This window comes from Phyllostomus discolor, chromosome 9 (genome assembly GCF_004126475.2).
Source record: "Phyllostomus discolor isolate MPI-MPIP mPhyDis1 chromosome 9, mPhyDis1.pri.v3, whole genome shotgun sequence".
NCBI lineage: Eukaryota > Metazoa > Chordata > Mammalia > Chiroptera > Phyllostomidae > Phyllostomus > Phyllostomus discolor.
The window spans coordinates 54,543,642-54,682,762 of NC_040911.2; the positions used below are offsets into that span (position 1 = coordinate 54,543,642).

Below are 139,121 nucleotides of genomic sequence, written 5' to 3' on the forward strand. Positions count from 1 at the left end.
TAAACTGATAGAATTGTACACCTCATCCAATAAGTTGGAGACCTCGTCCATATTGGTGATTTGGGACAGATGAAAGTTGTAAGTCTTGAAGACTGATAATATAAGAATGAAATTCCAAAGTTTGATTTTCATTGGCTGCTGGAAGCTTTGGGGCAAGTTTTGTTCATGTCCTCATGCTCAAACCTTCTCTCTTCATAAAGTTAAAAATGCCATTTAGGTGTCTCTGAGAAATCATCAATGATTTTTTCTCATGCAATCAATCCTTTTACCTTCTTGTAGCATCTTGGTTGGAACAGAGATCCCAGTTTGATGCTGCTCCAGAAACCACCTCCTGCTCCACCTCTGGTCTCTTTGGAGATTTCCCTTGCATTGTCTTCTTCTGTCCTGGCATCTGAAGAAGCTTTTCTTCCTGTTGCCCCACAATCTGATGACACTCCCTGTAGAAGGAGGTCTGAAGTTTCTCTAAGGAGTTCTGTTGCCATGCTTTTTAGCATATTTAATAGCTTTTAGCTTAAAGCTTGCAGTATACAAAAACCATTTTTGACACTTTCCAAGGGATTTTCCAATAATTTCTCCCACCTAAAGTGTACAAAGAGAAATGCTGTGCTGTTCACCCTATGATAATAAAGTCAGCATCACCTATGTTATCAAGTGCATAACAATCAGCATCATCTGTCTTACTCTGCAGATAACAATATGTCACTCTTTGTTTCATTTTGCTGAATCATTGTCTGAAACTGCTTTCATTGCAAGTTTGTCATAAGTTCAACAAAACTGATTACTGTATTCCAGGGTATTATTTTGCATATGGATATAGTTATTGCTTTCTAGAGTTATACTTTCAATGTGTAAGCATAAATAAAAGAATTAAAAACATTTATATAGATATGAAATTAGTGCTACCCATTTATAGTGTGTTTCCTCATTTTTCCCTCAAAAATTTGGGCAAAAAGTGCATATTATACACAGCAAAATATGGGTAATTTTTGAGGCTTTGATGATTTTGATGTAAAGCTGGATTGGTTTCTTGACATTCCCCATATCTCCTTAGAACTTTTTCGATCTGTTGGGTAATTTCTGCTCTTCTTTCCAAAATGTTACTGATGTTTGTTTCCTCCACTTCCTCTGAAAGAAATTAAATAATACCTAAATAAATGGCAGAGGGAATAATCATGTTTAAGGATTGGAAGATTTAATATAGTTGAAATGGCAATACTACCTAAAATGTTCTATAGATTCAATACAATCCCTATAGAAATCCCATTGGTTTTGTGCAGAAATGGAAAAGCTGATTCTGAAACTCACATAGAATTTCCAGGGACCCCGGATAGTTAAAGTAATCTTGAAATAGCAAAACATAGTTGAAGGATTCATACTTCTTGATTTTAAAACTTGTTACATATTGCAATAACAAAAAATGTGACAGAATAAGGACAGAGATCAATGGAATAGAATTGAGAGTCTAGAAATAAATCCATGATTTATAGATAACTAATTTTTGACAGGGTGCCAAGACCATTTGATAGGAATAGAATAGTTTCTTGAGCAAATAGTGCTGGAACAAGTGGATGGCTATATGTGAAAGAATGAAATTGGACAATTACTTCACATGATACACAATAATTAACATGGATCTCAAGCCTATATATAAGACTCTTATAAAAAGGCTTCTAAACTATGAAATTTTTTCATGGAAACATAAGTTTAAATCTTCATGACCTTAGATTACTCAAAGTTTTTAAAAATGTGACATAAATAGCTCAAGCAACCAAAGAATAAATAGATAAATTGGGCCTCATCAAAATTAAAACCTTTTGTAATTCAAAGAAACTATCAAGAGAGTCAAAATATAACCCACAGATTGAGAGAAAATATTTCAGAACATATATCTGATAAGGGCTTAATATCAACAAAGAACTTTTATAAGTCAACAATAAAAAAAAACATCATTTAAAAATGGGCAAGAACTAGAATAGATGTTTCACCAAAGCAGATATACAATGGTCAATAAACAAATAAAAAATACTCAGACTAGACATTTTGGAAATGAAAATCAAAACCACGATGATCCCTGGCTTGTGTAGAGTGTCATCCCATAACTGAAAGGTTGTGGGTTTAAGTCCTGATCAGGGTACATATCTAGGTTACTGGTTCAATCCTTAGTCCGGGTGCATATGGGAGGCAACCAAGCAATGTTTCTCTCTTATATTGATGCTTCTCTTTCTCCCTTCCTCTCTCCCCTCTTTTCCTCTCAAAGCAATGAAAAAATGTCCTCATATGAGGATAAAAACAAAACCCACAATGAGGTACCACTTCACACCCATTAGGATGGCTATTGTCAATAAAAGAAAAATAACTGCTGGTGAGGATATGGAAAAATCAGAACCCTTGTACTGCTGATGGAAATGTAATATGGTGCAGCTGCTCTGGAAAACAGTTTGGTGGTTCCTCAAAAAGTTAAACATAAAATAACCATATGATCCAATAATTCTAAGTATATACCCCCCAAAATTGAAAACTGAAATTGGGAACTCAAAAAGAAACTTATACATCAATATTCATTGAAGCATTATTTACAATGGCTGAAAGATGGAAACAACTCAAATGTCCATCCATAGAGAAACACAGATGAATGGATAAACACAGTGTGGTATATCCATACTATGGGATATTATTGTCAATAAAAATAAATAAAGTTCTGATGTATGCTGCGACATGGATAAACTTTATTAACTTTAGAGTAAGTAAAATAAGCCAGATGCAAAAGGACAAATATTGTGTGATTCCACTTATATGAAATATCTAAAATTGACAAATTTACAGAGATAAAAATAGACATTACCAGGCACTGTTGAGGGGAGGTGGGAAGTTGGGAGTTATTATATAATGAATCCAGGGTTTGTCTTTGGGGTGATGAATGTTTTGGAACTGGGTGGAGTGGTGGTTGCACAACCTTGTGAATGTACTAAATGACACTAGCCTGTATGTTTTTAAATAGTTACTTTTTGTTATATGAATTTACTGACACACACACACAGGTGTGTGAAACTAGAAAATCTTGGTTGCCAGAAAACAAGGAAGTGATCAAAGAATTATGAAAACATATCAAAATGCCATAAAAATAGCTTGAAGTGGTCAAATTGGGGACAATTTGTGTTTTGTTAGTCCTATGAAATATTACTCAGCCATAGAAAGGAACAAACTACTGGTACCCACAATAAGAAGTCTCAAATGCATCATGCTAAATGAACAAATGAGCCACTAAAGACTAGGTAGATCATGATTGCATTTGCAAAATTATGTTGATGGAAACAGAGCAGTTATTGCCACCGGTCACTATTTAGTGGGAACTAATTGGCTCCAAATGGGCATGAAGTAATATTTTTAGAATTATGGAATTGTTCTGCATCAGTATAATGATCGGTCTGGTGACTACCTCAATAAAACTGGTGAAAATAACAATATATTGCCTGTAGTTGAAAGAGATTTACATAGAAACATGAATTCCTCGTTTGGGAGGTCTTGTCCCCTAGGGGCTCACATTGCCAGGTGGCAATAGAGGGAAGGTGAGTGGAGCCTGCCTCCTTGCCTGGGCCCCCTTTGCATGGGCCTCTGCTTTCCTGACAATGTTAGCGATTGGCCCCAAAGGCATCCAAGTTTGAGACCCTTGATTTATAAAGAATTTTGCCTGACTCCTAAACTGATTACAGAGAAGAAAAAAAGTTAAGCAGTGCTAGAATAAGAGCTGTGGGCCACAGCCCGCCAGCTGCCTGTTCTAAGTCTGCAGAAGACCACAGCCCTTACCTAAAACCCCTGTGGCAGCGCAAGCCTTGCCTAGCCCTTCCCCGAAGTGGTGGAGCTGGCTGTCTAGTGCCATCATGTGATGACTACAAGGAAGAGCAGCAGTGGGCTTACAGCAAGCCTCCTTTTGGAATTTAGCTCTTTGAGATTTCCAACCTCCAGAGATGGGCATCTCTGAGGCTTAGGAAGCCCATGCATTCTGGTAAAGGTGTGTTTGGGTTGGAGTGATGATGAACTAGGTACACTGGAGCTTAAACCAGTTGTGCCCTCAGAGTTTCTGAAGCTTCATATCCAGCACAGGTACAAAGAGGTTTCAGGTGTTCACATCAAGTGGGGACAAAACCCTGTCTTAACATTTTTTCCTTTCAAATTTTTTTTTTCCTGAAATTATGGTTGTGAGCCAAGATTTTGCCCGGATAATGAGGTTTGTTTTAAGAAGAGTGAGAGATAATTCAATCCTCCCTTCTGCCCCCACCTAAAAGGCTGCCAGAAAGGCAGTGACACCTAGATCTTGGGAGCTTGAATCCTGCCCAAAATTCTAATCTTAGGCCTGAGAGTCCATTAAAGAAAAAAATGTAAACTGCATGTCGTTAAACATAGTAACCCAAGTTCAACTTTGGAGGTAGAACTCTTGTGTGTGCAGTGGCAGTGCTGGCTGAGGCCAGTGAGAGAACCCCTCTCAAACGGGAGTCTGGCTTGTGACTGCAGGGACATTTGATATTGTTGACACTTTCCTTGTGTAAAGTCCTCTTTTTGTCTCCAAACTTGTGTCTGCATTCACAGTGCTTGGTGAGGCCCTGGGCCACAGACTGTACCCTCTGGGGACTATGGTATCCAGAGAACCTGCCTCCTCACAAAAGAGGTGATGACACCAAGTCACCAGTTGCAGATAGCCAGCTGTGTGAGAAGATAGGACTTCCACTTCTTATCCCAATACACCAGAGCTGGATGGCACTTGAAAGGTTTGGAATATGCTGAACTTGTTTTTGGAGTCTAGCAGGAACAGGTGGGTAATCTTCGTATTTGGCTGCTCTGTCCTTGCACGGTGGTGGTCCAAGAAGCTAGACCAGCAGGTGTGGGGAGGAGCCATAAATGACTGAACAACCATAGTAGCCAAGGCCAGAGTAGTGAAAGCAGTCTGGGGTGATGGAGGTAGAGCTGCGACCACCAGTTCTGACATGGTTCACAAAAGCAGGGGGACTCAACCACTAAGTATTGACATATTCCCAACATACTTCTACCCCATAGGCAGCTCCTGGCCCTCTCTGAGGGGTCCTCATATTTTCAGCTGTCAATTGGTGACACTAGCAGTACCTGCTTGCTAGGGTTATCTGAGGATTAGGTGAGGTTAGGGAGTGAAGGGCACTGCTGAATGTCTGGCAGCAGTCATCCTCCTCTATCCCATCCACGCTCGCAAATCTCTGAGACTCACGATTTGCATTTTAGTGTTTGCTATTACGTTATTTTATGCAAGTAACACACGTGTGGTCTAAAGAGCAAACACAGTGTGGTTCAAACACAAAGACTTTGCCATTGTCTGGGGACATGCTCAGGGACCCCTGCTCTGGGCCAGACAGTGGCAGAAGCACTGGAAGGCTGGCTGACATGTCTTCCTCCATCTCCTCCTAAACTGCACCACTGCTAAAGGGAGTAAGGAATCACTCTCCATTATGTTGTGAATATTGCTGAACAACTTGACATATGTGAAAGAGCAGAGGCTACAGCTCACAGTAGGGAGCTTCCTGACAGGGAGTACCATGCGGCCGAGGGCACTCACCTCCTATCAGTCAGGCTCTTGCAGGAATCACCAGGAACTGCTCCAGGGGCAGGAGAATTTCAGGAGGGAACAACTCACAAAGGTGAGGCAGGGTGAAGGGACAGAGTGTACAATGGGCCTTTCTTAGCACCTGCTGTCAGAGGGCAGGACGTAACTGCAACTGTGGAAGAGGGGCTGCCTGAGGGGCATGCACTCTGCTGGGCCTAGGGTACCCTGCAGGATGCCCACTCCCCCTGACATCCAGCTGGCACCTCCCACCAGTTGGACCCAGCAGGAAGCCATGCCTAGAGTCCTAGTGATGGGACCTAGGGCAGGTAAAGGTGTGGGGGTGTCTGTGGAGTGAACAGAGACACATTGTTATTTTGCTCTAGGACTTAATTTGCTGGACTCGACCTCAGCAGACAGGTAGGTATGTTTCATACGTGGGTCCATGAGACACGTGAGGCTGGTTCTCCCTGATGTTCAACTTCAAACTAAAGTCCAGGCTTCTCATAGTAGGTCTTCATTGACCACCTCAGTTAATGTCCTGTCAAATGTCCCTTGTCCACTAGTTAATGGAGGTGATTTCATCCTTCTTACTGAGAAAACTATTTTCAACTAACCATGTTTGTGAATCTTAGACATAGTACTTGTATTTCACTGTTGGCATTTGGTGCATTGTTTTGCACTAGTAATATAAGTGTCCAGCTTAAAGAGATTTATACAAAATACCACAGTTCTCTGCAGAGCTTTGCCCTTTCTCCCAAGGACCCTTCCCAGAGCAGCAACCCTGCTTTAGCTGTTTCTTTCAGCATTTCTGTATCAGCATGTTACTAAGCCATTTGGGAATAGTGCTATCCATCAATTCTATTTCATTTACCATTTATTGGTGTCTATTTTGAGAAAGGACTCAGTTTTCCCATCATAAGTTGAAAATATTGTAATTCAAAAATGCATTAAATACACCTAACCTACCAAACATCATAGCTTAGTCTACTCTACCTTAAACATGTTTGGACCACTTACATTAGCTTACATTTGGGCACATTTAAGGTATGCTAGACTAAGCTACTTCAGACAAAATGATGGCTCAGGTGTTGAAAGAGCCTAGAACTATGGTAAATATGTTAAATGGTGTAAAGTAAAAAAGTGGATGTTATATGTGAACATATAAAAAAACATAAACTAAGAATCCATTTAATGGGTTTAACAGTAGGTTGGACACAGCAGAGTAAAGAATCAGTGAAGCTAAAGACAAGTCTATCCAAACTGAATTACTACGATTCAAACAGAATAGAGGGAAAAATACTATACATCCGAGATCTGTAGGACAACAAAAAGCCTAATGCACATGTAATTGGAATTCTAGAAGGAGAGTAAAGAGAATAGATAGAAGAAATATTTGAGAAGGCAATGGCTGAGAATTTTTCCAAAATTGGTGTAAGATATCAACCCACAAATATAAGAAGTTTAGCAAAGCTGAAGCAGGGTAAGTACAAAGAGAAACGTACAGGCAAATAAAAGCCAAACTGCTAAAAATTCAAGAGAAAGTAAAAATCTTGAAAGCAATCAGAGAAAAAAAAAAGAGTACATCTGTACAGGAGGAACAAATGAGAATGGCAGTTGAGGTCTCATCAGTAACAATGGAAAACAAGAAGTTGGTGGAAATTCCTTAAAGTGCTAAAAGGAAAAAACGGTATCAAGCTAGATTTCTCCATCTGGCAAAAATACCCCTCAAAAATGAAATTGAAATAAAGGCATTTATAGGTAGACAAAACTGAGGAAATTAGTCTCTAGTAGACCTGAGAAAATTCTACAGACATTCTTAAGACAAGTAAAACTGAGTTGGATATTTTTTTGTTAGCAACACAAATGGAAATGGTTTAACTTCTTAGAAATCAATATGTAAACATGGGTCCCAGAGCCTAGTTAGAAGGCACGTAAGTTTCCCCTAGCAGGAGGTTAGAAAGTTGGTCCATAGCGCCAGGCAGAAAGCAGCAGAGGAGCAATCTGAGGCCCAGATGCTCCCAAGCGAGGTAGATGGAGTCCATCAGCTACCTGCAGTATGAACTGTCTCAAAGTAGATGAGGCAAAGCCTTATGTTCCCAAATAAACCATATTAGGATTAGCTGGGGGACAGTCTGATCCCCGGATCTTTATATTGATGGCCACACCAGGGACTGCAGCTGAGAGCTTTGCCTGAACTGCTTGAAAAACTTGAGCATGTTCTCTGATCACCTATCGCAAGGAAATTCTAAGTGAAGGTGGGTCCCTGCCTTTAAATGTGTACATCTTTCAAACTTAAGGTTTATTTTTAAGGCAATTTTAATGAATGGAAGAAATCAGACAAATTATGCTACCTTTTCCCTAAAAGGTAAAACATCCTGATCATACTAAATATAAAGAGCCCTAATCTACAAACTTATTAACATTCTTTTCTGCTGCTTCAATGAAGTGGAAAAAAGCAACATTTGGAGTCAACACATTTCAGGGTGGAACCTGGCTCCCTGTGGATGCAGTTTCCTCACTTGTGCTTTTTAGTATTATTGAGATTATTAGATTAGATAGATGTATGAATCAAGCACAACTCTGGTCTATTACAGGATCCAATATTCATTTCCTTCCCTATAGATAACAAAAATAATTTAATAGTTGACTGGTATTTCCACTCGATTGTAAACTCTCTGATGGCACAGACTCCCATGCACCATGGGGTTTGAAGCCACAGTGTGTCCCATTGAAGTCTGAATAAACAACGGTGATTTAACAATATTGTAGCAGTTAACACTGATCACTTAGCTTTTCAAGTCCACAGGACTAGCTAGTCACTGTCAATGATGGTGAATAAATTGGTGTTTAGTTTAAACTGAGAGAATCATACACTCCCTTACAAAATCATCACAGGGTCCATCCCTTTAGAAGGGGATGAAGGCAAATTAGAGCAGAAAACGTTCCCAACCAGTATAATCAGACAGCCTCCAGGGAAGTCTGTGGTCATTAATAACACACGAAGGAAAAGACTGAGGAAATGGTTGTTTAAGAAGGCAATTTGGAATAATAGAGCCACAGAATATTTGCCATGAGTGGTATACTGAGTGTGTTTCCTTATACAGCCCACTTGAACTGCACAGCATCACCAACACCCAGAAGTGGTTCCACCAGATCTATGTCACTGAGCAAATAAGTACAAAAATGCCATTCTGCATTTACCACTGAGGTAGAAATTTCTTCCTGGGAAAGCCACAATAACTTTATAATTTTTCCCACTTACTTGGCAGGTGGCCTGACAAAAGAAAAGTGTTGAAACCAAGTTCATCACTCCTTAAATAGTGACAATCATATATTACCTTTGAATCTGGGGAGAAGTGGGAAACTGGGAGAAAGAAGAAATCTGGGTTACCAAGTTCAATTCATAGGAGCTCACAGCAGGTGGTACAGATAGCAGAAATGAAGCTGCCACTAGAGCTGAGTGCTAATCCCATATGTCTCTTCCTGGATGCTGTTCACATGGGGGTATACCACACTGTGACTGAAGAATTAAACCCCAGGACCACCTGTCAGTATTAATGGCATACCTTATTGATTAATTGGGTGTTAGTAAAATTACCAGTCTATTAATGGGCAATTTCTGAGATCTGTATCACAGGTGTCAATCCAGTATTACACACACACACACATACACACACACACACACACCCTCTTCAGACCTGCCTCTCTACCTGAATCTTTGCCTTCCTTGCCTCATCCTCTTCTCTGTCACTTTAGCAAGAAACATTCGAGATATCCTCAATTCCTCTTGCTACATACATTCTTCTCACCAGTGCCTACCATTTAGTAAATGTTCATTAAATATTTGGGCATTGAGTAAAAATCAATTTTGAAGTATAATTTCAATACAATAAAATGCACTCATTTAAGTGTTTAATTTGACTTCTGATTAATTGATGAACTGACAAATTTATGCAATCATGCAGGTGTCACCATAATCAAGATCTGGAATTTTTCCATTACTCCAGGTCCCTTTTTGTCCCTTCACAGTAAATAACCTTCATCCCTACACAGCCACTGATCTCTTTGCCACTATAGATTAGATTGATCTTTTCTAGAATTTCATACACATGTATGAAAATACACAATGCATATTTGTTTTTGGCCTGGCTTCTTTTGCTCAGAGTGATGATCTTGAAATGCATCCATTTTGTGGCCATTTGTCAGTTCATTTATTTCTATTGTTGAATAGTACTTTATTGCATGAATTTACTGCAATTTGTTCACCCATTCATCTTTTGAAGGACATTCTTGTTCTTTACAGTCTTACACTATTACGATTAAAGCAACTGTGAATATTAACATACACATTTTTGTGTGATACCTAGGAGTTGAATTGTTGGGACATGTAGTTAAATGTGTGACTAACAATTAGGAACTGCCAAACTGTTTTACAAAGTAGTTGAACAATTTCACATTCTTACCAAAAATGTATGCGAGTTCTTGTTGCTCCATACCCCCACCAGCATTTGGTATTGTCAGTATAAGTTTTAGCTGGTCTAGTGTGTGTGTAGGCATATTTCATTGTGTTTTTAATATGCATTTCCCCATACCCAATGATCTTTTCATGTTGATTTTTTGGGGGGGTGAAGTACACACTTTGTTGGCTAAGTGTGAAGAAGTATCTACTCAAATCTTTAGCCCATTTTTTCACATGGTTGTTTTTTTATTATTATTGACTTGTAAGGTAACTTCATATATTCTCAATACAAGTACTTTGTTAGTTATGTGCATTGTATTTCTTCCTGATCTGTGGCTCACTTTAAAATTCTGTCTTTCAAAGAGTTTTTTTAATTTTGATAAAATAAAAGTATTATTTCCTCTTTGGTTTATACTTTTTATTAATACATGTTAATAAATCTTTGTCTAGCTCAAGATCACGAATATTTGCTCCTTTGATTTCTTCTAGAAGTTTTACAGTTTTAGCTTTACTACAATCCATTTTCATTCACTTTTGTTTGTAATTTGAGAAGAGGATCAAAGTTTACTTTTTCCCCATGGAAAAAGTCTATTAATGGGCAATTTCTGAGATCTGTATCACAGATGTCAATCCAGTATTACACACACACACACACACACACACACACACACACACCCAATCATTCCAGGACACAGTTCCTTGTGTTGAAAAGATGACTTTCCTGTCAATTCACCTTAGTACCTTTGTCAAAATTCAATTAACGAATATATGTGGGTCTATTTCTGGATTCTACTTTGCTCCAATGATTTATTTATCTATCTTTGTGCCAATAACTACACTGTCTTAATTACTGTAGCTTTATTATAGGTAAATAAATTAAGTCATATAAGTCCTGACTGTTATTTTCCAAGATAGTTTTAGTTTTCTAGAGATATACTGCATCTTCAGATAAATCTTGAATTCAGTTTTTCACATTTTTTTTTAAAGACTGCTGTGAGGTTTCAGTTATGGGCAAAAAAGAAAAAAAGCTAGCACACTCTACCCTGTCTCTCCCACTGGATGCAGCTATAAAACCTGAATGCAGAGTAGCAATTTTAGGCCTCTGGAAAGTAAATGGAAGAAGGAGAATGGGGTGGGGGGGGGGGAATGAAATTGACATTGAAACCACAACATAGAATTCAGGTTCAAATGTTCAGACTGAACCCAGTTAGGTCAATTGCCTGATAAAACAAGACCAAGAGACACATAATACTCAAAATGTCTGGGATATAATACAAAATAGCTGGTATATGAAATACCCAGAAAATCTCTATTTGTATGAAAAAGACAATCAATAGATGACAATGCTGAGATAACAGATTAGCTAATGATGTTAAAACAACTGTTATAGAAATGTTCTAATAAATAAGAGAAAAAACTCTTGAAATTAACAGATTAAAATACACAGAAAAGTAATAGAAAACTAAGAATAACTGTAAATTTTGTAACTGAAAAATGCAATGATCAATATAAAAATTATTAGACTCAATAGCAAAATGGAGATGATAGAGAAATTAGTCTGTGAACTTGAGAAATCAATAGAAATTGTCCTATCTAAACAACTGAAAGAAAAAAAGTTTTTAAAATTAACAGAGACCCAGAAACTGTGGGACAATAAGAAAGACCTAATGTTTGTGTCATCAGAATACCTGAGGAGAGGAGACTGAATGCAGAAATTTGAAGAAATTGTGGCTGAAAACTTCAAAAATTTTACAAGACATAAATATATGGATTCAAGAAATTTGTGAACCCCAAACAGGTTAAATCCAAAGAAATCTACATCTACATGCATTTTAATCAAAATTCTAAAAACTAAAGGCAAAGTCTTAAAAGCAGACAGAGAAAATCAACACATTCCTTATAAAGGAGCACTAGTTCAAATTATGGCAGATTTGTCATTAGAAATCATGGAGGCCAAAAGGAATAGACACAGCACTTTTCAAATGATGGGAAAAAAACAAAACAAAACTATTAACCCAGAACTTTATATCCAGCAAATATCCATTAGGAATGGAAATGAAATAAAGACATTGTCTGATGAAAGGAAATTAAAAGGACTTCTTTTATTCCAGCAGATCTGCTGAAATTTTGATTAAGGTTACATGGAATCTAAAAATTAATTTGAGGAGAAAGGAATGATTTAACATACTGACTCTTCTAGTCTATGAAAGGAGTATCTTTTATGTAGATTTTTAGTTTCTCTAAGCAATGTTTTATAGCTTCAGTATATAGGTCTTTTATACATATTTCGTTAAATATATCCCCAATTATTTCATATTTATATGCTGTTATGATCTCATTTGCAATTCACAGTGATTTGTTGCTAATAGTCAGAAATACTACTGTCTTCATGTTCTTTGACTTCTTAAATGGAACTTGAAGTTTTAGTAGGTTTTTTTGGAAATTTTTTTTAGGATTTTCTATGTATACAATCATATTCTACAAATAAAGACAGCTTATGTCTTCTTTTCAAATTTGTTTGCTTTTTACTTATGTTTCTTGCCTTGTTGCATGGCCTAGGACCTCTACCACAATGTTAACTATAAATAGTGAAAACTGGCACTTTGCCTTGTTCTCAATCATCTTATACCACTCAGTATGATGTTAGCTATAGTTTCTCTTTGTAGAGGTCCTTTATTAGACTGAGGATGTTTTCCTCTATTCTATTTTGCTGAGAGTTTATATCATAAATAGGTATTAAATTTTGTCTTCTCCATCAACTGATATAACTATTGTTTTCTCTTTTATTTGTTGAATCAATCTTGCATTTATGAAATAAACTTGGTTATGATACATTGTACATTTTATTAAAAATTTGTGTGGAATGTTTTTTTCTTCCTTAAGTGTTTAATAGAATTTGACAGCAAAGCCATTTGGTCCTGGATTACTCGCTGTAAGAAAGTTTAAAATTGTAAACTCTATTTCCTTAATAGATGCAATGGTATTCAGACTTTCTAATTCTTCTTAATCAGTTTTAGTAATTTGTTTCTTGCCAGATACCTGCCCATTTTCTCAAAGTTGAGTTTATTGGGATAAAGTTGTTCAAAATATTCTATTATCCTTTTAACATCTGTAGGATCTTTTACATTTTATTAAACATAGACTTTCTACTTTAGAAAAGTTTAGATTTACCAAAATAAAAAGTAGAAGATAATAAAGAATTCCCATACACCCCTGTCAGTTTTCTTATTAGTATGACACACATTACAATTCAGGAACCAATGCTGATGCATTATAATAAAGTCTATACTTTATTCAGACCTGTTTACTTTCTACCTAATGTCTTTTCTCTGTTTGAAGATCCCATCCAGGATACCTGTATTGCATGGTCATGTCTCCTCATGGCTGTGGTAGTTTTTCAGACTTTCCTTGTTATTCATGACTTTGACAGTTTTGAGGAGTACTGGTCTGGTATTTTATACAATATACTTCAACTGCAATTTGCCTGATGTTTTTCTTATTAGACTTTTTGGTCATTTAGGTAATGCAAATAAAACCACAATGAGACAACAATTCACACCCATTAGGATGGATATTATTAAAATCAGGAAAATAATACATGCTGGAGAGAATAAGCAGAAATTGGAACCTTTGTGAATAGCTTTTGGGACCATAAAATTATGTAGCTGTTGAAGAAAAGAGTCTGGCAGTTTCTCAAAACATTAACCATAGAGTTACCATATGATCCAGCAATTCCACAACTAGGTAAATATCCAAAAGAACTGAATGTAAAGACTCAGACAGATACAATGTTTATAGCAACATTACTCACACTAGTTAAAATGTGGAAACAGTTCATGTGTTCATCAACAGATTAACAGATAAGCAAAATGTGGTATATCCACATAATGGAATATTATTTGGGCATAAAAGGAATGAAATTCTGAAATACATGTTACAACACAGGTGAAACTTGAACACCTTATGCTGAGTAGAATAAGCCAGGTACAAATGGACAAATGTGATTCCCTTATGTGAGGTACCAAAATAGGCAAATTCAGACAGAAAATACAATAAAAGTTACCAGCCAAGATGGAGGTATAGGTAGAAACACTTTGCTTCCTCTTCCAACCAAAAGAGGACAACAACAAATTTAAAAATGAAAAATAACCAGAACTGCCAGAGAATCAAACTGTATGGAAGTCTGACAACCAAGGAGTTAAAGAAGAAACATTCATTCAGGCTGGTAGGAGGGGTGGAGATGGGCAGCCAAGGGAGGAGAGGACACAAGACAAGGCAGCAGCTGGAGGACCCACATTTGTGTGTAGTTAAACTGGGATAAAACAACTAGGGATCCAGACAGACTGCACAACCCAGGGTTTCAGCATGGGAAAAAGAAAGCCTCAAAACCTCTCGCTGTAAAGCCTGTGAGGGTTGCAGCAGCCAGAGAAACTCCCAGACTCATGGAGAGTTCATTGGAGAGACCCACAGGGTCCTAGAACATACACAAGCCCACCCACCTGGGAATCAGCACCAGAAAGGCCCAATTTGCTTGTGGGTAGTGGGGGAAGTGACTGAATGCTGTCCCAGAGCCAAGAAAGTGGCATTGTTCCTTCTCTGAATGCTCCCCAACATATAGCACCATAATACAGTGATATGGGTTGCCCTACCCTGGCAAATACCTAAGACTCCACCCCTTACAATGTAACAGGTGTGTCAAGACAAAAAATATGGCCCAAATGAAAGAACAGATCAAAGCTCTAGAAAAACAACTAAGTGATGAAGAGATAGCCAACCTATCAAATATAGAGTTCAAAGCACTGGTAATCAGGCTGCTCAAAGAAATGGTTGAGTGTGGTTGCAAAATAGAGGAAAACGTGTAGGCTATGTAAAGTGAAATAAAGAAAAACATACAGGGAAGCAACAGTGAAGGGAAGGAAACTGGACTCAAATCAACAGTATGGAGCAGAAGAAAGAAATAAACAGTCAACCAGAACAGAATGAAGAAACAAGATATCAAAAAAATGAGGAGAAGCTTAGGAACACTGGGACAACTTTAAATGTTCCAACATCAGAATCACAGGTGGGGGGAGGTGGACAGAAGGAAAAGAGGAAGAGCAAGAAACTGAAAACTTACTTGAAAAAAATAATGAAGGAGAATTTTCCCAATCTAGCAAAGGAAATAGACTTCCAGGAAGTCCAGGAAACTCAAGAGAGTCTCAAAGAATTGGGACTCAAGGAAGCACACACCAAGGCACATCATAATTACATTACCCAAGATTAAAGATAAGGAGAGAACCCTAAAGCAGCAAGAAAAAAGGAGACAGTTACCTGCAAAGGAGTTCCCATAGACTATCAGCTGATTTCTCAAAAGAAATCTTAAAGGCAAGAAGGGGCTGGAAAGAAGTATTCCAAATCATAAAAGGCAAGGACCTGCATCTAAGATTACTCCATCCAGCAAAACTATCATTTAGAATGGGAGAGTACATAAAGCGCTTCCCAGATAAGGTCAAGTTAAAGGAGTTCATCACCAAACTGTTATTACATGAAATGTTAAAGGGACTTATCTAAGAAAAAGATAAAAACTATGAAGAGCAAAATGACAACAAACACAACCATCAACAATTGAACCAAAAAAACAAAATAAAAAACAAACTAAGCAAACAACTAGAACAGGAACAGAATCACAGAAATGGAGATCACATGGACGGTTATCAGCAGGGAAGAGGAGAGGGGTGAGTGGGGGAAAAGGTACAGAGAATGAGAAGCATAAACGGTAGGTACAAAATAGACAGGGAAAGGTTAAGAATAGTATAGGAAATGGAGAAGCCCAAGAACTTATATGTACAACCCATAGACATGAACAAGGGGTGGGGATGCTGGTGGGAGGGGTGGTACAGGGCGTAGGGAAATAAAGAGAAAAAAAATGGGACAACTGTAATGGAATAATCAATAAAATGTACTTTTAAATGAAAGGTTACCAGGGGTTTGAGAAGAGAAATTGGAGACATTACTAAGTTGGTTAAGAGTTTCTATACTCTTAGTGTTGCACAGCATTGTGAATGTATTCATTGCCACTGAATTGTGCACTTAAAAATGATTAAAACACCAAAAGAAAAGACAACTAGTGAGTGCCCTTTAGTTTTTGTGTAATTTGTTTTTCTTGTGTAAATTTTTAGTAAACTTCAGGTTTCCAATTGGTTCAAATTTAGTACCTCTAGTTCAGTTTTGTTCTTCCCTTATTTTCAGCTTCCTTTCCCCCCTCCTTTCTTCCTCTTTCCCTCCCTTCCTTTCCTTTCTTTACTCTTTAGTGGTAACTTCAGTGATGGGATCTTCCCTATACTGTTTATATTTATACATTACTTCCTCTAAGAATCTCACATCAGTATTACTAGAGTTAGGGAACTCTTATATGACAATGGTAGAATTAATCTGTTGGCTGTGCCACAGTTGTGCCATGGGTGTTATGTTTTGTTTTTTTCTTTAATAGCCTCAGGGATCAGGATCCTTATTTGTAGAAGTTTAGGAGCAGTAGCAGCAGCAAAGGCATTTTGTTATGTGTGCATAGAACCTCAGATGACACACAGTAACTGCTCTTTCTCCACATGAACAACCATATTGATAGGCCCACATATTGTAAAATCTTTCCACTGAGAAATCTACAAAGTAAGCATCAATGCCTGCTCAAAACACTCCATCAGTGGTCACAGATTAAGAGTCATTGTCCTGAGTCTAGCTTTAGTTATGATTCATACTTGACATGTATTGAGGGTCCCCAACCCCTGGGCTGTGGACTGATACCAGTCCCTGGCCTGTTAGGAACAGGGCAGCACAGCAGGAGGTAAGGGCAGGTGAGACATTGAAGTTCACTCACATTAATTACCACCTGAGCTCCACCTCCTGTCTGCCTACTCCATTCCCTTCCCTTATGAGGAAAAAGTTGTCTTCCATGAAGCTGGTCCTTGGTGCCAAAATGATTGGGGACCTCTGAATTCCCAGGGACTGAACATGTGAGGTTGGGGATCAGAGCACAGTGGTGGGGAAGAGTGTTGCAAGGGTCCCAGAATATGGCCCTAGTACCTTCTCACTGCTTTCCCTGCAAACTCACTGTAACAATGCCCTTAAACACTCTCAACTCTGTCATGTTCCAATAGAGACAGTTTGGGTTAGGGAAAAGCAGATGGGAGTTTTTCACCCCACTCCTAGTGGCAATGGGCCACAGGCCATATTCTTCATTTTTACTGCTGTGTGGTTTTAAGCAAGTCACCTGCTTTTTAATCCTTCTAAAATGTTTATCAATTTATTTATTTTGAAGAGAAGAAAGATACACAAAGAGAAAGAAACATCAATTTTTTGTTTCAGTTATTTAGGCATTCAGTAGTCGATTCTGATATTATGCCTGTGCCCTGACAAGCTCGACTTTGGCATATAAAAACAATGCTCTAACCCAGGAGTCCCCAACCCACTCTTGGGCTTACCCCCCATACTGGTCAGTGGCCTGTTAGGAACATGGCTGTACAGGGACCAAAGCTTCATCCCGCTCCCCATCACTCACATTACCTCCTGAGCTCAACCCCTTCCCCAACCCATCCACTGAAAAATTGTCTTCCACGAAACTAGTCCCTGGTGCCAAAAAGGTTGGGGACTGCTGCACATGATTCAATCTGAGATACACAGATCCAAATCAATACACTTGACCCAAGGCCACTTAAGGAGAGTCCCGTTCCTAAATGCCAATAATCAAAACTTCTGACTTAAGTCAGTGAAATCTTTAACAGAAGCTAAGAAAACTAAGCAAATACAGCACAAATCAGCATAGCTCAAAGTGCCAACTTACTTACCAGCAAGCAGAATCTCAGAGTACATGCTCACCCATAGGTAACTTAGTTGGCAAGCCAAAGCAAAGAATTCCCAGTGGTGGTACCCATTGTCCAGACATGCTGCGTGCCACACCAATTATTGTAGATACCTCAGAGACAGAATGAACCCCAACCCAAAATAGTTTGGTTGCCAAGATTGATGACCTTGCACAGCATCCAAGAGGGTGTAAAAAGCTTTATGACTCACATACTGAGGCTTTTTGGGAGAACAGACCAGACTTCCAAAACTAATCTAAAAATGGTACGAGAAAGTAAAGAAAGATGGGAATAGGGCTTTTATCATGGTAAGGTTGTGGACTGGGGTGAGGATTCCCATTCATGGGCTAGGGCTTGCACAGTTTGAACTCCCCCCTGGCAACAAAGAAAACACCTGGGCTTTCTTATCAGCTTTTCCAGGTGGGGACAAAAGGGAAAGACAAAAGTTGGTGAGGCTTAGAAGCCATCAGCAAACATCAGAAAAATGAAGTAATTTCATTACAATTAGTGTATTTAGACCCTTCACATTTTTAGTGATTATTGATATAGTTGGATTAATATCATGTTTGGAACTTTTTTTGTTGCATTTATTATGTTTGTTTTGCCCCCATTTTTTATTCCCCCCCCCCCCTGGTTTTGACATTCTGATTCCATTGTAGCTCTTTTCACATACTTCTTTTTGAAATGGAATGATTGCCCTAGACTTTCCAATATAGATTTTTAACTTTCAAATAACACTATATCGATTCACATTTTCTTTTTTAGAAATCTTTATTTCTCCAGATTAGAAAGACAATTTTGATATGAAATTTTAGGTTTGTAGGCTTTTCTTAAAATATTTCACTCTTCTTGCTTTTATGGTTTCTGATAAAGACAGTTACAGTTCTTATCCTTGTTCCTCTACAGGTAAGTTTTCCCTCCCCTCTGGTTTCTTTCCTACAGTTTGCCTAGGTGTAGTTTTGGGGGGTACTTACCCTCCTTGCTGTTCTCTGAGTTTGGTGTGGTGTAATTTTGGAAAGTTTACAGACATTACTTGGAATGTTTCTGCTTAATTCTCTTTTCTTTCTGGTATTAAAATGTATATGGTATAGATTTTGAAATTGTCTCACAATTCTAGGGTGGGTTTTTAAAAAATTCCTTTTTGTTCTCTTTTTATTTCAGTTTGGAACATTTCTATCAACCCATCCTCAGTCTCACTGATTCTCTCCTTGGCCATATGCACTATACTGATGACTCCATTGAAGGTATTCCTTATTCTATTTTTTTTCTTTTTTTAGTGGTTTTACTTACTTACTTTTAGAGAGGGGAGGGGAGAAGGGGAAACATTGTGTGGCTAACTCTCACACACATTGTACTGGGGACCTGGATGGCAACCCAGGCATGTGCCATAGACAGGGAATCAACCTGGTGACCTTTTGGTTCACAGGCTGGCATTCAATCCCCTGAGCCATGCCAGCCAGGGCCCTTATTCCAGTTATTTCTAACATTTCCTTCTGTTTCTTAGAGTTTTCATCTCTCTTATTGTACCCATCTTTTCTTGCATGTTGCCCACATTTTCCATTACAGCCCTTAGCATATTAATCATAGTTTAAATTCCTGGTGCAGTAATTTCAATCTCTCCCATATGAATCTGATTCTGATGCTTGCTGTCTCTTAAACTTTGTTGTCTTTTAATATGCTTTATATTTTTTTTTCTATTGGAAACCAGGCATGATGTCCTTGGGTAAGGTTTTGATATGTGAGCTTATAGTTTTCATCAAATTTATAAAATTCTCTGTAAATATTGTTCTGCTCCTTGCCTCCTTTCCCTTTCTGGGACTTTAATTACAAATGTAAACTATTTGGCAATGTTACAGAATTCATGTAACCTAAATTCTTTTATTATTTTTCAATCTCTTTTCTGTCCTTACTTTATAGTTTCTACCATGTCTTTAATTCATTACTTTTTTCTCCTATAGTGTCTAATCTGTTACTGATCATATCCAATGAAATATTCTTTTTTTTTAATACAGTGAAGGAACAATTGATGAAGTAGGTCTATTTTGCTCACTTTTATGTATCTCTGTAGCCTGGGCAGTGATCCCTGGCTAATCCATAAGAATTGATGAAATACTCCAGTTACAGGTTATTTATTATTACATATGCCTAAAGTAGTAGGTCAAGATTCACCAGGATATGTGTTTAAAAACATGAACATTTATAATGTACAGTTGGTATCTGATTTCTGGTCCCAAGCACAGCTTTGTGACTAGTCCCTTTCAAGAACTCAGAACTCCAAGACATGTGTGAACTTTCCTGGGTGTAGACATGTGTCTTTGCAGTTCACAGTTGAAAGTACATCTGTATGACTCTTGTAGAGAATATGACTTGGAAACCTGCACATGACCTAACATTTGCTTATGCTTTTTTCCCTGTCCTTGCACTTTACCGTTTATTGTAATAAAACTTGGGCATGAGTATGACTTTGAGTCATGTGAGTCCCTCCAGCAAGTCACCAAACTAGCTAATGATCATGGGACTTCCTGTAATGGATACTGTACTTTTATTAAAAAAAAATCCTTAACCTAAAACATTTTTTTTCATTGCTCTTAGAGAAAGGGGGAGTGAAAGCAAGAGAATGAGAGTGAGAATCTATTACCTACCTTCTCATACCCCAACTAGGGATTGAACCCACAATCTGGATATGTGACCTGACCTGGAATTAAACTGGGACTCTTTGGTCTACAGAATGATGCTACAACCAACTGAACCACTTCTACAAGGACTGTATTTTTCACCTCTACAAATTATTTTTGGTTCTTTTAAGTATTTTCCATTTTATTCATTATATTCATGTTTCCCTGTAATAACCTTATGTTATTTCAATCACATAGTCATTCTGGGCCTATTTCTTATTCACTGGTTTTTCTTAGGGGCCTCACTTTCCTGCTTTTTTTAAAAATATATTTTATTGATTATGCTATTACAGTTGTCCCATTTCCCCCTTCACTCCCCTCCACCCTGTACCCCCTCTCCCACCCACGTTCCCCCCCTTTAGTCCATGTCCATGTGTCATACTTATGAGTTCTTTAGCTTCTACATTTCCCGTACTATTCTTGCCCTCCCCCTATCTATTTTCAACCTACATTCTATGCTACTTATTCTCTATACCTTTTCCCCCTCTCTCCTCCTCCCACCCCTACTGCTAGCCCCCCATGTGCCCTCCATTTCTGTGGTTCTGTTCCTATTCTAGTTGTTTGCTTAGTTTCTTTTGGTTTTGCTTTAGGTGTGGTTGTTAATAATTTTGAGTTTGCTGTCCTTTTACTATACATGTCTTTTCTTTATCTTCTTTTCTTAGATAAGTCCCTTTAGCATTTCATAAAGTAAGGGCTTGGTGATGATGAACTCCTTTAATTTGACCTTATCTGAAAAGCACTTTATCTTCTTTTCCATTCTAAATGAGAGCTTTGCTGGATAGAGAAATCTGGGATGTAGGTCCTTGTCTTTCATGACTTGGAATATTTCTTTCCAGCCCCTTCTTGCCTGTAAGGTCTCTTTTGAAAAATCAGCTGACAGGCTGATGGGAACTCCTTTGTAGGTGACTGTCCCCTTATCTCTTGCTGCTTCTAGGATTCTCTCCTTTGTTTTTACCTTGGCTAAAGTAATTGTGATGTGCCTTGGTGTGTTTCTTTTTGGGTCCAACTTCTTTGGGGCTCTCTGCGCTCCTTGGATTTCTTGGAAGACTGTTCCCTTTGCCAGTTTGGGGAAGTTCTCCTTTATTATTTGTTCAAATAACTTTTCCACTTGTTGGTCCTCCCCTTCTGGTACCCCTATAATTCGGATGTTGGAACGTTTAAAGGTGTCCTTGATGGTCTTAAGCTTTTCTTTGATTTTTTGAATTCTTATTTCATCATGCTTTCCTGCTTGGTTGATTCTATCTTCCTTCTGGTCCACTGTGTTGTTTTGAGACTCAGATTCCTTCCTTTCACTATTGGCTCTCCTCCGTGTATCTTCCTGCATCCCTTTTATGGTAATCTGCATTTTTTCATGTAATTTGCATCCAAAATCAACCAGTTCCATGAGCTTCCTGATCACCAGTGTTTTGAACTGTGCATCTGATAGATTGGCTATTTCTTGGTCACTCAAAAGGATGAGTCCTGGGGGACTGATTTGTTCTGCTGGAAACATATCTTCTGTCTTTCCCTGTCTCTCCTATTATTTTATTTATTTATTTATTTCTTCTTTGGTCTGGTCGCTCTTGTTATGGTAGGGGGCGGAGCCTTAGGTGTTCAACGGGGCTGGGCGCCCCAGTCGCTAGATTGTGACGTTATACGTGGGGGCAGGGGCGGGAGCGGGGACAGGAGGGATCAATGGCGACAGTTCCATTCTCCTGGAGCCAGACACTTCCCTGGGCTTCTGGGCCATGAGCTCTGCCCTGGTCCACAATCGCTGCCCCACTGATTCCCCCAGCCGCTGCTTGCGTACTCAGGGATCACTGCTGCACCGCTGCACTCCTGTGCCCCGGATTGCTGTCGCGCCGATTTTGCGCCAAATTTCCCCCGACCTACACGCGTGTGCGACCCGCGCCAGCCCCGCGCCCGCTCGGCTCGTCGTCCCCTACCAGTCTGGATGTATGGGTCTACTTCAACTTCTTGGCTGTCGGACTTCAATTTAGATAAATCCTCTGACAGTTCTGATATTATGACTGCAAATCATTGTTGTAAATTATTGTTGTTCTGTTCTTGGTTGTGCGAGGAGGTGCGTCCACCTATTCCTCCATCTTGCCGGAAGTCCACTTTCCTGCTTTTTAGCATGCCTAGTAATTTTTGATTGGATATTAGACATTAAGGTCTTTACACTTTTAAGTGTTTTTGTTGTCTTCTTTTAATGGGTATTGTGCTTACTTTTGTAGGCAGTGACTTCTGGATTATCTTAGTACCATTAAATCCTGTTTTTAAACTTTGTTAGGGTGAGTCTATAGTAGACTTGCCTCCTGGGATAGTTCAACTCTACTGCTAAAGAATGGCTCCTTCTGGGGTCTCTACTTAATATTTCAAGGGGATTATTAAGGACACTCCTCTGGTCAGTTAGAATGTTTCCTCACTTTCTAAGATCTGTGGCAATTGTTCAGTTTTTACTCCATTTTTTCCCTGACCTTCTAGACTTTTACTCTGGGGATGTTTGGCTTAGAATTCAACAGATTCAGGGGATCTTGCTTAGATTTCTGGACCTCTTCTCTGCACAGCTCCCACATGTCTTTCCGCCATAATGAACTCCAATTTCTACCCCAATTTAGCAAGACCAGTAGGCTCTGTTTGGATCTTCCCTCGTGTTTGTATAATGAAAATTACTCCCATGCAGAAAGTTGGGAGAAGTTGTAGGGAATCACTTCACTTGTTTTCCTTCTCTCAGAAATTACAATTCTGCACTGTCCATTTTACCATGCCTGAACACAGTTCCACATTTCCTCCAGGTTATAGAGAAATGTTAAGTCTAGTACATGTTATTCCAGCATGGGTGGAAGCATAAGTCTCAATAAATATTTGATGATGTCTTACAATAAATTCCCACTAGGTCTCTTTGTCACTCCCTTCCTAGACACATGGGATGGTTCTATATTAGGAAATAAAACCACAATTTGAAAAATTGCACTATTACTCAAAAACCTTTAAAGTGTACTAAAGCATATTACACAACAAATTACCAAAACTTGAGCTGTTTTAACACAAACACATTCAGACTTGTATGAGGTCAGGAACTCAAGATGGTCTCTCATATCCCAAATTCTAAAGACCACTGACACCATTCCAACAACTAGTTTATAAAGTCTGACCAATTTCTGCTTAGGGCCACTTACCTTCCTCTGCCATATAACCACCCCTTGACTAACCCTAGCCCCACCCTCAATACTCTAAGGACACTTATCTAATTCCTATCTGAGAAGAGACTGTCAAGGTATTGTTCTCCCTTGCTAAGTTAAATGGTTTCCTAAGCAATCTTTCATGAGCGTTAACAATCATAGATGCCCCAAGAAAGCTCAGCAGGGACCCACCACAGCCAAGGTCCGAGACCACAGACATAGAAGGTTCTCCACTAAGGACCCTTAAGCTTCCCTGCTTAGGGTTTCCTTGTCTGCAATTGAGGGGAAGTTCAGTGTTTAATCTGAACTCCAATCCCTTTTTGTTGAAATCCAAAATCTGTAAATGGCTTATTTTATCTGCCCTCGGAAAAAAAGTCCAAGACATTTTAAGTTATATGATGAAATTTGTACTAATTTTAATTTTCCATGAATATATTATCTATTATTGTGTAACTAACAAATTATTCCTAAACGTAGCTTAAAAAATAAGTATTTATTTTCTCAGGTCCTGATGATCAGAAATCTGAGAGTGGTCTGAGTAGTTCTGGCCCAATCTCTCAAGAGATTGCAGGCAAGCTGCTGGCTAGGGGAAGGCTTGCCTGGGGAAATATCACTTCTGAGCTCATTCACATGGATGCTGACAGACCTGTTTCTTGGTGTTGGCTACAGACTTCAGCTCCTCACCATCTGGGACTCTTCATGGGTTTCCTGAGAGTATTCATGATATGGCAGCTGCCTTCTTACAGAGCAAGTGGTCCAAGAGAGTGCATGAGAGTGACCAAAACTTAAGCTGCAGCCCTTTTATGACCTAATTTTAGAAGTGACAAACCATCACTGCTGCCATATTTTACTGGTCATACAGACCAACCTACATTATAAGAGGAGACTACATGATGATGTGACTACCCATAGCTGGAGAATCCAACTTGAGGCCCTACTAAGAGGTTGCCTATTATAGTGAAGTCTGCCAAAGCATCAGTTTTTTTAAAAAGCCCTCACCTGAGAATATGTTTATTGATTTAGAGACAGACAGACAGACAGACATCAGTATAAAACAGAAACATTGATTGGTTGCTTCCCATATGTGACCTGACTGGAGATCGAACTAGCAACCTAGGTATATACCCTGATCAGGGATCAAACCTGCAACTGAATGGGATTGTGCTCCAACGAACTGAGCAACCTGATCAGGGCTGCCAAAGCACTGATTTGTCAATAGGTCTCCTGTCTTCTATTGACTATACTTCTGTGTCTACAAAAGCTTTCTTTAAGTAGGGTCCCTACTCATCATCATGGATGCCAGGATACTCTATGCTGATATGCTATACACTGGAAACTTAATAAATGTATTCAATTGTTGTAAATCTGTGAAATGGGCAATACCGTCAGCATAAATGAAGAATTAGAAAAGTTAAACAATGAATTTTTTCATATATTTAGTAAATAATGGGACCAGGCATTCACAAGTTTATTATTCTTCAAGGTCTAGAATCTTTCCACAATTCCCTTCTTCTTGTGAATGATCCCTGACTCTAACCCAGTTCTTTTAGCTTGATCTCACATTAACCCCTCACTCACCTCACAATACTCTACTTTCCACCATACTGCATGGATTTTAAGACCTGTGGGTTCTTAGTGTTAGTTTCACAGCTAAAATCCTTTTGTCTCATCTCTATGATACCAGTCTTTTGAAATTTGTTGAGCTAGCACATGGCAAACTTCATAAACATTCGATGTGTGCTTGAAATGAGTATTTATGTTAAAGTCTTCTTCATAAGTTCATTAAACTGAGCTTAATTGTGCTATCCAAATCTGTACCTTTACTGATATTTTTTCTTTTATCTAATAAATTGGTGAGGTATATTAAAATCTCTACTATAATGTAGGATGTTAATATTTCCCTACTGATCTGTATGCATCTGTTATGTTATTAGATGCATATAAAGTTTATCTTCCAGATAAAACAAATTCTCAACATTATATAAAGCTCACCTTTACTCCAGAAGAGGAGAAAAAAGAAAAGTGGAGAAAAAGATAAAGTTGGGGCAGGGGTGCAGGGAGTAGGGAAGAAGGGTATGAGGGAGCCAGTTACAGACAGATTTATATCCAAGCCTTTTCTCCCCTTGCTAAGGAAAGATAAGTACACTTTCCAATGGTCTATGACTTGCTGAGTGGTTACAAATTCTTTGGGTGTTCTTAGATAGGCCTCCCATTGCAAGGGCCTTTTAGATGCTGACAGGTATATAAATTCAAATAGAATATCTTAATATCACCTGTTCTATTACTGAACTTGGCTATAATTAGATTGTAGACTGAATCATTTTAGAGTTTTAAATACAGCTCAAATAATAAAATATTGAAAACCTTTTATATTATCTTAAGATCAACATGAAAAAAAATACAAGCATTTCTCTCTGACATAACATACTCTGTTCAGTCTAGAGACACTAAGAGAAGAATGACTGACTCCAAGATAGTTACCATCAGGAAACCAGGAGAGGGTGAAGCATGAGACAGTGGGTAAAAATATAACCAAAGGAGAAAACAGCTAACTAATAAAACTATATTTAGTGTGTGAAAGTTTCTACTAATGTACCCCAGTCCTCTGCAGCCAGCTACTTCAGGGCATTTCCACAGACACTACTCACCAGAGACCATGTGTGCCTTCCACACTCACACATTGGAAGATTGCTATTTTATAGTTTTATAACAGAAAATATTTTCATAGGAACAAAGCAAGGGGATTAAAAACCCTAGGAAACAGAAAAATTAGTTATGCGATTAAAAGGTCTTTCAGAGGAAAGCTCAGTTCTGACTTGGAAGAGCATTGGTCTTAGCTCACTTCATAAGGGGTTCTGAGTAAGACGTCAAGGAAGCAGTGTAACTGCCTCTCCCAGGTCAGCTGAGACCGTTGAGTACATATGCACTGCTGCCTGCCTCCTTGTCTACATTCTCATCTGTGCACTGTGATGAAAGCCCTGCAGTGGGCCCTGTGTATGAGAGCAGGTACCCTGATCACAGACTCATGTGAAGAAATGTGAATTGACAAGGGAGACTAGATAGCAGCAGGTCTAGCTTCAGCAGCCTTTCTGGGAGATGTCTAGTCCTGATGACTTTGTGATTTCCAAAGTGGTAAATACCTGCAATAAAGGAAGAAAACAAATTTGTGTTTTGGCAACAATTATTTCAGTATTGCTTTAAGAAAACACTTTCTGAATATTATATCTGTTCTCTTTTAAAACATGCAAAGTAATTACCAATACAAAAACTTTTTGACAATGTGCTTCATAATAGTTTTTCAAACTACACCAATTGAAGTCGACCTAAAAAAACCTCTCATTTCTGTATGTACCTCACCACACGTGGGGTGAATTCCAATAGTGTCATCAAGTAGCTGCTTCGTCAGCCCACATTTCATTGCAGCTGCAAATCCTTGGGTAACTTCACCGGCATTTGGTCCAAGAAGATGAAATCCTATCACCCGATTCTTTAATAGAGAATCAAAACAAAGGGAAGCCCAGTAGATTAATGGTCTGGATAGGAATCTATTCATTGCAAGTTCACAATTCAAATTAACAATATCTACTACAGAAAAAGAACCAATGTTAAACTCAGCAGAGAACATTACCGTGAAACTGAGCCACTGTTAAGAATCTGTTAAATGAGTCAATAAATGCACATCCAAAATAATATGCACTTAAATTTACTGGAAATAAGCAAATTTTACCCACTGCATAAAGGAGCTCATTAGTATGTATGGTAGAAATTTCTGAGTTATGTTGAGATTGTGCTAAATAACAACATACAAATCTGAATTAAAATCCAACACTGGAATAACTCAAATGCAGCAGGTTTCACTGGCATTGCAGTGATTCCCAACCCAGGAAGCAAGTTGCCTGACTCCTAACAACTAAGGGAAGATCAAGGAGTAGAAGGTGAGGTGCAAGGCCCATGTGATGAGTAGACCACTGAGACTGAAAGAGAGACTCATGGTAAATTTCCAAAGTACAGTGCATTTAGGTTGTCCTTTTGTCAGTGTTTTTTTTCCCATCAGACTCTAGTCTTTGTTTCAATCTTCAATAGTATGTATACAACAGATAGAGAGAAAGAGCAGCAGAGGTCTTGTGGCTGGCAGAAAGCTTTGCCTCCTCCCATTCTAGAGGAAGAACAATGGTTCAAAGCAGCCAGCTCACACACATCTACTCACAAGTGCTCAAAATGGAGAGCTCCGGAAGCAGTGTTTCTCGAAGGGTAGTCACAGGCCACAAGGTCTCTGGATGAGAAATGCAGTTCCCAGGGCCCCAAACAAGTAGACTGAATTGAAATCTCTAAGGTGGCATAGCATACATACAGCAAACTGGGAAAGGCAGGCAGACCAGACAGTAAAAACATCGGATAAAAATCCCCATTTAAAAATGAAAATGAAGGCAGGTTCTGTGAGAGGGGAAACCTCATTCACAATTTTTACCACATACCTACAGTAAAACACATAGTAGTAGGATGGTCCTCTAGAAACAGAAATTTGGACAGGAGTAAAAGAAAGTAATAAGCTCTATTAAGGACAGTGAGCAATTGTGCAGAGGCAAACAGGGATCGACTTCTAAACTGCTGAGTTTGGTAGGTTTGGGAAGAGACAACTTTCAGTGATTACTTTGAAAGGTATTGGTAAGCCTCAGTTACAATCTATATCACTTGTTCAACCTCCACAAACATATTAACTGAGTAATAATTTGAAGGATTTATGCCTTCCCTGAAAACTATCTTTAAAGAAATTATAAAAATCCAAATACTAGAATAAAAGCTACATTCTAAAATTACAGCATTTCAGCTTCCAATCATATTACATACATTGTCAAATTTATTGCAAATTATCTTTGCATAACAAGTACTGTTGTCTCTGCCAGCTACTGTCCATTCAAGAGGCCAGAACAAAGTATGATACACCTGGAAGACAAGAAGAGAAAGAAAGAGACCAAGATTGACATATAAGAAAATTACTCCTTGATATGATCTTTAGTTATATAAACACAATAATCTCTATATCAGCTTTCAGAAGTTTAAAGTTCCATGATTCCAACTTTATGTGTCTGATTGGAGTGTCTAGGCCAGAGCTCCTATAATGCAAGTTGCACAGGCATGTTGACCTTTGTTTTGTTCTACTGTTAGTACAAAAAAAAAAACTCCTGTTAACTAAATTCAATTTTCAAATATGTATAGAGTAATACTATTCAAGACAATGCACTAGGCTGTGTGGGCTGAAAAGGTAAATAAAGACTTAGATCCTGCCTTTGACAAGTTTACAACCTGCCCACAAGGTCATTTTCAAACCAAATCTAAGAAAAGCAGAAGAGAGAAAACACTTCAACTCCATTAAATGGTATCAAGAACATTATCTATGCTACTTGAAAGCCATCACCCCAGCACTCCCAAGTATACAGCTAAGGCTCCTCAATCTGGCTCACTCAAAAGACCCAGAACAAAACACAACATGACCCCCATCCTGCTCACGGCAGCTACATTTTCCCAATGCTGTTCCTCCTAATCTCTCCAAAAATAAGGCAATGGATTAATGTTTGGTGTGAGCATAAAAAAATGTGTTCTAAACTACATATGGTCTCCAACTTACAATAGTTCAATTTACGATTTTCTGACTTTACGATGGTATGAAAGTGATATGCTTTCAGTAGAAATGGCACTTCAAATTTCCCGAGCTAGCAGTATGTGATAGGACACTCTTTTGTGACACTGGGAAGTGGCAGCAAGATGGTTTTGCTCGACTGTACAGGCATACCTCATTTTATTGTGCTTCGCAGATTTGAGTTTTTTCACTTGAAGGTTTGTGGCAAGCCTATGTGAGCAACTCTATGGGTGCCATTTTCCCAATAGCATTTGCTCACTTTGTCATATTTTGAAAATTCTTGCAATATTTCAAACTTTTTCATTACTATATTTGTTATGGTGACATGTGAATGGTAATCTTTTAAAAATATTTTATTTTTAATACATTTTATTGATTATGCTATTACAGTTGTCCCAATTTTTCCCACTTTGCCCCCCTCCACCCAGCACCTTCCACTCCCTCTGGCAATAGCCCCCACTTAGTTCATGACCATGGGTCATGCATAAAAGTTCTTCGACTTCTCCATTTCCTATACTGTTCTTAATGTCCCCCTGACTATTCTGTTCCTATTTGTACTTAATCCCTGGGCTTTTCCCCCAAACTCCCTCTTCTCCTTCCCAACTGGTAACCAGCCACATGATCTCCATAATTATGATTCTGTTCTGCTTAGTTTGTTTTGTAGATTCAGTGGTTGATAGTTGTGAATTTACTGCCATGTTAACATTCATAGTTTTGATCTTCTTTTTCTTAAATAAGTCTCTTTAACATTTCATATAATAAATGATGAACTTTAGCTTTACCTTGCCTGGGAAGCACTTTATCTGTTCTTCAATTATAAATGATGGTAGTCTACAGCCATACCACCCTGAATGTGCCTGATCTCATCCAATTATAAATGATAGCTTTGCTGGATAGAGTAATCCAGGTTGTAGGTCTTGGCTTTTCATTATTTTGAATACTTCTTGCCAGTCCCTTCTAGTCTGCAAAGTTTCTTTTGAGAAATAAGCTGACAGTCTCAGGGGAATTCCTTTGTAGATAACTATCTGCTTTTCTCTTGCTGCTTTTAAAATTATCTCTTTATTTTTAACCTTGGAATTTTTAAAAAAATTTTTTAAAAATTTATGTTTAGAGAGAGGAAGGGAGGGAGAAAGGGAGAGAAACATCAATGTATGGTTGCCTCTCATACGCCCACAACTGGGGAACTGGCTGACAACCCAGGCATGTGTCCTGACTGGGAATCAAACTGGCAACCCTCTGGTTTGCAGACTGGCACTCAATCCACTGAGCCACACCAGCCAGGGCTAGCCTTTGGCATTTTAATTATGGTAAGTCTTAGTGTAGTCCTCTTTTGGTCAAACTTATTTGGAACTCTCTGTGCTTCCTGGATTTGTATGTCTATCTCCTTCACCAAATTAAGAAATTTTTCTTTCATTATTTTTTCAAGTAAGTTTTCAATTTCTTGTTCTTTGTCTTCTACTTCCGACACCCCTATGGTTCAAATGTTGGTATGTTTGAAGATGTCCCAGAGGCTCCTTACCCTATCCTCATTTTTTTGTATTTTTTTGTTTTCTTGCTGTTCTGACTGAATGTTTTTTTTCTTCCTTATGTTCCAAATCATTGTTTGATTCTCTCCTTCATCCACTCAACTGTCATTCCCCATTAATTTTTATTTCACTTAGTGTAACCATCTTTTCTGATTGGATCATTTTTATGCTGCTGAAGTACCCAATGAGTTCCTTGAGTATCCTAATAACCAGTGTTTTGAACTCTGCATCTGATAGTTTGCTTATTTCCATTTTGTTTAGTTTTTGTTCTGGAGTTTTGTTCTGTTCTTTTATTTGGGTCATATTTCTTTGTCTCCTCATTTTGGCAGCCTCCCTGTGTTTGTTTCTATTATTAGAGCTGCTTTGACTCCATCTTACTAGTGTGGCCTAATGTAGAAAAGGGCACCTGTAAGTTGGTTGGGGCAGAGCCTTAGGTCAGGAGTGTCAAACTTATTTTCACCGGGGGCCACATCAGCCTCATTGTTGTCTTCAATGGGCCGAATGTAATTTTAGGATTGTATAAATGTTACTACTCCTTAACTAGGGGCAAGGAGATCAGCACTGCTGCCCAGAAGAAACAAGGTGCCTGGCCAGATAAAACAAGGTAGAGGGCCAGATTTGGCCCATGAGCCTTGTGTTTGCCACCTGTGCCTTAGGTAATCACCAGGGTAGAGCATCCTGTGTGAACTAGGTTGATGGAGTTTCAGATATGGTGTCGCTACTCTGTGGTCATGTCGGGGAGGGCTCAGAAAAGGGACAGTGGCCACTGCCTGGCCTCTAGTGTTTGTCCAGGAAGAAGCTATCCCTTGGCACTTGCCCTGATGCCAGACACTTCAGTTCCTCCCCCTATGCCACTGGTGCTCTTCACACTGCTGCCCTGGTGTGGGAGCCCAGAGTGAGTGAGTCTAAGTTTTAAGACTGGTGTGAGCTCTTTAATAGGACATGCCTGAGACTCCTGCAGTTTCTTCCACTGCCCAATCCCCATTGGCTTTTACAGACAGAAGTTATGGGGACTTATATTCCTGGAACTTGAACCCTGGCTGGGTGGTCTTGTGTGGGTTGAGATCCCTTGCTCCTGAGATATCCCTCCTAATTTTTATCTACCACACAGGGGTGTGAGACTGTATGTGACTTCTTTGAATGAATGTGACTTCTTTAATTCCTTCATTGTTGAACTTCCATAGAGTTCAATTTTTCTGACAGTACTGAGTAGTAGTTGTTTTATAATTTAGTTGTGATTTTTGCTGTGGTTGTGCAAGGAGGTGAGTTGTGTTTACTTATGCCTGTATCTTGACCAGAAGTCCTGAACAGTGATTTTCAGTGTTACACTTATTGTTTTGGAGCACCATAAACCACACCCATGTAAGATGGCAAATATAATTGATAAATGTGTGTGTTCTCAATTCTCCACTAAGCAAGAGTTCCCCCATTCTCTCCCTCTTCTTAGGCCTCCCTATTCCCTAAGATACAAATGCTATTGAACATTCAATAGACTACAGTATAATGTAACAATAACTTTTATATGCAGTGAGAAACCAAAACATTTGTGTGACTCACTTTGCTGCGATACTCTCTTTATTGGGGTGGTCTGGAAAAGAACTTTCAGTATCTCTGAGGTGTACCTGTACTATAAAATTTTGTATTGGGTCAGGCCACCAGAGATCATAGCCCTATGTTGTCCCCTTTAGGAATTACTTTTTTTTCTCTTGTTGATGTCCTTTTATTATTTTTTAAACCAGTGTCCACACCACATCAATATAAATTAACTTTTCAATATACTGTGCTTTGGCATTATGCTGTGGGACTGCAGTTTTGAATCTAATAAGAAACACTTGTGTAAATCCATTATTGTATTTACTAATGAGATATTTAAGGATATCATTCATCATATCTCAATGCCCCTCTTATAAGAACATGAAGAAATACCTCCCAATTCTCCTTCTTCTAGTCGTGAAGTAGAGAGCTTAGAGTTAAATTCATTTTTCAGCTTAAGACTTGGTCAAGTCTACAAGACTTTATAGTACTAATTTTGTGAACCAACAAATTAACCTTTCCTCTAACCATCTTTTTTTTTCTACCCTCATTCTCTTTTTACCCTGATTTCCTTGCTTAAAAAATAATATATAGGTATTTTTGAGTCTTCCTCCAATTTCTTTATAATAGGAATTTTAAAAATACGAATACATTAAATTTTCAGTCTTGTCAAATGCAATAAAGAAAAAAAGAAATAAAGAAAGTAAGTAGGTAAGTTGATGTGCAGTGAACCTTAGAATGAATACCTTAAAGAAATCCCACAAACTTGGGAAACTATTTTCCTATAAAAATATTCCTTTAAATAGGATATGGTCTTCTACAGTCTTCTTGCCTCTGTATTTGAATTCTAATTAATTTCAAAAAGTTTTACAACTAAGTGTTAAATCTGTAATCATTACCATCAACTTTCCAGCACTCAAGTGAAAAGTCACCATTGCAGAAAGGATGGCTCATGGCCACAAGGAGTTAATTATAAACACTGATCAAACAATGTCCTCTAAAATGTAAATGTCTCGTTGAAAGCTACCAGCTAAAATAACATTATAAAGTTTTAAAAATACATTTTCCCAATACCAGAAATATAAGTAAGAGTTTCAGTAATTCATTGGGCTATTTACTTAGGGAATATCAGTGCTATAGTTTAAAGAAATTTCCAGTAATAAATTAAAATGTCATTTAAGGGAGAGAACTGAAATTTCAATTATCTTTTGCCTAAAACCTCAAGTAGAAATAATCCTCTGGCTCTTTTCAGTTCTCCCTATCCCTCCTATGTTGGGAGGATGTGCAGAAAAAATTATAGTCAAACCACCAACCAAAATGTAAGAAAATATTTATAAGGTTGTTGTGATTAAATGGAGCAGTGGTGAAAGGCAAGCTGAAATAAATGTGTGAAGGACATCTCTGTCAGAGTCTGAATGGCCCATAGCCCATGACAACCCTGGGAACTGCTCATCTTCCCCACCTAAAGTTCCATGATAGTGTAGGTTCCCAAAGCCATGTTGATACTCCATGAGTCTGGCTACCGTCATGCCAAATGGAAGTGGTTGGATAGCAGACCCAACAGACCAGTCAAAGGTCCTCTCCCATAATTTAGATTTGAGACTAAGAAACAGTAAGTCAATCAATTTCTCTTAAGACCAGAGCTAATGATAAACTTGGGAGCAAAACAAAGGCCATATTTTGGCTGCTATGTGCATTCCAGGGACAAAAAAGTCTATCTGTAGGAACATAAGAATGAATTGCATGCACACACACAAATAAATACATAAGCCCCAAGCAAGTAAAAAGGAAGAGGTGAGAAGATCTTCCAGTTCCTGGTTCTTATCCCATCCTAAGGCCTTGTTACATTTCTGTACCCCTAAAAGAACTTATAATAACATATGCTTCCCTATGTAAGCTTACTCAAGTAGGTATTTCCTATTTGTAATTCAAAAGTTCTAATGCATACATTATACAACTGTCTTTCCCCACATGTGTTATTATTAGTTTACAAGAGAGATGGGGTTTAAATTACAGTCATACCTTGGTACTTATTGGCTTCAGAACTTGTCAAATTCTGTACTCACTGCATTTTGACAATGTCTCAGCACTCAGTGCTTGCTCAGGACTCATTGCACTTGCTAGAACTTGTATGAGTCACAACGCTGCCCCACAAGAAAGAATGCTTCATCATCTGGTTGATTTTGGCACTTGTCATGAGTTCTGGAATGAATTAACAACGAGTACGAAGATACCACTGTATTTAATTTCTAATTTTCCTAAAATAGGATGATTTCCTACAATATAACCATTATAATAACTTGCAAAATGACAAAATAAAAAGACAAGAAGATAAGGGCCCTGATTAAGAAGACAGTTGATTAAAAGAGAGATCCTTAAAAAGTAAACCAAATACAGTCTTACTTCTAGATTCTCTTTTTTATATACTTCAGTAGCTTTCTCTTCAGATAATCCACAGCAGCCATATTCCAAAGGAGTAAACACTGTAGTTGGAACATTAATATAATCACACTGAAAGATAAAGAAATTACATGCTCTTATTTTGTGACACTCTTTTTTTTTTACAACAAAACTTCTATCACATACATTTACAAAAGGAAAATAAGTAAGTCCAGTTCAATGATTCTGACATATCACCATTTCAGGGAATTGTAAATTACACTAAAGGAGATGGGATGAGCCCAACTCCAGGGCAGAGACCATGCACTGGCCAGTGACGAATGAACAGGATTGGCTCTCTCAGAGCCCCAACCTCAGACTTCTGATCTGAAAACCACTCAATAGAGGAGAAGGTGGGTGTACTTTGTTGCCCTTAAGATACTTTCTAAAAAAATTTTTCCATTCCCACAATTTCTGGGCCCTGCTTTCCTAGAGCACCTCCACTAGGTGATGGAGAATTACATGATTTCACCTGAGGCCTAGACCACTCTTGGCCATTTTATTTAACAGTGTCACTGAGATGATAAGCAAAAAAACCAGATTAATAGTGTGGGTCTGAGTGACTTCTCTGGACCACCAAGGGAAGATGGCATACACATGTGTACTTGGAGACTGGAATTGTATGAATCCCATGGTTATGATGGAACACTTTCAGAGCCTTGATCTGACTGAGACACAGCATAAGTGGACAGCACAAACAAATTGCAGACTCTGAAACCTACACATGATCTTCCAGCAGCTCCACTGCCTCATCTGCTTGTGGGAAAGCAAGTGTGAACTCCAAGTTCAAGTGGCATCACTGCCTGGAGGAGAAAGTGTTTGTGACTGTGTGAAGCAGAGTTAGAACACGTTGGAGGAGGCATCATTAAAACTGTGTGTGTGGACAGAAAGTGGTGTGCAGGGAGAGAGAAAGAATGGAGGCTATAGCCAGGGGTGAAGGTCGCTATGCCTGTGCATCCACAGACCCTCAAGTTCCAATGCCTAGAGCACTACATGTCCCCCAAAACTTTGCCAACAAGTTATAGGTTATTAGGTCAGGGATGATGTCCCCAAAGAAAGGTAATCCATAAGCTGACCAGAAACCTATGCAGAGAAAGGTGAGCTGCGCCAAATTGTTTCTTTTGCAGGAAAATAAACTAGGAGTAAAGGAACGATCCCCCATGTGGTAGTGTGACAAGAAAAAACAGAGTTGTGGCCAAATTAAGCTAATGGAAGGACACCCTGTGAAGCCTACTTCCGTGTGCTAGGGCCCCAGAGCAGCCGTGACACCCAGACCCAGCCCTACTTTAACTGCAGTGAGACTCAGTACTAGCACAGCCCTTGTTCTAAGTCACTGTGTGACTTGATTACTCATCCATGGGGTCCTTATAAGAAACTTCCCCAGTTTGCCTAGTTTGAGTGATTTTCTATTTTATACAACAGAAAAACACCTCAAAATACTAGGTATATTGCGCTAATGAGGTGATTTGTATACAATATGCATCAGCCTAGAGTCTTTAAGTAAAATATGTTCAATCGCATTTCATATTTGCTAACTGCTAATCATGAAGCATTTGTGTTTATTCCAATATGACTAGAGAAAAATCACATAATCAGGTGCCTAGTTTTCTGACTTCTCTTAAGCCATCAAATGCTCATCACTCCATTTAGTCACCAGTAGCTGATCCCGTATCTCATGGCTCAACAGAGGCCTCTATCTCCTGTCTCATATCAACAGAGAAATCAACAGGCAATTCCTCAACTTTCTCCCTTTCATCTAAAACACTCTCTCCACATCTTACACTATTTTTTCCACTTGAACTGGACTTTATCTTGCTCTCCCTATAGCCTTCCTTTCAGTTCTAGACTTTTAATCACTCTCTTTTTACATACACACTGGTCCACTTCTAATCTCTTTACCCCATGGCCACCATGACTAATTTCTTACAGCATTAGGAACTATTCTGCTTCCACATACCTCGAAATGCTATTGCACTTGGGACAGGATAAATTCTTCTTTGTACATTCATCATTCCTGGCCGCACCCATTAATGCCAGCAGTAACACATCCCTGGCTGCCTCTTATCCACCAACACCTCCACATGTGTACTAGATCTTTGTTCACAACTTTACAAAGTAACTGGACTGATAAAATAAGCAGCATACAGCATCCCTTGTAAAGAATATGTACCCTAAACTTTTCACCTAAACCTAATCATACAAAAACAATCAGAGAAATTCAGAATGTGAGATAGTCTACAAAAAAAAAATAGACTGGATTCATCAAAAATCAAAGTGATGAAAAGAGAGAGAGCAAAAATGGCAAAATGTTAGTAACTGGGAAATCTGAGTGAAAAGGGTAATATGGGTGATTGTTACTATTCATTCTGCAGTTTGCCATCTTTCTAACTGAAAAGTTAAAAATGAAGATCTTCACCCACTTCCAATGTCTAGACAGGGCCCTACTTATTTTTTACTGTGGCATCATAGATTTCTGATGATCTGGTGCCAAATCCTCAAAATGCTGTTGAGTATTGTGGATGAGACAATTCTTCCTTTGTGTGCAACAGAACAGTTAGCATTCCTTATACCCACCCAGTAAAACCACTTAACCAGTCAATCTTTCATCTGCTAATACCTCCACAGGTCCACAGTGCTCCTGATGGAGCAGAGCATGAATTCCCCCCAGAGCTCTGGGCTTTTGAATGATCTACTTATCAAAAGAGACCTTTGCTCCCTCAGTTTTAAATTACTCATCCTACAAAGCCCATCCCAAATCTTTGATCAAAGACTACAAAAGGTGAAGGAGACTGTAGAACTCACCTGATTCACACCATCAGCTTTGCAGATGGTGAAACTGAAGTGAAGAGAAGTGAAATGACTTGACCAACTTCACACACTAACAGGCATTTAAGCCAGGGCCAGCATCCTGATCCCCTCCTCTCTCTGATAGTGCAACCGACTACCTGGGAGGCCCCCTTCTTATCCCTTCAATCAGAATTAATTGCTCCTCTTCTTACTCATGATCCCCACATACCTAGCAAGCCCCTTGGTGCTGGAACCATGCCAGTACTTTGTACATTATCCAGCAAAACATCTTGTACATGGCATATATTAAAAAAATTTTTTTGAAAACCATTAGTAAATAAGTCAAGTGCAAATGCCTTATTTGTGAAAAACCCTTTACTTGGAAAACAAACACACAAGTTTTATCTGTACTGGTTTTTTAAAGTCATAATTTTACTTAGATATTATCTCAAAAACAACAGTAAGAAACTTACCTTTTCTAAACGACCCCCAAAAAGTCTTCGAGCCAACAGCTTGCCTGCCTGTATGGCAACAGGAGTGAGTTCAAGTTTATCTTCCAGAATATCCCCAATAGCATAAACATACGGCACACTGGTCTGTTCCACATCGTTCACTGGAATCTTGCCACTCCTATTAGATTTTGAACGGGAAAAAATATATTATGATTAACTCTATATTGCTAGATGACTAACACTCTTCCAAGAGAACTAAATACAAAGAGATATGACCTTGCTCTAAGAATTCATGCACCTCAGGCCATTGACTATCTATAAGACCAATGGCTTACAGGAGCAAAAGTTTCTGTAGCTGCAAAAGAAAACACCTTGCTGGTTGATAAAATGAAGCTCATATTTTGGATGTTGAGGATATTCCCAGATTTCCCCCACAGCTGTACTTATGAGCTTTGAAATCTTTCTCCTTGCTTGACCAAGGCCATAAAATTCACTCTAAGTCAGATGTAGGTGAATACATTTCCTCAATTATTTTTTAAAATCATGCATGAGCTCTTTAAAGCACACAATAAAGAGTTACTTGTTAGCTCTGGCTGGAGTAGCTCAGTGGATTGAGCATTGGCTGCGAACCAAAGTGTCACAGGTTCGATTCCCAGTCAGGGTATATGCCTGGGTTGCAGGCCATGACCCCCAGCAACTGCACATTGATGTTTCTCTCTCTCTCTCTTTCTCCCTCCCTTCCCTCTCTAAAAATAAATAAATAAAAATTAAAAAAAAAAAGAGTTACTTGTTAATGAAAAAATTGATAACACAGAGCTGGGACAGTACTTACTATAAAATAAATTCAAAGCAATAAAATTTTGCATCTTAGTAATTAAATGAGAATTTTAAGAGGTGATCTGTAGAAACATTGTGCTTTGTGCATCAACATGATCCCACATGTACATACTTCTCATTGATTTTGACACCAATCGTCTCCAAGCCTATTTTCCTTGTAGAGGAATCACGACCAATTGCTAACAAAACCTATAGAGGGAGATCAAAAACACAAATTTATCAATATTAGGAATGAAAGCAGGAACATCACTATAGATCCTTCAGACAATAAAAGACTAATAACTATTTTAAATGCCCCATGCCAATGAATCTGACAGCTTAGATGAAATAGATTCCTTTTTTTTTTTTTTGGTCAAAATGCATTTTAATTGAGGTGTAACTGATACACAACATATTAGTTTCACGTATACAACATGATTCATTATTTGTATATATTGAAAATGATCACCACAAGTCTAGTTAGCATTTGTCACCACACATAGTTACAAATTTTTTTCTTATGATGAGAACTTTTAAGATGTACTCTCTTAGCAACTTTCAAACATACAATACAGTATTATTAACTCTAGTCACCATGCTGTATATTACATCCCTGAAATAGACTCCTTGAAAGACACAATTTTCCAAACTTATATATAAATCTGAATAATCCTATGATATGTGCTGAAATTATGTACCCCCTACCAAATTCATATGTTGAAGTCCTAAACATCAGTACCTCAGAAAGTATTAGGAGACAGGACCTTTAAAGAGATAAGGTAAAATGAGGCCATTGGGTAGGCCTTAATCAAATATGACTAACATCCATAGTAGAACACACACAGCACAGACTGATAATTGTGTGAGGACATAGAGAGAAGGCAACCAACCATCTGCAAGCCAAGGAGAAAAGCCTCAGAAGACACTAAATCTGCTGACACCTTTGTTTCAGACTTCCAGCCTCCAGAACTGTGAGAAGCTAAATTTCCTTTGTTAAGCAACCTAGCCTGTAGTATTTTGTTAGGGCAGCCCTCACTGACTAATACGCCCTATACAGTTTCATTAAGGAAACTGAATTTACAATTTATAAACTTCCCATTAATAACTCCAAACCCAGATGACTTTACTAGTAAAGTCTATTCAACACGTAAGTAAGAAATAACACTAATGGTATGCAAACTCTTCCAGACAAAAGAGAAGGGAGCCTTCCCAATCCCTTTTTATGAGACCAGCATAAACACTGACACCAAACTCAAACAATGGTATTTAAGTGCAATTATAAGCCCTATGTCTTCATGAACATATATGTAAAATCCTTAACAAAATCTTAGCAAATCAAATACAACAATATATAAAAAGGATAATTGATCATGACCAAGTGAGGTTTATCCCAAAAATACAAATTTGGTTTAATGTGCAAACACCAATCAATGTAATTCATCATAATAAGAATAAAGGAGAAAACAATATAATCATCCCAATAGATATGGAAAAAGTATTTGACAGAACTTAACATCCTTGAGGATTTTAATTAAATCCTCAGCACACTAAGAATTAAAGAAAACTTCCCCAACCTGATACAAGGCATCTGTAAAAAACAGTACAGCTTACACCTTAGCAGTCATAAAATACTGAATGCCTGGGATCAACCCTAAGATTGGCGTAAAGTAAAGATACGCACTCATAATTTCTATTCAGCACTGTACTAAAGGTCTTAACTAGTTCAACAAGCAAGAAAAAGGAATAAAAAGATGTAGATTGAAAAAAAGAAACCAAACTGGTTTCATATGCAGACGTAGGTCCTAAGAATCTACAAGGTCAATATACAAAAATCCTTTGTATTTATATAAACTACTAAACTAACTCAAAGTTAAAAAATCTTAAATGCCATTTACAATAGCTTAAAAACACAAAATACCAAAGCTAAATTTAGCAAAATACATGAAAGACCTCTGGAGCAAAATTATAATATATTGCTGAGAGAAACTAAAGAATACATAAATAAAGATATAGGATGCTCATGTATTGGAAATATTAATATCATTAAGATGTCAGTTCTTCCAAACTGATCTATGTAATCAATACAATCCCAATCAAAATCCTGAAAGACTTTTTTTTTTTAAATAGCAAGCTGGTTTTAAAATTTATATGGAAATGTAAAGGACCTAAGCAAAGGTCCTTTGGAGGACTTACTGTACCTGGTCTGAAATTTATTGTCAAGCTTCAATAATCAAAACAAGGTGGTGAGACAAATGATCAATGGAAGAAAGAGTGCAGAAATGGACTGATGGCTAATCAGTCAAATCATTTCAACAAAGGCACCAAAACAATTTAATGGAGAAAGGGAAATCTTTTCAACAAATGGGACTAGGCCCACATAGAAGAAAAAGTACCTCAATTCCTACCCCACACCATAAACAAAAACTAATAAAGATGGATTACAAACTTACACATAAAAGATAAAATTATAAAGCTTCACAAAAACTACAGAATATCTTTATAACCTTTTGGTAAGCAAATATTTCTTAGAGCACAGAGAAAGCCTTAACTATAAAACAAAAAATAAAAATTTTTAAAACTATAGCTGATCAAAAGATACCATAAAAATAAATAGGCAAGTCACAAATGGGAAGAAAATATTCATAATACATATATCTGAAGAAAGAAATATATCAAAATATATACAGAACTTCTGAAATTCAAGAATAAAACTTCAAATAACCCAACAGGCAACAAGCCAAAGACTCAAACAGACACTTAATAAGGGAAAATGTATAAATGACCATTAAAACAGAAAAATATGTTCCACATTGTTAGTCATCAGGAAGATGCAACTTAAAACCACAGTAAAATACCACTACATCAGGGGTGTCACACTCACTTTCACCAGGGGCCACATCAGCTTCACAGTTACCTTCAAAGGGCTGAATGTAATTTTAGGACTGTATAAATGTAACTATTCTTTAACAGTTAAGTGAGAGCTTGGCGCTGCCACCAGGTACAAACAACGTGCCGGGCCGGATAAAACAAAGTGGAGGGCCACTGGCCTTGGGTTTGCCACCTGTGCATTACACATATTAGAATGGCTAAAATGAAAAGCCAACAAACCCTAAATATTGGTGAGGACACAGAACAACCAAAACTTTCATGCATGGCTGGTGGAAATATAAAATGACATAATCATTTAGAAGGTATTTGGCATTTTCTCAAAAAATTAAACATAGAAACTATCCTAGGACCAAGCAGTTTCACCCTTAGGTATTTATTTACCCATGAGAAATGAAAATATAGATCCATAAAAGGCCTTACACCTGAAATTTTCATAGGAGTTTAAGTCATAATTAGCCCATGCTGGTAACAGCCTAAGTGTCCATCCACAGGAAAATGAATAAACTATGGTATACATACAACTGTATATTCATACAATTCATACAATTAAAAGAACTACTCATATACAGAACAACATAGATGAATCCTAAAAACACTATTCTGAATAAAAGAAGCCAGATATCAAGGAGTACCTACCATATGGTTCCATTTCTGTGATGCTTAAATAGGCAAAACTAGTCTATGGTGACAGAATCAGAATAGGATTGCTTGGGGTCAGGAAGTGAGAAGAGACACAAGAGCTTACTACAATCACAGATGTGTTTTGTTACCTTCAAAGGAGAGTGGATTACATGAACATGTGCATTTGTCAAACTGACTGAACTATACATCTAAGACTTGTGCATTTCACTACATGTACATTATACCTTGTTACAAAGTTAAATAATTTACTAATTTAGATATTGTGAACAACTTTATACCAATATATTTGGTAACTTAGATGAAATGGACTAATTCCTAGAAAAATATATTAATCTAAAATAACTCAAGAAAAAAATAGAAAGCCTTAAATGCCCTTTGACTGTTAAAAAAAATGGATCAGTGGTGAAATACCATAGAAAATTCTAGACTCAGATGGTTGTAGCAGTAAATTCTATCAAATATACAAAGAATGTTCCAATACTACATAAATGCTCCCAGAGGAAAGAAAAAGAGGAAATATACTCCAAACTCTATTCATGAGTTAATGTAACCTAGCAAACTGGGGCTTGACCACATGTCACCTTGATGCATGATCCAACAATTAGTGTTGAAGGAAACAGGGTTTTATTTACAGGATTCCAACCTTGGGAGGGCTGAAAGCACTCTTGCTCAGAGCCCTGTTCTCCCACAAGACCCAGAACTTTCCTTACTCCCTACCAGGGTGTAAGCCAAAATCATTCCAGGAGTCCCCACATCTTTATCTGTTCTTAAACCATCTGTGCAAACAGGTCTCCATCCCCTCTGGAAGGAGCTCTTGTAAGTTTCAGAGTGGCCATTCTCTTGCAGAAGCTCTCTCTCCTTCAGGATCTGGGGTATATTGTTCTCAGCCTCCATGTAGTGGTTCAGGGAAACATGTGCCATGTTACACTGGATCATGGTGGAGTCCAGGGAGGCACATGTCCCAAAAGAGTGGCTTCTCCATATGTCCTTCAGAGAAGCAGAAGTCTGTAGCTCAGCACTCCTGGTCACAGTTCAGTTCAGCTCCAAGCATCTCCCATAAATCTGTGCTTGGTTAGGGAGGTCCTCACATACCTCCATCAGCTCTCTCTTTACACCCTTTCCTCCGGCACAGCTTCTTCCTCCTCTCTTTCAGCCCTCTTTTAAATGCTTGACCTGGAACTCTTATATGACCTCATATCCGGCCCCTCCTATGATGTGCTACTTTTGCTAGTTCCCCTTTTTCTTTTACCTTCTTTCAGCTACCATCTTTAGTCATGTCAAGAGTTCCCTGTGACAGAGGGGCATCAGGGGTGGGCATCCACCTCCCCTGGCTATATCACCAGTCAGGATAGGCCCTTAAAGTCATGTATACCCTTTGCCCTGGGTGGCAGCACAACTATTAAGTTGTCATTGTTATTCAAAGTACCTTAACTGCCTTTTGTCCACTTCCCCCTTCCCCTAATCCAAGTTTATCAGGAATATGCTCTGCTATTTTCAGGGACCCCTACACTGCATGCAACCCATTACATTAGAATAAACTTGATACCAAACTCTGACAAGTTCAATATGTGAAAGGAAATTATAAGCCAGTATGATTCATGAATATAATGTAAATATTCTAAATAAACAAATCCAACAATATATAAATAGGACCTTTACCAAATTAGGTTTATATCAGGAGTAAAAATTTGATTGAAGATTAGAAAAGCAATGTAATTCAACGTATTTACAAATTAAAGAAAAAAATTTGATTATCATCACCTACAAAAGGAACTGTTAACTGAACTCGTATACTCATGATTTTTAAAACACAAAAAACCCCACATAACCAAAAACCCTTAGCAAACAGAAAATAGAAAAGAATTTCTTTAACTTGATTAAGAATATCTATAAAAAACCTACAGAAAAATTATTCTTAAATAATGAAACACTGAAAACTTTCCTTCAATACTGAGAACAAGACAAGAATGGCTGCCACCACCATTTCTGGTTAACACTCTACTGGAGGTCCCAGCTGGTACATTTATGCAAGAAAAAGAAGTAATGAGGAAAACAGTAGAAAAGAGGAAACAAAACTGTTGTTATTCACAAATAATATGAATATGTACAAAGAAAATTCAAATTAATCTAAGGATAAATTGTCAAATAAATTTTATATTTTAATATATTTTTGACTAGACTCTCTATATCATTTCCTTTTTTAACTAAAAAAATCCACATGTTTTAGAGTATATAAAACATAAATATATAATTTATGTTAAAACTATAAACTATAGCTTACAAAAGAAATGTTGGCATCCAAATATCAGCAATTTAAATTAGAATTGTTGCCATCCAAAAATAGCCCATGCACTATCTGGATATTTTAAATATTATTTTTTAAAATAAAAATATATTTCAAAAAGATACTTTTGAAAATATGAAAGGTATTTTAAAATAAAAATACACAATATATAAATATAAAATGATTCAGTGTTTATTGCAAAAATATTTAAATGCAGAAATGTATAAGATAGCTAATGCCCATGAAATAAGTATTAATAATAGTCAGGAATATCTGCTTCTAGATTTTGTTCTATGTGTAGTTACACATATACTTGCATTTTACCATGGTAGCCTTCATGTACCATTATAAAAGTCAACAGACCAACTACCTTCCACATTCACTACACTCTTACAAAGAATCCAAAAAACAGTTAAGCCTGATATAATTTTCCCATAAGTGTCTTCTGTGCTAAATTATGAGTGTGTTCAACCACTTCTTGCTTCTAAAATAAAAACTTACTGTGTTATATACTCCTTCAATAGTTTCTGGTCCTTCAGTGGATTTAGCCACTACTTTCAGCTTTCCAGGTGAACCTTTCTCCAACTGTTGAACCTAGTAAGGATAAACAATGTAACGATTTTATCTAAAGGGAACAGAAAACTAATGGGTCCTAGGATGTGCATGTGAGTGTGAATATGTGTGTGCGTATGCATTTAGGTTTTTGGACTAAACAGAGAGAGACAGAGAACAGAGGACTGTCACAAGATACATTTTGGAGGTAGATTAGTTGGAGGTAGCATAAAAGGAAGAATGAAGGGATGCTTACTAAGATGTTGATTTAGTAAATTGTGTGGACTATAATATCATTTAGTGAGTACACACAACAGAAAGATTAGCAGGGGAATATACATAGGCAGAAAATCAAGAGTTTCATATTTGTCTTGTTAAATTTGAAATGTTTATGAGGAATTCAAGTGGAAATATCTAGTAGACAGCTGTCCAAATGAGTGTGGAGTTCAGGAGAGATGGCTGAGCAGGATATATATATATCTGAGAGCCATTAGCATTAAGATAACAAAATGTGGGCCTAAAGCAGACTGCCTAGGTATAAAGGGCAGAAAACTGAAAAGGGAGGAGGGACCAGGTGTTCTGATATTTACAAGTTGAGTATACCTGGAGCCACAGGCTGTGGGGTCAGAGAAGTGGAGAAAGGAGTGGGTTTCAAACGGAAAGAATGTCAATTTTACCAACTGATGCCAGAGGCCCAGTAAGGTAGGATAGAGATGTAAACATGGCTTTGACAACACCACCTGACAAGTTTCAAATGAATGGTAGGGAAGGAAGAAGCGGCTGAGAGTCTGAGGCAGCAGGAAATGAGGTAAGAAATGAGAAGCAACATGTATAGTTTTCTCCTAAAGGGAAAAAGAAAAATGGGGACCCAGCCAGAAAAGTAGAGAGGGGAGGAAGGGCTTATTTGTTTAAAGATAAATGACACTGAAGGGCATGATAGAGGAGAAAGGGAGACCCTGAAGATTGGAAGTCCTTGAAAAGGTGGGAGAAGGCAAGGAACAGTGAGAGAAGAGGGAATCTGGCCTAAGAGGAACAAGGACCCCTCCCTGTCAGAGGAAGAGAAGACAGGGACAAATCGGGGCCAGTATTATAGACTTGGGGTGGGAACACTATCCTTAAGGTTTCCTATTGAGTACAGACCAATCCACTCAATGACATGAAGGAGGGGTAAAATAAAAGGCTAAAGAGAGAGTAAAAAGAACATTAAAAGAATTCCAAATGTCATTCAGACTCACCATTACAGGTATAAATTTCCGTAAGAACTTAACACCATGTTGTTCCATGTAGGAACCCACTTTCTCTGCCATTTCTTGATCAAAGCCACGAAGAAGGATTGAACGCACCATAATTGTGACATCTAAGCCAACACCAGCAAGAAATCCTGCACATTCCAGAGCCACATAAGATGCACCAATCACTAATGTTTTTCCAGGGCAATAAGGCAGAGAAAAAAGGTCATCACTGAAAAATAAAAATAAGAAACAGAATACCTAGGCAATAAAAATGAAATGAGTTACTGCTTTCAATGGTCTTTTGTTGGCTGAATTACAATTTGGGGCTTGAGTGAAGAAACACTAAAAGAAATAGCCTTTTGGAGTTTGTAATAGTTTCTCCTATGGAGGAAGAAGTATACCTCAGTTTTTTAAAAATCAAATTAGTGGATTGCAAGCAAAGTTTTGTGTGTATGGTTTTTATCCTCACCCAAGGACGTTTTTTCATTGCTTTTAGAGAGAAAGGAAGAGAGGAGGCAAGGGAGAAGAGAGGGAGAGAAGAAACATTCATGTGAGAGAGAAACATAGAGTGGTTGCCTCCTGTACATGCCCCATCTTGGAACTGAACCTGAAACCTACATATGTGCCCTGACCAGGAATCAAACCCATACACTTTTGTTGCATGGGACAATGCTCTAACCGACCAAGCCACACTGGCCAGGGCACAAGGAAAGTTTTTTTTAAAAAAACAGAATAGAAAATATTAGGCTAACTTATATGTGATAAGAAGAAATATTATTTTGTTTTGGATGTGTGTGTGTGTGTGTTCACCTGACTAAACAGCACAATGAAAAATATGTTTCTTAATGTGTATCTGGTCAAAAAAAGCTTGCAAGTCATTGTACTACATTATATGTTATTCTCTTTAGGAACGGCCAGCCATGATTCTCCTGATCAGCTGGTTCATTGTTATTATATTAGACACTAAAACCTAAAGCTAATTGTATTTGCCTCTTCTCTTCAGCCTTCGGGAAAGTTAGAGCCAAATTCCCAGAGCAATTATCTAGAAACATAAAGCACATTTTTGTGCATAAATGTGACCTTATTATTTACCTAACTTTATTTTCTCTTTACTCCATTATGTTAACTGCATAGCTTCTTGCATTGTATATACTTTTATTTATCAGTTCAAAACTTTGTGAAACAAGACAGGAAACACACAAACATAATACAATTTACAGTGAAAATGGCCTATTTAATCTTACCTAGTAATACAGTATTCTTTATCTCCTTGAATTCCCAAATACCGTGGTCTTTCACCTGTTGCTATGACAAATTTTGCAGCAGTATAATAAGTTTCCTGTCCTTTTCTATTGGTTGCCTTGAAAAAAGAAAAGTAAATTTCACTTTTCAACCAACACTACAAAGTACCAGTCACCACAATCAAACTAGTTACTCCCCTCTGTGGAGCTTCCGATCAAAAGAAACAAACATGCAAAATAATAATGCAGTGTGATAAGCATCATCACAGAAATAGAAGTCTTCACAAAACATTAGCCAAAAAACCATAGTGGGGGTGGTTTAAAGGTGGTGGCATTTCAAGTGGAGATGAGAAAAGTGCAAAGACTTTAGAGAAATGGAAACCTAAAGAGAAAATAGTACATAAAAATGTACACTGAAAGGCCTGAAAGCAGCTGACATCCAGGGAACAGCAAGTGGCCAGAAGTGACAGGACAGGAGGCTATGTGTCAGAGGTGAAGTCACACAGATTAATGCCAAAAGTAAAGATCCTTCCATGCCATCCTAAAAATCCAGGCTATGGAGCATCAGGAAAGGTTGTTCATTGTTTGTTTATTTCCAATTATATAAGTAAATAATAAATACATTCACATTTTAAAAATTCAAAAAGCAAAGTATTTAAGCAAAGGGATGATTTTAGTGGGATGGAGGGAGGGCAACCTGGAGACAGGGATCTGTGACAGACAAACAAGTTCAAGCTGTGGGGATGAAATGAGAAGAACCTGAAGTTTCTTGCTGGAGTAACTGGAGAGATTCTAGTATCACTAAATGAGGAGGCATAGGAGAGGCAGGGATGGCTAGGAATGATCACTTATTCAGCCAGCTATACTAGGTATATGACAGTTTGAGAACTAAAACTGACTGACTTGGATTTCTAGTATGTTTCATGTGAATATGTAGGTCAAATTAGCCCATGTATGGCTGTAAAAGGGTAGCTTTAAATGGACCACCTCACACCTTTCTAGACAATAAATGACCACAAAATAACCTCAAATTCTATCAAGGTTATTGCACACTATGCTACAAAAGCAGAGTACAAAAATAAACTAGGTTCTTGAGGATGATATTTGCTTGTCTTTCAAAACTCCAATTAAAAAGTTTTGTATTCATCAAAATGGTCTCATTTTCCTTACATATTGATCTTATGATACATAAACATTATAAATATAAATGTATAAAATACACTAATCTGATGCTACCTTTATTAATACTTTTATGAATAATATATATTGAAGTTCTATTTAAGGTTTCATTTTTTAAAAGAATTAACACTAAAATTTTGATTTTTTTACTGTTTAAACATTTTCTTTTAAAATAGTAATCAAAAGGCAATTTCAAAGAACTTTAAAGAGTTCTTTAAAAGGAAATTTCCTTAGTTTAGCTAGACATGTGGAATCCACAAACAATGGAAGAAATACTTGTGCATGCATGGCCGAATATATACTAGCTATACCCCTTAACATGCAACGTGGAATTTTAGTCAAGGCAAGTACAAGCAGTAGTAAAGGAAAGCAATGAACAAGACAAAATATTCAAACACTACCTTTATTTTATGGTGCTCAACAAATTCTCCATAGGAATTTACATAGGCCACAGCCTTCTCCCTCAAAGACAGCCTGTAGCTCCAATTTAGAGAGCCAATGTGGTTTTGAATAGCTTCTGTCATGGTCTTCCAGTTGTGCCTCACTGAAAATAAATAACCAGGGTGAAATCATAAAGTGAATTTTACTGTAAATGTAACTACATATAACCACACATGAGCCACATAATATATTGCTTTAAAAACCAAGAAGTGAACAGAAAATAATTAGTAACTTAAACCTTTTTTATACTAGCTATGATTCATACTTCTACCTCTTTTATATTACAAAACATATGCAAAAAAGCATAGTTCTGAAAAGAAAACTGGGAAAAAAATCCACCAAGGAGAGAATGGGGAAAACTAGCTCTCCTATGGCCACGCATGCAAAGTTATGAGGCAGGAAGATCTCTACTCAGGAGCACCAGAGGAGGCACTTTCACATTTTGTGAGGGCCTGCTGCATGTGGCCTTCTGTAGTAAACCGTTCTATGTGGCGTGGGCCCAGCTCCCACTTGGAGATGCACAGGACCCATGCCCACGGATAGGTTCTCCTGTGGGGAATCATGCCTGCAATGTACCTAGGCTACTATGATTCTTGCTTTTTACTAAAACTCCCTCACCCTGAATTGAGGACATTTACTACAAAGCAACTTCCTAAAAACCATGCTAAACCTTCCAAGGATGAGTGCCACCAGGTTCAACTACTTTTGCCTTTTCATTTGCAAATATCCCTCTCCTGTGATGTGATTAGCAGCACTGGCTCCTTTGTTTTCTGTAATAGGTAACCATCCAAAGTGAACCTGTGAATAGTCAATGAGGACCTTCTTGTACTGTGCCAAGACAATAAAAGCTCATTGGAGCAAGGGCTGAGGCTTTTGCTCCCCCTGAGAGAAAAGCCACGTTGTCCCTTTTCCTCCACCGGATTCGGTAAGCCATGTGAATGTCTTTTTCATCCATAATGAAGCAGACCCCAGGAGACAGGGTCCACATCAGCCTTCTGCATTTAAAGGGAAGCAGGCCTCAGGTCAGTGAGCACTGCACATTCACCTCCCCAGACAGGTCTGGGCTATTCCCATTCAGTTCAACCAGCTGTGGTTTTATGATAGTGAATACCCTATATTTCTTTATGATAAATGTGGTTATTACACACCATTGCACACCATTTGTATTGAAATGCTTACCCACTTCCTGGTGAAGTTGGGTGGCAGTTGATGGGATCAGATTTCTTATCATCCCTGTATCTTCTAGGTGGAATTTATTTCTGGGCATTCACCTTACCTGCTGATGCTGGTTCCTAAAAGACATACTGTCTCCATGTGTCACCTGTTTGTGAGACAGAGGCCAGCCCAAGGGTCCCATCAAACTAGATGAGATCCCTGAAGACAAACCCAGCCAAGAGAGAGTTCACCCTCTCATCACCATCTAGTACTCTCAAGAAAGGCCCCACCACTCATCAGGAACATGGAGATGTTATGATGCAAGCAAGGAAATGAGGTCACAGTGCAGAGAGGCTTGGCTAATGTAACTGTTTATGATCCAGAACTCATATCACCCTTTCTAGGATGCCAATATATATAATAAAGTCAACTAACATTTTGTAATCTGGAAGGTCATTCTGGTTACTACATTACCCAACTACCATCCTATGATGCCTGGAGGTTATGACCCAGCAGTGCTGACCCTTTCCACAACAGCACATACCCTCATATCCTAAAATACCTCTGCCTCACTCCCCCAATAGTTGTAAAAGCTATTCTTCCAACCCTTAAAAAATCATTTATCCCAAGGTCCTCCTCAGTTAAATTCACACTTTATATCCTTGTTTCTGGTTCTTCTTGTAAAAGACATTCTATATATGAGGTTCCCAATATGGCTGCACATCCGGACCCCTGGGAAACATGTTGAAATATACAGATCCTAGGACCCACCTCAAACCTGTGCAGTCAGGAGCAGGACCTCAGAACTTATAGTTAAAAAGGTCCCCTAGGAGGTTTTAATATGGCAAGTCCATGGACTGGCAGTATATTCCTGCAACAGTATCATCATTTTAAATACTGATGAAAAAAGTCATTCTCAAAGATTAACTATCCACACTTTTCAATATGAACTTAGAACAATCTGTCAAGTCCCCCCACCAAAAAAAATTTGAGATATTTCTTGGACTTAAATGAAATTTACAAATTAATTTTGATATAATGTCTTCAAAATACTGAGGCATTCTCTTCAAAAACCAGTATATATTCTGTTATAGAATTTGTATATTCTTTTCATATATATTTTGTACATCCCTAGATAGATTTATTCATTCCAAGTTATTCTATCATTTGTGTTGCAATTTTCTATTACATAGTTAACATTACTGCTGATATGTTGTACATTCTAGATATATTGCATATAATTCATATTATAAATTTACAAAATCTTTTTCTTCCTCCTTTTCAAATATGTACACATTTTTCCTTTTCTATTCTTCCTTTTTGTGCATTGGCCAGAAGCACCAAAACAATGTGGGTATTAGTAGTAGAAGTGTGCAGCCATGTCTTAGTCTTGACTTTAATGCAAATGTCTCAAAATTTTCTCTATTAAGTATTTGCTTCTGATTTTTGTTCATTATATAAAGGAAGTATTCATTTCTTTGCTTATTTCCCTAACAGTTGTTTTTAAAAAGCAAGAATAGATATAAGAATTTTATTATATGCTTTGGGAGCAGAAATCTAGGTCATCGTGTGGATCTTATGTACTCCTACCATGATTTCCTGATGTTGACTCATTCTTGCATCCCCAGAATGAATCCTCATAAGGACACTGCGTTCTTTTAGTAGAGTGCTACAGAGGATTTGTCAATGCTTTTTCTAGAGGTTTGTTACCTTAACAGGCTATAGCTTTCTATACTTAGACTATTCTTCTGTATAATCAAGTCAGCCTCAAAAAATAAAAGGTAAACCTTTTCAATTTTTCTAACCCTTACACAATTTAAATTAGAGAGAACCCCACAGGCAAGGGAAGTAAAGGCAAAAATAAATGAATGGGATATCAAACTAAAAAGCTTCTGCACAGGAAAAGAAACCAGTAATAAAACAAAGAGGCAACTGACAGAAAGGGAGATGATATTTGCAAACAACAGCTCCAACAAGGTTTAATATCTAAAATATATAAAGAACTCGACATTACTGAGGGGCCCATGGATGGCAGGATGGCTCTAGAAGCAGGGGCCTAGCAAGGGCCCTGAGGAGTAACCCCAGCCTGGCTATGGCCAGCATGGCCCCTACTCTGTTCTAGCTCTTCCACAAGAGGAACAACAGGTCAGGAACACCTGTCAGGATGCACAGGACCCAGATTTCATGTTCAGGTTTCTTGGAAGCTAAAACTGGAGGTATTTGGTTACAGGACCCAGCGGCCTCAATGTTATCAAAGGACAAATGTGAACCCTAAGAGATATGGTTACTACTGCCCAGACTGAAGCAGGACTGAATCAAATGAAGCACGGTAGTAAACTGACCATAGAATCATCCTCTTAGAACTGTTAGTAAAGGGAGTCCTTAAAAATTGACAATGATAGTAAAATATTATGTGATACTACAGGCTTTGTTCATTTTTGGTTGCTATATCTGTTGCTGGTAGAAAAACTTTAAAATTGTCAGACTTGATGTAATGTAAACTTGAATTCAAGGTAAAATTTAGTCACCAAACTGCATTTGAAGAAGAGATTATGTATTTCAAAACAGCCTTCACACTTGTTGCAGTGCAGAAACCTGTTTATATAGCTAAGCTAAATGTCAAATATCACCCATACCTGGTAGGATAGTGGAGAACCCAGCTGTGCAGTGGTAGTAAGAAAAAAATAAGAATTTGTTAAATTTTGCAACAGGTGAAACTATGAAATGATTACTGTACTGGTTTTAAAAGTTTCAGTATTACAATTATTCACCCACTCTTGCTAAGGCAGGACACATTAGTAAACACAAGGTTCCAGCACAAATAACACCCCTTTTTTATTACAAAATCTTTTATTCCTAAATCATAAGAATGTAAATCTGTAACATAACTATCACACTGAAGCACACCATATGACATTTTAGGTGAAATGTTCAAATTAAAACTATAAATTATTACACCATATTATTACCCTTCAGTCACACTCAAGCAGACATTACTTCTGCTGGACCCTATATTCAGTAAGACATGTGAAGCTGAAGTAGTTAATGTAAAGAATTTAACTGACTTTAGAGGAAAAAAAATCTTCAGTTGTAAACCTCTTGGGAAAGTGCTTAAAGACAGTTTCCTAGGTTTTGGTCTTTACCACTGGAAATAAATGTCTTGTCATCCTCATCTAATCACTTTCTGAAAACATTTCTTTAGTATTTCTTTTTGGAAAATGAAAGTATAGCCTAGATAATACTACATTGAGCCATCCAGTAAATCAACAGTCAGTAGAAATAGGTTTAAAAAGGATGTTAAAAAGGTGACCATTGTATTGGTTCTCTGTTCCCGAGCAAAGACTGACTTTGGAATACCCAAGTTGTCAAGAGTCTCAAGGCAATCATGTAAAAAAGCATTTTCATGTCTGTTTTGTAAAAATGTGAAGTCTACTATATAGTTGTGTAATACTACTTTAGAGTTGCCAAAGCACTGTCTCAATAGTTATCTTGTGTAGTATTTCACAACAACCTTGTGAGATAGAACAAGTAGCAGTATTGATAACTACATGATTCTTTTCCTAGTTAGAAGAATCATGTGTAAGCCCAATAACTACAATACAATAAAGAAATTATTGCTTTAAAAATAAAATGTGTACAAGTGTGCACGTGAGAAAATGTAAACTGGTGAATGTTACATGGCTAGTAAACCTGCAGATCTAATGAAGCCACCTTTATTTTTAAATATCTTCATTGAGCTATAACTTACAATAAAACTGAGCCATTTCAAGTTATACACATACAGTTAAGTATCCACCACCCAAAGGAAGTTTTGGAACACTCTGCCTCACCCCAAATGTTCTCTCATGCCCTTTTACAGTCAGTTCTTAACTCCTTCTTACCTATAGCAATCACCGATCTGCTTTTTTGTCTAATGATGGAAGTTTTGACTCTTCTAGAATTTCATACATATGTAATCATACTGGTAATACATAGTCTCTTGTGTTCTATCCTATTTTAACTCAGAGTGATGATTCTGAGATTCATTCATGTTGTTGTATTTATTAGTAGTTCCTTACATTTTATTGTTGAGTAGTATTCCACTGCATGGGTATACCATAATTTGTTTCTTCACCAGTTGGCAGAGATTTGGGTAGTTTCCAGATTTAGTCTGCAATGAACAACACTGCTATGAACCTTTATGCACAAATCTTTATGTAGATATAAGATTTTATTTCTCATGGGTGGATATCCAGCAGTGAGATTCCTTGGCCATATGCTTAACTTTCTAAAAAATTGCCCAACTTTTCAAAAAAACAAATAAAATATACCAAGAACTCATAAAATCAATATCAAACAAACAATCCAACTGAAAAATGGGCAGAGAACCCAAACAGACACTTCTCTCAAAAAGACATACAAATGGTGAACATACATATGAAAAGAGGTTCAACCTTACTAGCTATCAGGGAGATGCAAATCAAAACTACCATGACATAGCACCTCATTCCTGTTAGAACAGCTGTTATCAACAATACAACTGATAACAAGTGTTAGAGGGGTTGTGGAGAAAAGGGAACCCACATTCACTACCAGTGGGAATGTAGCCTGGTACAGCCACTATGGAAAACAGTATGGCAGTTCCTCAAAAAATTAATAACTGAGTTAGTATATGACCCAGCATATTGTGTCCTGAGGCTCTATCTGAAGAGCTCGAAAACATGTATTCACAAAGATATACGCACCCACCCTGGATGGTGAAGCTCAATGGATTCAGTGCAGGCTGTGAACCAAAGGATCACTGGTTCAATTCCCAATCAGGGCAAAGACCTAGGTTGTAGGCCAGCTCCCAAGTAAGGGACACATGAGAGGCAACCACACATTGATATTTCTCTCCCTTTCTTTCTCCTTCCCTTCCTACCTCTCTCTAAAAATAAATTTTAAAAAAAGATATGTGCAACCCTATGTTTACTGCAGCATTATTCAGTGGCCAAGACATGGAGACAACCAAAGTGTTCTTCAATAGAAGACCTTATAAAGAAGATGTGGTACATATACACTATGGAATACTACTGAGCCATAAGAAAAATGAAATACTGCCATTGGTGATGACACTGATGGACCCAGAGAATATTATGCTAAGTGAAATAAGTCAGTCAGAAAAAGCTAAGAACCATGCACACGATTTCACACATATGTAAGGTATGAAACTGAAACTCATAGACACAGACAGCAGTGTGGTGGTTGCCAGGGGAAGGGGGTGGAGTGAGGTGGTGGTGGGGGGCCTAATATATAGTCTTAAAGAACTTAAAAATAAATAAATAAAATGTGGATTCAAAATTCAAAAAAATATAGAGAAAGAGTTCCTTAAGATTTGAAGAAATTTATTTATAATTCTATGCTATCTGGGGAATGTGTTGTTCTTAATGTTTTCTTAGACAGTTCAAGTCAATTCTGGTTACTCATGTTTTTCTGAAAGATACTCCTTTTCAAGGAGATATTTAAAATTTTAGCCATCCAGTCAAGATAGAGGCATAGGTACACATAGCTCACCTCCTCCCAAAACCACAGCAAAAGTTACAACTAAACTACAAAATAAATGTCACCCAGAACTGTCAGAAAATTAAGCTATATGGAAGTCCAATGGAATTGAAGAAGTCATAACCATTCAGACTGATAGAATGGGTGGAGATGAGGAGACATGGAATGGACAGTCTCATACCCATGCATGTGGAAAAAAATCAGGAGGGATATCTTAGGAGGGATCCCAGCCCCACACCAAAGCACTCAGGCCACAATTCCAGTGCCAGGAAGGTAAGTCCCCATAACTTCTGGCAGTAAAAATGAGTGGGGGTTGGGGCGGCAGAAGAAACTGCAGGATTTTCAGGCATCTCCTCTTAAGGGGCCTGCAACGGTCATAGAAGTTACACAAACACACTCCCTCTGGACTACAGCATCAGGGCAACAGTTTGAAGCACACCAGTGATATACAGGGAGAAAATGAGGTGTCTCGCATCAGGGTGAGTGCCAGGGAGCAATACCTCCTGGAAAAAACTCCTGAGTCCAGGCAGCTGCTATTGTCCTTTTCTGAGCCCTCTCCCACACAGCCATAAAGTGACTGTACCATATCTGAGACTTCATCAACCAAGTTCACAAAGGATGCCCCACCTTGGAGATTACTTAAGTCTCTGCCCCATTCAACTTATAGGTGTGTTTTTCTACTACATTAGGCCATACTACTAAGACAGGGAGTCAAAGCAGCTCTACCTAACACACAGAAACAAACACAGGGAGACTGCCAAAATGAGGAGACAAAGAAATATGGCCCCAATAAAAGAACAGAGCAAAACTCCAGAAACAAACAAACAAACAAACAAACTGGAGATAAGCAATCTATCAGATGCAGAGTTCAAAACACTGATTATTAGGATGCTCAAAGAACTCACTGGGTACTTTAACAGCATAAAAATGATCCAACAGAAATGAAGGAAACACTGAGTGAAATAAAGAAAATTTAAGAGGAAATCAACAATAGAGTAGATGAAACCTAGAATTAAATCAATGATTTGGAACATAAGAAGAAAACATTCAATCAGAACAGCAAGAAGGAAAAAAGAATAAAACAAAACAAGGATAAGGTAAGGAGCCTCTGGGACAACTTCAAACGTACCAACATTCAAATCATAGGGGTGCTGGAAGGGGAAGAGACAGAGCAAGAAATTGATAACCTATTTGAAAAAGTAATGAAGGGAAACTTTCTTAATTTGGTTAAGGAGACAGACATACAAGCTCAGGAAACTCAGAGAGTCCCAAACAACATGGATGCAAAGAGGACCACACCAAGACACATCACAATTAAAATGCCAAAGGTTAAAGATAAGGTGAGAATTTTAAAAGCAGGAAGAGAAAAGCAGATAGTTACCTACAAAAAAAGTTCCCATAAGACTGTCAGCTGATTTCTCAAAAGATACTTTGCCACTAGAAGGGACTGGCAAGAAGTATTCAAAGTAATAAAAAGCAAGGACTTACAACCTAGATTATTCTATCTAGCAAAGTTATCATTTAGAATAGGAGGGCAGATATAGTGTTCCCCAGACAAGGTAAAATTAGAGTTCATCATCACCAAGCCATTATTATATGAAATGTTGAAAGGACTTATTTAAGAAAAAGAAGGTCAAAACTATGAATATCAAAAGGGCAATAAATTCACAACTATCAACAATTGAATCTAAAAAATGAACTAAGCAAACAAGCACAACAGAAACAAAATCATAGATGTGCAGTTCATTTGGATGACTACTGTTTGGAAGGGGAAATGGAAAAATGGGGGAAAAGGTGCAGGCATTAAGAAATACAAACTGATAGGTACAGAATAGGCAGCAGGATGTTAAGAACTATATAAGGGCTTCCAGTCAAGTAGAGGTGTAGATAGGCATGCCTTGCCTCACTGTACAACCATGAGAAGAGACACAACTAACTTAAAAATGAAAAACACCCAGAACTGCCAGAAAATCACCCAGAAAAACACTCAGAACTGTATTGAAGCCTGACAACCAAGGATTTAAACAAACTATGTTTATCCAGATGGGTAGGAGGGGTGAAGATGAGGAGTTGGGGTGGAGAAGATTTGATGTGGCAGTGGTGATGGTGAAACCGGCAGCCACACATTCACGACACTTGGTGAGCAAGCCCAGCCCCAGGCCACACTGTGTATATCAGGGCTCCAGTGCCAGGAAAAAGAACGCCTCGTAACTTCTGGCTGTAAACTCAGTGGGGGTTAGGGCAGAGGAAGAAACTGCCAGTTTCGCAGGACAGCCCAGAATGTGTACAAACCCACCTACCTTGGGAACCACAATCAGGACAGCAGCTGAGGGGGTACCAGGCACACTGGGAAGAGGGTAGAATAACTGGAAACAGGGCGAGGGCCAGGCAAGTCCCCAGAAGTCAGTCAGCAAGGACACTATCCCCTCTTGGAATCCTCTCTCACACATGGAACCATGGTTGCTCCACTTTGGCTAATACCCAAGGATCTTCCTCATATGACTTGAAAGGTGCACTAAAACATAATCAAAGCAACTCTACCAAGTGCACAGACACAGAGAGGTTGCCAAAATCAGGAGACAAAGAAATATGGCCCAAATGAAGGAACAGAACAGAACTCCAGAAAAAGAACTGAGTGATGTGGAGACAGCCAACCTATCAGATGCAGAATTCAAAACACTGGTAATCAGGGTGCTTAAAGATCTCATTGAATGCGGCAAAAGCCTAAGGGAAAAAAACTGAAGGCTCTAGTAAGGGAAATAAAGAAAAATCAACAGGAAACCAATACTGAAGGGAAGGAAGCATACATTCAAGCCAATTATTTGGTACAAAAGGGAAGAAATAAACCTTCAACCAGAACAAAATGAAGAAACAAGAATTTTTTTAAAAATGAGGAGAGTTTAAGGAGACTCTGGGACATCTCCAAAAGGTCCAATATCCAAATCAAAGGGACGCCAGAAGGAGAAGAGGAAGATCAAGAAATTGAAAACTCTAAAAAGAAATAATGAAAAAACATCCCCAGTCTTGTAAAGGAAATAAACATACAAGTCGAGGAAGCTCAGAGACTCCAAAACAAGTTGGACCCAAAGAGGGCCACACCAAGACACATCATAATTAAAATGCCAAAAATGAAAGATAAAGAGAAAATCTTAAAAGCAACAAGAGAAAATGAACAGTTACCTAAAAAGCAGTCCCATAAGAATATCAGCTGATTTCTCAAAAGAAATCTTGCAGGCAAGATGTGGCTGGCAGGAAATATTCAAAGTCATGAAAGGCAAGGACCTACATCCAAGATTACTCTATCCAGCAAAGCTATCATTTAGAATGGGAGGGCAGATAAGGTACTTCCCAGACAAGGTCAAGTTAAAGGGAGTTCATCATAACCAAGCACTTCTATGAAATGTTAAAGGGATTTATTTAGGAAAAAGAAGATCAAAACTATGTACATTAAAATGAACACCACTATCAACACCTGTATTGGAAAAACAAAAACAGACTTCTAGCTAAGGTGGAGGCTCAAGTAGATACACTTTGCCTCCTTGCACAACCAAAAGGACAACAAATTCACAAACAAAAAATAACCAGAACTACCAGAAAACTTAACTGCATGGAAGTCCAACAACAAAGTAGTTAAAGAAGAAATTTATCCAGACTGGTAGGAGGGGCGGGGAGGGTATGGGGCAGGTGGCAGCTGGAGGATCAGGATGGGTCAGGCAGCAGCTGGTAGAGTGGGCAGTCCCACATTTGTGAGCAAATAAACCAGGAGGAACAACTGGGGAGCAAGACAGACTGCACAACCTGGGGCCCAGCACAGGGAAATAAAGCCTCAAAACCTCTGACTGAAAAAACCTGTGGTGGTTGACACAGCAGGATAAACTCCCAGCCTCACAGGAGAGTTCACTGGAGAGACCCACAGGGTCCTAGAACATAGACAAAACTACCCATCCATGAATCAGCACCAGAAAGGCCAAATTTGCTTGTGGGTACCAGAGGAACTTACTGAAGGCTAGCTGAGAGCTGAACAAGTGGAATTGTTTCCCTTGTGACTCCTCCCCCATATACAGTGCCACAACACAGTGATATGGGTTGTCCCTCCCCTGCAAATAACTAAGGCTCTGCACCTTAGAACATAACAGGTACACTAAGACATAAATATATGGCCCAAATAACAGAATGGATGCAGAGTTGAAAACACTTGTAATCAGGATGCTCACAGAAATAAGGTTGAGTATGGTCACAAAACAGAGGAAAAACTGAAGTGAAATAAAAGAAAGTGTACAGGGAACCAACAGTGAAGGGAAAGAAACCAGGACTCAAATCAATGATTTGGAGCAGAAGGAAAAATAAACATTCAACTAGAAAAGAATGAAGAAACAAGAATTCAAAAAAAAATGAGGAGAGGCTTAGGAACCTCCAGGACAACTTAAAACATTCTAACATCTGAACTATAAGGGTGCCAGAAGAAGAGGAAGAACAATAAAATGAAAATGTATTTGAAAACAAAATGGAGAACTTCCCCAATCTGGCAAAGGAAATAGACCCGGAGGACATCCAGGAAGCTCAGAGAGTCCCAAAAAAGTTTAACCCAAGGAAGCACACACCAAGGCACATCAGAATCACATTACCCAAGACTGAAGATAAGGAGAAAATCTTAAAAGCAGCAAGAGAGAAGGAGACGGTTGCCTACAAAGGAGTACCCATAAAACTAGCAGCTGATTTCTCAAAAGAAAACTTACATGCAAGAAGGGGCTGGAAGGAAGTATTCCAAGTCATGAAAGGCAAAGACCTACATCCAAGAGTACTCTAAGCAAAGCTATCATTTAGAATCAGAGGACAGATGAAGTACTTTCTAGATAAGGTCAAGTTAAAGGAGTTCATCATCACCAAGCCCTTATTATATGAAATGTTAAAGGAACTTATCTAAGAAAAGGAAGATGATCAAAACTATGGACAGTAAAATGACAACAAGCTCACAACTATCAACAACTGCACGTAAAACAAAAACAAAAATGCAAACAAAACAAAACAACAAACTAAGCAAACAACTAGAACAGGAACAGATTCACAGAATTAGAGATCGCATGGAGGGTTATCAGCAGGGACAAGGATGGAGAACAGGGGAAAAGGTACACAGAATAAGAAGCATAAATGGTAGGTGCACAACAGACAAGAGAAGGTTAAGAATAGCATGGGAAATGGAGAAGCCAAAGAACTTGTAAGTAAAACCCATGGATATGAAGTAAGGTAGGGCAATGATGGTGGGAGGTGGGTGTACATGGAGGAGGGGAATAGAGGGGAGAAAAACTGGGACAACTGTAATAGCATAGTCAATAAAATAGTCTGAAATAAATAAATAAGATTAAAATGCTGATGTGGGTTGACTTAAAGTATAATCTTCCAATAAAAATAAAAGTTGAGACATCCTCAAAAAAAAAAAAAAAACTAAGCAAACAACTAGAACAGGAATAGAATCATAGAAATGGAAATCATTTGGAGAGTTATCAGCTGGGAGGGGGAAGGGGGAGAATGGAGGAAAAGGTATAGAAATTTATAAGTAAAATTAGGTAGGTACAGAATACACAGGTATATGTTAAGTACAATATAGGCAATGAAGAAGCCAAAGAACTTACGTGCACAACCCATACACGACGTAAGAGGGGGGAATCATAGGAGAGTAGGGAGAAACTATGCAGAGGGGGGCATAAGAGGTTAAAATTGGGACAAATGTAATAGCACAATCAATATACTTAAAACTAAAAAAAGGAACAGTACAGGAAATGGAGTAGCAAAAGAACTTACATTCATGACCCATGATATGAATTAAGAGGGTGGATTGCCAGAGATAGTATGGGGTGCTGGGTGGAGGGGTATAATGGAAGAAAATTGGAACAACTGTAATAGAATAATCAAAATCTATTAAAATTGAAAAGTAAAATTCTTACCACTAATATGTATACGGTATTTTTAAAATGTTATTATTTATTTTTAGAGGGGAAGGGGAAGAGAAAGAGGGAGAGAAACATCAATGTGTGGTTGTCTCTGATGCACCCCCTACTGGGGACCTGGCCCTCAACCCAAGCATATGTCCTGACTAGGAATCGAACCAGGGATCCTTTGTTTCAAAGGCTGGCACTCAATCCACTGAACCACACCAGCCAGGGCTGTACACTGTATTTTTAATTTATCTTTAGTTATATTTCTTTTCTCAAATCTTGTGTTGCACATTAGTATGAATTTTCTTCCCTATTTTACTGAATAGATTTGCCAGGTGACTACCCACTTTATTTGCAGTTTCAAATACAGCCTTTATCTCCCATTTAGGGAGGGTGCTAAGTCATTAATTTCTAAGTTTTGTTTTTGGTTTGTGGTTTACCTATCTAGTATTAACTGCCATTGCTTTGCTTTGCATTTCCCTAACATGGTTTTGAAAATTTATTCTTGACTTTCAGTTTTTACTTTTCAATTACAGTTGACATACATTATATTAGCTTCAGGTGTACAACTCAGTGATTAGACATTATAGAAATTACTAAAAGATCACCTGAATTTATCTAATACTCATCTATCACCATACAGTTATAACAATTTTATTGACTATACTATAATGCATATACTTTACATCCCTGTTATTCTTCTTACTACAATTTGTACTTCTTAATCCTTTCACCATTATCACCCATCACCCACCCCAGCCCCAAGGTGGCAACTGACAAAATGTTTTCTGTATCAGTGAGTCTGTTTCAGTTTTGCTTGTTGGTTTGTTTTTCAGATTCCACATATAAGTGAAATCATCTGGCATTTGCCTTTCTCTAACTCATTTCACTCAGCTAATACCTTTTAAGCCCATCCATGTTGTTGCAGATGGAAATATTTCATTCTTTTTATAACTGAGTAATATTCCATTATGTATATGCACTACTTCTTCTTTATATGTTCATCTATTGATAGAAACTTAACTGACTTCCACATATTGGCTATTATAAATAATACTGCATGTGAATACAGTAAAAATACTGTATGTGAATACAGTAAAAATACATATGAATGTATCTACCATTCCAATTTAGTGTTTTGGATTTCTTAAAATACTCAGAGTGGAATTGCTGGTGCCTTCTTTGTGTTTTTCTACATAGCCTTTCTTTTAAAGTCCATTTTGTTTGGTATAAGTATTGCTACCCAAGATTGATTTGTCTGTGTGTTTGTTTCCACTTTCATGAAACACATTTTTCATTTATTTATTTTTAATTTATTTTTAATATATTTTATTGATTATGCTATTACAGTTGTCCCCTTTCCCCCCTTCACTCCCCTCCACCCTGTACACCCTCTCCCACCCACTTCCCCCACCTTTATTTCACGTCCATGTGTCATACTTATAAGTTCTTCAGCTTCTACATTTCCCATACTATTCTTACCCTCCCCCTGTCTATTTCCTACCTACAATCTATGCTACTTATTTTCTGTACATTTTCCCCCTCTCTCCTCCTCCCACTCCCCTGTTGCTAACCCTCCATGTGATCTCCATTTCTGTGGTTCTGTTCCTGTTCTATTTGTTTGCTTAGTTTCTTTTGGTTTTGCTTTAGGTGTGGTTGTTAATAATTGTGAGTGTGCTGTCATTTTACTACACATGTTTTTTTTTTTAATCTTCGTTTCTTAGATAAGTCCCTTTAACATTTCATAAAATAAGGGCTTGGTGATGATGAACTCCTTTAACTTGACCTTATCTGAGAAGCACTTTATCTGCCCTTCCATTCTAAATAAAAGCTTTGCTGGATAGAGTAATCTGGGATATAGGTCCTTGTCTTCCATGACTTGGAATCCTTCTTTCCAGCCCCTTCTTGCCTGCAAGGTCTCTTTTGAGAAATCAGCTGACAGTCTGATGGGAACTCCTTTGTAGGTTAGTGTCCCCTTATCTCTTGCTGCTTCTAGGATTCTCTCCTTCATTTTTACCTTGGCTAATGTAATTATGATGTGCCTTGGTGTGTTTCTTCTTGGGTCCCACTTCTTTGGGACTCTCTGAGCTTCCTGGACTTCCTGGAAGACTATTTCCTTTGCCAGAATGGGGAAGTTCTCCTTTATTATTTGTTCAAATACATTTCAGTCTGTTGCTCTAGCTCTTCCCCTTCTGATACCCCTATAATTCAGATGTTGGAATGTTTAAAGATGTCCTGGAGATTCCTAAGCTTCTCCTCATTTTTTTGAACTTTCATTTCTCCATTCTTTTCTGTTTGGTTGTTTCTTTCTTTCTTCTGGTCCACTCTATTGTTTTGAGTCCCAGTGACCTTCCCATCACTATTGGTTTCCTGTGCATTTTCCTTCATTTCTTTTATGGTAACCTGCATGTTTTCATCTAATTTGTGACCAAAATCAACCAATTCTGTGAGCTTCCTGATCACCAGTGTTTTGAACTGTGTATCTGATAGGTTAGCTATCTCTTGGTCGCTCAAAATGATGAGTTCTGGGGCACTATTTGTGCTTCTGTTTGAGCCATCTCTCTCTCTCTCTCTCTCTCTTTTTTTTTTTTGGTCTCGTTGCTCCTGTTACAGTGAGGGGTGGAGCCTTAGGTGTTCACCAGGGCTGGGCACCCCAGTTGCTAGATTGTGATGTTGTATGTGAGGGTGGGGTTGAGAGGGAACAATGGCAGTAGCTCTGTTTTCCATGGGACCTCAGTCCCTTCCCTGGGATCCTTGGTTGCGCACCCTGCCCTGCTCCACAATCACCACCTCACTGGGTCTGCCAGCTGCCACTTGCTTACTCAGGGTCCACCCTCTTGTGCACCCCGGATGTTTTACGCTCTCCCAGTAGCCTTTTGTGTCCAATTCTCCCTGTTCTCCGTGCCGCGCCCCCGCGCCCGGCTGCTCTTCTCCACCCCTCCTACCAGTCTGGGTGAACGGGTCTATTTCAACTTCTTCCATTTAGACAAATTTTCTGTCAGTTCTGGGTGATATTCTGCCTCTAAATTGTTGTTGTCCCAACTTGGTTGTACATGGAGAGACATTGCATCCACCTATGCCTCATCTTGCCGGAAGTCCTCTCATGAAACATCTTTTCAACCCTTTACTTTCAGTCTGTGTTTGTCTTTTAATCAAAAGTCTGTGTCTTTTTGACAGCATATTGCACGGTGTTGTTGTGTTATCCACTCAGTCTTCATATGTCTTGGAGTATTTAATCCATTTGCAGTTAAAGTAATTGTTGATAAATATGTATTTATTGCTATTTTATTATTCATATTATTTTTCTTCACTTTTTCTTCTTCTTAAAGAAGACCCTTTAACATCACACGTAATCCTGGTTTGCTGGTGATGAACTCCTGTAGCTTTTTCTTGTCTGGGAAGCATTTTATCTGTACTTAGATTCTAAATAATAGCTTTCCTGGGTACAGTAATCTTGGTTTAAAGTACTTGCTTTTCATCACTTTGAATATTTCTTGCCAATCCCTTCTGGCCTTCCATTGAGAAATCAGATGACAGACTTGTGGCAGATCCCGTGAAGATAACTGCTTTTCTCTTGCTGCTTTTAAGATTATTTCATTGTCTTTAACCTTCAGCATTTTAATTATGATGTGTCTCGCTGAGGGCCTCTTTGGGTTCATCTTCTTTGGGACTCTCTGTGCTCCCGGGACTTGCATGTGTACTTCCTTTACCAGGTTAGTAAAGCTTTCCCATCATTACTATTTTGCATAGGTTTTCAATTCATTGCTTTCTCTCACCTTCTGGTACCCACATAAAGCAAAAGTTGGTACACTTAAAGTTGTCCAAGAAACTCCTTAACTATCCTCATTTATTCTGGATTCCTTTTCTTTTTGCTGTACTGTTTGGGTGTTTTCTGCTTCCTTATCTTCCAAATCTTTGACTTGATCCTCTTTTTCATCTAATGTTCTGATGCTTCCCTGTAATGTATTCTTCATTTCCGTTATTATAGTCTTCATTTCTGACTAGTTCTTTTTTATGTTTCCTACCTCTTTGTTGAAGTTCTCACTGAGTTCCACTACTCTTCCCATAAGTTTATTGACCATCCTTATAACCAGTGTTTTTAACTATGCATCTAGTAAACTCATTGTCTTCACTTTGTTTAGTTCTTCTTCTGAAGTTTTGTTCTATTGTTTCATTTGGCACATGTTTGTCTCCTCATTTTGGCTGCCTCCCTATGTTCGTTTCTATGCATTAGGTAGAGCTGCTCTACCAAGAGCTGGCTCGCTAGAATGACATCGTGTAGTAGGTGTCCCATGAGGGTCAAGTGGCACAGCATCCCCACTCACCTGACCTAGGCACTCCATGTATTCCCTTTGTGTGAGCTGTGCACCCACCTCTTGTAGCTGAGTCATGATTGCTGCTGGCATCTCAGTGGGAGGGATTTACCCCTGCACCAACTGGTTTCAAGGACGAGCTGTGAACACTGTGGACGATCAGCTGTGCCACAGAGTGGGACTTATTTCGGTGGGGCTGTGGTGCCTGCTGAGTCTGACCCTTGAGTGTGTAACTTGTGGAAGAGGTTGGGTGGTGCTTCAAAATGGTCTGAAGCTGTGCACTGAATGCGCTGGCTCTGAGGCCTCCCAGAAGGTGCAGGCCAAGATCAACCTCCACTGCACCCTGCCTATGGCCAACTGGCATGAGGCCTACCTGCAGATGGCTACTACTCGTGCTGGGCTTGGAAGTGCCCAGGAGTGGTCAAGTTGTGAAATAAAGCCTGCTGCTAGTGCCTGGCCTGGGGCCACTTGATGAGAGATACAAGGCACACTGAGGCCAGATGCTGCTTGTTTATTTTAGGAAAGTCTGAAGCATGAACCAAGACAGGCCATTTGTATGGAAAAGCCACTGGAAATGGCTTGGGTTAGGCCCCAAAACTGGATGGGGTGGGTCTCAGAGAATCACCAGGGCAAGGTAAACAGTGTTAGCCAGGTTGATGGAGACTTAGATATGGCACCCCCTGGCGGCTCTGTGAAGGGAGGGCCTAGAAAAGGAACAATGGCCTCTGCCAGCACTTCTGTCTGGGAGAAAGTTGCCCCTGCAGTTCTTGCCCCCATGCCAGACTACTCCTTGTATGTCCCTGGGGCCCCAGCACTGGAACTAAGAGTGAGTGGGTCCAAGGAAGTCCAGGTACAGGCCCTTTAAGAGGTACACTTGGGACTCCAGCAGCCCTCCTTTCTGAATGATGGTTGTTCTGTAGTTTAGTTATAATTTTGATGTGGTTGTGGGAGGATTTGACTACCACATTTACCTAGCAACCGTCTTGACAAGAACCCCTGATATCTTTTCTCACCTATTAAAAATTTTCCCATCTATTTAAAAATTCGTGTATTTTCAACCATTATCTTTTGGTTTTAGATGTGCGTCTTGGAAACAGCATGTTAATGAATTTTGCTCTTTACTCAACCTGAAAACCTGACCTATTCAGCTTTATTCTAATATGTAAAAGATGGCTCCTATGTTGGGCCTCTTCTGCTGTTGTTTTGTTTAAATTAAGTTTCATGCTGTTTCTTTATACATTCTCCCCTTCAAAAAATTTCTTTTACCTTAAAGTTCTACATTTAATTTCTAATCTGGAGATTGTGTACATTTAAAAATATTTTAATATATATTTCTCTATCAATATCAAGAATGAAAATACCTACAACATCAATGCCAACATGATATCAGCTTGCCTTTGCTTCCTTTCTTCTGCTTCTCAGATTCTGTTGACTTCCTTTGGCCATACATAAGGCCTATGATTAAAAATTGCTAAGCCCAAATTCCATGTGATGGCTAGCTAGGTGTATCTTAGTATAGCACCTCAAAATTAACTTACAAGCATTTTATATATGGGGAACTCTTAGGAACCTAAGATTTTACTACCTCAGAAATTAGAAAGTATTTAGAAATATTAAGCACTTAGAAAAGTTCAAGAGTGTGAACTTGCCACTGAGAGGATGCAAAGTGGATGCAAACCCTGCTGTCTCCTCCCTGAAAGTACAGAGCCCCAACGCTGTGAGGCAGTGGACATATGTAAGCTGATGCATCAAGAAGTCATCAGTCATTGGGGATGACTGCTGTCTGGTATCATCCAGACATCCCTTGCCTAGCTATCACCTCCATCACCAGCCAAGTGTGCAGTTCCATTTTTCATGGCCTTTTTCTCCTCCAAGAACACATACCATATTTTCTCTCCACTTGGACTGGATTATTATACAAAAAGGGTATGAACATTTTTAATTTTTTAATGTTTTATTGATTATGCTATTACAGTTGTTCCATTTCCCCCTTTACTCCCCTCCACCCTGCACACCCCCTCAAACCCACATTCCCCCCACCCTTTAGTTCCTGTTCATGTGTCATACATATAAGTTCTTTGGTTTCTAAATTTCCCATACTATTCTTACCCTCCTCCTGTCTATTTCCTACCTACCATCTATGCTATTTATTCTCTGTAACTTCCCACCTTTGCCTCCCACTCCCCAGTTCATAACTCTCCATGTGATCTCCATTTCTGTGGTTCTGTTCTTCTTCTAGTTGTTTGCTTAGTTTGCTTTTGCTTTAGGTGTGGTTGTTAATAATTGTGAGTGTGCTGTCATTTTACTATACATGTTTTTTATCTTCTTTTTCTTAGATTAAGTCCCTTTAACATTTCATATAATAAGGGCTTGATGATGATGAACTCCTTTAACTTGACCTTATCTGGGAAGCACTTGATCTGCCCTTCCACTCTAAATGAAAGTTTTGCTGGAAAGAGCAATCTTGGATGTAGGTCCTTGCCTTTCATGACTTGGAATACTTCTTTCCAGCCCCTTCTTGCCTATAAAGTCTCTTTTGAGAAATCAGCTGACAGTCTGATGGGAACTCTTTTGTAGGTAACTGTCTCCTTCTCTCTTGCTGCTTTAAGATTCTCTCATCTTTAATCTTGGCTAATGTAATTATGATGTGCCTTGGTGTGTTCCTCTTTGGGTCCAACTTCTTTGGGATTCTCTGAGCTTCATGGACTTCCTGGAAGTCTATTTCTTTTGCCAGAATGGGGAAGTTCTCCTTTATTATCTGTTCAAATAACTTTTCCACTTGTTGCTCTTCCTCTTCTCCTTCTGGTACCCCTATAAATCGGATGTTGGGATGTATAGAGATGTCCTGGAGGTTCCTAAGCCTCTCCTCATTTTTTGAATTCTTATTTCTTCGTTCTTTTCTGATTGGATGTTTCTTTATTCCTTCTGGTCCACTCCATTGATTTGAGTCCCAGTTTCCTTTCCATCACTATTGGTTTCCTGTGCATTTTCCTTTATTTCACTTAGCATAGCCTTAATTTTTTCATCTAATTTGAGACCAAATACAATCAATTCTGTGAGCATCCTGATTACCAGTGTTTCGAACTGTGCATCTGATAGGCTGGCTATCTCTTTGTCACTTAGTTGCATTTCTTCTGTAGCTTTGATCTGTTCTTTCATTTGGGCTGTTTTTTGTTTTGTGTTTTATTTTTTTTTTGTCTTGACGCACCTGTTACATAGTGAGGGGCAGAGCCTTAGGTGTTCAGCAGGGTAGGGTAACCGACATTACTGTGTTGTGATGCTGTATGTGGGGTAGAGTTCCGAGAAGGAACAATGGCACTTTTCTGCTCTCTGCCAGATTTCAGTCACTTCCCCTGCTTCCCACAAGCAAACTGGGACCTTCTGGTGCTGATTCCATGTGGGTTTGTGTATATTCTAGGACCCTATGGGTCTCTCCAACGGACTCTCCTGTGAGGCTGGGAGTTTCTCCTGGCACCTCAACCCTCACAGGTGTTTTCAATCAGTGGTTTGAGGCTTTATTTCCCGGCACTGGGTCCCTGGGTTGTACTGTCTGTCCTGCTACCCAGTCTCCCCTGGTTTATCTGTGCACGAACGTGGGACCACCCAGTCCACCAGTCCCCACTTTGCCGTGAACCCTCTCTGCCCAGGCTTCCCAACTCCACCCCTCCTACTAGTCTGGATGAATGTGTCTTGTTTAACTCCTTGGTTGTTGGACTTCCCTACAGTTCTATTTTCTGTCAGTTCTGGTTGTTTTTGTTTTTAAACTGTTGTTGTCCTTTTGGTTGTGCGAAGAGGCACAGTATGTCTACCTATGCCTCCATCTTGGCCAGAAGTCTGAACATTTTTAATTTTTAAAATTTTCATTTTAAAAAAGAGACTTCTGAACTACCTAAGTACAAATTCAAAATGCATATAATTCAAATCCCATTCTATTTAGCCTTTCTGCAGCATTTTACTCATTAGTTCTCTTTGAAGACTCCCTACCTAAGCCCTAAATCTTGTTCTTAAAAATCTAAACCCTCCTGGTTCCTGTGACATGAATCTCATGGTTTTTCCTCCTCTTTCTCACTCTCATACCTTACGTATTAACATATCTTAGGATTCTGTCTCTGTGTTCTATTATTTTCCATCCATATATTCCTTCCAGACCATCTCAGCAATTTCTAAGACTTCAACTATCACCTACAATGCTGTCACTCTAAAACCAGGCCTTACCCAGAGCTCTCTTGAATACAAACCATCCCTAAATACCTATTCCATTGGGAAGTTCCCAAGGGACCTTAAGTGGAATACCCACACATAATAAAGGACTTATGGAGATGATTCTTGAAAGTAAAGACTACCCTGAAATTAAACTGCCAAGTGGCAAGACCTCATTTTATCTACAAAAAAATTGATACTAACTATAGTTTGAGCAAAAGTTCTCCAATGAGTTGAGCAGGGAAAATTTGTCAGTAGGGAATATGTCCAGCTGTAACTCATTATGCTGCAAACCTGATTGTGTTTTTTATCTCAATAAATGTATTGCATTTTCATCCAGTCTCCCTTCCTAAATTCCTTCCTCCCCTCACACTCTACCCTACCAATGACCTAGATAGCTTTGCAGAATCACCTTTAAATAACAGAATCATCTATAAAACTTTATATACAAGTACAGATCTACTGGACCAAAATCTCTGGGAAAAGAGACAAGTTGTTGTAATTTTGTTTTTAAAAACTCTATATATTATCCTTACAATATGAGATCACCATTCCACATCTAACCTATGCCTTAAATCCTCTAAATTTATCTCACATTCTCTCCAATGAATTTCATGGTCTTTGCCCAGGCATCATCATTTCTTCTCTGGGTTATGCAACAGCTCCCCTCCTCATTTGTGTTTGGACTTGACCCTTCCCCAACCCACCTCCAGCCTTCTAAATTCCTTGGTGCCATCAGAGGGATCCAGAATCCATGTTGTTCATGCTCCTCTACTGTTGAAACTTCTCAAAAGCTCTTGACACCTTTGGGGTAAATTTTAACTCTTCCAAATAGCATTTCAGAGCCTTTGGGACCTGCTTATCTCTCTAATCTCATTTCTCACAATATCCTGACCCATTTCTTTATTCCAGTCAATCACTAACCCCTCAACCTCCAACCTTCACTCTACCTCCAACCCTCAAGGTTACACTGAGTGCCCCTCAAACGGATGTTCAAAACAGCACCATAAATTAGAGTGCACTGAATGGCTTCTCTCCTCTTCAAACAGGCTGTGTATTGCTTAAGGGCAAATGTTATCTTTCCCTCATATCTATATCCTCAATGCCTAACCAGTAAGTGTTTATTGAATGAATTTGTTTTCCATCTTTCATTAACTGAAGACATATATAACCTCTGATAAAACAAAATGTTACCACAATAATGGAGGGAAAATCCAAATAATGACCCTTGCTATTCTATTTTCTTTTTATTTGAAATAAATCTGAGAATAGGGATTATTTTCCCTCACATTCTACTAATAGTTTGGAATGACTATAACTATAACAGTTGCATCCAAGTCAGTAAGGCCCATGAGGGTAGGGCCAGGTTTAGTTGACAATCTCTGAGTCCTCTGTGCCTGACTAACATACAGGTGGCTCCTAATGAGCATTTATTTAAAAATTTTTAAATTAGCTATAGAAATATAAACAGCAAGTCTTTCTCTAAGAAACTCATTTGTTCTTCTTTTCTCTCAATATTTTAAAAAATATATTATTTATTTATTTTTAGAGAGAGGGGAAGGGAGGGAGGGAGGGAGAGAAACATCAATGTGTGATTGCCTCTGGCATGCCCCCTACTGGTCACCTGGCCTTCAAGCCAGGTATGTGCCTGACTGGGAATCGAACTGGCAACACTTTGGTTCACAGGCTGGCACTCAATCCACTGAGCAACACCAGCCAGGGCTCAATGTATTTTTTTAATTTTGAAAATTACTTCATTTTAGAGAATGGGGAAGAAAGGCAGAAAAAAAGGAAGAGAAACAGCGGTGTGAGAGAGAAACATCAGAGCCTACAATCCAGGCATGAACCCTGACCAGGAATGAACTGGCAACCTTTTGGTTTGCAGGAGGATGCCCAACCAACCGAGCCATGCCAACCAGAGTTCCCAATCTTTATTTTTATATACCATTACCTACCTTGTTGACTATACTCCCAGCCGAATTTCCTTGAGTCACTTAATGCTTGTCCCAAAAGGGCAGCTTGATGCATCAGCTTCTTAGGAACACAACCTACATTTACACAAGTACCACCAAGACCTTAGAAAGAAAATAATAGTTTTAATGTTTAGTGTGTGTGTGTGTGTGTGTGTGTGTTTACACATATGAAGAGTTTATGTTATTAAAACATAGAAATGACAACTGGTTGTGAGATTAATATCATATGCCACAATAACATGCAAATGGTTAATCCAAAGTTTGTGAAGGAGGCTCAAGGATAAGCAAAAAGGTGGATGTGCATTTGAACAGCTTTATAGAGACAATGTCCAAAACTTTCATTTCAGTCTGACCTACAAAGGGATCAGACCAAAGACCAGAACCCCAGCTTCTAGCCTTTACTCTTTGTAAGTCTGACTCCTCTGAGCCAGTAGGTCCACTGCAAGGTAAATTATCTTTACTAATACGAAATTCTTGACTATAATTTTTTTAGTAAGTTTAAATTTTTAAAAATGATCTTCATATTGTGGCAGATTTCTGGCAATAGAACCTCAAGCTGGTTAACTAAGGAAAATTTATAGAGAAATTGTTTCTGGGGTGTGGGCAGGAAAAGCAAGGTGGATAGCACAGTAGTAATAACTACTAACAGTGGCTCATAACCAATCCTGCAGGAAGGGGCAAGCACACTACATAGGTGCCTCAGACCAAAGAGGGATGGCATGACAAAGGCTGTGGCCTTCCATAGGGGAATGGAGCCAGCTTACGGCAACTAGTACAGAGGAATCCAGGAGAATGAAGACTCTCAACTCCATTTTCCTCCCTCATTCTGTTCTCCTCCTATTATCCCAACTGTCCAAGCCCAACCAGAAGTCAGAGGGCAAGGCTACCTATCAATTCGCCAGCCTTCTGGGACATTAGCAGGGTAGAAACAATGAAGAATGGATTTGAAGCATAAAATCTAGTGTTCCAGTTTACAGTGAAAAGAACATGGAAGGGTGCGCACTCTCATCTACAGCAAAGTCACAGGGCTGGAAGCTCACTGTATACTTTATTAAACTGACTTGGAATGATCACACACACTAATTCAAACTGACCATCATGCAGACTTAAAATCAGTTATGAAATCAACACAGAAACACACACAAAAATGTTAGAGCAAACTTAAATGAGTATGACACACTACAACCCCAACAATGTGAAAATATTCATTCATGAGTGCAAAAATTACTATGGCAAAAGTGTTGGAATACTAGGTCATGAATTTTTTTTTGGCAAGATCTTCCTCAATTATTTTTATGCTATCTTTCTAAATCAGCACTTGTTAACTATACAATAGTCTCAGGCCAGTTACTTCACTGCACCTATGAAACAGGCTAGTTATTGATCCTGAAATTGTTGTGAGGATTAAATGAGATTAAACAAGCCAAAAATGTATGTAAAGAGCAGAGAACAACAAAGAACATCTTACCCCAAGATGTACCCTGAGGTGATGGGACCACAAAATCTAGCACCATCACTTTCTTTCCCAAAATGGCAGCTTCCTAAAAAAAAAAAAAAAAACAAAACAGCCACATATAAAGATCTTGTCACTTTCCTGACACTCCCTAATTTTCCTATTCCCTAAATAAAAAGGCTCTTTGTATCATAACAGTTTTTTCTCTTTATTAAACTAGCTATTATAATAAAATCTTAAGACTGTAGCATCAAAATGGGCTTTTTGTTTAAGTAGCAGAAGAAATTTTTATGGCAATCATCAGGGAAATTGTAGTTTCATTTATTTCATACCTGAGCGCATGCAAGGCCACCAGAACCACCACCAATGACAATGAGGTCATAATCATATGCTGAATTTTCCTGAAGAAGCTTCTGTAATAAACCACTCTGATGTGCCTATAGTTTAATAAAAGGAGAGAATATGGTATGACTTATTTTAAAATTGTTTATTTTTATCCTATGTTTAATCAGTATGGTTTTCTTTTATAAAAATCTTAAAAACAATCTATAATTTTCATGTAAATTGGAACTGTGCATCTATCTGAATAGTATTCAGATAAGATCCAACTAGTTGGACTATATGCCAAAGTACATGTTTGTTCATGTACTCGCAATAGGCAGGAATGTTCAATGACTGATAGGTCATGACTATATCTATCAGATGAGGTCCTTTTCCTTGAGCTGATCATTAAAATGGCATATCCAAGTGCAAAAAAAACAGCCAAATACCACTTTTCAATATCCTCTGTACTTTCTTCACCTGTGCTATGTGCTAGGCTTCCTTTTGAAAACAATTCTTATGCATCACCAGCAGGAAATGCACTTCAAATTTTTTCATGGTTTCTCATAAACTGATCTAAACCTTTCAGCTTACTGATAAATTTCCTATACAACACAAACATTTTGCTTTTTCTTTCAGCAATGGTCATGAACCTGACTGCACTATATTCTCTTGTTCACTTGGCTCTCCTTGTGATCAGAAGTAGCTTAGCTGAAGTTAGAGGTTCGATATATGATTTAGTAATAGTTTTCTTTATAAGTAATCAGTTGCTCAAACCCATTATGTTGGCTTTAGAAATGCCATGCTGGGAACCAGCTCATCCCAGGAAGCACAACGGAAATGCTATGAAACTATAGGACTCAACAGATGGCATGTGGCCCACTGAAAGATGGATGCCTACAGAGGCTTTTGGCACATTCTAAACAGGACTCCTTTGGCCTCCTTACTTTTAGGTGCCATTAAAGAAATTTGTCTCCTAAGCGTCTGTCATCCAAGGAAACACCTTTCAGTCTTCAAATAAAATGAATATCTCTACAGCACCAGATTTACCCTGTTATTATTTTCTACATTGGGATTGGCAAGACAAGCACTCCTAAAGGTGTTTAGGAACTATAATTATAGTACTTCCATCTTGTGAATTAAGTTATAGCTTCTAGGATGAATAAAGCAGACTGTCACTGGATAACGACTCTAATTATAGATTAAGATATAATGCAGATAATCTCTTTTCCCCCATGAAAAACAATTCTTAATTAAAATTTCAGCTATAAATATTTAATCAATCACTGATTACTATCATTTGCATATATATATAAAGGATACAAGAGAGCAGAATTTTAATAAAAGTAAATAACTAGTTATAAAATAAGAACCTTACTTAGTAAAGATCAGTTTTTATTTATCACTACTTGACTGATTCCTGTTCATTACCGTACTTTAGGAGTCAAAAATTAAAAGTCCATGGGCCTTTGCAAAGCTCCCAGGATTAGTAGCCTGGACAGGAACTCTACTTACCATAGCCTAAAATGTTAGCTAAACAATGTTAGCTACCTTATTTTGCTAAACCTAAAAGAGAGAACAGCCATTGTTTCTCTTCCCATCAGGAACAAGAGACCAGGGTCTCCAGTGTGGCCCACCTGGTGTCTGTCAAATTCACTCAAAACCTTCTGAAGTCTGAGCTGGTAGAAAAGCTATTTTCCATCAAAGTAATCAAGATTGAATTTATTTTGTGTATGGTATAAGTTACTGGTTGAGTCTCATTGGTGGATAAAAGACTTAAATATAAGTCATGACACCATTAAAGTCCTAGAGGACAATACAGGCAGGAAAATCTCAGATATTCCATACAGCAATATTTTCACTGATATGTCCCCTAGAGCAAGGGACACAAAGGAAAGAATAAACAAATGAGATCTAATAAAAATAAAAAGCTTCTGCATAGCTAAAGAAAATAGCATTAAAATGAAAAGAGAACCAACCGTATGGGAAAACATATTTGCCAATGATACCTCAGACAAGGGTTTAATCTCCAAAATATATAAAGAACTCACATGACACCACTTTAAGAAGATGAGCAACCTAATTAAAAAATGGGCAAAGGACTTGAATAGACACTTCTCCAAGGAGGACATGCAGAGGGTCCCGAGACATATAAAAGGAAGTTCAGTATCACTAGACATCAGAGAGATGCAAATTAAAACCACAAGGAGATACCATTTCACACTAGTCAGAATGGCTATCATAAACAATGCAACAAACAACAAGTCTTGGGGAGGTTGTAGAGAAAAGGGAACCCTAGTGCACCATTGGGATTGCAGACTGGTACAACCACTATGGAAAACAGTATGAAATTTTCTCAGAAAACTGAAAATGGAACTGCCTTTTGACCCAGCAATTCCACTGCTAGGATTATATCCTAAGGATCCTGAACACCAATCCAAAAGAACTTATGCACCCCAATGTTCATAGCCGCACAATTTACAAGAGCCAAGTACTGGAAGCAACCTAGGTGCCCATCAGTAAATGAATGCATCAAAAAACTATGGTACATTTACACAATGGAATTGTGTAAATTCTTTTTTAAAAAATACATTTTATTGATTATGCTATTACAGTTGTCCCATTTCCCCCCCTTCACTCCCCTCCACCCTGCACACCCTCTCCCACCCACATTCCCTGCCTTTAGATCATGTCCATGTGTCATAAGTTCTTTAGCTTCTACATTTCCCATACAATTCTTACCCTCTCCCTGTCTATTTCCTACCTACCATCTATGCTACTTATTCTGTATACCTTTTCCTCCCTCTCTCCGTCTCCTACTCCCCTGTTGATAATCTTCCATGTGATCTCCATTTCTGTGGTTCTGTTCCTGTTCTAGTTGGTTGCTTAGTTTGTTTTTGTTATAGGTGTGGTTGTTAATAATTGTGAGTGTGCTCATTTTACTATACATGTTTTTTATCTTCTTTTTCCTAGTTAAGTCCCTTTACCATTTCATATAATAAGGTGTTGGTGATGATGAACTCCTTTAACTTGACCTTATTGGGGAAGCACTTGATCTGCCCTTCCATTCTAAATAAAAGCTTTGCTGGATAGAGCAATCTCGTATGTAGGCCCTTGCCTTTCATGACTTGGAATACTTCTTTCCAGCCCCTTCTTGCCTATAAGATCTCTTTTGAGAAATCTGACAGTCTGATGGGAACTCCTTTGTAGGTTACTGTCCCCTTATCTCTTGCTGCTTCTAGGATTCTCTCTTTCATTTTTACCTTGGCTAATGTAATTATGATGTGTCTTGGTGTGTTCTTCCTTGGGTCCAACTTCTGTGGGATTCTCTGAGCTTCCTGGACTTCCTGGAAGTCTATTTCCTTTGCCAAATTGGGGACGTTCTCCTTTATTATTTGTTCAAGTAACTTTTCCACTTGTTGCTCTTCCTCTTCCCCTTCTGGTAATCCTATAATTCGGATGTTGGATCATTTATAGATGTCCTGGAGGTTCCTAAGCTTCTCCTCATTTTCTTGAATTCTTATTTCTCCATTCTTTTCTGTTTGGTTGTTTCTTTCTTCCTTTTGTTCCACTCTATTGGTTTGAGTCCCAGTTTCCTTCCCATCACTATTGGTTTCCTGTGCATTTTCCTTCATTTCTCTTATCATAGCCTTCATTTTTTCATCTAATTTGTGACCAAATTCAACCAATTCTGAGAGCATCCTGATCACCAGTGCTTTGAATTGTGCATCTGATAGCTTGCCTAACTCTTGGTCGCTTAAAAGTATTGATTCTAGAATGTTGATTTGTACTTACATTTGAGCCTTTTTTTTTTTTGGTCTGGTCGCACCTGTTACATAGTGAGGGGTGGAGCCTTAGGTGTTCTCCAGGGCAGGGCAACCCAGTCACTGGTTTGTGACATTGTATGTGGGGGCGGGGTCCGAGAGGAAACAATGGCGTTTGCTCCTCTGTCGGGTTTCAGTCTCTTCTGCCACTTCCCCCATGCTAACTGGGCCTTTCTGGTGCTAATTCCTGTGTGGGTGGGCTTCTGTGTGTTCTAGGACCCTGTGGGTCTAACGCACTCTCCTGTGAGGCTGGGAGTCTCTCCTGGCACCTCAACCCCCACAGGTGTTTTTAAATCAGTGTCCTAAGGGTCTATTTCCCAGCACTGGGACCCTGGGTTGCGCAGTCTATCTCACTGCCCAATTTCACCTAGTGTATCTGTGCACGAATGTGGCCCGGACAGCCAGGAGCCTTGCACGCAGTGCCTCACATCACAGTTTCCACCTCACTGGGTCCACCCACTGTGGTCTTGTGCTCGGGATGTTTTATGCGCCCAGAATGCCTTATCCACCCGGGATGTGTTACACGTCTAGTGCCAGTGCTTTTTGTGCCTTGACCCCTCTCCACCCGGCTGCCCGACTCCACTCCTCCTACCTGTCTGGATGAATGTGTCTATTTTAACTCCTTGGTTGTCCGACTTCCATACAGTTCAATTTTCTGTCAGATCTGGTTGTTATCTTGTTTCTAAATTGTTGCTGTCTTTATTTTGGTTGTGCAAGGAGGCACAGTATGTCTACCTATGCCTCCATCTTGGCCAGAAGTTACACAATGGAATCCTATGCAGCAGAGAGAAAGAAGGAGCTCCTACCCTTTGCGACAGCATGGATGGAACTGGAGAACATTATGCTAACTGAAATAAGCCATGCCGATAAAGACAAATACTATATGATCTCACCATTAATAGGAACCTAATCAACAAAACGAACAAGCAAGCAAAGTATAGGCAAAGACACTGAAATAGAACACAGGCCGACAGTGATCAGAAGGGAAAGGGGAGGGGACCATAGGGGAAAAGGGTGGAGGGTTTACAAGAACAATTATAAAGGACATATGGAGAAAAACAAGGAGGGTTGGAAATAGGGGAGGAAGGTGGGGAGGGCTGGGGTGGTGGAGAGGGGTGGGAGGAAAAGGCAGAAAACTGTACTTGAACAACAATAAAAAATAAATAAAAATAGTTTAAATTTTAAAAAAGGAATCAAGATTTTCTGATAACTATCTTACACACTTTCCATCTTACAATTTCTAAAAGACTAACAGACTCCTAAAAACCATCCTATCCCCTTTCAAATATATTTAAAAGCAAAACTTGAACAAACAGCATTAAAAATCATATAATAACATCATTACCTGGAAAGTTTGGTCACATCCACCCATATGTACTTTATTCACAAAAATATTGGGCACAGTTCTCTGATTAGTGATATCTGACAGCACTTCTTGAACACTGGCCCCATCATCTAAAGAATAAAACATTAAATATGTAAAAACATCAAAAAGGTTCCAAAGTTTTGTGAGTCAAATGGAAGTGTTACAACACTCAAGTGCTCCCATATACTCACCCATACAAAGCCAGTGTGTTATCTAACTTTATGAAATAATGACTTAAGAGGAGAAAACATCCAGGTTTTCAAGAGAAATCTTAGAAAATAAAGACAATCTACTAATTCCTTTTAAAATAAACCCTTCTAAATTAGATTTTGATATATGATTCAATGATAATGCCAGAAAAATAGGTAAGAATCCTCTTTAAAGATCAAATATGAAGATAAAATCTGCTTCAACAGTAATAATGATGAAAATATTTCCTACAGTTTTATTTGGAAAAAAAATGTTTAATCCTTACACAAGGACACATTTTATTTTATTACTTCTAGATAGAAAGGAAGAGAAAGAGAAACATAAATGTGAAAGAGAAGCATCGATTGGCTGCCTCCTATATGCACCCAGATCAGGGGCTGGCGCCCAGACCAGGGGTTGCATGTGCCTGCACCCAGATTGGGAAATTGAACCCACATGTTTTGCCTATGGGATGACACTCCAAACGACTGAGCCACACCGACCAGGGCTGAAAAACTTTTATGATCGTAATGCAAAATCTATCCTCTATCCCCCCAAATAAAACCAGGCCACAACTACTTAAGAGTATGTATTTTGTATACTCTTTAGAAAAGTCTCAAAGATTTAAGAACATTTCATTATTAAGATGACTAAAAGGAGATGGTGAGGTCCCATGAAGGCAGACATAATTTTTTTTTCCCTGTTCAACACTGACAGCACTACAAATCCCACCCCTACAAATACACATGCATGTGTAAAGTGCTTGGTTCATATTAGATCAGTTAATGCATTTTTGACAAGAATTCAGAAGTATAAAGCTAAAAGACTGATGCTCTCTCCTTCATAGGTAAAAAGACTGATGCTCTCTCCTACAATCAGGAAATAGGGGCAGATTCTTTTCATTTATTACAGCTTAATCTATTTTGCTAGAAGTTACAAAATACATCTGAAATGTCTGAAGTACTTCAATGTTAGCAGCTTATACATCTTCCTTCACTCCCCTCAAATAACAAAAATACATAAATAAAAAATCTACACCAAATTATCTGTCATGCAGAGGTTACTTTTCAACATGGTTGAACATAGATGAAAAAAGCTCATCTAACCTAAAGAGACAAGAGTAAATTGAAATGAACAAAGCAAATGAAAATAAGTCAATCTTGTTGATATTTATTACAACAACAATACATACAAACCATTCCACTTACCATCTTGATCGAGTTCCAAGATTTTACATTCAACTCCCAAAGAAGAAAAGAGTTCTTTAACCTGTAACAAACATGCACTTAAGTTTTACTTTCACAAATATTCAACAGAGTTATGAAATACAGACACAGTAATAAGGGATGTCCAAAATAAATGTTCTTCAGAAATATGAGCTCTGGCCCATTTTCTTCCTCTACACATCTTCCCAGAATAATCTCAGCCCATCTCTTCCCCTCTTTTACCATTTGAATCAACTTTCAACTCCATAACTTTTGTCCAAATCCCTTTTCTGAACTCAAGACAGTCAAAAATATTTCTTCACCTGAAATGTCCCCAGGCACCTCACATGCAACATGCCCAAAATAAAACTTATCTTTTTACCACATACCTTTTCTTCTTTCTGTATTTCCTTTCAACAGTCATTAAATCATTCAACAAATATTTATCTAACAAATACCTGCTATGTTGTCAAGATACAATAGTAAACAAAACAAATCCAAAACAAGTCCTCTATAGGGGAAACAGACAAATAAATTGGTAATTCACACTGCCACCATTCACCAATTGAATGAATAAGAAAACCCAGGTTCTTGCTATTCAAATAGAGGACAAAGAAAAGGCAGTACAGGCATCACCTAGCAGCTTGTTAGATATTTCGAATCAGGCCTTGAATCAGAATCTGCATTTTGACAACTCTATGAAGCACTATGAGTCATTTTAATGACCCCCTCTCTTGTAACATCCCTTATGTTTTTTCACCCAGCCCCCAAATGCCTACCATCTGGAAACTATCAAAATGTTCTCTGTATCCATGTGTCTGTTTCAGTTCTGCTTATCCATTTATTTTGTTTTTTAGATTCCACAGATACATGAAATCACCTAGCATTTGTCTTCTTCTGATTCATGTCACTTAGCACAATACCCTCTAGGTCCATCCATGTTGTTGCAAATGGTAAGATTTCATTGGGTTTTTTTTATGGCTGAGTAATATTCCATTGTAAACATGCACCACTTCTTTATCCATTCATCTATTGATGGACACTTAAGTTGCTTCCACATACTGGCTATTGTAAATAATACTGCAATGAACATATAAAGGTATGTCTTTTCAATTTAGTGTTTTAGGTTTCTTTGAATAAAGACCCAGAAGTAGAAATGCTGGCTCCTTCTTTCTCTCTTGTTACATAGCCTGTGTTTTAAAGTCTATTTTGTCTTGTGTAAGTATTGCTACCCCAGTAATTATTTGTTAGTTCCCATTTTCATGAAATGTATTTTTCCAGTCCTTTACTTTCAGTCAGAGTGTGTCTTCTGATCTGAAGTGAGTCTCTTGTAGGCAACATGTGTAGGGGTCTTCTTTTGTTATCCATTCAGCCACCGTATGCCTTTTGGTTGGAGCATTAATTTGCACTTCAAATAAGTGCTAAAATATATTTACTGCCATTTTATATTCATATCCATCCCTCCTCCAACACCTCCGCTCCAATTCACCCTCACCCTCACGTCCAACTTCTTCTTAAATAAGACTAACATTTCTTATAATACTAGTTCACTAGTGATGAAGTCCTTTAGCTTTTTTGTGTCTGGAAAGCTCTTTTTCAGTACCTCAATTCTAAAAGATAGCTTTCCTAGGTAGAGTAATATTGGTTATAAGTCCTTGCTTTTCATCATTTTGAATGTTTCTTGTCAATCCCGTTTGGCCTGCAATGTTTCTGTTCTGAAATCAGCTTACACTCTTATGGATGCACCCCTGTAGGTAACTAACTGCTTTTCTCTTGCTGCTTTTAAGATTATTTCATTGTCTTTAACCTTCAGCATTTTAATTATGATGTGTCTCGCTGAGGGCCTCTTTGGGTTCATCTTCTTTGGGACTCTCTGTGCTCCCGGGACTTGCATGTGTACTTCCTTTACCAGGTTAGTAAAGCTTTCCCATCATTACTATTTTGCATAGGTTTTCAATTCATTGCTTTCTCTCACCTTCTGGTACCCACATAAAGCAAAAGTTGGTACACTTAAAGTTGTCCAAGAAACTCCTTAACTATCCTCATTTATTCTGGATTCCTTTTCTTTTTGCTGTACTGTTTGGGTGTTTTCTGCTTCCTTATCTTCCAAATCTTTGACTTGATCCTCTTTTTCATCTAATGTTCTGATGCTTCCCTGTAATGTATTCTTCATTTCCGTTATTATAGTCTTCATTTCTGACTAGTTCTTTTTTATGTTTCCTACCTCTTTGTTGAAGTTCTCACTGAGTTCCACTACTCTTCCCATAAGTTTATTGACCATCCTTATAACCAGTGTTTTTAACTATGCATCTAGTAAACTCATTGTCTTCACTTTGTTTAGTTCTTCTTCTGAAGTTTTGTTCTATTGTTTCATTTGGCACATGTTTGTCTCCTCATTTTGGCTGCCTCCCTATGTTCGTTTCTATGCATTAGGTAGAGCTGCTCTACCAAGAGCTGGCTCGCTAGAATGACATCGTGTAGTAGGTGTCCCATGAGGGTCAAGTGGCACAGCATCCCCACTCACCTGACCTAGGCACTCCATGTATTCCCTTTGTGTGAGCTGTGCACCCACCTCTTGTAGCTGAGTCATGATTGCTGCTGGCATCTCAGTGGGAGGGATTTACCCCTGCACCAACTGGTTTCAAGGACGAGCTGTGAACACTGTGGACGATCAGCTGTGCCACAGAGTGGGACTTATTTCGGTGGGGCTGTGGTGCCTGCTGAGTCTGACCCTTGAGTGTGTAACTTGTGGAAGAGGTTGGGTGGTGCTTCAAAATGGTCTGAAGCTGTGCACTGAATGCGCTGGCTCTGAGGCCTCCCAGAAGGTGCAGGCCAAGATCAACCTCCACTGCACCCTGCCTATGGCCAACTGGCATGAGGCCTACCTGCAGATGGCTACTACTCGTGCTGGGCTTGGAAGTGCCCAGGAGTGGTCAAGTTGTGAAATAAAGCCTGCTGCTAGTGCCTGGCCTGGGGCCACTTGATGAGAGATACAAGGCACACTGAGGCCAGATGCTGCTTGTTTATTTTAGGAAAGTCTGAAGCATGAACCAAGACAGGCCATTTGTATGGAAAAGCCACTGGAAATGGCTTGGGTTAGGCCCCAAAACTGGATGGGGTGGGTCTCAGAGAATCACCAGGGCAAGGTAAACAGTGTTAGCCAGGTTGATGGAGACTTAGATATGGCACCCCCTGGCGGCTCTGTGAAGGGAGGGCCTAGAAAAGGAACAATGGCCTCTGCCAGCACTTCTGTCTGGGAGAAAGTTGCCCCTGCAGTTCTTGCCCCCATGCCAGACTACTCCTTGTATGTCCCTGGGGCCCCAGCACTGGAACTAAGAGTGAGTGGGTCCAAGGAAGTCCAGGTACAGGCCCTTTAAGAGGTACACTTGGGACTCCAGCAGCCCTCCTTTCTGAATGATGGTTGTTCTGTAGTTTAGTTATAATTTTGATGTGGTTGTGGGAGGATTTGACTACCACATTTACCTAGCAACCGTCTTGACAAGAACCCCTGATATCTTTTCTCACCTATTAAAAATTTTCCCATCTATTTAAAAATTCGTGTATTTTCAACCATTATCTTTTGGTTTTAGATGTGCGTCTTGGAAACAGCATGTTAATGAATTTTGCTCTTTACTCAACCTGAAAACCTGACCTATTCAGCTTTATTCTAATATGTAAAAGATGGCTCCTATGTTGGGCCTCTTCTGCTGTTGTTTTGTTTAAATTAAGTTTCATGCTGTTTCTTTATACATTCTCCCCTTCAAAAAATTTCTTTTACCTTAAAGTTCTACATTTAATTTCTAATCTGGAGATTATGCATACATTTTAAACCACTGTAGTATACCATATTTTGCCCTGTAATGTGCTCCAATGTATAATGCATGTGCAAGTTTTTGGCCCACACTTCCAGGAAAAAAATCTTTCATTATAGTTTTTTAATTCGATTATTGATTGATTGATTGATATTTAGAAACAAAACTTACTATTGTATTGTAGGGTATTATTTTACATACTGATATCATTATTGGTTTCTAGAGTTACACTTTTAATGTATAGGCATAAATACAAGAATTAAAAATATTTACATAGATATGGAGTTAGTACTACCCATGTATAATAAGCATGCTTATTTCTCCCTCAAAAATTTTGGCAAAAAAGTGTGCATTATACATGGCAAAATACAGCATATTTCTCAATCAACATTAAGAATAAAAGTATCTACATCATCAACCTGAAACAAGATTTCAGCATGCCTTTACTTTCCATTCTCTTGCCTCTTAAATTCTGTTAACTGCTCTTGGTCACACATAGAGCCTATGACTAAAAATTGCTAGGCCCCAAATTCCATGTAATGGCCACCTAGGTATATGTTTGTATAGCTGCTAGTGCTGGTCCTGGGGTCACTTGGCAAGAGGTTTGGGGCACTCTGAGGCCAGATGCTGCTTGTTTGGCATTTGTGAACTATTGAGAAATTTAGGGTATGTCCTCGGCATGAGCCAGACAAGTTGTTTGTACAGAAAAGCTATGAAATGTTGCAGGTGAGCCTGCATGTAGGGTGACATAATCACCAGGGTCAAGTGAATCACCAGGGTCAAGTGAACAGTATTAGCCTGGTAGATAATGACTCAGATGTGGTGCCCACCTACTGGTTCTATAGGGGGAAAGCTCAACAAAGGAACAGAGGCCTGTGCAAACACCTCTTTCAAGGAAAGAGCTGCTCCTTCAACCCTTGCCCCCAATCCAGACTATTCTGTTCCTGCCTATATGTCCCTGGAGCCTTTTGAGTTGCTGCCTCAATTCTGGATCTCAGAGCAAGTAAGTCTGAGTAAGTTTGTGTGCAGGCCCTTTAAGAGGAAGGCCTGGGTTTCCAGAAGCCTTCCTTCTCACTCAACCACAAACCCTCCTGTTTTTATAGCCAGATGTTGTGAAGACTTCTCTTCCCAGAACTGGAACCCTGGGCTGGGGAAGCTGGTGTGGGGCTGGGACCCCTCGCTCCTGAGGGGGGACCTCTGCAGCAAAGATAACACTCCAAATTTTTAACTGCCACATGTCAGTGTGACAGCCAGCTGTTCTGAATTTCTACCCCTCCTACCAGTCTCAATGTGTCTTCTTCTTTATATCCATAGTTAGGACTGCTATTCAGCTATATTTCAGGAGCTTCTGAATGATGGTTGTTTTGTAGAATGAGAGTACAGTGAGTACTGTCACTGTAAATGCTTATATTAAAAAAGAACAAAGATCTTAAGTCAACAAACTAACTTTACACTTTAAGGAACAAGAAAGACAATATAACTAACCTCAAAGCCAACAAAAGGAAGGAAATAAAAGAAAGATTAGAGCAGAAATGAACAAAATAGAGAATAGAAAAACAATACAGAAAATCAACAAAACCAAGAGTTGGTTCTTGGAAAAGATCTTCAAAACTGACATACCATAGGAGAAAAGTAGAGAAGACTCAAATAACTAAAGTCATAAACGAAAGTGGGATTGTTACTGTTTTTATAAAAATAAAAAGGATTACAAGAGAGTATTATGAACAGCTGTATGCTAACAAATTGGATTATCTAGATGAAATGTATAAATTCCTAGAAACACACAACCTACTAAGACTGAATCATAAGTAAACAGAAAATATGAATAGATCTATAACTAATAGGGAGACTGAATCGGTAATCAAAATCCTCCCAAAGAAGAAAAGCCCAGGAGCAGATGGTTTCACTGGTGAATTCTACCAAACATATAAAGAATGAACACCAATCCTCCACAAAATCTTCCAAAAGACTAAACAGGGAACACTTCTAAATTCCTCCCATCAGGTCAGCATTACCCAGACACCAAAGCCAAAAAAAAAAAAAATACTACAAGAAAACTACTGACTAATACCACTCATAAATATGACACAAAAATCCTCAATAAAATACTAGCAATACAATTTCAACAGCATATTAAAAGTATTATACACCATGACCAAGTGAAATTTATTTCTAAAATCCAAGGACAGTTCAACACAGGTGTAGATCAATGTAATATACCATATTAACAGGATGAAGGAAAAAAATACATGATCATCTCAGTAGATGAAGAAAAAATATTTTTTAAAAATCCAACATCTTTCATGATAAAAATACTCAATAAACTAAGAACAGAAGAAACTCCCCAACACACTAAAGGCCATATATGAAAAGCCCAAAGCTAATATCGTACTTGATGGTGAAAGCATTTTCTTTAAGATCAGAAAAAAGACAAGGATGCTCACTTTTGCCATTACTACTCCACATAGTCCCAGCCAGAGAAATAAAGCAACATAAAGAGATAAAAATGAATCCAAATTGGAAAAATTACCTCTGTTCACTGGTAATATAATCTTATATGTACAAAGCCTTAAACTGTTACACACACACACGCACAAAAACCCTGTTAACTAAGAAAGAAATTCAGAAGAGTTTACCAAGAAGGTTCAAAGATGGTGGCTTTGCTTGAGGGAGCATGCTTCTCTTCTTCTGTGCAGGGGAGAGAAACTTGCGGATTGGCGGAGGAACAGAGCAAGTGGCCTAGGTTACCTAAACATTTTTGAAAACAGGACCTCCAAAATTATAGCAGACACTGAAAAACCAGATGGTAAGGAGACTGCTTCAGGACAATAGGGGCCCAGGGATCAGCGCGGGGACCAGGGGGGTTGCAGCCCCCAGGGCACCCCGGAGAGCGGAGTTGCTGCTCGCTCCCTGGACAACGGGGGTTGAGCAACACCAGGGGAGACTTTGTGGCTTGAAGGCACAGAGAGGGGAGTTGGACTGGGAGACAATTGCACAGGGGCTGCAGGCACCCACCCATAGCCCGGGGAGAAGTGAGTGCCTCCAGCCAGCAAAACCAGGAGTGGCCTGGACGTGTGCCCGTGCCCCCAGCCCAGTGGGAGTGTTGATCTGTGGAAAGCCCAGACCTCGCAGCCCTGAACAAGGAAAGGGTGCGGGGGTTCTCAGGTTTCTGGAGCCTGCGGTGGTGAACTGGGGAAGCACGCGCCCCCTCAGGAATCCTGATTCTCGCACTGTGAACCTGAAAGGGACGCAGCTATTAGGGGGTTCCTAGAGCCTGAAACTGAAAAATTGGTGGAAGTCCATGCCCCTTTACGATCCCCAGACCTTGCACCATGAATCCAGAAAAGATGCAGGTGCTTCCAGAGAACACAGCACCTGCCGTGGTGAAATTTGGGGGAAGGGTGCACCTCCTTGCGATCCCTGGAGCTTGCATCGTGAACCCGGAAAAGACGCAGGAGCTCTGCAGGGTCCCGGAGCCCGGGAGGCCTCGGCAGTGAGCTCCAGAGAGCGTGCTCAGGAGCGCCCAGGGTCCTGCAGGGGAAAGTCAGATTGGCTATTGGGAGAACGCCCTGCTGGCCCTGGGGATAGTACCCGAGAGACTTACTGAGTTTTGACTGGGAAGAGTGATAAGCATTTCAAACACCCCTCAGCCTGCTGAAGCCAGGGAGACCAGAAAAACGAGTCTGGCCAGTTAGAAACCAACAAGAGGGTTTTTTTGTTTTGTTTTCTTTTGTTTCTGTTTTTGTTTTTGCTGTTGTTGGTTAATTGTTTGATTTTATCTTGTTTTTTAAGTGAATCTTTATTTTTCAATTCTTAGTATTTTTATATCTCTCAATCCCTTATGCTCCTCTTCTTTTCATCCTAGTATTATTCCTTCCACTCCAAATTTATCTCTCCTGCACTCCATCTTCTGCTCTTTTTCCCTTTTTTTTTGAGCTTGCAAGTTACGGCAAATTTGTATTATCTTTTTCTCACTTTTCTGACATTTTTTATTTTAATAGTATTTTGGTATTCTTCTTCTTTCTGTATAATCTTCTTTGCTTGGCTGGTTATACTGTCATTTGAGAGGTTCCTTCCCCCTGTTATTTCAGTCACAATGTGTTGATAATTTACTATCCTTCATTTGTGTTCCATTAGTACACCTCTCAAGGTTCTATACTCCTTATTCTTGTTATATAGATCTCATAGATTCTGCCACATGATTGTTGCTTTAATATTACTGTAAATAAGACCTAGTTCATACAATTGTAAATACTAATCAACACCCCTACCTGATCTCAGCCTACTTCGCAATTTCCTGAACTATATTATTGTGGGGATTGTCTCTATTCCTTTACACACTACTCCTATTTACTAATCTTTATTCCAACCCTACATCAGAATCTGACCTCCCACGGCCTCACAGCTTTCTAGATCCAACTAACAGTCCTTTCGCCCCCCAATAAGAGTCTCAGCTTTCCATCCTTTCTAAAATGTGGCTACTGGGGTGAAAGATCACGGTTAACACTACAAGTAGCCAAAGGATATCCCATCTCTTCTATACTCGCTGCTACTGTAAATATCATAGAATATTGTCTCGCTGTCTTAAACCATTTTGCCTTACTCCACCAACTGATCACAAAAAAGAGTAGGGGGAAGTTGTGAACACCAGGATACACGAAGTAGACTGCACCACTGAATCTCACAGGTATTCTACCACAGAAGTTCACACCATAATTACAGGGAACAAGAACAGATAAATTTAAGAAACAGAGGCTAATAAGAAGAATGCCATGAACAATGACAAAAAAATGAAACAATCCCAAATGAAGAAAAAGGAGGAAGCCTCAGAAAGAATGCTAAATGAAATAGAGGCAACTCAACTATCAGACATTGAGTTCAAAACAAGGATTATCAGGAAGCTCAATGAACTCACAATGAGCTACCAGAAACTAGAGAGAAGATACAATGATCTCACTGCAAACTATATAAACATGAAAAAGGAAATAGAAATTATCAACAAGGGCCAAGAGGAAATGAAGAATGCCATTTCTGAACTGAGGAACACAGTAGAAGGAATGAAAAGCAGGATCAATGAAGCAGAAGATCCGATTAGTGAATTGGAGGAAAAAGAACACCCAGAAAGAGCAAGAAAAAGAAAAGAGGCTCAGAATGAATGAAGAGGGATTAAGAGAAATCCAAGACAATATGAAACGTAATAATATCCATATAATAGGGATACCAGAAGGAGGAGAAGAGCAAGGGGTAGAAAACCTATTTGAAAAAGTAATGATGGAAAACTTCTCTAATTTGATGAGAGAAAAAGTCCCACAAATCCAGGAAACGCAGAGGTCCCAATCAAGAGGAACCCAAAGAGGCCCACCTAGAGACACATCATAATTAAAATGGCAAAATTTCAACAAAGAGAGAATATTAAAGTCAGCAAGGGAAAAACACGAAGTAACATACAAGGGAGGCCCAATAAGACTAACAGCTGACTTTTCAACGGAAACACTCGAAGCCAGAAGAGAATGGCAAGAAATATTCCATGTAATGAGAACCAGAGGTCTGTAACCAAGGCTACTTTACCCAGCAAGGCTCTCAATCAAGATAGAAGGCCAAATAAGAAGCTTCCCCGACAAAAGAAATCCAAAAGAATACACCTCGACCAAACCAGCTCTGCAAGAGATTCTAAAGACACTGCTTTAAGGAAAGAAAAGAGAGAGAAAAAGAGAGAGAGAGAGAGAGAGAGAGAGAGAGGGAGAGGGAAACACAAGTAAATAAAAGACAATGAATAAGTACCTATCAATAATAACCTTAAATGTAAATGGATTAAATGCTCCAATCAAAACACATAGAATAGTTGAACTGATAAGAAAAAATGACCCATACATATGCTGCCTACAAGAGACCTACCTCAGGATAAAAGACCTGCACAGACTGAAAGTGAAGGGCTGGAAACAAATCTTCCAAGTAAATGCACAAGAAAAAAAAGCCGGGGTAGCAATCCTCATATCAGACAAAACAGACTTCAAAAAAAGGTCCATAAAGAGAGACCCAGAAGGTCACTTCATAATACTTAAGGGAAGAATCCACCAAGAAGACATAAATATTGTAAATATATATGCACCCAACATAGGAGCACCCAAATACATAAAGAAAATCTTAGAGGACTTCAAGAAAGATATGGACAGCAACACAATTATAGTGGGGGATTTTAACACCCCACTATCAAAAATGGACAGATCTTCCAAACAAAATATCAACAAAGATATTGTGGCATTGAACAATACCCTTGATGAAATGGACTTTATGATACATGCAGAGGCCTCCATCCCAAAGAAGCTAATTACACATTCTTTTCAAATGTACACAGAACATTTTCAAAGACAAACCACGTGATAGGACACAAAACAAGCCTCAAGAATTTCAAGAAAATTGAAATCATACCAAGCAATTTCTGAAGGATCACAAGGGACTGAAGCTAGAAACCAATTGCCAGGAAAAAAACCCAAAACACTCAAAATCATGGAGATTAAATAGCATGCTATTAAACAATGAATGGGTCAAGAATGAAATTAGGGAAAAAATCAAAAGATTTCCAGAAACAAATGAAAACACACTCACAACAACCAAAAACTTATGGGACACAGCCAAGGCAGTCCTGAGAGGGAAGTTCATAGTGATACAGGCCCACCTAAAAAAGTCAGAAACATTTCAAACAAACAACCTAACCCTACATCTACAAGAACTCGAGGAACAACAGCAAAGGCAGCCCAGAGCAAGCAGAAGGAAGGAAATAACCAAGATCACAGCAGAATTAAATGGCACAGAGACTAAAAGCACAATTCTAAGGATCAATGAATCCAAGAGCTAGTTCTTTGAAAAGATAAACAAAATCGACAAGCCTTTAAGCAGACTCATCAAGATAAAAAGAGAGAGGACCCAAATAAACACAATCAGAAATGAAAGAGGAGAGATTACAACAGATACCACAGAAATAAAAATGATTTTAAGAAATTACTCCAAAGAACTGTATGCCAAGAAATTTGAAAACCTAGGTGAAATGGACAAATTTCTAGAAAAATATAATCTTCCAAAACTCAATGAAAAAGAAGCAGAAAGCCTGAACAAACCAGTAACAGCAAAAGAAATTGAAGCAGTAATCACAAAACTCCCAACACACAAAAGCCCTGGACCAGATGGTTCCACAGGAGAATTCTACAAAGCATTTAAGTAAGAGCTAACCCCTATCCTTCACAGACTATTCCAAAAAATCCAAAAAGATGGGAGACTCCCAAACTCTTTTTATGAGGCCAACGTCATCCTAATTCCAAAACCAGATAAAGGCACAACAAAGAAAGAAAATTTCAGGCCAATATTACTGATGAACATTGACGCTAAAATCCTCAACAAAATACTGGCAAACCACATTCAACAGTACATTAAAAAGATCATACACCATGACCAAGTGGGATGCATTCCAGGGATGCATGGATGGTACAATATTCGCAAATCGGTAAATGGAATACATCACATAAACAAAAGCAAAGACAAAAACCACATGATAATATCAATAGATGCAGAAAAAGCATTTGATAAGGTACAGCACCCATTCATGATAAAAACACTCAGCAAAGTGGGAATAAAGGGAGCATTCCTCAACATAATAAAGGCTATATATGACAGACCTACAGCTAACATCATACTCAATGGGCAAAAACTAAAATCTTTTCCACTAAGAGCAGGAACAAGAGAAGGATGTCCACTTTCACCACTTCTACTCAGTATAGTACTGGAAGTTTTAGCCACAACGATCAGACAAGAAAAAGAAATAAAAGGCATCCAAATTGGAAAGGAGGAAACCAAACTGTCACTGTTTGCACATGACATGATAGTGTACATAGAAAATCCTATAGACTCCACCAAAAAACTGCGTGACCTAATAAATGAATTTGGCAAAACAGCGGGATACAAAGTCAATATGCAGATATCAAAGGCATTTCTGTACACCAACAATGAAACAGCAAGAGCAGAAATCAAGAAAAAAATCCCATTTGAAATAGCAAAAAGAAAAATAAAATATCTAGGATAAACCTAACCAAATACATAAAAGACCTGTATTTAGAAAACTACATAACACTCAGGAAAGAAATCAAGGAAGACACAAACAAATGGAAACAGATGTTGTGTTGATGGATCGGAAGAAGTAACATCATCAAAATGTCCATACTACCCAAAGAAATTTACACATTCCATGCAATATCTATTAAAGTACCAATGGCTTATTTCACAGACATATAACAAACACTTCAAAAATTTATATGGAATCTAAATGACCCCGAATGGCTGCTGCAATTTTGAGAAAGAAGAGTAAAGTAGGAGGGATCACAATACCTGACACTAAACTATACTACAAGACCACTGTAACCAAAACAGCCTGGTACTGGCATAAAAACAGGCACATGGACCAATGGAACAGAACAGAGAGCCCAGAAATAAACCCAAGTCTCTATGGTCAATTAGTATTTGACAAAGGAGGCAGCAACATAAAATAGAGTAAAAATAGCCTCTTGAACAAATGGTGTTGGGAGAACTGGATAGCTGCGTGCAAAAAACTGAAACTTGAGCACCAACAAAAGCACCTTATACAAAAATAAATTCAAGGTGGATAAAAGACTTAAATACAAAATGTGACACCATTAAAGTCCTAGAGGAGAACATAGGTAGGAAAATCTCAGATATTTCACGAAGAAACTTTTTTACTGACATGTCCCCTAGAGCAAGGGACATAAAGGAAAGAATAAACAAATGGGACCTCATCAAAATTAAAAGCTTCTGAACAGCTAAAGAAAACAGTATCAAAATTAAAAGAGAACCAACTGTATGGGAAAACATATTTGCCAATGATACCTCAGACAAGGGTTTAATCTCCAAAATATATAAACAACTCACACGACTCCACTCTAAGAAGACAAGGAACCCAATTAAAAAAATGGGCAAAGGACTTGAATAGACACTTCTCCAAGGAGGACATACAGAAAATCCAAAGAAATACGAAATGATGTTCAAAATCGCTAGCTATCAGAGAGATGCAAATTAAAACCACAATGAGATACCACTTTACACCAGTCAGAATGGCCATCATAAACAAAGCAACAAACAAGTGTTGGAGAGGTTGTGGAGAAAAAGGGACTCTAGTGCACTGTTGGTGGGACTGCAGACTGATACAACCACTATGGAAAGCAGTATGGAACTTCCTCAGAAAACTAAAAATGGATCTGCCTTTCCACCCAGGAATTCCACTGCTGGGACTATATCCTAAGAACACCAAAACACCAATCCAAAAGAACCTATGCACCCTAGTGTTCATAGCTACACAATTTATAATAGCTAGATGCTGGAAGCAACCTAAGTGCCCATCAGTAAATGAATGGATCAAAAAACTATGGTACATTTACACAATGGAATTCTATTCAGCAGAAAGAAAGAAGGAGCTCCTACCCTTTGCAACAGCTTGGATGGAGCTGGAAAGCATTACGCTAAGCGAAATAAGCCAGGCAGTGAAAGACAAATACCATATGATCTCACCTTTAACAGGAACCTAAACAACAAAACAAAGAAACAAGCAAAATATAACCAAAGGCACTGAAATAGAAGACAAGGTGACAGTGACCAGAGGGGAGAGAAGAGGGAATTTCAGGGGAGAAGGGGAACGGTTTACAGGAACAAATTTAAAAGACACATGGACAACTAGTGGAAGGGTGGTAATGGGAGGGAAGTGGGGAGGGTTGGGTGGGTAGGTTGGATTGGGAGTAAAAGGGAGAAAACTGTACTTGAACAATGATTAAAATGAAAAAAAAAAGTTTACCAAAAAATAAAAAAGAAATCCAACCAAAGATATCAATAAAAGATGAGACAAAAATCAGGTGCTTTCCTATAAACTCAAAATGAACAATCAAAAAAATAAAGTAAGAAAAGAATTCCATTTACAATAGCGTAATGAAGAGTAACTAGGAATACACCCAAGGAGGCAAAGACTTCTAAAAACTACAGAAGTCTTTACTGAAAACTACAGCATGTAGCTGAAAGAATTTAAAAGACACCATTAATTGGAAAGAAATCCTGTGTTCATGGATTAGAAGACTTAACACTTTTAACATGTCAATACTACCCAAATCAATCTACAGATTCAATATAATCTGAAAATCCCAAAAACTAATTTTTAAGAAACAGAAAAAAAAATCCATCCTAAAATTCATGTGGAATCTCAAGAAAACAGCCAATTATACAAAAATATTGAAATATAAGAACAAAGTTGGAGGTCTCACACTTCTTGATTTCAAAAGTTGCTATAAAGCTACAGTATGCAAAACAGTGTGGTACTAGCATAAAGATAAACATAGATCAACAGAAGAAAACAGAAAGCCCAGACAAAAGCCTCGAGCATCATCAGATCAAATGATTTTTGACAATGGTACCAAAACTATTCAATGTGGAAAAGAACAGTCTTTTCAACAAATGGTGCTGAAAAAAATTGGATATCCACATGCAAAAGAATGAAGTTGGACCCTTAGATAACACAATATACAAATTAACTGAAATGGATCAAAGATATAAAAGTAAGAGCTAAGACTCTTAGAAAAAATCATAGGCCAAAAGCTTTACAACACTGGATATGGCAATGATTTCTTGGATATGACACCAAAGGCACAACTAACAAAAGAAAACATAGACAAGAAAATTAAAAAAGAACTTCTGGTCAAGATGTGGCATAGGTAAACATGGCTCACCTCCTCACACAACCACAGCAAAATTACAAATAAAATATAGAACAACCATCACTCAGAATGGTCAGAAATCAAGTTGAACGGAAGTCTGACAACTACAAAATTAAAGAAATCACATGCATCCCAGACTCATAAGAGGGACAGAGACACAGGATGGGTTGGTCCCAAATCCAGGTGTGGTGGATAAAAATTTGGGAGGGAAATCTCAGGAGCGAGTAGTCTCAAGACATACATCAGGCCTCACAGCCCAGGATTCCATTGCCAGGAAGATAAGAGCCCATAAATACTGGCTGTAAAAACCAGCACAATTGAGTCCATCGAAGACAATACTAGAGTCCCAAGCAGTTCCTCTTACAGAACCCACACAAGAACTTACTCAGACTCACTCCCTCTGAGCTCCAGCACTGGGGCAGCAGCTAGAAAAGCACCAGTGGCATATAGGGAGGAACTTAAGTGTCTGGCATCAATGAGGGAGCTGGGGTACAGCTTTCCCCTAGACAGAAAGACAAGCAGAGGCCATTTTTCCTTTTCTGAGCCCTTCCCCCACAACTCCACAGAGCCGGCAGGCAGGTGCCACATCTTAGACTCCATCAACCTCACTAACACTATTGTCCCACCCTGAAGATCCCCTGAGACTCCCTCCCACCCAACTTACAGACCCACCTAAACTGTTAACCATGACTTTTCCTTATGAATGGCTGGTCTTGGCTCATGCTTCTCAATTTCCTAAATACTATCAAATAAGCAATAGCTGGCCACAGTAAGCTCCCAGCCCGATACCTCTTGCTAAGTATCCCCAGGCTTAGTACTGAAAGCAGCCAGTGTAGATTTACACCCTGGACACTCAGGAAATCCCAGAGCCTTCGAACCCCCTAGACAGCTACAGACCAGGTTGGAGCATCATCACCCTGCCCTGACACAGCTGATCCTTCACAGAGGGCAGCAGCTGGTGGTCAGTGGTCATAGCCAATCCTTACAGCTGACTATCCTGGGTATATCAGTCCCATTGGCCTGCCAACAGAATCAAGGCTCAACTACAAGAGGAAGTTGTACTGTGCCCACATGAAGGGCACACCTGAAGTACCCAGTTTGGGTGACAGAGGAGGCTGTGCCATTGGAACCTATAGGACACCCACTACATTAGGCCACACTACCAAGACAGGGAGTCATAGTAGCTCTACTGAATAGAAACAAACAAACACAGGGAGGCTGCCAAAACAAGAAGACCAAGAAACATGGCCCAAATAAAAGAATAGATCAAAACTCCAGAAGAGAATTAGATGAAATGGAGATAAGCAATCTATCAGATGCGGAGTTCAAAACACTGGTTATTAGGATACTCAAGGAACTTAGTAAGGACCTGAACAACATAAAAAAGATCCAATCAGAAATGAAGGATAACTGAAATAAAGAACAATTTACAGAGCAATAACAGTAGAGTGAATAAGAACAAAATCAATGATTTGGAATGTATAGAAGCAACAAAAAAATCAGAACAAGAAGAAAAAAGAAATAAAAAAATGAGGATAGTGTTAGCAGCCTCTGGGACAACTTCAAGAGATCCAACATTTGCATCATAGGAGTGCCAGAAGGAGGAGAGGGAGAGCAAGAAATTGGAAATCTACTTGAAAAAATAGTGAAAGAAAACTATCCTAATTTGATGAAGGGAATAGACATACAAATCTAGGAAGCAGAGATAGTCCCAAAGGAGATGAACCCAAAGAGGCCCTCAGCAAGACACATTATAATTAAAATGCAAAAGGTTAAAGATAAAAAGAGAATCTTAAAAGCAGCAAGAGAAAAGCAGTTACCGTAGTTACCTACAGGGGAATTCCCATAAGACTGTCAGCTGACTTCTCAAAACTAACTTTGTGGGCTAGATGGGACGGGCAAAAAATATTCTACATCATGAAAAGCAGGAACGTACAGCCAACACTGCTGTACCCAGCAATGATATCATTTAGAATCAAAGGGCCGATGAAGAGCTTCTCCAACAAGAAAAAACTAAAGGAGTTCATCATCACCAAACCATTATTATATGAAATGTTAAAGGGACCTATCTAAGCCCTGGCTAGTGTAGCTCAGTGGACTGAGCACCAAAGGCCTGAGAACCTAAGGTCACCGGTTCAGTTCCCAGCCAAGGCACATACCTGGGTTGCGGGCCAGATCCCTCGTGGAGGGTTCGTGAGAGACAATTACACAATGATGTTTCTCTCCCTCTCTTTCTCCTTCCCTTCTCCTGTCTCTAACAATAAATAAAATCTTTTTTTTTAAAAAGGGGGACCTATTTAAGAAAAAGAAGATAAAAACTATGAACAGTAAGATGGCAAGAAATACATATCAACAATTGACAAGGGATTCATATCTAGAATGCATAAAGAGAACTCCTACAACTAGACAAAGAAAAAAAAAAACATTTAAAAAACTGCCAAAGCACCTAAAATGACATTTCTCCAAAGAAGATATTGGCTATTCACAAATGGCAAATAGGGACATGAAAGATATTCAACATCACTAGCCTTTAGGGAAATGCAAATCAAAACCACAGGGATATCACTACCCATTTAGGATAACTATTATCAAAAAACAACAAAAAAAGAAAAAATGTTGACAAGGATGTGGAAAAATCTGAACCTTTGTGCACTGTTGGTGGGAACATAAAAGGGTGCAGCCACCATGGAAAGCAGTATGATGGTTTCCTCAAAAAATTAAAAATAGAAATATCATATAATCTAAAACTTCCACCTCTGGGCATATATCTAAAAGAGAGATTCAAACAGATATCTGTACAACCATGTTCACAGCAGCACTATTCATAATAGCCAAAATGGAGGAATGTGGAGGACATAATGCTCATGAAATAAGTCTTTCATGAATGGACAAATATTGCATGATTCCACTTATATGCAGCAACTAGAGTAGTCAAATTCAAAGAGCCAGATATTAGGACGGAGGTTTCCAGGGGCTTGAGGAGCAAGAATGAGGAAATACTGTTTAATCAATACAGAGCCTCAGTTGGGGAACATGAAGAAAGCTCTGTGATGATGGTTGCAAAACAATGTAAATATGCTAATGCTACAAAACTTTACATGGTTAAAATAGTAAAGCAGCTGACCAATGGAAGTTTACAATTTTAACCCACGCTATGTATGAATCAGGATTGGCTTAAAATTAATGTGGGGAAGGAGTTTTAAAAACTTGGGGCATTTTCTTCACAGTTTGGGCCATTATTTTGTATCTGACCAATGATAACTTCCTGAGTAGCCTAGCTGCCTCCACATTTGATCTAGTCTTCATTACGTGATACTGTACCTAGAGAACCCCAAAGATTCCACCAAGAAACTACCAGAACTGATAAATGAATTCAGTAGAAATCAGTTGCATTTTCATATGTCAATAATGAACTAACTAACAGAAAGGAAAATTAACAATCCCATTCACAATTGTTACAAAAGAATAAAATACCTAGGAATAAACCTAACCAAGGATTTAAAAGACCTGTACTTGGAAAATTATAATACACCACTGAAAGAAATGGAAGAAGACACAAATAAGTGGAAGCACATACTGTGTTCATGAATAGGAAGAATTAATATCATTAAAATGTCTATACTACCCAAAGCAATTTATAGATTCAACATGACTCCTGTCAAGATTCCAATGGCATATTTCACAGAACAAATATTTTAAAAATTGATATGGAATCACAAAAGGCCCTGAATACCAACAACAATCTTAAGAAGAACAAATTTGGGGAATCACACTACCTAAAGTGAAACTATACTATGAGGCCATAGTAATCCAAACAGCCTGGTGCTGGCATAAAAACAGACACACAGATGAATGGAACAGAATAGAGAACTCAGAAATAAACCCATACCTTATAGTCATTTAATACTAGACAGAGGAAGCAAACACATATAATGGACTAAAGTTTATTCATTAAATGGTGTTGGGAAAAATGAACAAATATGGGTAGAAAAATTAAACTAAATACCTTTTTACACCACACATAAGAATAAATTCAAAATGGATCAAAGACTTAAATGTTAGACCCAAAACCATACAAATCATAGAAGAAAACATAGGCAGCAAAATCTCAGACACTGCTTATAGCAATATTTTATGGGATATATCTCCTCGGGCAATGGAAACAAAAGAAAAAATAGACAAATGGACTACATAAAACTAAGAAGTTTTTGCACAGCAAAGGAAATCACCGATAAAATAAAAAGACAACTCAAAGAATGGGAGAATATATTCACCAATACATCTGATAAAGGGTTAATATCTAAAATTTATATAGAACTTACAAAATGCAACACCAAAAAAACTAACAACCCAATTTTAAAAAATGGGCAAAGGTCCTAAATAGGTACCTCTCCAAAGAGGACATACAGATGACTAATAGGAAACATAAAAAGATGCTCTATGTCACTATTCATCAGAGAAATGCAAATTAAAACCACAATGAGACACCTGTCAGAATGGCTATCATCAATAAATCAACAAACAAGTGCTGCCAAGGATGTGGAGAAAGGGGCACCCTTTTGCACTGTTGGTGGGAATGCAGACTGATGCAGCCACTGCAGAAAGCAGTACGGAGATACCTCAAAAACTTAAAAATAGATGGGCCCTTTGACCCAGTGATCCCACTTCTGGGAATATACCTGATGGAACCCAAAACACTAATTCAAAAGAACATAAGCACCCTTATATTCATTGAAGTATTATTTACGATCACCAAGATATGGAAGCAGCCCAAGTGTCCATCAGTAGATGAGTGGATAAAACAACTACGGGATATTTACACAATAGGATACTACTTGGCTGTAAAAAAGAAGAAAATTTTACCCTTTAGGACAATATGGATTGATGTGGAGAACATTATGCTAAGTGAGATAAGCCACTCAGAGAAAGACAAATACCATGTGATTTCACTCATATGTGTAATCTAATGAACAAACTGAACTAACAAGGAAAATGGGGACAGACTCATAAATGGAGAGCAGGATGACAGCTCATGGAGGAAGGGAGGTGAGGGGGTGAAGGAATTGAGGAAAAAAGATTCATGGACAACAGTGTGGGGATTTTGGGGGAGAGGGATGTATAAGGTAAGGGAAAACATACAATAAAGATTAAATCAAAATAAAATAAATTTTTAAAATAGTAAAAATTAAAAATAGAGATAGGAGACAGAGCCTGGAAACAGGCCAATGCATATCTGAGAGCATTCAAATTAGCATGGAAAGCATGGACTCTCCAATAAATGAAGAAGAGACAACTGATAAGTCTTAAAGAAAAAAATGAAATGGATCCCCACTCACTGTCAGCATCAAGTCCAGGTAGAATACAGAATGTGAATGTGAAAAACATACTCTAAAAGTTTCAAGAACTAAAACCAATGCATTATCTTAATGACCTCAGAGTAGACACAGATTTCTTAAAATAAGACACAAAACGCACAAACCTTAAAGGAAAAGAATGATAGATTCAACTGTTGCAGGAGATAGTATAAGAAGAATCCTGAGACTGGGCTACTGTTGCTGGGAGACTATTGTGTCCTGGTTGCCAGGCAACACCTACCAAAATTAGGTAGCAGCTAGGAATGAAGGGCCAGAGGGGAAATAAAGGCTGGGCCCTCCCCATTGCAATCTAACAAAGAACTTAATTTAGGAGGCTAAAAGCAAAGGTGGACGTTTCTTACCTGTTTACCCAGGAATTCTGAGCCTGGTCTGATGAGGATGCCAGGCACTCTGAATAACACAAGTAAACTATGATAGTGCAAGAGGGAAGCCCTTAAAAATCTATACGTGTCATCTCCACTAGCTGGTAAAAGGAAAACCCTGACACTGTGTATTCATCTCAAGGCCTAGAAAGGAGAAGGGGTGGCAGTCTACAGTGCCCAAAAGAAAAAGCCAATAAACAACTTTGGTTAACTGCCTGCCTCATGTACAAAATGAGCAAATAGGAGTCTGAAGCAAGATAAGGATTCAGGCTAACAGAACCCACCCATACCTATGTTTAGGCAGTCACCTCCCCACAGAAAGCTGGTACCACCTTTACCTGTCAATCAACAGGTAGCTCCCTCACCTCCATCGTGCCAACTATGTAAGTCCTCAGAACAAAGGACTCCTGATCTTCTCTTGGTTTGTGGCTCTCCTGTCACACGGTGGAGGCCTCTGGCCACCAGGCCCCTGGCCACCCCTTTCTGGCCACCCAGCCTCTGACCACCTGGGTGCTGCCCACCCTTGCTTTTTCCACCCTTGCTTTTGTTCTCTCATTCACTAATAAACTTTGCCTGCAGGCTAATAGGCTTGCTGACCTGTAATTCTTTACTACATCAGCAAGAAGAGCCAAGGTTTCTCCAGTAACACAACTGTTACAGGGTGCAGCCAAGAGGAGGGACCCCAAATGGGTATTTGAAATGGGGTCCAGAACTCAAGGTGTCCAGGAGATTTTAAGATGTCTCCACCCCTTCCCCCATAGGTGTGAGTTGGGGGAAGGGGCACACAGAGCAAGAACATGCAGGGCAGCTTTGCAGATAATCCATGGCATGGTCATTTAACATACCTATAGCCTTTGGCTGGTCACTTAGATATGCTAAATAGCTATGGCCATGCTCTAGGCCAGGGGGATGGAAAGGGACCTCCCCCCCAAGATGTGACTGGGGGACAGGTCCCCGGAGTTACAGCGCCTGCATGGGAGCTCGGAGAAGATTGGCTCCATGACATGGGGTCACACCTGCCCAGACCCACGATGGCAACCAGTAAAGCTGGAAAAGACAGCAGATTGAGGACAAGTGGCCGAGTGTAGGAGGAGTCAGAAATGGGGCTGCAGAGGAAGATTGGCGCGGGGATTTAAACCCAGACATGGCAGCCATTGAAGAGAGAAGCACACAGTTTTGGCTGAGTGGGGACTCCCGTGGCCCTGGGAGAGAGGACCACGTGCCTTTGCCAGAGTGGGGAGCCCCGCAGCTTTAGAAGGGGGAACCACCACCTGGTTTTAGCAGAGATCCCGGCGACACAGCTGAGGGTGCCAGGAACCCAGGGAGGTCTCCCAGTCAAGAGAGTGTACTAACTGGGAATAACCAGAGGACTGCCTGATCCATGGACTTCTATTTCCTTTCCTGAGATTCGGTACTCTAGACTGGGCAAAGGGGGAAGGAAGGACTGTGTCTGTTTGTGGGTGTTTTAAGAGATTTTAGGATTTTTTTGATGAAGACATTAGGTCACTACTTTAAGTTTGTATAGCATTAAATAAACATTTCCTTTCCTTTTCACGAATCTCTGGCATTGAGAGACATCTTTCCTCTGGCAGTGGACATAATGGACCTGGGGGCTTCTTTCAATATTAGTATATCGTCCCAGGCCCCCCCTTGTTCTGTAACACAACTACATTAAACTTGCAAACTTCAGTTAACCAAAAGATCCCATAAAGAGTATGAAAAACAAAAAAATATGGGAGATTTCCCAATATATTATAACCAAAGTATTAATATCCAAAATATAAAGAATACCTACAAATCAGTACAAAAATAAAACAACCTGAGAAAAAAGCAAAAGGCCTGAAAGTTTCATAGAACAGGAAATGCAAATGGTCCATAAACACATGAAAAGATGTGCAACTTTATCAGGAAACATAAAACTAAAGCCACAATAAAATACCATTTCATAATTGCCATTATGCAGGCAATAATTAAATATATCAACTGTTGACAAGGATATGAAGCAAAGCAGAAGTGTTACCCACTGCTAGTGGGAGAATAACTGGTATAACAGCTTGGAAAAACAGTTTGGCATCACCTGTTAAGGTAGAAATCATGTATCCTTTATGGTGAGCAATTCAACTTCAAGATAACTACTGTAAAGTCTTACATATGCACTGAAAGATATGTGTAAGAATAAGCATAACTGTGTTGCTTTTAAGAGCAAAATACTAGAAACAGCAGAATCAATAAACTATGGTATGATTCTACTTAGATAAAGTACCAAAACAAGCCGAAAGGAACAAAATATTTTCAGGAATATATGTGTATTTGATAAAAATGCAAAGAAAAGCAAGAAATTTTGGATAGTGGTTCACGCTAAGGGCAGAGGGGAAAATGTAATCAGGGTGAGACATCCAAGAAGTCTTCCAGAGTACTACTTTGTTTCTTTATTCTTTAAGATGTACATGCAAGTTTTATGAAACAACATGTAAGGCAATGAGTACTCAAAAATAAATTTGAAAACATAGCCTATAATTTCATGAAACTACCCAAGAGTTTGTTTTTTCATATTCCATTTCAACTTTCTGATAAGTATATTTAAAAATATGAAAAGTCCCTATTAGTTATCTTCCAAAGGTTCACTTCTAAGTGAGTTATTTTAAACCTCAGAACAAATTTGCCCATAAAAATGCTGGACTCGCAGTTAGTCCCCAAAGTTAAAGTATTATGAAGTATAACTGAAATTACCTCACCCTGTGCCACCTTCACACCCTTCCTCGCATTCATTTTATAAAATGTGGAAACCAAAGCTCCGCAGAGTTCTGTAACCCGGTCAAGGTCAAGCAGTTAGGAAGCTGGATCTGTCTCCAGGTCCCGTCTACTACTCCCAAGTCCTGGCCTCTCTTTGCACTACTCTTAACAGGCCAAAAGTTTTTTAGAAATATCTTTTATTCTTCTGGATAAACACTTGATAAGTAAACCAACATCAAACTACCAACCAGGACGAAAAGGACGAGCGGTTACCCCTCCGACCTCGGTCCTAGAACATTTCTGCGGAGTCTAGGCCGTCACGGTATCTTTGGAAGGCCGTCCCTTGTGGCCGCCTCACCACGGAGCCAAAGGAGCAAAGCAAAAGGTTCTGATTCATGCTTTGTGTAAACCACCCCGGAAAACGAGTCCCGGGCTCCGGGTCCCGGCCAGCCGAGCGGTAGTTGGGCCTCGCGGGTGCACTTCCGAGAGTGGAACAGGAACGCTCCAGTCCGAGGTCCCGGGGCGCCGAAGGGAGGGCCAACTTGGGATCCCCAAGACCCAGTCTCCCCCAGGCTCTCACAGCATTTCCCAAGCCGGCCCCGCCCCCGCCCCTGCCCCGCCTACCCGCGTGCAGTGAGGACAGTAGCTCTTGCTGAAAATCACCACTCTGTGGCCCTCGATGAGGCCCAGGATACGGCGCCGTAGCTTTTCGCGGGCCTCGGAGGACTGGCGACTGGTTCCAGGAGAAGACAGGCGGCCCCGGCGCCCAGGCAGCGACATGGGCACGCCGTTGACACCGCCCAGGCGGCGGTTGGGGACAGCGCCCACCTTCACCCGACCTGACGACGCTGCGCCAGGACCTTAAAGTCGCTCCCGGCCGGTTGGGACCTGGCCTGCTACTCAAGGCCGCTACTCCAAGGCTGAGTTTGGGAGGAGAAACCTCAAACACCGCCCAAGATCCCAACTACAGCAAATCCCGGACCGCGGCTCGCCCCGCCCCCGGTACTGCCTTGCCACGTGGTGCCCCCTCGCAGCCGCTCACGCGAATAAGTGTGGCGCTGTAGTCATCATTCTACCTTTCCAAAATGGTTGGGTGCAAGCCTGCGTACCTTCGTGCTGTATACCCTCGTTATTGCGACTTTGTGTGCACACATCTGGACAAACCAGGCTCTGCGATGCCACCCAGGGATGCCCTCTGTGGAACACTTTACATGCCTTGTAATTATAACAATCACCCCAAACTCTAGTAAAAAAATATTTTTAATGTGTCATTACCATCATTCCAGATATCTCTACAAGCATTTAAACACATAGAAGTATGGAGAGAGATATGCTTTTGTAATACATGGTCACGCTAATTTTAAAGTAAAATGCGAATTAAATTTTAAGAAAACAAGCTAAACTGTAACTGTGAGAATTATTTATTCAGACTTTTTTCCAGAGAAGATATTAGTTTCTCAAAGATGTCTTTTAAAAAATGATTATAAAGAGTGAAATTGAGGTAATTATTTTTAAATTTATTTTTCAATCACAATTTACATTCAATACTATTTTGTATTAGCTTCAAGTGTACAAGATAGTGGAAATGTTGGAAACTCAGTTCTTCTTGCCTACACAGTAAAGGATTAAAGATCAGCAAGTCAGTATACAAGGAGAGTTTAGTAGTAATAAAAGTTCTTTTTTCCTGAGGTGGATGAGAGAGACATAGGCCTCTGGTCCCTTTGTCCTGAAAAATTACATAGTTTGTGGGGTGAAGGAGTTACCCCATATTGCTTGATGGATAAAGGTGGTGTCTCTGCCTCCTACGGGAGGAAGTGACCACCTAAAGGTAAGCAGGTGTGTGGATCTATTCCCCATGGTCCTTATCTTTGCTCCAGACCGCATCTGGTCATCCATTGTAAAACAGATATGTTACCAGAGACAGTTAATAAAGTTAACGCAGTTAACCAAAATTATTTATGGGCTTTGTCTATAAACATTATGGACCCCTCTTAAAACAGATACATTACTGGAAGAGGTTAATAGAAGGTAAGACAGTTAGCCAAAGTTGTTTATGGTTGGTTTTTTTTCCTATAAGTACTATGGACCCCCTCTGACCCCTCTTCCTTCTACATTCTCTAACTTCTACCTAATGGAAAACCACATACTTTACAAAGCAGCCCCCCCAAATTTCAAATACCTACCTGAAACCATACATAGTTATTACAATATTATTGACTATATTCCTTATGCTGCACTTTACATCCTGTGACTATTTTGTAACTACCAATTTGTACTGCTAATCTGTTTACCTTTTTCACTCAGTCCCCCAAAGCCCCCACTCCTCCAGCAATCAGCAGTATTTTCTCTGCATTTATGAGTCCATTTCTATTTTGTTTGTTCATTTATTTTGTTCTTTAGATTCCACATATAGGTTAAATCATATTGTATTGGTCTTTGTCTGACTTATTTCACTGAGCATTGAGAATTTTTAACAAATTTCAACTTTCAACTGTATATTTTTACTTCATGGTAAAATAATGAAAAAATTAGAACACTTACACTTATCTCTTCTCTTTACTCATGAATTTTATGAATTATATTATTGTTTATAATTGTCAGGTTTATAACATTTGTATTCCAAATCCCCACTAAACCTCTCACAATTTAGTTTTACTTATGTGCACCCTGAGAGAAAAGACCTACAAAGAAGGATTCTGGGTGGCTAACTGAGCTCAAATTTAAAAGCAGAACCTAGCAGCCATTTCTAAATAGGTGTCTCACCAACAATGAAATATCAATCAGGGAAAAAATCCCATTTGATATAGCAACAAGAAAAATAAAGTACCTAGGAATAAAACTAACCAAGAAAGTAAAAGACCTGTACTCAGAAAACTAAACAACACTGAAGAAAGAAATTAAGGAAGACACAAATGGAAGCATATATTGGGTTCATGGATTGGAAGACATAACATCATCAAAATGTCCATACTACCTAAGGTGACTCTCGTGCAAACCACATTTTAGGTCCCTTTGTTAGAGAAGTCTCCAGAATTCTATGTATTGGGTAGGGACTTAGATACTGTAACCTAGGAAACTCATTTTAAACCTATGTTGTTATGGGAAAGGTATTATTTTTATTTAGCTTATGGGAAATAAACTTTTTTAAATACAATTTTTCCTAAAGCTGCCTGCCTCTTGGACTGAATTGCCTGTCTACACTGTGTTTCTACCATCTGAGCCAGCCCTTCCAAAAAAGTCCTTGGAATTCTATTTCAACTAATGATACTGAGGCTTTCCCCATCTAATCAGAGCTGTGCGGCTATATGCCCATTGGCACCTTTACTGAACAATCACAGTGGCTCCATTCTAACCAATCCCAACAGTGCTTTTTGGACCAGTAAACTTTAAGAATTTAAGTCCTCATTTGAAAAAATAAAAAGTCCTTATTTTCATGAGATCAGACTAATCAGGGACCAGGTGCAGGGACTTCCATCTGTGTAAGTTGGCTCCCCTCTGGCTTAGAGAGTGTACTCTGCCTTTCCATGGAATACTGACACTTGTGTTTCCCTGGCTGAAGCTGAAACACCAAAGATAAAACACTGTCTTGGCAGAGTAGACAAAGTGGAGCAGATCAGCACAGACCAGCTTGACACAGAGCAGAATGGAGGAGGTGGAGTAGACCAGAGCAGAGCAGTGCCCTCACACCAGGGCTGCCTGGCCACACGGCTTTCTCACAGGGTTGCTGTCTCATAATTGAACTCTAACATTATTGAGCTGTTCTCATATCTCTGCTGTGTCACAGTTAAGCTATTTGGACTGAATAAATTCTCCTTCTTCATTGCCTGTTGGCATTGAATTAATGCCAAAACTCATCTATCTGTTGACTCTTTTTTAAGGGGATACTCAATGGATTTGGCATCCAACACTGTTTTTTTGCCATGTCTTTTTTATTACTGAACTTCAGAATTTTAATCACTTCTTCAATGTTTGATTTGAAGTATCTCAATTTTTTTAAAAGAAGGACCATAGTTATCTGCCCTGTTTTTACATTCTCGAGCATGCTATTATATATGCACATGAGCAACTCAGCTAACTTTAAAATTCCTGGATCATATTTTCTTTCCCTCTGAACTTTGTAGATTTGCTCATCTTCTGGATTGGAATATGCATGTGGAAAATTCTGAGAACAACAGTTTCCATCTTGAATCACATGTTAGTTACCTATTGATACAGAACAAATTACCCCAAAACTTGGCTGAAAAGAGCAAATACTTATTATCTTACAGTTTCTGTAATTGTCTTACAATGGGTGAGAAATCTGGGGACAAATTGGCTGGATGATTCTGCCTCAGAGTCTCTATGAAGTTGCAATTAAGCTATTGACTGGGGCTGAAGAATCTGCTTACAGTTCTACTCACTTAGTTGTTAACGGGAGTCAGTTCTCACCACATAGGCCTCTCTATAGATTTCTTGGGTGTTTAATGACAAGTGACTTTCCCCAGAATGAGTAATTAAAAAGATAGAGATAGAAAGAGAGTCCATGTGAAGCCAGCTAGAAGCCACATTTTCATATCCTTTTTATAACCGAACCCCAGAACATCCCATCACTTCTGCTGTATTATGTCACCTATAAACATCTCTAACCATTAGTTAAGGAGAAAGGAATTTAGGTCCACCTTTTGATGAGAACTGTATCAAAGAACTCGTGGGGATATTTTGAAGATCACCATATACCATGTCCATTTTCTTTTTCTGTATAGGAGCCTATCTTATTTTTTACTTACCCTTGAGATTTGGAAACGTCATCCAGCTATGTCTTGGTGTGTGTGATCTTTTGAGCACAAATCCAGGTGCATCTTTACTTTAAGAATATTTTCCTCTACTACATCTTTAGATCTTTTGTCTATTTTATTTGTTCAGATAATTATTATAATATACTGGGTTTCCTTTGCTTTTACATTCATTATCTCTATAATTATGGTTATAAACTTATTGTTTTCTATTAACTTTTTAACTTTGTGTTTCTTCTACCTTATCCATCATGTCCCTTAATGTGTTTATAGTCATATTTATTCTATATGTGTATTTTAGATACAATTACTTGTATAAAGAATGTATTTGCTGTTTTTAATGTGGGTTTGTGCTCTATATTATCTTTATTTTTAAGATTTATTTATTTATTTATTTTTTAGAGAGAGGGGAAGGGAGGGAGAAAAAGAGAGGGAGAGAAATATTTATGTGAGAGAGAAACATTGATGGATTGCCTCTCGTACGCACCCCTACCAGGGACCAAACCCACAACCCAGTCATGTGTCTTGAACTGGAATCAACTGCGAGATGTAGCAGAGCTACTGGTGTAGCAGAGCCACACCAGTCAGGGCATAGATTACTTTTATTTTTAATTTACTTTATTTGCTCTGCCAGCTTTCTCTAATCATCTGATGGGTTAAAGGGATATTGAGAATCCTCCCTCTTTATGCCCGAGCTGTGACCTTTATTGTAAGAATGAAATATAGGCATGCTCTCTCCCAGGGAGAACTGGTCTTACTCCCTGGAAGATTAGTACTTTTAATATTTAACTGTTCCTTAGGGGAGAACTGGCACTTCTCCCAGAGGGACCTATTGGTTAGCTAACTCACACAAGACCCTTGGCACATAGCCATTTTTGTCTAACACATATTTAACCATAGCTTCTAAAGTGAGACTTGGGAATCTCATCCGAGGGAAGGACACTTTGCTCAGAGCTTTCCCAGTCATACCCTGAAAGCTGTTTCTGGGATTCCCCAGCATCTATGTTTGAGTATTGGTGAGCTCCCATTTGGTGATGTATATGATCTTGATTCTTGCTTTTGCCTTGATCTCAGTTAATAAAGTGCTTCATTATTCACATTTGACTTGGGGTTTTTATTGTCTGTGAATCCAAACCTCCAAAATAAGTGGCCATGATCTCATATGTGTCCCTTAATGGCACATCTTATTACCTTATGTGGACTTACTTCTTTTTTGAAACTTTGTGCCTTTTTTCCTTGAGATTCCTGCCCTCATTTTAATTTATTTCTTAAAATATTTTATTGTTTATGCTATTACAGTTGCCCCACTTTCCCCCCTTCTTCTCCTTCCACCTTGCCTGCCCTCCAGTTTGACAATCAATCCCCCTATGGTTGTCCATGCCCATGGATCCTTCATATATGTTCTTTGACTAATCTCTTCATTTTCTTTCAATCTGACCCCCCCGCCCTTTACAGCTGTCAGTCTCTTCCATGATTCTATGCCTCTGGTTCTATTTTGCACATTAGTTTATTTTTTCATTAGGTTCCTCTTATAAGTGAGATTATATGGTATTTGTCTTTCACTGCCTGGCTTATTTCACTTAGCATAGGAGTTTCTGTTGGGAACCACCCTGCCTGGTTTCAGGAAGCTGTAACCCCCCATGGCTAAGGCTGAGTGAGAGACCTCTGGACCAGGAGACACTTAGGAGACAAGCTTATCTCCCTGGCAGGAGTGCTATTTTTGCTCCTTGTCTGGTCCCCATTGCTTGGTCAGTTAGCCAATGACCGGTAAGATTCCTCAAGGGAGGATGGACTTAAGACTGGCACGATCACATGGGAAGGCTCTCAGGGAAGGACTTGGGGGGCTGTGGAAAATGGGGGTGATCGACCCTCGCCCTTCGGCTTTGACAAAGCCTGAGTCCTTATTCTGCCTGCGAGAAGTCTCAAACCTCTTGGCTATCTTGTCTTCTCTGTCTGACTCAAGCCTGTCACAATGACAAAGGGTGGTGTAGCCCTATGCTGGAAATGGCGGGCTTCCCAGGGTAATCAGGCCTGAGACAGGATATGTAAAATCCTGTGAAACCTGCTTTGCTGAGGATGCTCTTGATTAGATTATGAAGGCCCGGGCAGGAAATGGGTTTGAGCTCCCCTTAAATTCTGTAGTGATAGACCCCAGCTCAGTGTGAGCCCTTTTTAGTTCTTTGAACATTATCTATTTGTTTGATCCTCACTGCCAGACAATGGTTAATAAGCTGTATCTGTATTCTTACCTAAAACTACCTAATAAAAGCCTGTTCATGCAGTGGCGCAGCGTGCTCTCCTTTGAGAGAGTGGCCAGGTCACTCCGAGGCACCCTCCCCTTGAGAGGGTAGCTATGCCATCCCTATTCCTCCACAGGACTCGGTAGTCTGTGTGAATGTCTCATGTTCCATCTACAATGCCACAGATACTGCGGGCCCATGTCTGCATCAAGTTTCCGGTTTCATTCATGCTGTCAGAAAATATAGAAGTTCAATCTTTCTTTCTCCTGTATAGTATTCCATTGTATAAATGTACCACAGGTTTTTTTAATCCACTCATCTACTGATGGGTACTTAGGCTGTTTCCAAATCTTGGCAAGTGCAAATAGTGCTGCTATGAACATGGGGGTGCATAAATTCTTTTGAATTGGTGTTTTGAACTTGGGTATATTCCTAGCACTGGAATTGCTCAAATTTTCTCAAAAAATTTCATACTGTTTTTCACAGTGGCTTCAATAGGCTGCATTCATTCCCACCAACAGCACACTAGGAATCCCTTTTCTCTACACCCTCTCCAGCACTTGTCATTTGTTGATTTATTAAAGATGGCCATTTTGACAGATGTGAGATGATATCTCATTATGGTTTTAATTTGCATCTCTCTGGTGGTTGATGATGTTGAGCATTTTTTCATATGTCTATGGACCATCTGAATGTCCTCCTTGAGGAAGTATCTATTGAGATCCTTTTCCCATTTTTAAGTCAATTATTTCTCTTCCTGGTGTTAAGTCCTTATAGTTCTTTATATATTTTGGAGACTAAACCCTTGCCCAATATATCTTGGAAAATATGTTCTCCCATACAATCAGTCCCCTTTTCATTTTGATGGTGGTTCCTTTAGCTGTGCAGAAAGTTTTTATTTATTTTTTATTTTTTTAAAGATTTTATTTATTTATTTATTTATTTGAGAGGGAAGGGAGGGAGAAAGAGAGAGAAACATCAATGTGTGGTTGCTGGGGGTCATGGCCTGCAACCCAGGCGTGTACCCTGATTGGGAATTGAACCTGTGACACTTTGGTTCGCAGCCCATGCTCAATCCACTGAGCTACACCAGCCAGGGCTCAGAAGCCTTTTATTTTTGATGCATTCCCATTTGTTTATATTTTCCTTTATTTCCCTTACCTTAAGAGATATATTGGCAAAAATATGTCTACGTGAGATATCCAAAACTTTACTGCCTGTGTTTTCCTCTAGGATTTTTATGGTATCACAACTTATATTTAAGTCTTTTATCCATTTTGAGTTTATTCTTGTGTATGGTGTAAGAAGGTGGTCTAGTTTCATTTTTTTGCATTGAATCCTACCAGTCCAATTCTCCCAACATCATTTACTGAAGAGACGGTTTTTATTCCATTGTATGCTCTTGCCTCCTTTGTTTAATAATATTAATTGACCATAAAGTCATGGGTTTATTTCTGGGCTCTCTATTCTGTTCCATTGATCTATGTGTCTGTTCTTATGCCAGTACCAGACTGTTTTGAATACAGTGGCCTCATAGTATAGTTTAATATCAGGTATTGTGATCCCTCCTATTTTGTTCTTCTTTCTCAAATTGGTGAGGCTATTCAGGGTAATTTTGGTTCATATAAAATTTTGGCATATTTGTTCCATATCTGTAAAATATGCCATGGTATCTTAATAGGAATTGCACTGAATCTTTAGATTGCTTTGGGTCTTATGGGCATTTTAATGATGTTAGTTCTTCTAATCCCTGAACACAGTATATGCCTCCACTTATTTGTATCTTCCTCATTTTATTTCTTCACTGTCCAATAGTTGCCAAAATACAGGTCTTTTGCCTCCTTGGTTAAATTTATTCCTAGATACTTTATTTTTGTTGTTGTTACGATAGTAAATGGCATTGTTTTCCTAATTTCTCTTTCTGATAATTCATTATTGGTATATAAAATGTCATCAATTTCTGATTATTGACTTTGTATCCCTTTGCTTTGCCCGATGGATTTATTAGGTTGAGTAAGTTTTATGGTGGGGCCTATCAAGTTTTTAATGCATAATTTCATGTTGTCTGTGAATAATGACAGCTTTACTTTCTGTTTTCTGATTTGGACACCTTTTATTTCTTCTTATCTGATTATCGTGGCTAGGACTTCCAGTACTATATTAAATAAGAAAGATGAGGATATTTGACTTCCTGCCAAGATGGAGGCATAGGTAGACACACCGTGCCTCCTTGCACAACTAAATTAAGGTCAACAAAAATTTAGAAACAAAAACACAACAAAGTACTGACAGAAAATTGAACTGTATGGAAGTTCAACAACCAAGGAGTTAAAACAGACATATTCATCCAGATCAGTAGGAGGGGTGGAGTCGGGCAGCCAGGTGGAGAGGGGTGGCAGCAAAAAGGTGGTGGCTGGAGGATCTCAGGTTCGGGGTGACAGCAGGCGAACCAAGAAAGGCAGTGGATTGTGGGCAGGCGTGGCACACAAGGGGCTGGCAGGCTGGGCAGGCCCCACATTCGTGCGCATACAAACCAAGGGAAACTGGGGAGTGAGACACACCACGCAACCCAGGGTGCCAGCATGGGGAAATAAAGCCTGAAAACACCGATTAAAAACACCTGTGGGGGTTGAGGTACCGGGAGAGACTCCCAGCCTCACAGGTGAGCTCGCTGGGGAGACTCAGAGGGTCCTAGAATCTACACACTCCCACTCACATGGAAATCAGCACCAGAAGGGCCCAGTTTGCTTAGGGGAAGCGGGGAAGTGACTGAAATCCAGCAGAGAATGGAGCAAGCACCATTGTTGCCTCTCAGACCCCTCCCCCACAAACAGCATCACAACACAGTGACATGGGTTGCCTTGCCTTGGTGAATACCTAAGGCTCTGCCCCTCACTATGTAACAGGGGCATCATGACAAAAAAAAAAAAAAAAAGTGACCCAAACGAAAGAATAGATCAAAGCTCCAGAGCAAATATAACTAAGTGATGAAGAGATAGCCATCCTATCAGATGCACAGTTCAAAGCGCTGGTGATCAGGATGCTCACAGAATTGGATGAATGTAACTGCAAATTAGATGAAAACATGAAGGCTATGTTAAGTGAAATAAAGGAAAATGCACAGGAAACCTATAGTGATGGGAAGGAAACTGGGACTCAAATCAATGGAGTGGAGCAGAAGGAAGAAAGAAACAACCAGACAGAAAAGAATGAAGAAACAAGAATTCAAAAAAATGAGGAGAGGCTTAGAAACCTCCGGGACATCTTTAAATGTTCCAACATCCGAATTATAGGGTTACCAGAAGGAGAAGAGGGAGAGCAACAAGTGGAAAAATTATTTGATCAAATAATAAAGGAGAACTTCTCCACTCTGGCAAAGGAAATAGACTTCCAGGAAGTCCAGGAAGCTCAGAGAATCCCAGACAAGCTGGACCCAAGGAGGAACACAACAAGGAACATCATAATTACATTACTCAAGACTAAGATGAAGGAGAGAATCCTAGAAGCAGCAAGAGAAAAGGAGACAATTACCTACAAAGGAGTTCCCATCAGACTGTCAGCTGAGTTCTCAAAAGAGACCTTACAGGCAAGAAGATGCTGGAAAGAAGTTTCCAGGTCATGAAAGGCAAGGGCCTATATCCAAGATTGCTCTATCCAGCAAAGCTTTTATTTAGAATGGAAGGGCAGATCAAGTGCTTCCCAGATATGGTCAAGTTAAAGGAGTTCATCATCACCAAGCCCTTATTATATGAAATGTTAAAGGAACTTATCTAAGAAAAAGAAGATTAAAAACATGTATAGTAAAATGACAGCAACCTCATAAGTATTAACAACCACACCTAAAACAAAGCAAAGAATTAGAACAGGAACAGAACCACAGAAATGGAGATCACATGGAGGGTTATCAACAGGGGAGTGGGAGGAGGAGAGACAGGGAAAGGGTACAGAGAATAAGCAGCATAGATGGTAGGTAGAACATAGACAGAGGGAGGACAAGAGTAGTAAAGGGAATGTAGAAGCTAAAGAACTTACAATTATGACACATGGACATTAACCAAAGGGCAGTAATGTGGGTGGGAGAGGGTGTGCAGGGTAGAGGGGAGTGAAGGGTGGAAAAATGGGACAACTGTAATAGCATAATCAATAAAATATATTTAAAAAATAAGAGTGATGAGAACAGACATCCCTGTCTTGTCCCTAATCTTAAAGGAAATACTTATAGTTTTTGCCTATTGAATATGATGTCGGCAGTAGGTTTTTCATATAGGGCCTTTATTATGTTGAGGTATGCTCCCTCTATTCCCACTTTGCTGAGTGTTTTCTTTTTAATCATAAATGGATGCTGGATTCTATAAAGTGCTTTTTTCAGTATCTATTGATATGATCATGTGATTTTTGTCTTTCATTTTGTTTATGTGATGTATTACATTGACTGATTTGCCGTTATTATACGATCCTTGCTACTCTGGACTAAAACCCATTTGATTGTGGTGTATGATCTTTTTGATGTATTGTTGGATCCTGTTTGCTGATATTTTGTAAAGCAGGGATGTCAAACTCATTTTCACTGGGGGCCACATCAGCCTTGTAGTTGCCTTCAAAGGGCCAAATGTAATTTTAGGATTGTATAAATGTAACTACTCCTTAACTAGGGGCAAGGAGCTCTACATTCAGCACTTTGAAGGCAACCGTGAGGCTGATGTGGCCCCCAGTGAAAATGAGTTTGACACCCCTGTTATAGAGGATTTTAGCGTCTATATCTTTTAGAAATATTGGCCTGTAATTTTCTTCCTTCGTTGTGTCTTTACCTTGCTTTAAAGTTAGAATGATAGTGACCTTATAAAAAGAGTCAAAGTCTTTCTTGTTGAATTTTTTGGAATAGTTTGAGAAGAATATGTGTTAGTTCTTGTTTGAATGATTGGTAAAATTTGCCCTTGAAGCCATCTGATCCACGGCTTTTGTCTACCAGGAGTTTTTTGATTGCTGCTTCATTTTCACTGGTTGTTATTCATCTGTTCAGGTTTTCTGATTCTTCCTGGTCCAGTTTTGGAAGATTGTATATTTCTAGAAATTTATCCATTTCACCCAGGTTGTCCAATTTCTTGGTCAGTAGTTGTTCTTAGAAATTTTGTACAACCTTTTGCATTTCTGAGTTATAAGTTGTTACTTCTCCCCTTTCATTTCCAATTTCATTTATTTGGGTCCTCTCTTTTTTTCTTGATGTATTTGGTTAAAGGTTTTTCGATTTTGTCTATCTTTTCAAAGAACCACCTTCTGGATTCATTGATCTTTTGAATTGTTTTTTTAGTTTCTATGTCATTTTTTTCTGCTCTGATCTTGATTATTTCCTTCCTTCTACTTGCTCTGGGATTTTTCTTTATTGTTGTTGTCTTCTAGTTCTTTTAGGTGTAGGGTTAGTTTGTTTATTTGAGATTCTTCTATCTTCTTTACTTAATCCTGTAATCCCATGAGCTTCCCTCTCAACACTGCTTTCGCTGTATCCCAGAGGTTTGGAGTTGTACTGTGTTCATTTCTATTTCTTTCTAGGTACTTTTTGATTTCTTCCTTGATCTCATTGTTAACCCATTCATTATTTAATAGCGTGCTTTTTAGCTTGCAAGTATTTGTTTTGGGTTTATTCTTCTTGATGTTGATTTCTACTTTCAGGCCATTGTGATCCAAAAATATGTTTGATATGATTTCAGTTTTCTTGAATTTGTTAAGACTTATTTTGTGTCCTACCATGTGATCTGTCTTTGAGAATGAGCCATGTGTATTTGAGAAGAATGTGTTATTTTGCTTCTTTGGGGTGAAATGTTCTGTAGATATCAATTAAGTTCATTTGATCTACTGTGTTATTCAATGCTGCTATATCCTTTTTTATTTATTTATTTTTTTTGTCTCGAAGATCTGTCCATTGTTGACAGTTGGGTGTTAAAATCCCCACTATGACTGTATTGCTGTTGATCTCTTTCTTAAAGTCCTCTAAGATTTTCTTTATATACTTAGGTGCTCCTTTATTGGGTGCATATATGTATATGTTTCCAAGGGTTATATCCTCTTATTGGACTGAACCCTTGAGTATTACCCTTGAGTATTATGTAGTGTCCTTCTTTGTCTCTTATTATGGCCTTTCTTTTGAAGGCTATTTTGCCAGACAGAAGTATTGCTAACTCAGCTTTTTTTCCCTCCATTTGCATGGAATAGTTTTCCATCCCTTCACTTGTAGCCTATGTAAGTCTTTTGTTCTGAGGTGGGTCTCTTATAGTCAGGACATATGTGGGTCATCTTTTCTTATCCATTCAGCTACCATATGTCTTTTGATCAGAGTATTTAATTCATTTAAATTTGAGGTTATTATTGATGGGTACTTATTCACTGACATTTAAAAATTTTTTATTTACTTATTTTTAGACAGACAGGAAGGGAGGGAGAAAAAAAGGGAGAGAAACATCAATGTGTCATTGCCTCTCATGCAACCCCCACTGGGGACCTGACCCACAACCCAGGCATGTACCCTGACTGAGAATCAAACCAGCAACCCTTTGATTTACAGGCCAGCACTCAATCCACTCAGCCACACCAGCCAGGGCTATTCACTGCCATTTTTTCCCTTGACACCTGTGTTCCTCTTTCTATTTTTTTCTTCTTCTTTAAGCAGTCCTCTTAGCATCTCTTGCAATGCTGGTTTGGTGGGAATATTCTCCTTCAGCCTTTTTTCTTTGTTTAGGAAGATCTTTATTTCACCTTCCATTTTAAATGAGAGACTTGCTGAATAGAGTACTATTGGTTGCAGGTCCTTGCTTTTTTTTCATTACTTGGAATATTTCATGCCAAATCCCTTTTGGTTTGTATTGTTGCTCTTGAGAAAGCAGTTGATAGCCTTATTGGAGTTCACTTGTAGATTACTGATTATTTCTCTCTTCCTGCTTTTAAGATTTTTCTCTTTTCTTTAAACTGCCATTTTACTTATGATGTGTCTTGGTGTAGGCTTCTTTGGATTCATCTTGTCTGGGACTCTCTGTGTTTTCTGAACTTACATAACATTTCCCATCACTAAGTTAGGGGAGTTTTCTGTCATTAGTTCTTCAAACAGGTTTCCTATCCCTTGTTCCCTTCCTCCCTTCCTTCTCCTTGTGATACACTATGATGCCAATATTGTTATGTTTCATGTTGCCTCAAAACTCCCTTAAACTCCCCTTGTTCTTTTTAGTTCTTTTTTCATTTTGTTGTTGACTGGGTGTTTTTTCTACCTTATCTTTCAAATTGCTGATTCTATCCTTTGCTTTGTCTAGCTTGCTTTTAATTCCTTCTAATGTATTCTTCACTTCAGATACTGCATTATTCATTTCTATCTGATCCTTATTCATAGTTTTTATGTCCTTTTTCATTCTGATATTGTTCCCACTAAGTTCCTTGTAGTTCTTACTAAGTTCCTTGAGCATCCTTGTAACCATTACTTTGAATTCAATGTCTGATAATTTGCTTGCCTCAGTTTTACTTAGCTCTTTTTCTGGGGATTCCTCCCTTTCTTTCATTTGGAGGTTGTATCTTTGTCTCCCCATTTTAGCTGTCTCTTTTTGTTTGTTTTTATGTTTTAACTAGATCTGCTTTGACTCCCTGTGTTGTAGAGTAGCCTTATGTGGTAAGAGTCCTGTGGTCCCCAGTAGTGCAGACTCCTTGATCTCCTAATCTGAATGCTCTAGGAATGTCCTTTGCTTGGGTTACATGGACTCTTCTATTGTATTTTGGTCTTTTTGGTTGTTGTTGGTTTACTCAATGGTGGGGTTTCCTTTCTGGCTGGCAACTGAGAGGCTCGACACACACCACATCTTGCACAGTGTTGTACAGGTGCTGGCAGAACAAAGCAAAACAACACAAAAAATGAAAATAAAACAAGCAACTTCTCCCAACCACAATAGCAATTTCTACAACAAAAGATCAGAAACTAGTTAAAGTGGAAAGAGAAATGGCATATTAGGGAAAGGGGGAAATAAAAAGAATAAAAGAAAACCAAAGGACCCAAAAATGATTATACAAGGAGAAAATGGGGAAGAACTAATACAAATAATGAATTGAAAGAATAAAACACGAAAACGGTCAAAGAAAGAGAAAGAATAACAAATTAAGAAAAGAAAAGGATAAGGGAACAATGGGGTAATCAATGGTAAGAGTAAAATAAAAGATATGACAGAAAAAATGGAGCAATAAAAATAGAAAAGAAAAAAACAGAAAAACACTAATGATAAGTCTATGAAAAAGAAAAAAATAACAAAAATAATTAAAAAGAACAAGTGTAATTCATCTCAGCAGAGTTTAGTGCTTGCCTGCTGGGATCTCCCTATGGATATGACTTTCATGTACTCTGAGGATGGTATACACCAGTGTCAGGTGCTGTCAATGCCTAGCCCTCAGCAGCATTTCTGGAGCTACCAGTGATCCACAGTCTGTGGCTGCTTCCTCCAGGATTGGCTGCACCCAAGCTGCTCTGCACAGCTAGGTTTTAACAGCACTGGGGCTAGGGGTATGTTAGGAAATGACCCAAGTCACCACTGGATACACCTCTGTCTGCCTCTGCTTTCCATCAGCCTTAGACAAATCATATACCCAACTGTTTCTGAGAGGGCTTCTCATAGGATTGGGGGATGGGACTCCTGGATATCACATGCAGGTGCCTCAGGTCTCAGGGAAGATGATTGGTGTGTTCCCCTGTTCCCCAAGCCACTGGTCTGAGTAGGTTGAGGATTATTTCCTGGTACTCAGCAGGGCAGGGCCCCTAGTAGGCTATTGGGTGGGGCTTCCAGAGTTCAGGTTTTGGGTCTACCAGAAACTGGGAGGGTGTTTCTATGGCTCTCCCATGAGGAGTAAATACCAGTCTGTTTCCTGTGAGAGTTTATGGTATGGCTGCAGCCTGCAGCCAGTCTCTAACACTCCCTGAGTCTGCATATGCTGCTGTCTGCTCATCATAAGTTAAGATGCAAAGGCCCTGGCTGGTGTAGCTCAGTGCATTGAGTTCAGGGTTGTGAAAAAAAGAGTTGCCAGTTCAATTCCCAGTCAGGGCACGTATCTGAGTTGCAGGGCCATGTGAGAGACAAGTACACATTGATGTTTCTCTCCCTCTCTTTCTCCCTCCCTTCTCCTCTCTCTAAAAATAAATAAATAAAATCTTTTTAAAAAAGATGCAGGATAGTAAAAAAACAAAGAATAAAAGGGAAAAAAACCCACACAAAATGAACAAAAAACAAACAAATGAACCACATAAAGGGAAAAAAATACAAGGTGAAGAGAGCAGGGTTACAGAGGAAAAATGGGATGAGCAATATCCCACAGGGGATGGTAATTTCTTTTTCCTTGGGAGAGGCTTTCTCTTCTCGAGCAAAATGGTTACTGCAGAATCCAGGTATATCCCAGCACAGAAAGCCTCACAGCCACCATCCTACGTTGCTCCCCAGTGTCTCCCACACTAGAGTTTCCTCACAAGACTCAGGTCCATGCCTCCTTCCCTTTGCTGGGACCCTAGGTGAGTGGTTGTGAACACAAGACCTGTGCTTTAGCTTCTTTAAGAATTAAGCAAGAAAAAAATAGTGTCTTTTTCTCCCAGCAGTTCTTGTCTCTCCCTACCAGAGACAAATCACAAAACCTTTCAGCACTGGATTCTACATGGTCTGCTAATTCCAGACTGACACTCTGTGTTTGGGAGCCCAGTTTGTGTTCCCAGCTTCTTTTTCAAGAGAAAGCTCCAACAGCTGCACTGCTGCCATTGTGAACAGGCCAGCCCCTTTAATAGCCTCATCCTTCCTATCAGTGATGGTGGTTTTTCCCCTGACCTTGTTAAAAGCCTCCTTTTCAGGTAGTCTTCAGTTTACTTGAGGTACCTAGTCCTCTCTTTAGTTTTATTTCCAATTCGATTCTGGGAGGAGGTATGTGATATATTTTCTTACTTGGCTACCATCTTCTCTTTCTCCTGCTCTCATTTTTTTTTAAAGACATTATTTTTCTCTAGCTTCTTTGAAATTATAGAGAAGTACTTGTGTGAATTCTTCCAATGTCTAGTTGTGGGTTGATTCTTTTGTGATGTGTACTTTTCATCAACAATTCCTTACTAGTTCCTGTCCTCATTCCTTTTTTAGTAGCATTTATGCATAGATCCTGCAGTATCAATAGTTGGTTGTCATGGGTTCAGACTGGCAATCTAATTCACAAGCCACAATAAACTTTAGTCTAATACTATGTTTAAATAGCTTTATAGAAGGATACAAAACAGAATATTTAGAATGAACCATTACCTCATATTTTCAGGGTTCCAACAGCTACCCAGGTACACAGTTTCTGATAACTCCTTACCCCCATGGACCATGTGTAGCTGCTGCAGACAACTGACACAATGCACATGGGTAACCTTAACACAAAAGTTTTCACCTCAATTTCTCACCATTTTAAAAAATTAGGGTCATGTATCCACAAGGCTGGATGCCAACTCTCCCAGTCTGAGTACAGCCCCATAGATCACCAAGTGTTCTGTGACTCAGTCATTATCACATTTTCTCCCATCCTCACCTTCTGATAGTTTCCTCAGCCAGAGACTAAGTCATTGAAAAGAAGGATAGCACACATCTCTTTCAATGCCCTCAGTTCCTGGATACTTGTTTTACTCTGCATCCTGCTCATGCCCTTATAACTATTGATAACTATGATGGATTCACATCAAAGCTTCATTGGATGCGCCATGACACTGTTTTTAGGAAAACCTGTATTTTAAAAAAGCACTTCAAAGACCAAGCCATTGCCAACATAGTTGCCAATAGGATGGATCAGTTCACTTTTCAAACCCAGACCAGCTGCGAGATGGTACAGACTATACTCTGGATGAATGAGATTACCACTCCCTCTGAAGCCCTCTTTACCCACCCTTTGTCTTCCCATGAGATCTTCAGATCCCTGTCCCTTGGTTATAACATCTCTAAGCAAGTTCTTGATCAGTATCTGCTGGCAGATGATCTATAATTTGTTGGAAAGTCAAACAACAGTGGTGGAGAAATGTATGTCATCAACGGCCTAAGTCTCTAGGATCCCTAGCCACAACTGCTTTGGAGTCTGTCATATAGGAAAGGTTGGAGTCTTGTTGTGCTAGACTGTTCCATACAATTTTGCAAAAACTTCTTTATATTATGGCCAAAATATGGCTTCATTAATTTTTACTTTTTGAAACTTATTAGATTCTCTCCATAGTGTGACAGAAATTAATTTTTGTCAATGATCCTTGACTATTTAAAAAGAATGTGCATTTTCAGTATGTTGTGATTGTGTATTTCACATCACAGCATCCCAATTTATTTTTGTTGTCAATTAAAAAAGAGGTGAGTTAAAAATCTCTTACTATAATTATAGACTTATCAAAAATTCAACACATTTGCATGTATAAGTTTTGGGCATGTGGTTGGGTCTCTGGGACTAGTCCCATCTCTTCTATGTTGTGTCACTTCCAAGTGTTTGGGCCATAATTGATATCATACCATAGATGGGCCATGATGTGCCAGATAACTGAATAATGCCTTCCCCCTTGCTTCAGTTTATACAGAATTTACACAAGCCATGTCTAAGCCAACCCCTTGGCTGTATAAACTGGTTCAACCATGATCATATGACCTAAGTTGGTCCATGAAGAGTGTAGTTCAGGATGTGTGTGTGTGTGTGTGTGTGTGTGTGTGTGAGTGTGCAGTTAAAGAGAGAGATAGTTGATGCTAATGAGGAAATATTTTTCTCCAGATGCTACTGCCGGCTATCCTCTGGTCATGAGGAGAGACTGCTTTAAGTGAAGTAAATGCCCTGAAAATAAGGATGATTCAAAGAAGGAATGGGGTCTCTGGGAGCTTCATTCAACTACTAGACCAGGCCTCACCTGAAAGCTGTCCTATCTGGACTATTGTGGTTCAGTGAATTCCCTACATTATTTAAGCCAGCTTGAATTGTGTTTTCTGTTATTGGCAGTGAAAAGCATCCTAACAAAATTAAGTACTTCAATGTTTTGATGGTAAGTGCAGAAAAATTCATGACTTGTAATTTCTTTATGAATTATATTTTTATCATAAATGTCTTTCTTTATCCTAGTTAACTCTTTAGCTCTTAAATTCTATTTTTCCCCAAATATTACTGTGGCCAAATCTACTTTCTTTTGTTGATATTTGTATGCATATCATTTTTCAGCCTTTTATTTTCAACATATATTTGTTTTTTTCTTCTATATATTGTCTATTAAGAAAGATATAGTCTAACTAATCACCTCTTATCCTTTGTAAGTTCTTAATTAATTGAAGACAGATATAAGAAATCACATGATAAAACCAAAAAGATCAACAGAAAGTAGACTAGTGGTTATCTTGGTCTGTACAGTGAGGGGAAGAATAGGGGGACATGGGGTGATGGCTAAAGGTTATTTTTTTATTTTTTGAGTAATGAAAATACTATAAAATTGATTGTGGTGATAGGCACTCTACTCTGTAAATATAATAGAAGCCACTGGTTTTATATTTTAAATGGGTGAATTGTGTGGTATATGACTAATCTTAATTAAGTTGTTAAAGGAAAATTATACTGAATAATGACCCAGCAATTCCACTGCTGGGGTTATATCCCAAGAACCCTGAAATACCAATCCAAAAGAACCTATGCACCTCAATGTTCACAGCAGCACAATTTATAATAGCCAAGTGCTGGAAGCAACCTAAGTGCCCATCAGTAAATGAGTGGATCAAAATGTGTATGGTACATTTACACAATGGACTACTACACAGCAGAGAGAAAGAAGGAGCTCCTACCCTTTGCAACAGCATGGATGGAACTGGAGAGCATTATGCTAAGCAAAATAAGCCAAGCAGTGAGGGACAAATACCATATGATCTCACCTTTAACTGGAACATAATCAACAAAAGAAAAAAGCAAGCAAAATATAACCGGAGACATTGAAATTAAGAACAATCTGGCAGTAACCAGAAAGGAGGTGGGAGAGGATAATGAGGGGAAAGGTTTTCAGGAGCTACTATGAGGGACACATGGACAAAACCTGAAGGGGAGGATGGAAGCAGGGAGGGAAGGTGGGTTCGGCTAGGGTGGGGGGAGAGGTTGGGGGAAAATTAGACAACTGTAATTGAACAACAATAAAATAATTATTTAAAAATTATGCTGAATAAAATGAGAAATAATTGGGAAGAAAATTCTTAGAAATTTAAAGCATTGTTGACCAATTTTATTTATATATATATTATATGTATTATTGCATACAATTAAATTATTACACATAACTTACATAAAATTATAATATAAATTATATAAATACACATATTGTATATAATTAATGTTAAATATAATGTTATACTGTTAATATGACATATAATTATAATCTATATTTATATGTATACACATGTATGTTTATGTCTAAAGAGAATTGCCCACAGTATGGCACAATAAAGTAAAAAGACAGAAAATATAAAAGAAAAGATTAAAAGATCAAGCCATAATGTTGAAATGTCTGTCTAATAGGAACTTCAAAAATACATGACAGAGCAAAAAGAAATAGTAAAATAATAATAATAGTAATAATAATACAAGATAATTATTATATTATGAAGCACATAAGCCTTCAGTTCAATGGGGCCCTCCAAGTGCCCAGCATAATGGATCAAACAGACCTATGTGATCTCAGCACAAAATTTCAGAATATCAAGAATGATAGAACTATCCTACAAGCTTCCAAAAAGGGTGAGTGCAAGAAGATACATTTTGCCTCATCACTAACTCTGGGTGCCAGAAGAAAATGCACTACTGCCTGTTAATTTGTGAGGAACAAAAATCTTGCACCTAGACATTTAACACAAGCCATTGTTTAAAGGGAAAATAAAGATGTTTTCAGATATGGAAGGACTCAGGAAGTTTACCTGCACACAAAAATTCTCAGGAAGTTATTTGTAGTTTCCCTCTGTGGCTAACAACTGGAAGTCCCTGGGCGACAGCCAAATAGCAGTGTTAGAGAGCAATTGATTTAAAGAAAAGGAGGAAAATGTCCAAGAAAAAAATCAGAGACTGCAGCAACCATTACCTGCACAGAAAAGCAGCCTCTCATCCCTCAGTGAGTAGATTTATCAAGGTTGAGCTCATTCTCAGCTGATTCTTCATGTTTGTAAAGATTCCCTCGTGGGAGGCTGCTTTCCTAGTGTTGAGCACCAGAAGGCAAAGGGTGGGGAAGTTACTCACAGAGACAGAGCTACCCAGCTGGATGACCTTGAGCGAGTCCAGAAAACAAGCAGAAGAATAAAGTTAATGGGTATATTAGTTAGCTATTGCTACATAACAAATCATCCCAAAGTGTAATGGCTTCAAACAACCATGTTGTATTGTTCATGTGAGTCTGTGAGTGGGCAGGATGTATCTGCTAATCTGAGATGGGCTCAGCAGGGTTTACTCATGCATTAACCTTGAATCAGCTATATGCAGCCAGGTGGCTTTGCTGACCTTGATAGGGCCATCTAACAAATCTGCAGACTCAGCTGGAACAACTGGGCTGACTCACTCAGCTCTAGGTGATCTCTCATTCTATAGCAGGATGGCCCAGAGATCCAAGAGAGGAAGGAAGTAAGACCTCTTGAAGCCTAAACGCAGAACCAAAACACCTTCCTTCTGCCACATTCTGTTGACCAAATGGAGTAAAGGGGCCAGCTCAGACTCAAGGGGATAGGAAATAAACTGCACATCTTGAGGAGAGGAGCTGCACAGTCATATCACTGATGATGTGGATACAGAAAGTGTGAAAAATCAGGGCTACTTTTGCAATCAATTACTAATGTGAAAAAAAGGATTTTTATTTTAATTTTTTTATTGATTGTTTGAAAGGGAGAGAGAGAGAGAGAGGGAGAGGGAGAGAGAGAGAGAGAGAGAGAGAGAGAGAGAGAGAGAGAGAGAGAGAGAGAGAGAGAGAGATTTGTTGTTCCACTTATTTATGCACCCATTGACTGATTCTTGTATGTGCCCTGACCGGGATCAAACCCGCAAACTTGGTATATCAGGACAATGCTCTAACCAATGACTAGAAGAAATAAGGGATTTTTAAAAGTAGTAAAACAGTACCTCTTCTGCTAGGTGGGCTTTCTCTTCCTGTTCGCTTCTATATGGATCATTTTGTCTTAGATCAAAACTCCAGGTGTTCTGTATAGTTAGACTTTGCTATGTTATTTCCCTTATTCCACATGTAGAGAAGACCTTGGATGGACCCAGTATGTCTCCCTGATCTAAGGGAGCCAGAAGAAAGGCATTTAGATCACTGAGATCACTGCTGGAACAGAATATTGAAAGGGAGACTCACTCTCCCTCTCCAACACAGGGAGGCAACAGAGGATTAGACTGAGGCTCTGAAGGGAAGGAAGAGCTAGTCCCCTCTTCCCCTCTGGAGTTGATCTTTCCAGAAACCAGCCATAGAGGTTATGAGGGTAATGGAAGTGCTTGCTCAGGCAGAAACTTAAAATTATGCAGCTACTCTGCTATTAATGGAGACCTTAAGTCACCTGGGAAGAATTTGCCTGTCTTCTGAGTTTCCTTAAGTTATATAAATGTAAGGCAAGTCAGCATTGCCATTTTTTGAAGAAAAGCATAAAGGGACCCTTGCTTTTTTTTGGATTGGAAGTGCCTACCTCTCAGTCTTTAAAATACAAAGGCATGGAGGAGATGGTGGCAGATTCACATAGGGGCCACCAGCCTGTTAGAAAAAGAGCTGTCCTTTTATTGAAACCAGACCCTCTCATAGAGACCGGTGTGGCCTCCATGAGGTCCCCCAGCAGGAAAGGGTAGCCACAGACCCAGAGGATAATTCTCTGTCTGGCTTTTGGGTGGCTTGCCCATACCATGCTAACCACAGGTTTCTACTCAGTGTATTCTCTTTCCAGCAGCTGTGTACTCTAACAACTGCCAACATCAAGCCCAGATGGGTGCCTCTATCTCTGCATAGCCCTTGGGGTTCTTGAATTATTTGGGCAGCAAGGTTCTAAGCCTGAATTGCAGACTCAGTCATTTGGAGCAAGTGGGGAATTAAAGCAGAGCACTGGACAAGATCTATGCTATCTGGGTGGATTTGAAGAGCTCTTTTGTGTTCAGACTCCCAGCACTCAGTGCAGGGGGCTTCATTCACATCAGTCTCTGTCTTTACAGTTCTCTGGGAACCCCTACAGTTAAGACAGTGGGGTTCTTCCTCTTCCATAAGCCCCCAGTTACCTTTCTGTTTCCCCCACAGCAAGGCCCAGACCTGGCACTGTTAGAGGGTTTTGGCATGAATTCAGGGAGTTTCAAGCATGCCCCCAGAGCCCATCCCCACTTACAGAGGAGTAACAGAGGCAAAGCTGCACTACAGCTGGTTGAGTCAGGCAGCTGCAGGGGCTCAGGAGCACTTCTGAGGCCAGCTTCTAGGTAGCAGGTTCCTCCCAGCTGCCTGATGCCCTGTACAACTAAACATCTTTTGACCACTGAGGCAGCTGCCCACAGAGCATCTACCCATTCATTGACTCTGCCCCTCCAGGGCTTATTTTCCAATTAAGCAATATAGGGAGCCTGACTCTGATCCAGAGAGAATGGATATAAGCAGACAGCATGAACTGTAAAGACTGGGGCAGAACCCTTGGTGTGGACACACTGATGAAAAGGAAGCAGAGAGGTACCTTCTCTTAAGGAATGTCCTGAACCAACTACTGAGAACCCCATCCTGGGCAGGAAGGCATGTTGACTGCTGTGAAGAGTGAAAAGTTCTAAAAGCATAGTTTCAAGGAGGGAAGGATAAAAACTATGCTGTCTTCTTTGCAGGGGTTGGCTCACTGAAACCTCACAAGAGGTGTCTGACTCTCTGAGCTACTATGATTATCCCCATTTCACAGACAAGGAAGCTGAGACCCAGAGAAATTGTGACTTGCTGAAGCCCACATCTTATTAAGTGGCCAAGTGGGATGCACAATGGAAAATAAGAAGTGGGTAAGGTGAAAAAAAGGTGGAGACGCTGGAGGGAGGTGGGTTACAATGAGAAGGGGCATGATTTACTGGCTCAACCCTTGGCATTTTGGAGGGATTTTCATATCTACTGGATTTCTTCTCCACCCAAGGAAGACACCACAACCAACCTTTGACTCCCAGGATCCAGCAACTAATTACTTAATTGGGGGTGGGGGCAGTGCACCAAACCAACTAGTAAAGGAGTTCATATTTTGGAGCAATGGGAAGGAGTGCTGAGAAGGGAAAGAGAAAGGAGTGTGGAAGGGAACAGCTATGTAGGCCTTGAAAGCTGCCACGATTCTCCCCAGACACAGCTAAAGTGAACCCCTTTGGTCAATCTCCATTTTAGCACCAGTGCCACTAACTGCTCAGATCTGTTTGCAAATCTGTGAGATGATTTGAGAATCTGAACATTGTTAATGAGAAAGTCTTTCTGCTGTCTTCTCTAAATAGTAACACTGTGAAAGGGAGTCATTAAATTCCATCAACAACAAAAAATATATATCTGAGAAATAAGATTTTTTAAAAAACAGGGCAGAAATTTTTAATAAGTATAATTAATGGCTTCAGAGAGATGCACAAGGATATTGCCTTCATAGACAAATAAGGATATGAAAAACTCAATTGCTAAATAAGGGAAACAAATGCGCAATAGATGGGCTAAAAATGGAATGAATACAGCTGAAGATCAAATTGGTAATCTAGAAAAACCTGAGGAATTATCATAAAAGTACAAAAAAATAGAAAGCATGAAATAAAAGTTAGGGATCAGGAAAGATAGAAAAACTGCAAAAGCCATCAAATAGGAGTTCTAGGAAGAGAGCATAGAGAGAATGGAAAGGAGGAAATTTTCCAAGAAATAGAGAAAATTCTTTCCAAACTAAAAAAAGAAAAAAGAAAAGAAATTTATGAATGCTGAGATTGACAGGTCCCCTCAGGAGATTAACATGATAATTGAACAATATCTTCAAAATTCTGAGTGAAAACCACTTGGAAATATAAACAGATATCAAGCCTAACTATTACAAGCTGTCATTCATTATGAGGGTGAAATAAAGACATTTTCAGGCATACAAGAAATCAATCATTTCGGCTCCACAGACACTCTCTAAAGCAAACAAATAAAAACCAAATATTAGATGATAGCTCTAGCAAGAAGAAAAATCTTTGAAGACATGCAAAAAATACAATACCAAAAGCATCAGTGATAAAATAAAATAATAAAAGCTATTTTTAAAGAGTAAATAAATGCTGATTGTTTAGGGAAGGATATTTTAAATGATAATATGGTTACATTACTTGGAAAATTGACAGTTATCCTCAAATGCATACCCTATGACCAAGCAGTTCTGTTTCTAGGTATGTATCCAAAAGGAATGCATGGATATTTGTACCAAAAAGATACATGCTAAAATGTTTACAGCAGCATTATTTGCAACACCCACAAACTGAGACCAACACAAATGTTCACTAACAATAGAACAGATAACTTGTGATAGTCACAGAATGGACCATACAGCACAAGAAAAGCACCATGCTGAATGTGTCTATGTGGATAAGTCTCAGAGGCATAATGCAAAGCAAAACAAGTTAGACATAAAGGAATAGATACTATGATTTCAAATATATAAAGTTGGGAAACAGGACAAATTGATTTATGGTAATGGGAGTAAGCATTATGGTTTAACTGTGGTAGGGGGAAATGACTGGGAGACCCAAAAAAGCATTTTGGAGTACTGGTAATGTTCTGTATCTTGCTCTGGGCAGTGTTTGCATAAGTGTGTTCGACTTTGAAAAATTCATCAAGCTATATACTTAACACTTTGACATATGAATGTGTATATGTTATATTTCAATGAAAAATAAATAAATAAAATAATCATGGAACAAAAATTCTAGAGAAGCCGTAAACGGAGCAGAGAGAAGTAGAACTATATTTTTTGACTGCTTGAGGAGAATATCTTAACTACAGATAGTGTTCTTTAAATATAACTGTATATACTTTTCAAAGGTGAAAAAAATGAAGAAAATTCAGTTGGCATAAGAAAATGTAAGAAAAGGGGAAAATAAAAAATACACAAGAAAGAAAAAAGCAAAACAGTTCTAATAATATCAGCTATCACAATAGATGTGAATGGGCTAAACTCAGTAATTGAAAGAAAAAGACTCTGGTTTGATAAAAATAAATATTCTAGCTGTATGCCCTGTATGTATGACATAAAGGTCAAACATATCTAACTGAAACAATCCAGGAAAAATAAAATTGAAGGAATAAAAATGCTAATAAGACAAAAATATGGCAATATAAAATCAGATGAAATAGAATTCAAAGTCAAACCATTTAATAAGACAAAGAAAATGAGACTTCTGGCCAAGATAGAGGCATAGGTATTTACACTTTGCCTCTTCATACAACCAAGAATAACAACAGATTTAAGAACAAAAAATAACCAGAACTGACAGAAAATCAAACTGTGTGGAAGTCTGACAACCAAGGAGTTAAAGAAGAAATATTCATCCAGATCAGTAGGAGGGGCCGAGAAGGATGTCTCATGGCTGGAGGAACCCAGCTGGGCAAGGTGGTGACTGGCAGATGAAGTGGTCCTACACTTTCTTGAGGATAAGCCAGGAGGTACAACTGGGGAACTAGACACACCTCACAACCTAGGGTTCCAGTGTGGGGAAATAGAGCCTCAAAACTTTGACTGTAAAAAGTTGTAGGAATTGTGGCAGTGGGAGAAACTCCCAGTCTCACAGGAGAGTTTGTTGGGGAGACCCACAGAATCCTAGAATGTACACAATCCCACCCACCTGAAAACCAGAAGCAAAAGGCCCAATTTGCTGGTGGGTAGCAGAGGAAGTGACTGAGAGCCAGCCAAGAGCTGAGCAAGTAGCATTGTTCTCTCTCTTACCCCTCCCCACATATAGCACCACAATGCAGTGACCTGGATGGCCCCACCCTGGCTGATACCTAAGGTTCCACCCCTTAGAAAGTAACAGGCACCCGGAGCACCCCCCACCCCCCAACCACGAAATATATATATCCCAAATGAAGGAATAGATCAAAGTTCCAAAAATAGAACTAAGCGATGAAGAGATAGCCAATCTATCAGATGCAGAGTTCAAAACACTGGTAATCAGGTTGCTCACAGAGATGGTTAAGTATGGTCACAAAATAAAGTAAGAAGTGAAGGCAATGCAAAGTGAAATAAAGGTGAATGTACAGGGAACCAGCAGTGAAGGAAGGAAACCAGGACTCAAATCAACAATTAGTTTGTGTGTTTTTTTAAAATTAGTTTATTGTTCAATTACAGTGGTCTGCATTTTCCCCCACCACTCTCCCCCACCCCAACGAAACCCATCTCCCTCCCTTGCTTCCACCTCCCCTTGGTTTTGTCAATGTGTCCTTTATACTTGTTCCTGTAAACCCTTCTCCCCATTATCCCCTCCCACCTCCCCTCTGGTTACTGCCAGATTGTTCTTAATTTCAATGTCTCTGGTTATATTTTGCTTGCTTTTTTCTTTTGTTGATTATGTTGCAGTTAAAGGTGAGATCATATGGTATTTGTCCCTCACTGTTTGGCTTATTTTGCTTAGCATAATGCTCTCCAGTTCCATCCATGCTGTTGCAAAGGGTAGGAGCTCCTTCTTTCTCTCTGCTGTGTAGTAGTCCATTGTGTAAATGTACCATACACATTTTTGATCCGCTCATTACTGATGGGCACTTAGGTTGCTTCCAGCACTTGGCTATTGTAAATTGTACTGCTATGAACATTAGGGTGCATAGGTTCTTTTGGATTGGTGTTTCAGGGCTCTTAGGATATAATCCCAGTAGTGGAATTACTGGGTCAAAAGGCAGTTCCATTTTTAGTTTTCTGAGGACATTTCATATTGTTTTCCACAGTGGCTGCACAAATCTACATTCCCACCATGCTCTAGTGCTCTAGAGTTCCCTTTTCTCTACATCCTCTCCAACACCTGTTTGTTGATTTGTTTATAATGGCCATTCTGACTGATGTGAAGTGGTATTTCACTGTGGTTTTAATTTGCATTCTCTAATAGCTAGTGAAGCTGGGCATCCTTTCATGTGTTTCTGGTTCTCTGTATGTCCTCCTTGGAGAAGTATCTGTTCAAGTCTTTTGCCAATTTTTTTAATTGGGTTGCTTATCTTTCTGGAGTGGACTTACGTGAGTTCTTTATATATTTTGGAGATCAAAGCCTTGTCTGAGGTATCATTGGAAAATATGTTTTCCCATATAGTTGGTCCTGTTTTCATTTTAATGCTGTTTTACCTTTAGCCATGCAGAAGCTTTTTAATTTGATGAGGTCCCATTTGTTTATTCTTTCCTTTATGTCCCTTGCTTTAGGGGACATATCAATGAAGATGTTGCTGCATGGAATGTCTGGAATTTTCCTGACTATATTTTCCTTTAGGACTTTTATGGTGTCATGGCTCATATTTAAGTCTTTCATCCACCTTGCATTTATTTTTGTGTATGGTGTAAGTTGGTGATTGAGTTTCATTTTCTTGCATGTAGCTGTCCAGCTCTCTCTACACCATTTGAAGAGGCTATTTTTACTCCATTTTATGCTTCTTCCCCCTTTGTCAAATATTAATTGACCATAGAGACCTGGGTTTATTTATGGGCTCTGTGTTCTGTTCCATTGGTCTATATGTCTGTTCTTATGCCAGTACTAGGCTGTTTTGGTTACAGTGGCCTTGTAATACAGTTTGATATCAGGTATTGTGATCCCTCCTACTTTGTTCTTCTTTCTCAAAATTGCTATAGCTATTTGGGGTTATTTATGGTTTCATATAATTTTCTGAAATGTTTGTTCTGTATCTGTGAAATATGTCATTGGTACTTTAACAGGGATTGCATTCAATTTATAAACTGCTTTGGAGCCCTGGCTGGCATAGCTCAGTGGATGGAGCGCGGGCTGGGAACCAAAGTGTCCCAGGTTCGATTCCCAGCCAGGGTACATTCCTGGGTTGCAGGCCATAACCCCCAGCAACCGCACATTGATGTTTCTCTCCCTCTCTCTCTCTCTCTCTCTCTCTCTCTATTTCCCTACCTTCCCTCTCTAAAAATAAATAAATAAAATATTTAAAAAAAAAAAAAACTGCTTTGGGTAATATGGACATTTTGATAATGTTAATTCTCCCAATCCATGTGTTGCTCCTTTTTTTAAAGGGAGACAATTTTTGTTTTTCTTAATTGAATATGATGTTAGCTGTTGGTTTGTCATATATGGACTTCATTATGTTGAGGTATGTTTCCTTTATCCTTACTGTGCTGAGAGTTTTTATTAATAGGTGCTGAGTTTTGTCAAATGCTTACTCAGCATCTATTCATATGGTTATATAATTTTTATTTTTTTAATGTGGTGTATCACATTTATTGATTTGTGGATATTGTACCAACCTTGTATCCCAGGAATTCATCCAATTTGATCATGGTATATAAATTTTATAATGTTTTAATACATTGGGTTTGCTAATATTTTGTTGAGGATTTTTGTTTTTCTATTCATCAGGGATATTAACCTATAATTTTCTTTCCTTGTAATTTCTTTATCTGGTTTTGGAATTAGATTAATGCTGGCCTTGTAAATGAGCTTGGGAGTCTTCCCTCCTCTTGAATTTTTCATACTAGTTTGAGAAGGATAGGTTTTGGTTCTTTTTTGAGTGTTTGGTAAAAATTACCTGTGAAGCCGTATGGTCTAGGGCTTCCCCCCCACCCCAGGAGTTTTTTTGATTACTGCTTTGATTTTGTTAGTTGAAATCAGTCTGTTCACATTTTCTGTTTTTTTTTTTTTCAAATTCAGTTTTGGAAGATTGTATGTTTCTAGGTACTTATCCATTTTGTCCTGACTGCCCAGTTTTTTGTCAACAGTTGTTCACAGTAGTTTTTATAATCTTATGCATTTCTGTGATGTTAGTTGTTACTTCTCTTTTATTTCTGATTTTATTTTTGGGGGTCTTCTTTCTTTTTTTCTTGATAAGTTTGATTAAAAGTTTATCAACCTTGTTTATCTTTTCTAAAACCAAGTCTTGCTTTCATTGATCTTTTATATTGCTTTTTAATTTTTAAGTATATTTTATTGATTATGCTATTACAGTGGTCTCATTTTTCCTCTTTTACCCCTCTCAACCCTTTATGCCCCCTCCTTCCAGCATTTCCACCCGCTCTCAGTTCATGTCCATGGGTCGTACATATAAGTTCTTTGGCTTCTCCATTTCCAGTACTATTCTTAACCTTCCCCTGCCTATTTTGACCTATGAATTATGCTTCTTTTCCCCCCATTCTCACGTCACCCATTCCCCACTGACAACCCTCCCTGTGATCGCTGTTCCTGTTCTAGATGTTTGCTTAGTTTTTTTTTTTTTTTTAAGTTTGGTTGTTGATAGTTGTGAGTTTGTTGTCATTTAACTGTTCATATTTTTTATCTTCTTCTTTTTCTTAGATAAGTCCCTTTGACATTTCATATAATAAGGGCTTGATGATGAGGAACTCCTTTAACTTAACCTTATCTGGGAAGCACTTTATCTGCCCTCCCATTCTAAATGATAGCTTTGCTGGATAGAGTAATCTTGAATGTAGGTCTTTGCCTTTCATGACTTCAAATACTTCTTTCCAGCCCCTTCCTGCATGTAAGGTTTCTTTTGAGAAATCAGCTGATAGTCTTATGGGAACTCCTTTTTAGGTAACTCTCTCCTTTTCTCTTCCTACTTTTAAGATTCTCTCCTTATTTTTAATCTTGGGTAATGTAATTATGATGTGCCTTGGTGTGTGCTTCCTTGGGTTCAACTTCTTTGGGACTTTCTGAGCTTCCTGGATGTCCTGGAAGTCTATTTCTTCTGCCAGATTGGGGAAGTTCCCTTTCATTATTTTTTCAAATAAGTTTTCAATCTCTTGCTCTTCCTCTTCTTCTTCCAGCACCCACATGATTCAGATGTTGGAACGCTTAAAGTTGTCCAAGAAGTTCCTAATCCTCTCCTCATTTTCATTTCTTGTTACTTCATTCTCTTCTGGTTGAATGTTTATTTCTTCCCTCTGCTCCAAATCATTGATTTGAGTCCCAATTTCTTCCCCTTCACTGTTAGTTCCCTGTATATTTTTTCTTTATTTCACTTTGCATAGCCTCCACTTCTCACTCTATTTTGTGACCATACTTAACTATTTCTATGAACATCCTGATTACCAGTGTTTTGAACTCTGCATCTGATAGGTTGGCTATCTGTTCATCACTTAGTTCTATTTTTGAAACTTTGATCTATTCTTTCATTTGGGCCATAATTTTTTGTCTGGGGGCACCCGTTATTTTCTAAGGGGCAGAGCCTTAGGTATTCACCAGGGTGGGGCAACCCACTTTGATGTGTTGTGGCACTCTGTGTGGGGAAGGGGTTCAAAAGGGAACAATGCTGTTTGCTCAGCTCTCAGCTGCCTTTCAGTCATTTCCCCCACTACCCACAAGCAAACTGGGTTTCAAGTGGGTGGGCTTGTGTACCTTCTATGACCCTGTGGGTCTCTCCAACGAACTTTCTATGTAGCTGGGTGTTTCTTCTGCCACTGCTATTGCCACAGGTTTTTATGGCCAGAGGTTTTGAGGCTTTATTTCCCCATTCTGGAACCCTGGTTTTTGTGGTCTGTCTAACCCCCCAGTTGTTCATCCCAGTTTATCTACATGCAAATGTGGGTCTGCCTTGTCTGCCAGCCACTGCCTTGCTGCATATCCTGTCTGTCTCTGCCTGATCTACCTGTCTCTGCTATTCCTACCAGTGTGAATGAATTTTTCTTCTTTAACTTCTTGGTTGTTGGACTTCCATACAGTTTGATTTTCTGGCAGTTCTGGTTGTATTTTGTTTTTAAGTTTGTTGTTATCCTTTTGGTTGTGTGAGGATACAAAGTGTATCTACCTATGCCTCCATCTTGACCAGAAGTAGTATTACCTTTTTTCCCCCCCAACAGCCCTTCTCTTTTCTTGCCTGCTTATAGAGAACCCAATTTAAGAGAACCCTCCTCACACAACTCTCCAACCCATGCTCTATACTGGTTGAGAAAGCGTTATTTATAAAACAAAACCATTTGATAATAATAACTATCCCTGAATGAATTTAATAAGTGCCCAGTTCAGGGCAAGCACTCCAGGTAATTCAGCACCACTTTATATGTCAGAAAACTGAGATACAAAGATATTCACTAACTTGCCCACAAACAAAAGTCTAGAAAGAGACAGAGCTCAGGCTTTTACCCTTTTCACATAACCACATCTCACTACTCTCTTCAGCTCTGTGCTCTTCTCCAGGTATCACTGTTCAAGAGCCACCTTGGCCAGAGCCTGACTACATGGTCACTTTCAGAGACAAGGGACAAGAGAGTCTTGTGATGGAAGTATTTTTTTCCCTAGGTGCAGAACTTTTTCTCTTCTACTTGTCATTTTGAAAATTTTCAAAGCCATGGAAATAGTGAAATAATAATATAATTAATTCTAATATATATGTATTTCATCTAGATCCATCAATTGTTGACATTTTTCTGCGCCATTTGAGTGCAAGTTGCAAACCCTATGACACTCCATGCCCAAATATGTCAGCATGCATCTTCCAAGTACAAGAAAATTAACAGTTGCTTAATAACATCTAGGATACTGTTCTATATGTAAAACTCTCCCAATTGTCCAAAGTACCTTTTTATGCCTTTGTTGTTATTACTGCTGTTGCATTTTAATCCAGGACCTAATCAAAGTCACTGTTGCGTTTCATTACTATGCTTCTTTTACCTTTTTTAAACCACCTTTTTGTTTTGTTTTGTTATTCATGACATTGATTTTTGGAAGGGCCCAGGAAAGTCATTTGGCAAGATGTTTTACATTCTGAATTTGTCTGATTGTTTTCTCATGATTAGATTTAGGTCTCACATTTTTGACAATACTCCATGGGAGATGTGTGTGTTTCTAATTGCATCATATTAGCAGGGACATAATGTCAGGTTGTCCTACTCTTTGTGATGTTAAATTTGGCAATTTGGTTAAGGCAGTGACTTTCAGGTCTCTTCATTGCAATATAGTTTTCACTTTGTTATTAGTAAGTAATCTGTGGTGAAACTTGGAGATTGGGTGAATATTGTGTTTCCCAACTACATTTGACACAATGGCTTTACTATCCATTGATGATTTTTGCCTGGTTCAGTATATTCAGTGAGAGTTGTAAAATAGCAATTTAAAAAAATATTTTATTTATTTATTTTTAGAGAGAGGGGGAGGAAGAGAAAAAGAGAGGGAGAGAAACAGTGATGTGAGTAATATCAATTGGTTGCCTCTTGTATGAGGAACCTGCAACCCAGGCATATGCCCCTGACTGGGAATCAAACTGGTGACCTTTTGCTTTGTGAAACAACACCCAATCAACTAAGCCACACTGGTCAGAACAACATGGCAATTTTTAAATCTCACATTGATTTGCTAATATTCTTTTGTAAAGAAGTTTTCCCCCTTTTTCATTGTTTCCCTGTCTCTTCTCCATATGAGCCGTAGGGTTAAAAAATTAAATGTTATAAATTCACATTGTCAATATGTCATAATGCTCAAATTGTCCAAGTTTGACCAGTAGGAGCCTAAGAGGCAGATTTTCTAACCTGGCACATTGTTTCACCAAAGGAAATTGGGATTCTGTTTTAAGGAAGGAGCAAATGGTTATTGGCCTGCAACTAGTGGGTCTGTCATACCTTATCTCTCCAAAGCCTCCATTTCCTAGGCTTTAGAATGGGGTAATAACTCTCTCAGGATAATTTCTAGAGCTAAATGAATTGGTCATGGATTAAATGCATGGAAGGCACGTTTGCCAGTGTCATAGAGCCTGGCACAGAGAAGGTGTTCAAAAAAAAAAAAAAAAAAAGAATCTCCCTTCCTATTCTTCCTTATGCCATGGCCTTTGTTTAAATTTCTCATCTGAGTTCTGGCCAAGATGAAGGCATAGGTAGAAACCCTTCACTTCCTTGCACAACCAAAAGAAAGGTAACAACCAATCTAAAATCAATAAACAACCAGGAATGCCAGAAAATCAAACTGCATGGAACTCCAAGAACCAACAAATTAAAGAAGAAGTTAACCAGAACAACCAGACTGATAAGAACCTGAGACCTCGGACCTCACAGGCAGGGCTGGCTGAAGGCAAAACTGAGACTCGGAGTTGACTTTGGACTACGGTGGTTGTCCCGGTGGGAGAAACTCGCAGTCTCACATTAAATCATTGAAAGGTGGGCTAGAGCTGAGCAGGAGAGCTGTGTTGTTCCCTCTCTGGTGCCTCCCCCACAGGCAGTGCTGAAGCACAGCAAGGAGGGTTGCTCCACCCCTTACAACTTAACAGGTGTGCCAAGACAAAGAAATATGGCCCAAATGAAAGAACAGAGAAAAACTTCAGAAAGAGAGCAAACCTATCTGATGGAGAATTAGAAACCCTAGTAATTAAAATGCTCATAAATCTGATTGAGCTTGGTCAAAAAATGAAAAAAAAAAACAGATGAAAGATACCCAAAATGAAATGAAGCAAAATATTCAGGGAACCAACAGTGACAGGAAGGAAACCAGGACTCAAAGCAACAGTTTGGAGGAAAAACCCAAAAGGAAAAAATAAACATCAAACAAGAGGAGAATGAAGAAACAAGAATTCAAAAAAGTGAAGAGAGTCTTACAAACCTCTGGGACAACCTGAAATGCTCCAATACCCAAATTATAGGGGTGCCAGAAGGAGAAGAGGAAGACCAAGAAACTGAAAATCTATTTGAAAAAATAATGAAGGAAAACTTCCCCAATCTGGCAAAGGAAATAGAATTCCAGGAAGTCCAGGAAGCCCAGAGAGTCTCAAAGAAGTTGTACCCAAAGGGGAACATATCAAGGCACATCATCATTAAGTTACCCAAGATTAAAGATAAGGAGAGAATCTTAAAAATAGCAAGAGAAAAGGAGAGTTACCTACAAAGGAGTTCCCATTAGACTATCACCTGATTTCTCAAAAGAAACCTTGCAGGCAAAAAGGGGCTAGAAAGAAGTACTTGAAGTCATGAAAGACAAGGACCTACATTCAAGATTACTCTATCCAGCAAAGCTTTCCTTTAGAACAGAAGCGCAGACAAAGTGCTTCCTAGATAAGGTCAAGTGAAAGGAGTTCATCATCATCAAGCCATTATTATATGAAATGTTAAAAGGACTTAACGAAGAAAAAGAAGATAAAAAATATGAACAGT

The 139,121-nt window shown here is 38.9% G+C and overlaps 1 protein-coding gene across 2 annotated transcripts; it reads right to left on the minus strand.

Moving 5' to 3' along the window:
• Nucleotides 1–20,413: 20,413 nt before the first annotated feature.
• Nucleotides 20,414–104,719, minus strand: TXNRD3 (thioredoxin reductase 3). 2 transcript variants are annotated; one of them, XM_028524566.2, is made up of 17 exons: nt 104,469–104,718; nt 80,806–80,866; nt 79,388–79,497; nt 74,230–74,334; nt 73,913–73,985; nt 72,427–72,546; nt 49,311–49,453; nt 47,734–47,849; nt 46,493–46,718; nt 45,207–45,299; nt 39,024–39,100; nt 38,096–38,252; nt 34,800–34,907; nt 28,548–28,643; nt 27,052–27,186; nt 22,636–26,839; nt 20,414–20,780 (listed from the first exon to the last, which is right to left on the minus strand). In XM_028524566.2, the coding sequence occupies exons 1-16, from the start codon at nt 104,622–104,624 to the stop codon at nt 26,777–26,779; spliced, it is 1,839 nt and encodes a 612-aa protein (XP_028380367.1). In that variant the 5' UTR covers nt 104,625–104,718; the 3' UTR covers nt 20,414–20,780; nt 22,636–26,776. The 2 variants fall into 2 exon arrangements, with proteins under 2 accessions (XP_028380367.1, XP_035865287.1); XM_036009394.1 differs by lacking the exons at nt 20,414–20,780; nt 22,636–26,839; nt 27,052–27,186 and adding an exon at nt 34,419–34,598 and having other exon boundaries at nt 28,584–28,643; nt 104,469–104,719.
• Between the last annotated feature and the right edge of the window lie 34,402 nt (nt 104,720–139,121).

Excerpts from the sequence above, each read along its gene's own strand:
- TXNRD3 (XM_028524566.2), bottom strand. The coding sequence starts at position 104,624 with ATGTCGCTGCCTGGGCGCCGGGGCCGCCTGTCTTCTCCTGGAACCAGT. Across the intron at positions 72,547-73,912 it reads ACCTCAGGGTACATCTTGGG|GTCTTGGTGGTACTTGTGTA; the intron begins GTAAGATGTTCT and ends TTTCTTTCTAAG. Across the intron at positions 47,850-49,310 it reads TTGAGCACCATAAAATAAAG|GCAACCAATAGAAAAGGACA; the intron begins GTAGTGTTTGAA and ends TCTTTTTTCAAG.